The sequence below is a fragment of the Trachypithecus francoisi genome, unplaced genomic scaffold (genome assembly GCF_009764315.1).
Source record: "Trachypithecus francoisi isolate TF-2019V2 unplaced genomic scaffold, Tfra_2.0 Lachesis_group13, whole genome shotgun sequence".
Lineage (NCBI taxonomy): Eukaryota > Metazoa > Chordata > Mammalia > Primates > Cercopithecidae > Trachypithecus > Trachypithecus francoisi.
In genome coordinates, this window is record NW_022681458.1 from 77246667 (window position 1) to 77390845 (window position 144179).

General features: G+C 35.9%; 1 protein-coding gene across 1 annotated transcript; it reads left to right on the plus strand.

Moving 5' to 3' along the window:
- Positions 1-3486: 3486 nt before the first annotated feature.
- On the plus strand, positions 3487-119435 carry SCN3A (sodium voltage-gated channel alpha subunit 3). Its single transcript, XM_033231269.1, has 28 exons — positions 3487-4013; positions 22354-22544; positions 32283-32596; positions 38620-38738; positions 40331-40420; positions 44629-44757; positions 45444-45535; positions 46318-46590; positions 46767-46830; positions 52615-52756; positions 53836-54042; positions 60887-61177; positions 66854-67201; positions 68248-68380; positions 69736-69974; positions 74712-74885; positions 75840-76196; positions 78028-78498; positions 90484-90604; positions 92087-92241; positions 92993-93166; positions 106252-106374; positions 109142-109414; positions 110133-110186; positions 111004-111141; positions 112183-112287; positions 114425-114695; positions 115605-119435. The coding sequence occupies exons 3-28, from the start codon at positions 32333-32335 to the stop codon at positions 116798-116800; spliced, it is 6003 nt and encodes a 2000-aa protein (XP_033087160.1). The 5' UTR covers positions 3487-4013; positions 22354-22544; positions 32283-32332; the 3' UTR covers positions 116801-119435.
- The last annotated feature ends 24744 nt before the right edge of the window (positions 119436-144179 follow it).

Consider the following 144179-nt stretch of genomic DNA (forward strand, 5'->3'; position numbering starts at 1 on the left):
CAAAACTTAGTGATAGAATTAATATTCTATTAAATATTACTAGGAATGGTAAAATGAGTGTGGAGCAGTAGGGACTGGCAGAGTTAATGAACATTTAGTTGAGAGACAGTGAGCAGGGCTAGTTTGTCCATGAGTAGAGAAGAAAAAGTTCAAAGTGCCTAGAAAATAGAAATCTTTCATGACAGAAAATGTATACAATGAAACAATAAAAGGTTATAAATGTACACTAAATGTGTGAGTATCAATGGTCTAAATTAGTGGAAGGTGATTTCCTTTGTGTTCTTTCAGCATCTGACAGATGCTTGCATCATAAGAGTGATCTTACCCAATTACAATTGCTTGTGTTGGGATGATATGTGAGGTACTGTATTAGTCCATTTTCACACTGCCATGAAGAAACACCTGAGACTGGGTAATGTATAAAGAAAAAGAGGTTTAACGGATTCCCTGTTCCACATGACTGGGAAGGCCTCACAATCATGGTGGAATGTGAAGGAAGAGCAAAGGCACATCTTACACGGTGGCAGGCAAGCGAACGTGTGCAGGGGACACGTTCCTCTTTATAAAACCATCAGCTCTCATGAGACTTATTCATTATGACGAGAACAGCATGGGCAAACCTGTCCCTATGATTCAATTACCTCCCACCAGGTGCCCCCATGACATGTAGGGATTATGGGAGCTACAATTCAAGATGATATCTGGGTGGGGACACAGCCAAACCATATCAGGTACTAACTATGTTTTACTTCCCTCATATTTCATTGCTTCTTCATCTGTAAAGTGTGTATAATAATACCTCATATGGGTGGAGGTTGAATGAACATAGGTAAAGTGCTTAGAACAATGTCTGGCACATAGTACCAATAAATGTTAGTTTTGTTATTGTTATTAATATTATTAAATGTCTTCATCATTACCTGAGGTTTTTCTCCTACCCTCCCCAACTCTGGCCAGATAGCCAAGGCTAATATTGCCCAAGTGGAATTGTCGTTGGAGATAGACCAAATAATTGTCAAATTCTTTTGCTTTATATTTAAATTCTTGTGTTAGGGGTTGAATTGTGCCTCCTCTCGAAAAGTTCTAATCCTGAGTAATTTAGAATATGCCCTTATTTGGAAATAGGGTATTTACAGAGATAATCAGGTTAAAATTAGGTTAAGAGGGTGGACCCTAATCCAAAGTGACTGGTGTTCTTATAAAGAGGAGAAAATTTGACACAGAGGGAGGACCACATTTAGACGGAGATGCAGGGAATCTACCATATAAAGACAGAGACAGAGACAGAGACTGGAGTCATGCTACCACAAACCAAGGAACATCTGGGGCTACTAAAAGGTAAGAGAAGCAAGAAAGTATCCTTCCCCGGTGGGTTTCAGAGGAAGCATGATTGTGCTGACACCTTGATTCTGGCCTCTGAGTAGCCAGAACTATTGAAAAAATTGATTTCTATGTGTCTAAGCCCCTCAGGATGGTAGTTTGTTACAGCAGCCCTAGTAAACTGATACATTAGGCAGAAGAGGAAAAGATTTCCAGGGAAAACACTTGGCTCCAGCTTACCTTTGGTATAGAAAGAAGAGATCCAAGCAAAACTCTTTTGAGCCTGAAAAGGAAGTTAATGAAGAAGGAAAGGAGTCTCTGAAAAGGGCTTCTTACATAGTTTGCCAATCTAGGATTAGCTAGAAAGGTGAAAAGATGAGAAGTTTCCATCTACTTACACTATTCTAGTGTGGCAGAGATTGTACCTTGCTTGCCTGAAGTCTGCAGAGTGCGTTACATCCCATGGTTTGCAAACAGCAGAACAGAGATGGCTGTGTGAGGGGCCTGGGGCAGGGAGGAAGGCTTAAGTCAGTCAATTACAAGCAAGAGTGAACCTGGGAACATGCTGCTTTTTCTTATATCCTCCTCAAGGATATTAGAACAAAAGTTTCCTTAGAGGAAGAAGTGACAAAGAGGGAATGCTGCCATGCAAAGTTGGATGGATGGTATTCCCGGGGCCCAGTGGGTCTGTGGGTACGTTAGTAGATATGAGGGATAATGATGGTCATGGATCATGCAGGACTCCTCGCCTCAGTGGATGCCCACATGGAGAAAGGGGGACCAGGGTCATACTCTGCTTTCTCTGTATATGTACACGCTCCTGAACATAGATCGGTCTCCATGAGAAGGAAAGATAGAAGAGGAAAATCATGTATTGGCTGGATGCAAACCCAAAATAATTGGGAAAAGCCTCAAGTAATTTAGTTTACCTAGAAAATTGACTAGATTTATTTTTCTGCCATTAGACAAAATGGGGGTCACAATTGAAAACGAAGTATGTAACTAACATTGCTTGAACACGTAGCCGGGAAATGTGGTATCAGCTATATTTGTTTTTCTTCTTTATATGAGCTCCTTTATGGCAGGCACTGTGTGTTTCTCTCTGTGTCTTTTCAAGTCTGATATAATACTTGACATCATTTTTGTCCATCCATACAGTTGGTTTGTCAATATGAAAGTATTTATTTAATTGATGATAAACTGTAATAAAATTATAGTCATTTGCTCTAAAGTAAATATGAAAGGTCAGATGAAACAATAACATACATCTGGATTGAGAAATATCTTAATAACTGATGAATTGTTTTTATTTTGTTTATGTATTGTGTGCTTTAGTGTCCTAATAAGTAATACATTTTCTTAAGTATTTTATTTTATTTATTTATTTTTGAGACAGAGTCTCTCTGTCACCCAGGCTGGAGGGCAGTGGTAGGATCTTGGCTTACTGCAACCTCTGCCCCCCAGGTTCGAGCGATTCTCACGCCTCAGCCTCCCAAGTAGCTGAGATTACAGGCACGTGCCACGATGCCTGGCTAATTTTTATGTATTTAGCAGAGACGGTGTTTCACCATGTTGGCCAGGCTTGTCTCGAACTCCTGACCTCAGGTGATCTGCCCGCCTTGGCTTCCCAAAGTGCTATGATTACAGGTGTGAGCCACCATGCCTGGCCTTATAAAAGTATTTTATAGACATAGTATAAATAACTGATTTGCATTACCTCATTTAAGATGAATTTCCACTGTTCCTGGTGTCATACACATGTACCAAAATAATCCAAAGGTCTATACTCCATAGGTTCACTGATGTATAGAATATTTTTCTACATTTAGATATTTCTTGCAAATATTTTACCAGAAAGCAACACAAAAATACGATCAGTGAGTATGTGTTACACTGTTCTCTAAGGAGTCAAATTACTCACCTTGGAAATAATTCATCCCAGGAAAAGAAAAGGTTTTCAAAAGACCAGAGCAGGCCACAAGGGAGCTTTTACAAAACTCCACACATAAAGGGTAATGTAAACTTAAAACCTAATTTTCCAACAGTAATTTTTATATCTTTTAATTTTAGTAGTTTATGCATGAAACAATCACGTGAAACAACAAAATGATAAAATTTAGAAAAAATATTAGTAAAATGCAAATAACTGAATATGTAAAAGGGTCCCATACATATTTATGTGTAGTAGATAAGTTACATTTTTTTAGTGTGTTGGGAAATTTTAGCTCACATCACCTCTCTGCTGTCATCTTGGGGCACTTTCACAACTACCATGCTTCATACAGGTTTCCTTTCCTCCCCATGATAGAGGATAATGGGAATGTACTTTCTTTGGTTCAATTTTGTGTGCGTCCGCCAGTAGATGGCGGTACCACTTTGAGTGCTATCCGCCTTTTTTTCTTTCTTTCTTTCTTTTTTTTTTCTCAAAGCTGTTTTCTGATATATGTTGGGTACCATAGAGTGAATCTCAGAACAGGAAGCGGAGGCATAAGAGAGAGGATTCTGGAACGGTCTCTTTGTTTTCTTGTCCACAGAGAAAGAAAGAAAAAAAGATTGTAATTAATTTGTAACCTCTGTGGTCAAAAAAAAAAAAAAAAAAAACTGAACAGCTGCAGAGGAAGACACGTTATACCCTAACCATCTTGGATGCTGGGCTTTGTTATGCTGTAATTCATAAGGCTCTGTTTTATCAGGTAAGCTGACAAAACATTTCATTATCTGCACCATAGAATCTAGCTACCAGGTCATTTTTCTTACTTTAAAATCATCTTCATGCTGCTATTTTTAACCCAGTGTTGTTTAAATGTAAATTACAGGAACCAAAGGCATCGTTTGATGTGTAAACTGCTTACTATTTCTTTATCTTTCAAAGAAAACAGAGTCTGTCTGGAAATGGTGATTTATGGTACATACTAGGCATCAATGGTCTTGTGTTTTTGTAGATGCTTATGATTTATTGTATTCAGAAAAAATTTTTTTATTATACTTAAAGCTAGTCTAATGAGTTTCCTGGCTGTATGTCATCTATTTAAATGCTCAGTGTGTTCAGTATTTTTAAAACATTAATGTATAGTGAAATTGGAACTATCATTCTTGTGCTTTAGTCTTTTATTTAACAGCTTTAGAGAGGCCATGCATATAGGGAATGATAACAATATAGAGGTGTTTGGCTTTGTGAAGCACACTATCATTTTTCTCTAAAATCTGTTTTCATAGAGAAAAGAACACCAATACTAACCATTTAAAAGAGGTTGAACCTTCGAAAAATAAAATTATCTCTATATGTTCCATAATATGCTACTACTTTATCCTTTAATATATTCATTTTATATTAAGTGTTTACCTTTTAATTTATTGATTTAAAGATTATTACATCTTCTTGATTAATTGTTCTATGAGCTTGATAGATTATTGTTTTTTTCTGTATATATTTAATAACTGATTATTTTTATTAATTACCAGGAAGAACTACTGGAGCCATAAAACAATAATTTACTTTATCTATGATCCATATTTTCTGTAGTTGTATTTAGAATATTCTATATCATAACCATAAATGTTTCATTCAGTTTGCCACCACATAATTAGAATAAGAAATTATTGACAGAAATCTACAGGTATAAATTGAAAGATAAGTTTTAAAAATCATACGTGTTTTTAAAATACACAACAGGTAGTGTAATGTGGCTTATGAGGACAAAGATAAAGGCAAAAGTGCTTGTAGGAATTTGCATGGAAACATTTCATCACATTCACTCCAAATAGAGTGTACCCTATATTAAATGAAGACCTCTGATTTCAACAGGGCTTCCAGTCAGTACTGGCTAAAAGGGCTTCAAAAATAGAATTTGAGGCCTCCAAACTGTAATTTCTAATGATATGTTAAAAAATATTGACATTTTACTTAACATTTTACATTGAGTAGCAATAATTGTCCCCCTGAAAACATTTCAAAAGAGTGATTGCCTGAGAGGAGAGCCCTGGGTCTTGTCTATTTCAGAATAATTCCTACCATAGGATATAAAGAAAACTCTTTTTTCAGACAGTGTTCCCAGAAATGGCTGTTCATTAACTTGATTGTATTGTACACACCATGCTTCTCTACAGGTGACTAAATGTGAGTAACTTTGCTCTGTGTAAGCACCAGAGCTGGTCTTGACTGAACTGGTTTACATTTATGAATGAATGCTTAATTTTGGCCCCAAATGTTAACTTTTATTTTTCTTGGTATAGTTGCAACAATCTCTTAGTTATTCATCTATACATGTGGTCACCATGTGAAAAGCAGATACACACAGAGTTCTTCACTTCACAAAATGTGCTCTTTCAAAAATTTCGGAAATTAAACCTGTTTTGATTAAATGATATATCCAACAAGTTTGAATAACTTACTCTTTAAAAGAATGTAGTGGTGATTGCATTTGTAAAGTTGAGAAAAATGCTGTGATTTGAGTACTGAAGATAAAAAGGTTGAACCCTGAGCTGAAAGTCTTGGGATCTGGTTCAAGTTCTGCTACTAATGAGTTTTATTGCCTCAGAAAAGACACTATGGATCACTGAAGAGCATTTTCCTTGCCTATAAAGGAAGGAAATTAGAACCAAAGCAATATAAGAACACTTGGTTTTTAAAATTTTCTGATCCTCCTTTATTTGGATTTTTCTTCAGTTGGTTTCTCAGCTTAATTAAAATACAACTTTGACTCTCACTGAGTTGTAAATTTTGATTGATGTGCTAAACATGAAAGTGGGAAAATAGAGAAATAGGGGCGTTTCTTGGCCAGTTCCTTCTGTGTTGGAAACTAGTAGGGAGCAATATGGAGAAGTGGTTAAGAACAAGAGCTTGGCAGGTTACATTTTGTGCCCACTATTACTTGACAAGTTATCTAAACTCTCTGAGCCTTTATTACATCACCTATAAAACAGGAATAATAACGACTGTGTTGCAGGATTGTGTAATTAAAATAATGTCTGTTCACTGCTTAGTATAGATCCTGGAACATGATTACGAACCTCCTTCCTCTCTCCCCCGCCAACCTAACTCACATCAAAAGGAACAGGATAAACATAAAGGCATAAATTTTCATCATTGTTATTATTGTTATCGTTAGTGCTGGTGATATAATACCTTCCACCACAACAGGAAGGATAGAATAAAACTGCCAAATAATTATGTACCTGAAAAGTGAATAATTCTCATCTTGGAAGAGTGCCCTTTACAACAACAATTGTGTACCTATAATAATATCACTTAGTGTTTAGCATTCCAGGCAATTCTTGGAGAGTTTATACAACTCATAATACCTTCCATAAGACAGTTATTTATGCCCAATATGCTATCATGGACTTCAAAACTTTCTTCTTCTAATGAAAATAGAGGCAAAGGGCCTTATTTCATGTTCCCTTAAGAGGATATACCTGTTAGATAAAAAGTCTCTGTAAAGATTCACAAAGGGAATCTATGTTTCACCAAAACCACATTTAAATGCCAAGTAATTTCTACTAAGACCACCAGACAACAACCAAAATCTCAGGAAAGTCTTTGCTATGTGATCAACTCACAAACTCTCTAATGTTTCAATTCTATTAACGGTACAATAAGATGTGGAAAGGCAGAATTGTGCTTGATAAATGGTTGATGGACTGCAAAATCCCTGCTTTCCTCCAAAGGTTGTTTCTAAGTGTAGCTTCATGCTCCTGACAGCTGTGTGCTACTGGGGTCTTCGGGAGCTAGAACTGGGATGACCTTTCAGCACCCCAGGCCTCCTAATCCTTCCCTTCAACCACCCTGAGCCTCTTTAAACTGACTCAAGTAACTGTGCTGTCAGTTTCATCTTCATGGCAGCCAAGATGACTTAACGGACTCTTGATTAGGCAGATCTGAGAGGGCTAAGAGCTTGGGAGCCTTAAAAATATGAGGGTAGTGTTTCTCCACGAGACAAATGTGGTGCTTGGAATTTGTTGCTCATCTGTCTCTTAGTTCTAGGTCACTTCTAGCTCTTATGAGTTCTTATTTTTAGGGTTGAAGTTAACTAAAAGCATCCATAAGAATAAGCATTTAAAGATTTTTTTTCACCAAGGAATGAACATGTGATTATATAGTGATATTTCTTTACATAGGTCGCTGTGAAGATTACTTTTTTCTCATTTTCAGTTATGTATAGAAACATGAACTCACTGAAGTTTGGGAATTCATGTTTCATTTGTCACCTAAAAATATATTATTCATTCACACCTTAATATTAATGGTTGTTTTACCAGTTTTCCAAAACTGTGAGGATTAATTACCAACCTACCAATGAAATATAATTATTTAACAATCTATTTCTATACTTTTAGATTCTATTTTACATTTTCGATTAATTTTAATTCTAACTGCTTTCATTTTCAAAATTTCATGCTTATGTTTTACCTCATAAACAACTTTCATGGCAAATCAATATAGAACCTGACATCTGAATTACTTCTTGAGGTAGATTGAACAATTCTAACGAAGTAGTTAGAAAATTTGGAAGAAAGAAAATCATATTCTTGCTTTGTATTGCCAGTTCACACATGTATCTTTGATTGAGAAGCTACTTTTTTAGTTCAGCTTTACCTGAAAATATTTTTCACTCTAGGATGAAATTAACACATTCTTTGTTTATATTTTAATGGGATATAACAAGTGCAGGCACCTATTTCGGAGCAGAATAGTGTTTCCTCTCAATAATACAGCAATAAATAAAATCCTGCTCTTTTGCTAAGCACAGACATACTTCGTTTTATTAACTTCCTGATAGGCACCAGCTCTTTGGATACCTACAATTTGAATCTACATCAGACATATAATTTGTTAAAGTAGAAGAATTCTTTAAAATTTATATGAATACCTACTTAACTGGATACCACAAGTTTCAATGTGCCAAGTATTTTTTTGGTTACTTTTTAAAATATCCCACTTCTTTCCTATAAGGATTTGAAATGATAAAGGACATTGCGGAAAACATTTTAAAGAAGGTTTACCCAAGATCTAGGAATAAAGAATGACTGAAAGGTAACTTACAAGCAAGTTTACAATATTAAAATACAGCACATATAAAAATATGCTGGATGTAGTTGTGTAAATGAATTTTCAGGGATTTTAATTCAGAGAAAACTTATGAAATCTGGAGTTATTTCTGTAAGAATTGAATTCGGTTTTCAGTTTTTTTGGAGACTGCATATAGGGAGCCCTTCATATGATTAAACTCTGTGCTGGAGCAAAGTTAGAGAAATGATGGTCCCTTAATTATTAAATAGTGGTTTAATATTATTTTATTCAATGGGTGAATTCAAAGTCACTCTTTAAATAACTTTGACCATTTTCTGCCAAGAAGCTCCCTTTTGGGAATTTTAATCTCCTGATTTTCAGAATATACTTTATTCTTACTTTGGTTGTACAGAACATTTTGTCCTTTTCCTTTCCCAAGAAAGAGCTTGAACTGGAATAATTCACTAAATTCCAATTCATATGTCTAAGGAGTGACATGGCACTTCTGGTCTAGAGTCCAACGTATTCTTGCATAAGATTTAATAGGACACATTTTGTAGGCTTAAGCCTCTATTTGAGGACTAGTCACCTGTTTGTTAGTTTCTCTGTCTCCTTGGTGTATCTGCTTGTGACATTTATTTTTCGCCATGTAAGTTATTTTCATTATGCCTAACTAAACATGTTCCCAAGTACTCTGAGCATTTTCATGGAAAATATATCATGGAACTTATATTATGGTTGGTCATGACCTTAAATAATAAATTCTAAAAGAAACGAACATAAATTCCTACATGGGCAAAGTAGGTAAGAGAAAGCAGTGAAGCCATTCCAGTTGGGCCTGAAGAACTAGAAAGTGCATGCATGCCCTTTTTAAAAATGGAAAACGCCTTCTCACTACTAGGAGAGTGTTACATCAAATGACTTCTCTGAAGAAGCTGAAAAATCCAAATTGTTAGTAAAGATTTCCCTCTGTTGTTAAATGGAGTCATCTATTTCAAATTATTTATAATACCAGATAGATTCAATAAAACACATGTATAGGCAGGATCTGGCCAAGGAATTACAAAGTTTCTTTTTCTCCTTTTGCCAATCTAACCAGTACTTTTGTCAGTGAGGGAAAACAAACCTCATGGAGAGGAAACCACTTGACCATATTTAGAAACACAGCCACATTGGTACTCAGATTTCTTTTCTCCCAGTCTAGGCTCAGTCTGTTTCATTTCAAGTCCTTGAATCTATGCATTACCTTCTTGATTTCTAGTTTTCTTCCCAATATTAACATCACCACAACACTTAGCATCATTGATTTTTTTTTCTTTTTTTCTATTGCTATTTTCTGTTGCTAGTGATATCTTGTTTCTGCTATGCTATTTGTTGCAATATGTAATATTCCCACTTCCACTCTGTTCTTTAAATACTGTTGAAACTTGTTTTTAAAGTTTAAAACTTAGGGCAAACACATTGCCGTCCTTTACCTCTGAAAGGGAAAAATATTATTGATATGATATATACATGTCCTTGAGACCTGTATGGTCTCAAAATTCTAAAATGTTTTATTGTCTTTTGTCATAGCCCATAATAATTACATTTAAAATAAATCCTTCCTTAATATCATTTTTTTACAATAGCCTTAGGTTCTATTATTGATCTTTTTATATTTATACCAAAAATTAATGTAAACTATTAAATTAGCATTTGAAAAAACAGGCAAAAATATAATTTACAATCATATTGTGTTCTCTTACACTGACATAAAGCCTGAATAGTATTGGATAAGAATACAAATCAAAGATATATACCTGGAATGAGAACTTCTTGGCCAGGAAATAGGAAGTAAAAGAAGAAAAAAGCAAAATGAGAGAAGCAAAAAACAGATTTATAGGATCTCACCAATAAAAATGTCAGGAGAAAAAAAAAAACACAGCTAAAGAGAAAGAGATATGCAAGCATGCTGAGAGAAAACAAAAAGAGGTAGAACATTATGAGCTGATTCAGAGAGTGGCCCACAGCTGTGGATGCACATTAGCCTCACATGGGAAACTTTAAAAAAGAGCAATGCTTGGCTCCACCTTCAACCGATTCAGTCAGATTCTCTGAGGCGGAATCTGGGTATCAATATTTGTTTAAAAGCCCTGCAATTGTAGTTCAAATGTGTAGCCAGGTTTGAAAACCAATTGACTAGAGAAAGAGAAAAATAATGGAAGCCAATGAAAACTTGGCTAGGGAAGTGAATGATAGTTGACAAATGCTTTTCAAAATAATTTCAGAGTGCTACCCAGCGGGAATGTGTTAAGTAAAGATATTACGCAAATACTTAAGGAAGCAACAAAAAATACGCTTGTGTCCATTTCTCCCTTAGTTGAACACACTGGCATTTACTGATGTGTTTAAATAATTTACATTTGAAATTGTTAATTTATCATCCCAAGTATATTTGAAAGTTGATTCAGCTGCTGGTTATGGAATATTTTGCAAGCTAACCATGCAAACAGTGTACACATTTGGAGCTGAGCATCCATAACTTCAGATTTGTACAACCATAGATTCACTCACTGATTTATTTCTTACTTATAAATTGCTACCTGGAGAACTAAGTCTTGAATAATCAAATAAGAGTAGGTCTACTGAAAGATATTCTTTGAATCTCCAAATCATCAGTTGAGAGCAAAACACTTTGATTTTTAAATTTTTAAAACTGTAATTTAGGCAGATTTGGAGGAAAGACAGATTCTGTAAATGAACATATTTTTTAAAACCAAAATGCATTTTAAAAGATATTTTCAGAAAATGGTATATCCGAGAAAGAAGTGAATTAATCTAATAGTGGAGCGAAATTAATAATTAATTGCATTTCTTAAAAAGAATCTCATTCCTAAGATGAGTCAGCTTTTAAGGAGACATTTCCTGGGTTAACACCCCCGTTGCTCTTCCGGATTGGTTTCCCACAGCTGAGTAGGAGACATAGAGGACAATCCTCTACAGGTCCTTCAGAGAAGATTATATCCTAAAGTCTTTTCTCTAGAGGATCATGATTTAATATTAATAGTTAACTATGTTTTCTTCACTCATCTCTAACATTCTGCCAACGTGGTCAGTAAAATGATTCTCATCACAGAAAATATCTGTTAAATCTCAAGATGAGAATATCCACATTTTGAGGCAGGTTGCTGGTGCTTCTGTGAGAAACAGAAGAAATACAATATCATGTTCGAGGCCAGGGTTGTGATGAATGTGTGTGACACAATGCTTGTGTCCTCCCACTGGGACTGGATCATTTACTTAAAAAAAAAAAAAAAAAAGAAACCCAACCTCTATACACAAGGTAATTGGGAAGTCTGCAATGAAAACATAAATAAGAAGCCAATAAGCTATTGATAAGAATGAAAGCCTGAACCAGGGAAGGAATGCTTTTATGAAGAAGGGTCACCTTAAATAACATGATCTGTGTAGAGGGTGAATAATTTATGGTTCACATAACCATTCCCCTCTACCAACAGGATGACAATTGTAAGAACTAACTAGATTCTTTTTAGGAAACATTCCAACTCCTTATTCAAAAGCACTTTGTACATTTTGAAAAGGAAAGGGTAATGCATGAAGGTAAATGAAAAGTGGCAGAGCACATCCAAATCAAGATGCAGATTTTCATGCAAATAAACACTAGAGGTAAGATACACCATGAAAACAATAGTCAACTCCCTCTTATGCATTTGTAAGGTATGGTTTTCTACTCAGTATCTTAAAATTATCCTGAGTCATTGTAAGACACCTTTTTTAAAAATATCCCATTAAATCTATAGTGGTGCCAGTTCAGAAAACACTTTGTGAGATCAATTTAATCAGAAAATAATACACTTCCTCCTCTCCCCCAACAATCCATATCCCTCAAGAAAGCTAGATTTGGGAAGTTTCACACTTAACAAAATCGTTTCTATTTATTCTCTCCATTTATTTCTGAACAAAAATTTTGAAGACAGATATTTAAGACATTAAAAAAGGCACTGGATGTGGGAACTCAATACTTTCCAATCGACTTTTCTGTAAACCTAAAATTGTTCTAAAAAAATAAAGTCTGTTAATTTTTAAAGAGGAGTGGCACTTGAAGAATGAATGAACTCAATGTCTGATTTTGCACTGGCAATTTTATCAGGATCCTGAATCTCCATGTCCTTGAGGGGACAGTTCAGGCACCCCGCAGGGCATCTTTCCCTCCTGGCATCTTCCCTCTCACCTCTTCTTAGTTTTTTCCTCAGGATTACTGCCCTCACTAGTCAGTTTCTTATTTACCAGATCCTCTATCCTCTGGAGGGTGAAGACAGACAGACCATGCTAGTCTTCAGCAGTTTGGTTGCTACAATCCCTGTTTAAAACAAAACTTTTTATCATATGTAATTTTCTCTTACCTGTGGCATTCTGGATCTCCTGTAGCCTCAAAAGAATTGAGCACTGAACAGCATCCCCTTCCTGTCCTTATGTGCAGAGACCTTTTACTCTGCATTCCCCACTGCAGTGAGTGGCATCATCCACACCTCAAGCAGTGCACACAGTCGTTTGCTCTATTTCGGTGCCAATGATGTGCTTAGAGGCTGAAGGAAAAACACAGATTCTCTGGGTCCTGAATTCAGATTCCAGGAAAGACTTTTCTTTTTCTTTTTTTCATCTTTTTCTTATTTCAAAGGGCCCTTTTTGGGGGAGATGTGGCCAAGTGACTGGTCATATTTAACTGAAAATCAGACTTAAAGTTTTCTAGGTTTTTTGTTAACTGCAATTTGTACGGAATTTATCAGTAGGAAATTTTTTTTATATTACCATTTCATGAAGATGTCATGTGTACAAAATTGAATATCTACAGTTAGAAAGGATTCAAGAGATAGTTCTTTTCAGCAACTGATCTTCAAGTCATATTCTACTTAAGGCATTATATTATTTATTCATCAAGAAACAGTTTAAATTGGGACTAGAGAGGACCTATGCAAGCATCTAGTTCACTAAAGTCTTCTAAAAATGAATATATCCTATAATAGATGTGACACACCTACCTCAGGAACATGATTTATAGAAGGTTTAGTGACCCACGTTCAGGGTATAAGGGTATTGCTATCCCCTCAGAAGTTTCTCTCAGAAGGGAGAAACATTTGGAGTAAGTCTAGTACAGAGTACCAAAGTCTGGACACTGAACTAGAGTTTTAGTGACAAAAGAGGTGCTACAAATTAACTGGTCAATTTCCCACCTCTCCCTTCTTTTTTATGCATATAGACACTAAACATCTCAGATCTTGAGTGTTCAATATATCACACAAGTGATAGCAGAGACAAGTCTAGAATACAGGTTGTCTGATTTGCAACTTGTATATCTCTCCTTCTGTTTTCCTCTTATCTTTTCATTAAGTCTCATTTCTAAGAAAGATAGGGCAGGGCATGTTTTTCTAGTATATTGCATTATCTTCTGTGGCACCATCTTAGAGTCATCCACTCTGTAACACTATAACCGTGTATCTAAGGGACGTGCTTAGTGGGGAAGGCCTCTTTATGTGATTGGATTTTTGCTGATGAAGAATCAAATGGCAGCTGAACTTCAGACACACCTAAATCATCCTGTGCTCCGGTGTGGTTTGCCATTTGCACCCATCTGAAAGCAGTGATTAAAACCTTTTTGCTCTGAACTAGACAAATCCCAGTCCTCTGTATTTTAAATCTCAAAAGAGCACAGATAACATGTGGAGTAGTCAACACCGCCATCTCAAAGTAATGTAAGTCATACCTCAAGTTCCCAGTTCTCAATTTTCCTCAGGTTGCCAAGTGAAAAAGGCAGTCGACTCTCAACACTCAGTTGTGAAAACAGTGCGCTGTCATTTTGATTACAGTCAGTAAACAGTCTGTGTTTGCCTGGAAAGAAGCTGCCTAAAGCACATGGTACCAGCAAGCAGTAGGAGACATGTGGCTGAGGGCAACACATAGGGCTCTCTATTATGGCTGATGTTGGGGTAGGAAAGGGATCAAGGATTGTTCGGAGGATGCTGTTTGCTTTATATTTGTCATGTTGCCCATGTACTTCAAAATAGAAAGCTTCCTGTAATTCTGTTATATTCTGATTTGCATGTGGTTTCTGCTCCTCTGCACACACACAGAGAATGTTCACTTATGAACAAAGTAGCTTTTTCACTATGGTGTTTCTTAGACCGAAAGACAAAAGCAGCAACCTGACTACATAAAATAGAAAAACTATTGATCCAGAGAGAGCCCCCTCACCCTTGTAGGACATCTCAGAATAGGGGATTCTCCCTTCGCTTAATTCTTGCATTTGTTCATGGGTTTGATCGCTTGGAGGACAGTGATGGAGTAGGGAACAAGTATATCTGAAAAAAGCACTGTGCTTTAGAAATATAATGAGTCCCATGTATGTAGTTTTAAATGTTCTAGATTCTAATATCAAAAAAGAGGAAACAATAAGATTACTTTTATTAATGGTATATTTTATTTAAGATGATATGTCCTAAATATCATCATTTCGAAATTTGGCACCTACCCACATTTCAAATGCTCAGTTCCTCATGTGGTCAGTGGCTACCATATTGGACAGAATGTTTGTAAAATTTGTTTCGGGCAATTGTATTCAATATATATCGAATAATGTCCTGCTTACTATGGTGGGTAGTTAATATACCCTTATCCTCAAGGAATTTAATAATAAATGTAGAAGCAATAAGGCACATCTTCAATAACAACAGAAGATAGAATATATATAATTACCGTAAAAATTTTAGACAAGATGTGTGTGCTCTGGGAGTTCAGAGGAAGGCAAAACGACTTCTGACTTGGAATTGGGGTATGATGAGCCTTGGAGTGCAAGTAGGATTTTAACAGGTGACAGTTAGTGGTCAATGGTATTTCAGACAGCGTGAACATTTTTGAACGCCAGATGTCAGAGGCTGGGGTCTTTTAGGGAATGGAAATATACAGAGTATGTAAGATGTAGCTGGAGAAGTTCATTGGTAAGATCATTGTAGAGAGGCTTTGACTAACTTTTCCAAAGAAAAAGTTATAGAATTTGATGGCAACATTTACTAGTCATGTGACCTTGAGCAAGTTACTTGTTCCCTCTGAACCTTATTGCTTTCTTATCTAAAAAATACCAACAACAATCATATTTATCTTATATATTTGTTGTGAATATTAAATGAAGTAATCAGTCCCTGATAAGTGACAAGTGCTTAATCCTTGTTCTCTATTATCATTCTTAATTCTCTAAGATATTTTGGAATGGGAAATACTTTAGGAAAAGTATTCAGTCTTCAATTTGCTTTGTTTTAAAGGGAGTCTAGTAAACTTGGCATAGTTATATAATTATATTTGAGGTAAAGATGACTTTAATGTATGTATTTTGGTCTAGATTAAATAAGGCTACATAATTAGTAAATATGGTGCCTACAGAGTTTGGCTTTGTTTTTCCTGCATTGAGTCTTTTTATGTTTTATCATCTTAATATCTGTATAATACAAAACAAAATTATCTGATTTACTTAATCAATACCCCATTAGTGGACAGTTTCATTTTTTCTAGACATTGCTATTATAAAATATGTTGGCATAAATAGAATATGTGAGTTTCTAAAGATTGGGCTGAATTCCCAAATAATACATCTAAAAAAAATTTATTAAATTTTTCAGAAACCAAAATTAAATAATTCATTGATTTTAAAAAAGTATTCATTGAGCACTACTATGCGGGTGTACTGTTCTAGACACATGAGATTCAATGGGGAAAATAGACCCCAAAAAGTCAAATATTCCAGCCCCCGTGTTGTTTCTGTGCTACCCAGGAGAGACATAAAATGAATAATAAACATAAGTAAGTTATATAGTACCTAACAAAATGATAAGTGACTTGGAAACATCAGAGCAGGGTAAGAGATTAGAGGAGAAGTGTGAGTAGGTCTCTTTAAGAAGGTAAACTTTTGGCCAAGACTTGAAGGAGATAAGTGAGTTAGCCATTCAGTTTTCTAGAGGAAGAGCATACTGGAATGGGAGAATAGTCTGCGTGTGCTTCCAGGTACAGAGGACAGCTGGAAGCCAGTTTGGCTACAGAGAACTGAGGGAGGAAGAGAATAGAAGGAGATGCCTTCCCCTAGATAACCAAAAGGTCAGACAGATTATAAGGCCTTTTAGGCAATTGTAAGGATTTGGGACTTTTTTTCTGGGTAGCTTCTGGGGGCTTCTGAGCAGAGGAATAAGATAGGATTTGATTTTTATATTCTCAAATCACTGACTGGCGAGGTAAAAACAGGCTGTACGGGAGTCAGGCTGGCAGCAGGGAGACTGAAAGTGATTGCAGGCTTCTGTGTAATACTGCTGTAAATCATTTCAAGGTTCCAGATACAGGAAAATTACACTATAGGACATCAAATGAATAAATAAATGAAACTGAAGAATCTGTTATTGTCATCTTTAAGCAACCGCAAAAATGTAAGTGATATGCCCAGTATACATGTTTCTTTTTTTTTTTTAGACTTCAAGTTCTAGGGTACATGTGTACAACCTGCAGGTTTGTTACATATGTATACATGTGCCATGTTGGTGTGCTGCACCCATTAACTCGTCATTTACATTAGGTATATCTCCTAATGCTATCCCTCCCCCGTCTCCCCACCCCATGACAGGCCCCAATGTGTCGTGTTCCCCTTCCTGTGTCCAAGTGATCTCATTGTTCAGTTCCCACCTATGAGTGAGAACATGTGGTGTTTGGTTTTCTGTTCTTGCAATAGTTTGCTGAGGATGGTTTCCAGCTTCATCCATGTCCCTACAAAGGACATGAACTCATCCTTTTTTATGGCTGCATGTGTTTCATGGTGTATATGTGCCACATTTTCTTAATCCAGTCTGTCATTGATGGACATTTGGGTTGGTTCCAAATCTTTGCTATTGTGAACAGTGCTGCAATAAACATACGTGTGCATGTGTCTTTATAGTAGCATGATTTATAATCCTTTGGGTATATACACAGTAATGGGATGGCTGGGTCAAATGGTATTTCTAGTTCTAGATCCTTGAGGAATCGCCACACTGTTTTCCACAATGGTTAAACTAGTTTACAGTCCCACCAACAGTGTAAAAGGGTTCCTATTTCTCCACATCCTCTCCAGCACCTGTTGTTTCCTGACTTTTTAATGATTGCCGTTCTAACTGGTGTGAGATGGTATCTCATTGTGGTTTTGATTTGCATTTCTCTGATGGCCAGTGATGATAAGCATTTTCTCATGTGTCTTTTGGCTGCATAAATGTCTTCTTTTGAGAAGTGTCTATTCATATCCTTTGCCCACTTTTTGATGGGGTTGTTTGTTTTTTTCTTGTAAATTTGTTTGAATTCTTTGTAGATTCTGGATATTAGCCCTTTGTCAGATGAGTAGATTGCAAAAGTTTTCTCCCATTCTGTAGGTTGCCTGTTCACTCTGATGGTAGTTTCTTTTGCTGTGCAGAAGCTCTTTAGTTTCATTAGATCCCATATGTCAATCTTGGCTTTTGTTGCCATTGCTTTTGGTGTTTTAGACATGAAGTCCTTGCCCATGCCTACGTCCTGAATGGTATTGCCTAGGTTTTCTTTTAGGATTTTTATGGTTTTAGGTCTAACATTTAAGTCTTTAATCCATCTTGAATTAATTTTTGTATATGCAGTATACATGTTTCTAACCTTAAAAAAAAACAAAAACCAAACAAACAAAAAAAACCATAAAATTCTGGATTCTATAAGCTAGGTATTGTCAAAGTGCGGTTCCTGGGCTGGCAACGTCAGCATTATCTGTGCATTTGTTAGAAATGCAAAATTGGGTCCCACCCATATATACCTGGGGTGGAACCCAGAAATCTGTGTTTTAGCAAGATGTTAGCCTGGTGATTCTGATGCTAAATTTTGAGAACCACTGCTTTAAATTAGGTTGGTGAAACTAGATGGCCTAAAAGATTGTTTTCAATGTTAGGATACAGTGCTTCCAAGTTCATTTCTTAATGTTTATTTTTATTATAAAATTAAGTATAGTCCTTGAGAAAAAATGGCTTATAAGAAGTATAGAATCATGCTAAAGAATGAAAAAGTCTTAAATCACATAAAGGAATTTTATTTTTATTTATTATATCCCACTTCTTTTAAAAAGTGATGCTAAGTTTTATATATATGATCTGCATCTTTTACAAGTAGCACAGGTGATTCTTTTTTTAGGTGGGGGGAATGGAGTCTCGCTCTGTCACCAAGGCTGGAGTGCAGTGGCATATTCTCAGCTCACTGGAACCTCTGCCTCCCAGGTTCAAAGATATATAAATATATCTTTGTGCAATAGGAATCTCAAGACAAGGAAAATGGAGAAAATGTACGTGATACATTTGTTAAGGACTGTATGCTAATGAATTTACTCTTTCAAAATGTATACTTAGCTCTGAGCCTCCCGAGCCCAATGTTTTTAAAGGAAGAAATGAATTTTATACAACACAAAGAAAGAAGTCTCAGACTTTAACTTAACATGGACCACCATGAAGGTGGTCAAAGTTGCTACAAGGAGAATCTCTGGAGCTCCCTAAGAACGAATGGACAATTTGGTTTCCTAGACAACATTCCAGTATTTTACCCTATGATATATTGGTGATTTGCCCATTTGAAGTTACCTCTTTAATAGGAACCTGAAGTCTTAAAACCAAGTGAGCAGATCGTAATTGAGACTGCTACCTCTTCACAGAGGTTGAAGAGCCAACCAGGTTCCCACCCAGATGGAAAGCTGTCCCTTCCTCATGGCAAAGCTTGTGAGTTCCTCCATGATCACCTTTGGATCTGCTTCTGTTCTTGCGCAAAATGCTGAATAGCCAGAATTTTACAGCCTGCTGCATGACACAGATGGTTGTAACCTGGAAAATTCTTAAGCAGGTATATCATGTCATCAGTATAAAGGAAGATAAAAACAATTGAAAGAAAATAAAGTTGCATTCATGGCCAGAAATAAAGGGTAAAGATGCGAAATGATGCTAAAAATAGTGGAGCCATAGTAAAACAAAAAATTTACAAACACTGGGAACTAGAAGATCTTAAAGGCTAAATAAATTTTCAGGATAAACTAAAATAACCACAAAAGAGAATACAAACAAACTTACTTCTAGAATATTCAATTGTTGATATTAGCATGAGCATTAATAACAATACTAAGTAGAATCAGCTTAAGAAAAATAAAATTAAAGGTTTAAATTGTCTAAGACTCCTCAACTGGTGACATCTAGCATTTTTAGGATAGTGTTTCTATCATGCTATTTGAGCTATCACTTCCTTATTTGAAAACTGAAGAATTTCCCCTAAATTACTAAATTGCTGAAATTTTATTAAGATAATTTCAAATGCAGGCTAACCATTTTGGGGGGATCTCCAGATCCAATCGATGTATTAGGTCATCTGAAAGCAAAGTTTCTGGACTGTCTTATCTCATCACCTTCTAAATGAAATTCACTGAGTTTAACTAATTGCAGCCATCAGAGAAAAACTTTTTTGACTGAACCTTGTACGTATCTGTGCAAAATTAAACTTAAGATGTCTGTTGAGTGTGTTGCCTCATCTCCTTCATACCATATCCTAAACAAACTTTCCTCCCTTCAGTTTAGTTCTTGAAAAATGTTTGCTTTTTATACATAGCTTTTAGGAAATGTGTTTGTTTGTTTTTTCCTAAAATAGAACAAAACTCATGTGATCCAATATGCTTCCATTTTTTGCTTAATTACTGGAGACATTAGAGAGAAACTCTAGGCTTGATTACCAAAAGCACTCAGATTGTATTCTTTACTCATTCCTTCAGAGCATCCTTTCTCAAATAGTCATCTATGTATCGCTTGCACAAAACTGACTTGGAGAGTGTATTAAAAATGCAGATCCCTGGGCCCTACCTCAAATCTACTTTTTCAGAATCTCCAGAAATTGAATCCAGAAATCTGCATTTTTACAAGTAGCACAGGTGATTCTATTTTTTTTTTTTCTTTTGAGGGGAGAGGCGATGGAGTCTCGCTCTGTCACCAGGCTGGAGTGCAGTGGCACATTCTCAGCTCACTGCAACCTTCACCTCCCGGGTTCAAGCGATTCTCCTGCCTCAGCCTCCTGAGTAGCTGGGATTACAGGCGTTCACCACCACGCCCAGCTAATTTTTGTATTTTTAGTAGAGACAGGGTTTCACCATGTTGGTCAGGCTGTCTCGAACTCGTGACCTTGTGATCTGCCCACCTTGGCCTCCCAAAGTGCTGGGATTACAGGCATGAGCCACCGCACCCTGCCGCACAGGTGATTCTTACGCTCACTGAAGTTCAGAATTGCTTAGAGTCCAATTTTATATAACGGTTAATTTGTAAACCAGGGCTGCTTTTAAACATGAGTGACATGCAACTCTTATTAAGATATAATACAGTTTGAAGTATGTGGCCTAAATTGGAGGATGAATCCACATGAAGGAATCACTGCGATTTCCCGTGGATACTTGGGATTAAAAACAAGAAAAAAAAATTCTCTCTCTTGAAGCCAAAGCCATGAAATACATTTTCTCCAATCTGTAAATCAGTAATTTTCACAAGGATGGGAAAAAGAAAGATAATTCAAGCAAATCAGAAACTTGTGGGATGCTTTCTCAAACTCTACCCTTCTACTTCTCCTTATTCCCTCTTCGATATCCAGCCTTCCCTACCTCAAGCCCCCCACATCCCAGCAAAAAGCTCTCAAATATTTTAAAAAGGTATTTTGGGGTTGTTTAACATACTTAACATCATGTTCATCATAGCTCAGGCTGGAGGTCAAAGTATTTAAAACTTAGTTACTTGTGTACTATGAAGACAAGGGAAATAACATGTATTAAGCTTAAGGCTGTGAAGTAGAGGGAACTAACATTTATTGAATGATTATAAATTTATGTAACAATCTATTGCTCAATTTCTGAAGCATGGTGTGTCTGATGGATATTGTCATTAGCATTTGTGTTATTGTTAGCACTTACTGAGAGGTAAGAGAGGAGAGGCAGAGGCCAGATCATAAAGGCACTTCCGTACTTTGCCAAAGTAATTCTGAGTCACTGAGAACCACTGACAGATTTGAACAAGGGTAGGGTATGTGTTTTGAAACCATCACTCTGGTAACAGAATAGAGAAAAAAAAAAGTAATGGCTTAGGAGAGAGTTCATCTGGAGACAAAGAATTTATAGACCATGTATAAAATTGTAAAAGTGAGATTTAATGTTTTTTTGTTACGGTAAGTGGTCAAGGGAAATTTACTGGTGAGAATTCATGACTACTTTGGCTTATGAGCATTGCATAAATGAATTGCAGTAAATGTTGTTTTAAATGTTAATTACTGATTGTAGAATTATATATATTGCCCTTTGAAATAATTATTATTGGTTTAACTCTGCTAAGCCATTGCTGTTGGTTATAGCAAAAAGGAGTATGACATCTGGTTATTACATTTAGGTTAATATTTAGCATGCAGGCTTTTTACCTCAGCTTATCTAAAACGTACTCTTAGAAGCTCTTGTCTTATTTTAGTAAGCCTATCAAACTGGGTTTTAGGCGGAGAGGAAAAGGAACTAGAAAATGACCTATAACACCAATGTGAACCACATGTTCCACTAGTCTACCTCTTTGGTCTTTGAGGTATTTGAGGAAAAGAAGCAAAGGGGAAGATGTAAGGAGGGAAGAGGAGAGAAGGAAGCAAGAGGGAAGAACAGAAGGATGCTCAGGAGTGCCAGCATGCCTTCAGAAAGAGTAAATGAATCAAGGCTGCCAAAGAAGGAGGAAGTGCCCCTGTCCCCACCCTAGGATCCTGGCAGTGGTTCCTGGTCCTGTTCTTCCTAAGTCATGCTAGGGCATGCTTCTAACAGGGTTTAAATATCCTGCTTTGCATCATCCCTGCTTTCTCGATCTAGGGCTATAAAAAAAGGAATAAAACCCAGACACAGAGCCAGAGCACCCCTATGCCAAATGTCAAAGATTATAGGCTAATTTCACCTGTATTCTCTTTCTACACAGATCATGGAGCAAGAAAGCTGAAGCCAAGCCACGTCAAAGTTTGTCAGGGATGAGATAACCGTCAAGGATTCATAGTAGAGCGGCTTACTGGGAAAGGAGCAAAGAATCTCTTCTAGGGATATTGTAAGAATAAATGAGATAATTCACAGAAGGGGCCTGGAGCTTTTCCGGGAAAAGGTGCTGTGACTAAGGTAACGAAACAACTTCTGGGTATAAATTTGTTTTTGTGGAAAATAAACTAAAATGTCTACATTTAACCGGGACACCTGTATCAGGGCCAAAAGAAGGCGGAGGGGTGTTTTCTTCCTTCCTCTATCAGTTTGTTCTTCCAATGAGGCAAATATATACAGGGAGACATAGCAGAGATGACATTAGGGGATGGAATGATGCCAAAGGCTATTGATGTAAGAAAGAGAGATTAACTCAGTTTTTTATATATTTTTCTTTTAAAAGAGACATTCATCCTGTGTATTTAGTAAATTACCCTGGACTGTATTTACTTTAAATTTTGTTATATTTATTTGGTAATTGGATCTATGGCTCACCTGACTGTATGGGGTAAAGGTCATCCAAATATGTGGTGAGTACTTGGTTGTGAGCTGGCTTCTCAGTTGGTCAAGTTTTTGAACTGACCAAAGACTATTTATTTATTTGGTGTATCAGCTGCAACTAACTAGAAAAACTGTCTAAAACTGTCTTAGTCAAGAAAGACGTTTATTGAACAGAACAAGCAGTGCAGAGGTTGTTTGGGTCCACAAGCTGAGTGATCCATCAAAGGCCCAGGGGTAAATATGTCTCTGTGACCTGCCACCCTCAGTGTGTCAGCTTTGCCCTCAGATTGGCATCGCTTCTGGTTTTAATTTGGCTGAAGTAGTGCCATGTATTCTATCCCAATAGAAAAGGGTCCAGAGGACAGAGAATGCTATCTTCTCTTTGTTCTCTTTCTTGGGAGTGAAGAAACTTTTTACAAACAACCACTTGACTGAAGTCCCCTCACCTTTCACTGGCCTGAATTAGACCACATACCTTCTCTTTAAACAAAGATTGGCAAGGGGCTTGAAGGAAGCGTCTGGAATGGAATGAATACTGGGGAGTCAAACACACAGTTTACTTTGCAAGCATTTAAAAGAAACGTTAAAAAGCTAATAAACCCAATGATGCTGATTTGTCCTTTAAAATGTTGACTTAATTTTTGTTACTAGTTAGCAGTTGTCTCTTCAAGCTAATAACTATCTGATAAGGACGAAGTCACAGGAAATATCAACCCCTAAAAATTAATTAGTTCCAGGATAATTATCTTGAAGATAGAGATGAACTCATGCTTTTTTTACTAAGCTATTTTTTTTCAGAGCCATGACATTGAGTCCAGGTACAGAAAAACAGAAATAGATCATCCTGTTAAATAGTTAGCACAGGTTGGCAATCATGTGTTTAGCTAATAGAAAAGGAACAATAACATAAAGAGGGTCTAGATTTCATCTGTATTTGGCTATAACATGTGTTACCCTTGCTGTAGAGTTACTTTCTGAAAAGGTTTATTCAGACTAATAGTAATGCTGATTTCCTTGACAATACATTGAGAGCAAGAGGTACCTGACATAGAAGAAGGTAGCCTAGTCTTTTAATTTATCATTAAATAACTCCAAAGTGTGTAGCATACATGTGAATGTAGATGTGGGTTTTATATTTGTTATTAATTCATTCTTGTTTGCTGTATCTTCTATGTGGAAATAAAGATGAGGACTATATTGCTACACTTCTTAGATTATGCCACTCATTCCTGACACAGGGCTTTATACATAGTAACCTCCCAGTAAAGTAGTGATTTATCCTAATTTTGTTCCAGCAAACATCAAGAATCTTCTCATTTTGCAGGCTTAGGTACCCAGGCTTTTTTTTTTTTTTTTTTTTTTAACTAGACAGGTTTAAATCTTGGCTCCTTGGCTTATCTAGCCTACCTGCACCTAAGTTTCTTGATCTTTAAAGTGGAAATAATAATAGTATCAACCTCATGAAATTGTAATAGTGATTAAATGGGCTAACACGCCACCTGATTAAGGAGACACATCAACCAGGTATTATTTCAAAACTATTGAAATTATAGAAAATAGTATTTAATTCTGCCTTGGAATGTGTCCAGTGGTTATCATTATAATGTGCTGAGTGCTCTATGTATGCCTTTGATAAATCTTATGCTGTTGGGTGCATATGCTGCCTGAGAATATTGGTAACTACCAGACAATCGTTAGCCTTAAGTGAAAATTTTACTGGGAAAATTAACTAATTTTCTTCAACAGTTAGGTAGTTAGTTGGTCAATCTGGTCTTTTACATTTGACCCTTACTAGAATAGTCTCTTGTAGTACATACCGAGAAAATACAGCATCCCTCCTCAGTAATGGACCCAGTCCATCACAGCAATTCACACTCTCCTTCTCAAAGACATGAAAATGCATTGCAGATTTTTTTAGTTCTGTCTCAAGTTATATGACATAGTGCAACTTTCCATCCATAAAGATGAAAAATTTACAGCCTTCTGATACAATCTTGTTTCCATGGAAACAGACCGGAACTAATCGATTTTGTCTGCAACATAATCATAAAAATCCCAACAGAGAGAGGGAAAGAGAGACACTACTGATACTACAGGTTATGGACCAATACAATTTGCCAAACTGTCTGCTACTCTGGAAAATTAGGCAAGGTGAGAACTCATAGGCCATGACTAATGGAAAACAAAAATTTTTGCTTAGTAATGCCACAGCATATCCTAAAAGTTTACAATGGCATTTTTCTAGATTCTGATTCATTAACAAATATTAGTTTTGTACTCACTGTATTGGCTGGCTTCAAGTACTTTCATAAGATTTTGTTAGCATCATAGTACACTGATATGTGAAACTGGAAAACTGAAATGAACTAGTCAAATCTATTTTTCTGTAGTTATTTATATACAGCTTAGATCTTTTAGAGCAAACCATATAATAGTAAGATTTAAGACAAATACGTCAACTATAATAGAAAAAGTCATAATTTGTGTTTGTCAGTAGACATTTCTGATGAGATTACTTAGCTTCTTTGGGACTGTTCTTCATTTATTTTACAGGCAGAGAGTTGGACTAATTGTTAAATCCGAAGTAGGTCTTCTAATTAGCATCTTGGAAATTCCTCTTTGGCATCTAGGTAATTGTTCTAACTTCATTGCCTATCATCCTCTATGTTCCCATTACTTAAAAATTGGTAACTGTGTGAGTCTTGTCTCTTCACTCATCACCCTTTCACCATTTTTCCCTAGGCAATGCCATGCATATTCTTAGCTTCAGCTTCAACCAGTGACTGCTCTTTTTTTTCTTTTTTTGAGACAAGATCTTGTTTTGTAGCTTAGGCTGGAGTGCAGTGGCGAGATCATAGCTCACTGCAGCCTTGAATTCCTCGGCTCAAGCAATCCTCCTGCCTCAGCCTCTGAGGTGCTGGGATTACAGTCATGAGCCACCATGCCCAGACTCATCCAGTAACTTCTTAATCAACTTCACCCCAGCCCAGACAGCTTTCTGAGTTTCAAATCCATATTTTAATTATATACCCAGATATCTCACAGCTATATCAAACTGAACAGGTTCTAAACAGACTTTATTATCATGCCTTACAAACCTCCATTTCTCTATTGGGTTAATGTCAATTTGTGGCTTAAGCTGGAAACCTGGAAGTGAGCTTAACCCTATGACTTTAATTCACATCTCCTATCAAGTCAGTCACAAAAGCTCATTGTTTTTCTCTCTTCTATACTTGTTCATTAAATACACTCTTCTGGCTGTGGTTTTTCTCCCTAACTTATTGATGACCTACTATTAATGTATTCCAGGCACTGTGCTCACCCTTTAGGTGTATTTTCTCATTTAAATGTTATATTAGCTCTATAAAGTATGAACTATGATTATCTCCATTGTGCAGCTACAATTATAAAGAACAAAAAAGCTTCAGGAACACAGCAGCAGAGCCAGGCCTTGAATCCAGTTCTGATTGCCAAGTCCATGCCTTTTGGTACCAGAGCTATTGTCAGATCCTTTACTTCTCTTCTTTTGACTATTGAGTGGTGTCTAACTGCTTTCCTCTTGGGCAGTTGTTCTCAAAGTATAGATTTTAGACAACTAGGGATTCCTCGGGCGCTTTGTGTGGGAGCTTTGAGTTCTAAACTACTTTCGTAATAATACCAAAATGGCATTTGTCTTTTTTCATAGTTTTGGCACTTGCACTGATAGAGCAATAGGCATGTGCTAAAACTGCTAATGCTTTAGCAGGAGTCAGTGCAGTAGCATCAAACTATAGGCGTAGTCTGTGTTTTCTTCATTGCTTCACACGCTCAGTAAGAAAAATAATACCAGTTCACATAATACATCCCTGATGAAGCAGTACATGTTAATTTTGCTCAAGCACAGCCCTAAAAATCCCTATTTTTAACATTCTGTATGATGAAATAGGAAGAATAAAGTATTTGACTGCGTACTGAAGTGCCATAGTTGTCTTTAGGAAAAGCACTTGTGTGATTGAGTCAGGAGCTGAATAAGCCACTTTTCTTTTTTTCATGGAACACCATTTTCACTTGAAAGAATAACTGACAAACTATGGTTATTCAGACTTGAGTATTTGGCACACGTTCTCTCAAAAATGAACAAAGGGAAGGCCTGTCACTTCAGGAAAAGCAAATAACAGCATTTGTTGTCAATGTTAAAACTGGAGCTTTCAAGAGGAAATTGGAATTTGGGAAAACTTTTACCTGCCACTGGGAGCTTGACAGCCTACCCTTACATTACAACTTTTCTCATGACATTAGTGGTGATAGTAACAAATGTGATTTTTGGATATTATATAAGAAAATGTGTTAAAATTTGGAAGACGTTCATAACAACGTGCCATTTTCCAAATAATCCGTGCATGATGATACAAAATCATGCATGATTACTTAAAAGACCTATTCAAAGGACAAGATAGATCAAAAGTTCATTGATATGATTCTTGGTTTCACACAGCTAATTTAATAAGCTACCATTTGTAGAGTTTTGGTGTGATATTAAAGAAGGATATTCACAGTTACCTGGAAAGGCAATTAAAACACTCCCTTTTCCGGACACACAAATATGTGAAAATTTTCTTCTTATATTTCAATAAAACAACATATTCCATCAGACTAAACACAGAAGCATTCATGGAAATCTAAATGTATTCTCTTAAGTGACATAAACATATTTGACTAAATGTGAAACAAATTCATCCCCATTAAATTTTTTTCTGTTTTGAATAATATAGTTGTTTTCATTAACCATCTGTTGTCTGTATAAACATACAAGTGTTTATTATTAGTTTAAAAGAATTTTTGCATTTTTTCATTTTAATTTTCAATATGGTATGTATGGACAGCTAAGTCCTCCCATAAACAAAAGCTCTTTGGGTTCACAGATAATTTTAAGAGTAGAAAGAAATCCTGAAGCCACAACATTTGAAAATGACTGCTCTAGGGTCACTCCCTGCCTGTCCACCCTTCATACTGCCACCAATTTTCCAGTCTTCACGTTGATCATAACACTCCCTATCCATGGCATACTTTCATGTGTAGTACAGGGTCCTCAGTGATCTATCCTGCCTAACTTTCAAGTTTTATGTCATACCACTCCCTTCCGTGCAGGGTGATGTCCACCCATAATGAATTTCATGTCGTTGCTCCCAAACTCCCCACACTCTTTCTTGTCTCTGCATCTGCACACATGCCGCCCCCATCCCCGCCTGCTCAGTGTGTCTCTACTAATGTGTCTCTATTAATGTCTCTTCCTACCAACCCCTTTCCAACCACCACCACCACAAGCCCCCAGTTGAATTCCAACTAGCCTGCAAAACCTACTCCAATATCACTTGCTAAGGGAAATTTCCCCAAATCTTACCTCTTTCTCCCTTCCCTGGGAAGAAAAAATTGATACTTTTTATGAACCTCAGACAATCATCAACTGTATATCACTGTATTATAATTGTTTGTATAAAAATCTGCCTCCCACATTGGACTGTCAGCCCTGGGGAAGTGACCATGGGTTCCTGGTTCAAGCAGAGTACTGATTCATAGAATCCCTCCATAAATATTTTCCAAATAAATGATTTTGAGATCCCTTCCAGATTTGGAATTCTGCAGTTTATTCCTCAAATAGGATATACTGAACCATAATCTTTTTACTGGTTAACAAAGGGATGTATATGCTTTACTCACACACATTCACCCACACGCTTTTTGGTTTTTAGTTAAAGAGATCATCTCCTAAGATTTTTTTCATATCTTTTTTGTCCTTGCAAAGATAGCTCTGGAGAAAATTTGATATATTAAATTTTATGTATTTTAATAAATTATAATGTGCATATAATCATTAATAATATATATATTCCTCACCAAGGCATCAGTGAGAATTAATTTTTAAAGTCTGCTCTAATATGAATGTAAAATTATGTAAGAACTCTGTATAATAAGCTCACAGAGAACAAAAAAGGAGAGGAAAAAAGTAAAAGAGAACTGCCAAAGAACTATGAGGGGTTTCTAAGCCGCAAAATTGTCAGTGAAGCCATGAGAAACTCTAACTCACTAAATTCTTTAATTTCGCAGCCTACCCAAATATTGGGCAAACCCTAATTCCCTTGCAGGGGAAAAGCTGAGTCTGGAACTAGCCTGTCTTCCGAGGACTTAGAGACAACGGTATGGGAATTTCAACGAGACATTTTTACTTTCTTTTGACCAAGATTCAAATTCTTTATTTCAGCCCTTGATAAGTAAATAAGAAGGTAAAGGACTACTTATTTTTTAAAAAATTTTTCATGATTTTGTGATGGCACCTTGTTCCATATCATCTCAGATAAATCAGAATAATTTGTGAAAGTTATTCAGTGATTTCCACATTAGATATTTTAAACCTAATTTTACTTCTAAAACAAAAACCAACCAGGAGACTCCAATTAAGTAAAATGTATGTATTAATACAAATTAGCTATTCCCATCTGGAAAAGGGCAGCCATCTCTGTGTTGAGGGGCCTCAATGATACTGAGGCTGAGACAGGTTAGATGATACAGGCATACCATCAGCAGCAGACTCAGTACTAACTCAGCTCTCCCATTCCAATCGCGTGTGTTTTCCATTCATTGTCAATAAAGACATCAAAATTAGTTCAAAACCAAATCCTCAAATCAACCTTTTTTTTGTTTTGTTTTTCTCCTCTAAGAAAGCGATCATGTTTCATAGCATTTCCTTAAGACATGTTTGTCATGCTGTTTCATTTTCATTCAGCACTTGGGAAGAACCACAGCCATTCAGTTCATGGCAGGTGATATCAGACAGATGGTTTACACATCTCTGGGTACTTAAGGCTTGCAGAAAATGCTCAAACTCTTTCTGCACTCCAAAGCATAAAAGCCGTGATTATTCCACACAGCTTAGAGTTGGATTGATTATGTGGCCATCAAAATTGACATAAGATGGCTAAAAACGTTAGTTTTATTCTGTGCTGCCTCCCGTAACTTTAGAAAACACAAAATAAATGATCAACTGACTTTTGAGTAAAATAGAATTTTTCTCAAATCTTTCGATTCGTGTACTATACCGCTTGATAGAGAAAAAAAAATGTGCTGCCCAACTATAAAACAGAAGTTCTGTTCAAAATTAATGGGGAAAAATGACATAACTTTTGACAGGCCTGATATTTTATTTTATAATTTATTTAGAATATACCTTCATAGTAGCAAAAAATATATAATGACAATGTTATATCATAAATACTCATTCAAAGAAAAAGATACATCTTACGTTAGAAACACTTTTTGGGCCCCGCACATTGGCTCACCCCTGTAATCCTAGCACTTCGGGAGGCCGAGGTGGGCGGATGGCTTGAGCCCAAGAGTTTGAGATCAGCCTGGGGAAAATGGCGACTGAAACCTCATCTCTACAAAAGATACAAAAAATGATCCAGGCATGGTGGAGGGCACCTGTAGTCCTAGCTACTCAGGAGGCTGAGGTGTGAGGATCACCTGAGCCGGGGAGATCAAGGCTGCAGTCAGCTGTGATTGTGCACTGCGCTCCAGCCTGAGTGACAGAGTGAGACACTATCTCAAAAAAATCATAGTAGTAGAATATAATAAGTAATTTTATAAAAACACTTTTTTTGGTCGTTGGAACAGATCAAGGAACTAGTAATTAAGATATAAACTAAACACACACACACACACACACACACATAATAACCTATATTGTTTTCTTATGTTACTAAAAGATCCAGAGCTTCTGATTGTAAGCTCAAGTACATGTAGTGAGCTGCCAAGAATTAGAGGGCCATTTAGGGATAAAATACTATGGAGCCTAGAGTAAATGTAGGGGCAGAGGGGAATGGTAGGAATAGGGAAAATGTCACAGATGACTTTGATCATGACTTTGGTGCCATAGTGGCAGGTTCTTTTATAAGATGACTGATGTACTTATTTTATTTGGTATTGCGATTGTTTCTGTATCTTTCATTTTTAAATGTGATTTTTGGCATAATGAAAAATAAAATAACTCATGTTTCAAAATTTACGTAGCCGATTTCTTGTGGTTTTGATAGTTCTATTATGTATCCTGCAAATAGATTTTTGTTCCTTTCCCTGAGAAATTGAGCAGGGCCACTCCATCGGTCGGCCTTCCCTTCTTTCCCAGCCAGGTGATCGGCATGTGTGAGTGTGCCCCTACATGCTGCACTTCTCAGTTCATTCCTTTAATTCCTTGGTCACAGTTGTGGTTCCAGTACAGCAAGAACTTGTTTAAAGAGTGGTTTGAATTGTGAGGATGCTTGAAACCATAAAAGAGGGAAGAGGGCTAGGGAAACTGAAGATAATTTAATTATGATAAATTACAGTAATATAGTGCTTACTAATTCCAAAAGCTATTCTAGACACAACATAATTAATTCATTTATTCTTTATGATAACCCAGGAGATTGGCTTCCCTACTATCCTCCTTTTATAGATGAAGTCAAGCAATAAGGGGTTACTTTGTCCACGATCACACAGCTCATAAGCGACAGAGCCAGGGTTTAGAACAGACAGAGTCTAGCACCCGAGTCCATGCTTTTAACCACTACACTAAATGGAAGATTCAGGGAAAATGTTAAAATTGTCTTGGAATAATTGAAGGGCAGCAGATTGAAATAAGAAGTAAACATGTTCTCCATTGTCTCAGAAGGAAACAGAGTCTGGCTTAATAAAAGAAAGGAAATACAAAAGATAGATAGATTTTTCTGGAGGCAGTGGCTTCCATGTCCCTGCTGGTTGGTGATCAGATCTTTTCTGGAGCAGCAGTTGTCAATGATGCTGACAACGAGAACAGTTGGGTTTGGCAAAACTTCGTTTTCTATCCTCATTTGTATGAATCAGGGATGTATCACAATAATTGCATTGTTACCAGTACTTCTTTATTTGGGGAGTTACAAAGTTATGAAAAGGTGGGGGGTATTATGCAGAATAATTAAGCAATTTTATTGACAAACTTTGTTGGCATTACTCTTTTGCTGAAAGTATACTATATTTTGGTGGAAAGGTGTCAAAACAGAATTTTTTAATGCTCTTAAAAAATGGACAAAATTATATATACTTGAGATAAAATATAATGTTTATAAGTATTATATATACTATACATTGTACAATGGCTAAATCAAACTAATTAACATTAAGTACAGACTTTTGATAGATTCATAAACTTGGCTTATTGAGAATTAGGTTGAATGACAAAGTTTCCAAGTTCAAATGTGTAGTGTGGTGCTAAAAGCATGACTTAATGTTTATAGCTTTAAAAATTACTAAAAAATGACATTTTAGTTGATTTTCTTATACCCAATTGCTTGCTTTCCTAACTCTCATGCAATTTTTCTTTTATTGCAGGCAATTCATATGCAAGAAGCTACACGTAATTAAATGTGCAGGATGAAAAGATGGCACAGGCACTGTTGGTACCCCCGGGACCTGAAAGCTTCCGCCTTTTTACTAGAGAATCTCTTGCTGCTATCGAAAAACGTGCTGCAGAAGAGAAAGCCAAGAAACCCAAAAAGGAACAAGATAATGATGATGAGAACAAACCAAAGCCAAATAGTGACTTGGAAGCTGGAAAGAACCTTCCATTTATTTATGGAGACATTCCTCCAGAGATGGTGTCAGAGCCCCTGGAGGATCTGGACCCCTACTATATCAATAAGAAAGTGAGTACTGGTTTTAGACTTCCAATAAATCTTTAATTAAACTCTTAACTGTCATATACTTTTCTGGGCCTTATATACAGCATCGTAATTTTTCTTCTGTTAAAGATTTTATAACACTCTTCACTGTCACTTATTTTTAGCACAATATAATAAAACAAACATTTATAAGAAATGAAGTCAAGAGTTTGTTACAGTGTGGAAATATGAATAGATGAATGATTTCTACAATTTCACAGTAATTCAGATAGCCAAAATTAAAATTGATATCAGCAAAGTGAAACATCTGTTATGGCTGATATGTTCAAGCACAGGATAGTCTACAGAACAATACCGATGCAGAAAAGAATTATGAGTGTATGTTGTACTTAATTATTTTTTAGTTCATGATTGACTTGATGTACCTTCACAAAAATTTGTATTCCAGAGGACAATAAATAGTATTCTGCTTAGCACCCTCCTATAGGCAGATAATATGTGAAGAAGCATGTTCACTCAGAGATTCCTTTTCCCCCCAGTCACCTAGAATATGATTAGGATCTTCTCTTAACCTTATATAGTTTGTGGCATGCTAGATTCTGGATCACCTATACTGTTAAAACATCACCCTGAAGAAAAAAAATGTCAAAATTGGAAGACCAAAGAAAAGAACTTTCAAATTTTCTCCATCTATACATGGTTTAAATTAATAGTTATGACTGTGCTTTCCTGATGCTAAAATAAATGCATAACTGTATCAGAATTAGTTGGTTTCTATAGTTAAACTAGCTGGGTAGTATCTTATAGAAAATATAAAAAATAAGTGGTACACTCTATTCTTTCTAATTGGATATTAAGGCATTTTATAACCACGATTTATATTTTACACTTATAAGCATAAAACTGGTTCAATGTAGAAACTAAAGATAAATTAATATCACCATGAGTTGATGACATAGATTATGGAAGATATTGAACACCTTTATTTGTCAAAGCACATCCTTTTAAAAGTTTATAGGCCGGGCGTGGTGGCTCAAGCCTGTAATCCCAGCACTTTGGGAGGCCGAGACGGGTGGATCACGAGGTCAGGAGATTGAGACCATCCTGGCTAACACGGTGAAACCCCGTCTCTACTAAAAATACAAAAAAAAAAAAAACTAGCCGGGCGAGGTGGCGGGCGCCTGTAGTCCCAGCTACTCAGGAGGCTGAGGCAGGAGAATGGTGTAAACCCGGGAGGCGGAGCTTGCAGTGAGCTGAGATCTGGCCACTGCACTCCAGCCTGGGCGACAGAGCGAGACTCCGTCTCAACAACAACAACAACAACAACAACAAAAAAGTTTATAATTTAACTTTATAAAATCAGTGATGGCTAAAGGAAGTGACAACCATTTAGACATGGAATTAGTCCTGTTGTGCTAAGTAAGTACTTCTCAAACTTGCACATCCATACAGATTACCTCAAGATTTTTTAATTTGCAGATTCTGAATCCATAGGTCTGGGGTAAGGCCAGAGATCCTGAATTTCTTACAAACCATCAGGCTGTTACATGGCCACACTTTGAATAGCAAGCTTTAATGTTTTATTTAAAGCCATAAAAGTACATGTAAATAGTTAAACAGATTCTTCTTTTACCCTTTTTATAGCTAGTTTCATAAAAGGCAACATTTAACACATTCATGTATTTCTAAAAATAACTTATTTCAACAATTTACTATAGAATTGATAAAGAAAAATTTGAAATTTAGTTATGATGATTACAATAAGTCACGACCCTCCCCGCCCCCAAGAAATTGGAAAAAAATTATTATCCGGTGAAAACTGTTGCTCTGAAGGATATATTTGTAAAGATATCTTTAAGAGAGGAGGCATGATTCACTCTGCTATGATTAAAAATATTTGCTACTTAAAGAAAGGAAGTGTCCTTAAAAAAGCGAATCAATCAGCCAGGTAGGATTAAGGGCGAAACGAAAGGAGAACAATAGAGGCAAGCCTTAGTAATTTCCAAGGGAGACAGAACTTTAGTAGCAGCACTGAAAGCATTTTCTTCCCAAAGGCCAGGCCACCTCATTGTGGAGGGGCTACACTAAACTACCTAACACATGCTCTTAAACATTCCACATCATTCGATTAGGTCAGCTGGCTTGGGTTCCACACTCAGCAAGAAACCTTCTGATTCCAATTTGTTTTCCCCTAAATCTGCTTGAAGAAAAGAACGTGCTGGCTACATCCCTACAATTATCTCAGACCATATGAAAGTAATGTATCTCATTGTAAATAAATAGATTGGAGGCCAGGCATGATGGCCCACACCTGCAATCCTAGGGCTTTGAGAGGCCAAGGCAGGAGGATTGCTTGAGGTCAGGAGTTTGAGACTGCAGTGAGCTATGATTGTGCCACTGCACCCTAGCCTCGGTGACAGATCAAGGTCCTGTCTAAATAAATAAATAGGTTGGCATTCTTATTTTATATACCAGGTTTTCAAGTTTGGTTAATGTGAATCTGCCACTAAAAAACAGAATTGTCCTCTGTTGTTGACAAAGTCAATTTTATTGCCTCCATGGCTGAGAGCCAGACTTAGACCCTGATTTATCCATAGTGGCTGTGAACCATCTTGCGAGACATCTAGATAGTCTCTACTGTTGGCTGCACTGCTTTCATTTATGAAGTATCCATAAAGATGAAGATTGAGGTGCTATTAAACAAGGAAGTAATTTGTCATTCTTAGCATAGAAGGAGTAATGGAAGAAGCTAATCGAAGAGGTTTTAGAATTTAAAAATATGTTATGAAGCTGTGTTAATTATATGGAAAGACACAGATAAAAGGCATTTAAAAACTTTAAAGCATTATGTAACTCTTTGCCACCATTAATTAGTGATGCATTTTGAATACCTAATTTAATTAAATGAGTAACATCACAACGTATTTTAATGGCACTGAATTTGACCAGGGTACTATTAATGACAGTGACAGTGATAATCATAACTAACCTTTCTTGTGCTCATACTGTGTCAAACACTGCTAAGTGCTTTAACTCCTTTACTATTTAGTGAACCAGTGAGGTAGGTCCTATTGTTAGCTTCAGTTTGTAAATGGGGAAGTGAAGCACAGAGAGGTGAAGTAACTTGCTCAAGACCACACTCCTTAAGTGGTGAATCCAGGATCTGAGCCCAGGCATTCGTCTCCAGAGCCAGAGTTCTGAACCACTAAGTGAAATGATATACTATGCTTATTGATATAATAAAATAAAAGAGAATATTAAAAAAATGGTTACATCATTTTTTGAGTTCTCTGATTGATGTGGTCCTAATCATTGAGATGTAAATCTTATTCTCGCCACAAAGTAGTAAAACTTTTAGTAAACTTATAAGATATGCGTTTACCTGGGAAAAAGCAGCAAGTAACATTCCAGAGTACAAAATAGCTGGTTTAACATACTTCCAGCTGTAGCAATGATGATCAGTATGATGTCAGTAGCAATAAGAAGTATTAATTTTTTAAGTCACATCATTACTTATCATTACTTGGAAACATAACTTTAGAATTGCTACAATTTATCCCTCCCCTATTCATCTGTCATTTTCTCAAGTAATTTTCAGTTTAGTATATCTCTTCATAACATCAGAGCCCCATCATTTCAAACTTTTTCTTGCAATTCTTTCACTATACAGGACATTAGTATTTTACTCTGCATTTCTCAGAACTCAGGGTTCTCTTTGTGTCAGGTATTGTTCACGAGAAATAAACTGGGATTGTAGTCTTAAGGCCTACTCTGTTTTAGAATCTATCCATTCAACGAAGATGCTCTTAGCATGTCAGCTTTAATTCCGCTAGTACTACAAAGGCTAATCTTGCAGGAGGAGCAAAGGGTTCCATGTTTAAAGGGATAATTTATTGCTGTTCACTCTGTTTTTGGAGATAGTTCAAAATGAAACCCTCTCCTAATGTTGCAAGCAGAAATTGCTTTTTCAGGGAAGTTGTTTCAAAAGAGCATGAGTGCTTGCACCTTAAATTATGGTGAGCTTTTTCAAGTTACTGCTGTTGTTGAAAGCCTAAATGGATCTTGACTGTTCAACTTGTAATATTAAATAATCTAATCTTGTGACTCCAAGGCAACCCTTTAATGCTTCTGTGTTTCAGCAACAGTCTTTCCAAGGTCCACTGTCCCTTACACATGATCCTGCTGCTGGTAAAGAATAGTTTGCTTGCCCACTTCATAAAACTATTCACATTTATAGAGTGCAGTTTCTGGAATATTGTTAGTTAAGTAATGGTTGGCTGTATGGTCTTAAATACAAAAGGGCAATGAACAGAGAAACTGTATAGTTTCTGAAAAAAAAAATGGTTAGTTAAATAATGGTTGGCTCAATGGTCTTAAATACAAAGGGATAATGAACAGAAAAACTGTTCATTTTCTGGAAAATGGTTAGTTAAGTAATGGTTGGCACCATGGTCTTAAATACAAAAGAGCAATGAACAGAGAAATTGTTTTCCCTCCCCTTTATACTGACAATATAAATATTTTTGTCTACCTATTTAAACAAAGCACGTTGTCAGTGAACATAAATGTATGGCATATAGCCCCTAGTTAAAGGACAGAAACATATTATTAAGTCAATGGATATAGAGAATAGAGGTCTTAAAGGTAAATAGTACCTTTAAGGTAAACCCACATTTTATTAAAACAAGTGTTTATTTGCAAACCAGGCTATTAAATACTGTGAAAAAAACGGAGAAAAAGTAGATTACAAGCTCTTATGCTCAATGGTTTATAACAATTTCTAACCTAGTTCTCACCAGAATGAACACTGTGTAAATTGCTACTTGAGTATAATTATAAGCAACATGTAAAAGAGTGCAAATTAATATACTAAGACTTACTGGTAAAGAGAAACAATTAGGGAGTGATCAGGAGGTAGTGTGATTTATTTGGAAGGACATGATTAAGGAGGTGATTGATAGGTGAGAAAATTCCCAGAGAGAAGGGATTTTCAACTTTGATTGCATATTAGAATTGTCTCAGGAAATTTTTAAAAATACCCAAGTCTGCGCCCATCCCTCAGAAATTTTCATTCAATTGGCAATTTTAAAATCTCTACAGGACAGCCTAATATTCAGGCAGGATTAAGAACCTCTGACATAATAGGGGGCCATTGTAGGTGGAAGTATATCATGAGGTGTGTTATGGAGACATTTACCTGAAATGAAGGGAGTTTGCCTTAAATGACTTTTTAGTTGCCACCTTCTTCTAGGAGTCTATGACACTCATATTCAGAGCCATAGGGAGAGTTTGATTGGTTGTGAGTGAGGTTGACAACTGAATTGAATTGGCCATAGCAAAGATGACTCTAGTGGAAAAAAATAAAAGATGATTCTATAGGAACATGGTAGGTAATCACTTGTAGCATAGCTAGTGCTAAGTGGATGGATTGTAGCTCTCAGATCATAGAATTTTAATTGTGGAACGCCCTTTGAAATGGATATTTCAGACTAAATTTCAATGCATCCATCCCTCCTCAGTATTAGCTGAGAAGTTGATCACTTCTCACATATCTATAGTCAGCAAAATCAGGTTATTCAACCTGTTTGAACATTTTAAATCTACAGGGACAATCAGAAGCCGTCATAAACTTTGAAGTTAAAAGATTTGATGTAATTAAAATATTTATAAAAGATTATTTTAGTAGCAATGTGTACAGAGTAATCTGAAAACTTACCAAAGCTGAAGACAGATGGTAAGCTTTAAATAGAATTGGAATCTGTAAAGCTACATTACAATTCCATAAAAAAATTTGTGTAGAATTGTCAGTTAGTATCAGCAAGTTGGAATCTTAGAGACAGATTAGATAATAGTATATAGTATCCTTATTTGTAACTATATGTTAATTTAAACATCTAACATGTTTGTAGTTATGATATATCAACTGGTTTAAACAAACAAGTTTGAATAAACAAATTCTATTTTGTAAAAAGTTCTTCATGTATGTAAGCTCTTTAAATAAGCCCATGTCTAATTTAATAAGTTCTTTCTCGTATTTTCTTTTTCAGACTTTTATAGTAATGAATAAAGGAAAGGCAATTTTCCGATTCAGTGCCACCTCTGCCTTGTATATTTTAACTCCACTAAACCCTGTTAGGAAAATTGCTATCAAGATTTTGGTACATTCATATCCTTTTAATGTGAATTGCCTAAGTGCTATTTCTAATAGTTGATTTTAAAGAAAATGTCATTTATGTTTTCGAGTATTTGTAAAATTTCTTTGAGATTAATGGTAACATTGTTAGTTTAATTCGTTTGTTTGCACTGGTTTTCCACTATTTATAACAAGAGTATTATAGAATGACTACAGCATTACAGAAGAAAATATGTAACCAACCATGACAGTGAATGTGTAAATGAAATATATTATATAGTAGGAAAAAAAGCAAATCTCCTTACACCTTTATCAGCTTCAATGAGATCATGTATAACCATTGCCAAAGATTAGATTATGGTTAGTGTTACTATTTGTATTACCAAGTGTTCAAACTTTATGCCTTAATTGTTTCTATATCTTCAGCACCTGGATTTATCCTTCTTTCTGTCCTTCCTTCCTTCTTCCCTTCCTTCATTCTTCCTTTTTCCCTTCCATCTTATTCCCTTCTTTTTTTCAGTAAATATTTATTAAACTCATACTATGTGCTCATGTACCTGGTTGAGAATGTATATCAAAAAGTCAAACTTAAAACTATTTACAATGTTAGTCAAAAAGTATATGTAAAAGGGCAGAATAGGTGTGGATTTCAAGAAAATTCTCAAGTAACGATAAAATAGAATGGTGATTTTCTGAGGCAGTGTTCAAGAATGGGCATTTTGTACAGGCAGATTCAAAGCAGGCTTCTATATAAACTTAAAGACTGATTCACCTAGAGACAGGGCAAATGAGGCTGATAACCTTTTGAGGTATGAATTCTCTCATTCTATGGCTTGATGTTGGAAAGTGTTTATATTCTAAAATAAAATATTTATCTCAAAATAATCATAAACTTTCTTATAGGGAAGTCGGGACTTAGAATCCAAGAGAACGTACTACAGCTAATTCTCAGAAGAGCATCAGAATAGTGCTGTCTGTTTAAGTATAATGTGGACTAGACACAGGAGTATAGCCAGATGGTCTGCTGGGTTCCCCCACAATCTAAAGTGTAAACAAAAAGCTAGAAAATAACATTACCTTATCAGGACAAAATTGGATCTCCTTCTTTTATGCTATAAACCATAAAGGAGTAAGTTACATCACTACAAACCTACTATTTATGGTAGAATTCTCAATCAATGTAATCTTTGATTATACTGGGCTCTACATTCTCACAATTTTTACATTGCATTCGTTAACGTTTTATAAGTCAGTGGGGATGAACATACCTGAAGTACATCTTTTATACTTATGGCATACTATAAACTTACTAAGGGATGATGAGTTATTCTTCCAGGGCAATTTCACACAATTGATTGGAATGCAAAATAATTTGCATTTACTTCAAATAGAGATGATTTTTCTATTAAATTCAGTTTTGTGAGTATATTATATAACATGAAAAAGAGAGTGTACCAAGGACATATCACAGGCTTTGAAGTGTCTTATTATTTTATAATTGTTTTAAAACAAATAAGTAATATTAATTTCACAGTTTTTGCATCGATAAACTTTTTTGTGTGTTTTGGATCATTTATAAATGGCCATGGTAACCTACTAACATTTATTCCTTAACTGTAATCTACTTTATTCAGCATGCTTATCATGTGCACTATTTTGACCAACTGTGTATTTATGACCTTGAGTAACCCTCCTGACTGGACAAAGAATGTAGAGTAAGTAGGAATAACTTATTGGAATGAGAAATGCACACTCAAATTCTCTAGCAGTCTCCTTGTGGGTATAGTCTGACTTATGGTTTCCATTTCTGTCTAAGAAAAAGTTATTTTCATAATATGAAAGAAGATAAGGGAAGTTCTTTGGGGGAGTTATTCTTCTTTGAGGTAAGTATTTTTCCAACAAACTCATGACAATATCTGTTAAAGAGAGGTTATAAATTAGCATACACTTTCTGGTAAACTAAATCAATCATCTAGCCTAAAATTAAGTCTCAATCATTGTTAATCATTTGAGATAAAATACTATGATCATTTGAGTAATTTGATAAATTAAATTATTTTATTCTAGTATGTAGTTATTATTGTTATATTCAAATAGAATAGAATAGATTTAGGTTTTTAGCTCTAAATTAAGTAGATGTCTTAATTATACATCTAAGATGTCTAAGCTATATTTAGATATGTAAGTTATTTATACACAACATGTGTGCTGAAACAACTTAGATGTGTTCCATAAAAGAAAGAAAATGTCTTCCATAAAACTGTGTTCATAAAATAACAAGGCTTAGGGAAACATGATTGGGGGAGACTAAAACTTATGGAACTTTGTAACTAGAATACAACATAGAAACAATAATAATCCCAATAAAAAGACACTTGCCCAGTTGAGTCTCATCTGATGTTTGTATCTAAAATCATAGCCTTTGAGTTCTTTGCGGTCTCAGATCCTGGGCCTCATCCTTTCTCCCTTGAAATATAGACTGGGGATATTTGTATGATTTCATCAAAGTAAAATGCTTCATTCTGTATTTTAATACATGGAGAAAGGTCTAAGCACATTAATTGTTCAGGATGTTAAACCAGGCCCTTGCTGCACTAAAAGAAAACACTTCTGTGGATTTTCTGTATTAGTATCAAGATCTTTTCATTATTATTATTGTAAGGGATTTTCCATTTAAGTGTGAGAAAAAAATGCACTTCATTGCTTCAAAACATCAACATGCTGGGGAAAATTGTGCATGAACTAATACAATTTCTGCATCGTAACATTATTTCATTTTCTTATTTTTCAGTCACAGATGAGGTTATTTGCATCAAAGAAACATACTTTCTAGTGAAACAAAGTGGTTGGATTATATAGGCTATTTATATATAGTATAATACAATATTCAGGTATCTGACTGGTTAAGTAAAAAATATAATATGTTCTTTTTATTGTTATTTTTTAAAAGTAATGTACAATCAGAGACAAAATAGTGTAACAAATACTGCCACTTTTAGTTCTGTTTTTATAGATTTCTCTGAGGATTTACTGTACCACTCTAAACCATTATTTATCAGTAATTTAACATGCTATTTTTTTTAAAAAGGTAGCTTGAAAATGCTCCCTAAAAATTATTGTAATAGAGAATCCAGCTCTTACAATGAGGAAGGCCATTTAACTTAGAACTCTCATTTGCTATACATGATTTTGGAATTAACAAAATGGACAGTCCTATGTAAGACTATTCTGTAGGTAGTTTTCCCAGCAGAAATTATTGAAGCATTTAAACATGTATCAATTTCATTTATTTGTATAACATTATTAAAGGATAGTTAAAGAAGGTAGTTGGAGTTTGTGACCAGCCTGGACAACATGGTGAAACCCCATCTCTACTCAAAATACAAAAAATGAGCCAGACGTCGTGGCACGCACCTGTAGTCCCAGTTACTCAGGAGGCTGAGACAGGAGAATCACTTGAATCCAGGAGGTGGAGGTTGTAGTGAGCCAAGATCGCACCACTGCACTCCAGCCTGGATGACAGAGTGAGACTGTGTTTCAAAAAAAAAAAAAAAAAAGGCAATTGAATATATAGACCTTTCTTTCTAAAGAAACAGTAATAACTTAGAGATGATTATACCCATTGTGAAAGCAGTCTTTGCTTTAGAAAGTTTTTGATTCGCATCATTCAGCTGGAAAACTTTGCACAGGTTTCCTGATCAATTGTCTTCAGTAGCTTGAAAGCAAGCCAGCAGGAAAACAGCAAAGTAGTAGTGGTTACTACCCCAAACCCTGGGTTCAGTGAAAAAGAAGATAACTTAGTTCTGAGATGAAAACTGAAGTCACTGATATTTGATACAGTCCCTGTACAAAGATGTGGCATACACAAAATGACTTGAGAACCATATTATATAGTGAGGGGAGTGTTATGTAAGGCAAGGCACTTCTATAGACTGCATTTTATTTAATTTTATTTATACTGCATTTTATTTAAATCAATATATATAAAATATGAAAATTCAACAATTAAAATTAGGCAAATTTCAAGGTTCTAAGACACCAAAGTTAAAGGAACAAAAACCTGTGACATAGGCAGAATTGAAGGCTTGATTATGAACCTAGTGTGGGCTTAGCCAAGAAAGATAAAGGTCCCCTGACTCCCACTTACCTGCCCAACCTAGTTACTAATAAGCGTTTTTGAATACCTATTCTGTGGAGAACTCTGTCTCAGTAGGCTCTAGCACTCTCTTCCATAGACAGCCATGAACACTTCCCATACATTCCAAATGTACCCACGTATTTTCTTCATTTTCCAAAATCAAGAACAAAAGTAGGGACTTTAATCTTATTCCTAGTAACTCTATAGATAACAAAGAATTGTCTCAGCATAAACCACAGGTACTAGTGTTTCTAGGTCTTTAAAAGGCCAGCTATCTCTACAAACAGAAATATCATGGTGATTATGTGTGTTACACAACAATCCAAACTACAACACAGCAAACATAAGCTTGCTATTGTAAAATATATCTCTTCCTAATAGTCAGCTACTTCATAATAAGTAAAGATAGCAATTATTACTTATGAGATCAATTGAGTTTTGGGGGAGAAAAGGAAGGGAATATACTTAAGAAAACTAGACTTAGAGATATCTGCATAAATTATCCTTGATGTCTTTGTTCCCTCATATGAAAGAAATTTGTACAGAAAACATTTCAAAAATAATGACCCTAACATTTTTCATATACAAAATCCTGGTAGGCTGGAAAATCTAATGAATTTAATATGAGTAAATCAAATCTTTGTGGCTTGGGTGAAGTGCTCTGAAAAATAAACTTAAATTGTGCTTTTAAAGAACACAATGTTGAAAAACAAGTATTCTCAATTATTTTTGAAAAAAGAATGAAAACAGCAATAACTTATATTGTCAAGACTCAAAGAAAAGAGGGCTAGAAATACATGACATTAAACAGCAAATAGAAAAGTCTTCCACCATTTTGGAGGCTGAAAATTGAATTTCAGCAAGGTTTGAATGATTTAGCCCAATTGCATAGAGATAGTAGCTGATGCAAGGTTAGATTTAAGAATTTTGTTTATCCGTATATTTTGGTATTTGCACAAACACACACATATAGAATACTGGTGAACTGAAACATTTCTTGTGATAATATATGCACATACACACATACATATATCTATACAACACACTCATGCACACACACACACACAGGGTGGGAGGGAGGAAGGGAAGGAGAGAGATAAATGGGGGGCAGTTTATAACTCTGCATGATTCTTACAAATTAAAAAAAGAAGTATATTTTCTATAGTAGACATGTAAAATAGCCCTCAAAATGAGTCTACTCATTAAGAAATTTGAATAAAATATTTTATTATTTAAATAACTAAATCCAAGCTATGTTGCCTCTAAAGTTGTACTGTCCAATGAGGAAGGCACTAACCACATGTGGCTATGGTACCTTGAAATTTGGCTAATCTTAATTGTTGTTTCATATTTTAGATATATTGGTTTAAATAAAATGCAGTATAAAAAATAAGTTTACTTGCTTCTTCTCGCTTCTTCTCATCTTTTCACTTGCTACTAGGAATTTGAATATTACCTTTGTGACTTGAATTACATTTCTATCAGACACTTCTGCACCAGAAGGTGAAACTCGATGATTTTCCATAAGATACATGAAACTATTATTCTAAAACCCAAATAGTTAAATGCAATTAGATTCTTAGAGAATATATTTTCTTTTCAGTTTGACTCTTTGCTCAGACTTGTAAGTCTAATTAAATGAATAGATTATTTGATAAATAGAAGTACGGAACAATATATTAATGAATTGAAAAACCACAAAAGGATAGGATTTGCTATGATTGAAAACATTTATTTTAACAGTTCAAACAAAATGGTTAATTTTGGCTCGGATGTTTTTCCTAGGTACACATTCACGGGAATCTATACCTTTGAGTCACTTATAAAAATCTTGGCAAGAGGGTTTTGCTTAGAAGATTTTACATTTCTTCGTGATCCATGGAACTGGCTGGATTTCAGTGTCATTGTGATGGCGTGAGTAATTTTGAAAATTTGATAAATGTAAAGGAATGAAAATAGTCATAACTCTGAACAAAAAGAGGGACTGTTAAGATGAATAAGATGTAGAGCTTTCTTGTTAGTCAAGTTAACTATATGGATTTGTATTTTAAGAATACATATTAGAATACATATTGCAATGTAAATACATCCAGCAAATGATCAATAAATGGGATTATCTTCATGTCATATAGTCTTTCTCTTCATAAAAATGAAGTTATTCATTGACTACAATTTAATAGCAACAACTGTACTTTGATTAGTTTTGCAAACAAACGTGTTCATATTAGTGAAAATTACATTGAAATAAAGCAACACAATTTTGTTTCTTAAAAGCAACTTTCAGCATATGGCACCCTGAGGTCTATAGCAACTCCATTTGTTAAACTCACAGGGCTCTATGTTCCAAACCCAGCATTAAGTCCATATGTAGTATAAAATTTGCCAAAACTATCAGTAACTCTGATTTAATTCTGCAGGTATGTAACAGAATTTGTAAGCCTAGGCAATGTTTCAGCCCTTCGAACTTTCAGAGTCTTGAGAGCTCTGAAAACTATTTCTGTAATTCCAGGTAAGAAGAAGCTGGTGTAAGGTAGTAGGCCCTTATATCTCCAACTTTTCTTGTGTGTTATTGTGTTTGTGTGTGAACTCCCCTATTACAGATATGTGACAGAGTTTGTGGACCTGGGCAATGTCTCAGCGTTGAGAACATTCAGAGTTCTCCGAGCATTGAAAACAATTTCAGTCATTCCAGGTGAGAGCTAGGTTAAACACCGAGGCTGACTTTAATTGTTAAGTTTGAAATCAATTTATAATGACTTATAGCATTAGCCTTGTTGCTTATTATCATAGTTCATCCCATTCAATAATGCCAATTGATATTTTGATGTCAGTTTAGCTCCTAAAATTTTATAAATTCCATGCTTATTTATAAAGTCAGCCTTTGAGTTTAACAGAAAATTGCATGAGACGTCTTCAAAAAAATGCTAATTTTGGCCTCTTGCTCTCTCTCTCTCTTTTTCACTACCATGGCTTTACTAACTGATTTGGATTTTACCATTCACTGCAGATGTAGTTCAAAAATGGATCTCCTTTTACAAAGGAGAGGAGATTATTATTGAAGAGCATGTGTATGGCATGAGACTTACATTATCTTAAAATTCTTTTCTCCTCTAAACTACTACTGCTTGGAAGCTAGAGTAAAGAATGGATTGGTGGAAAATAGCTTCATGAAACACAAAATCTGAAATGAAAAATAACTCCAAGTTTTTTTGTACGTTTGTTCAGCATGTAAAACCACACAAACAAAACTTCCTGACTAGATATTTAGACCTTCATATTGAATTTCCAGCAAGCACACTGTTCATGTATAAAATCTGCTGTTCATCTATCTCCCAAATCATCAGGCTATCCATACAGCTTCGGTGTCTAAATAGTCAAGCAACCATTTATGCAGGAAAGAGAATGTGTGTGACTATTAAGAAATCATGGCTTCCGGCACTCTTCCTCAGGTGACCTATAGTTCTCTCTCTTCAGGTTTAAAGACCATTGTGGGGGCCCTGATCCAGTCGGTGAAGAAGCTTTCTGACGTCATGATCCTGACTGTGTTCTGTCTGAGCGTGTTTGCTCTCATTGGGCTGCAGCTGTTCATGGGCAACCTGAGGAATAAATGTTTACAGTGGCCCCCAAGCGATTCTGCTTTTGAAACCAACACCACCTCCTACTTTAATGGCACAATGGATTCAAATGGGACATTTGTTAATGTAACAATGAACACATTTAACTGGAAGGATTACATTGGAGATGACAGTAAGAAGTATTGCCACATTATGTTAACCTCAGTGTTGCTGAATGAGTTTTCAACTATAAATAGTTGAGACTGTGGGTGTACAGCCGCCTTTAGTCTCAGATAGTCAAACTCTGATTTATTCCTAATGTGAATAGGATTAATATGAAATAAAATGTTTTTGTTTTTGTGCTAACAGGTCACTTTTATGTTTTGGATGGACAAAAAGACCCTTTACTCTGTGGAAACGGCTCAGATGCAGGGTAAGAAACGTAATACAGTTTCTAAGATACAGAATGGTTTGTGAAAAAAAAGTAAGTAGGAAAACATCTACATGGTTATATGTGTAGCCTTACCATGTATGTGATAAAGAGTGGTGCTGCCCACCTAGGAAGAGTGGTGCTGCCCACCTAGGAAGTGCCTTGTCTGCCTTACTGGATTGCCACTGGTCCAAACTCAGAGCCATTAAAAATCATCCCTTTGTGAAGACCTTTCACCAGAATTTCACAGTTAAGATGTTCTTAAACTGATGCTCCAGTGTGTGAAGGCCCAGAGTCTATCTTTGCTGTGCATCCATCAGAGCTGTTACGAAACACAGGAAGGAACACAAGATGGGTCCCTTTTTATTGGTGTACATATGTATCAATGGGATGAGTTTTGTTGTGACTGGAAAAGATCTAGACTATAATGTGGTCTTCAGGGTGCAAGCACACTTGGGGAAGTGCTTTGAAATATTTAGTATTCTTGAAAGAGCATGAATTTCTGTATACGAAGAAGCCAAGGGTGCATGTGTGCCAAAGGCATGTCCAAGTTTGAGTCTACATAATGAATAGTTATTCTAGGCTACATTTTGCAATAAGAGATGCTGTAATATCTTAGTCATGCTCTTAGTCTCTAACCCTTAAATATTTTCCTAAGAGTATTGTAAGTTAATTTTAAATCAAAATAGGGAATTTTTTAAGAGCCGAGAGATGGCAATAGTAAGTGACTCTTAGGACATGGAACTTAAATATATTTTGAGTCATCCTTTAAAAAGGGAAACTAGTGAAGCCATAAAAATCTAAGAGAGTTAATGAAAATATATACAAGTCATATAAATAGAGCTTTGGGGAATATTTTTTTCTTGGCGGTTTTCCTAACCTTTATTATGTGAATGTAGTGAGTAAGAGCATAGGTTCTACACTTCATGTATACCTGGGTTCAAATCCTAACTCCACCATTTGTAAGCTCTTTGACTTTGGAAAAGTGTCCTAAGCACTCTGTACCTTAGTTACTCATTGTTAAAATGGAGAGAGTAATATTCTGTCCCTTTAACAGTTGTGATGATTAATTACACAATACACATAAAGTATTTGAACTAGCACATAGCCAGTTGTAAGACTTTATTGTATGTACCAGCCTAAGCAAAAAAGCAAGACCCTACCTCTACAAAAAAAAAAAAAAAGAAAGAAAGAAAGAAAAGAAAAGAAGAAGAAAAGAAAAACCTAGCCAGGGATTGTCATGCACACGTGTAATCCTAACTTCTCAGGGGGCTAAAGTAGGAGGGTTGCTTGAGCCCAGGAATTCCAAGCCACTGTGAGCTATGATCACACCACTGCACTCCAGCCTAGGTGACAGGCTGTCTCTGAAAAACGGCCGGGAGCGGTGGCTCACACCTGTAATCCCAGCACTTTGCAAGGCAGAGGCAGGGGGATTACTTGAGGCCAGAAGATCTAGACCAGCCTGGCCAACATGGCAAAACCTTGTCTCTCCTACAAAACACAAAAATTAGCTGGGTGTGGTGGTGCACACCTGTAATCTCAGTTACTCTGGAGGATGAGGCAAAATAATCTCTTAAACGTGAAAGATGGAGCTTGCAGTGAGCTGAGATAGCACCACTGCACTCCAGCCTGGATGACAAAGTGAGACCCTATCTCAAAAAAAATTTTTTAATAAATAAAAAAAAATAACAGACACACTCTCTCTCTCTAAAAAAAGAATTTCTTGCCTATTGACTATCATTTATTATGATGATGATTAACATAAAAGCCCAGATAAAATTTTGGATAAATTTGGTTAGTGTATACTTTATTCCTATTAAACCATAATAATCGATTCCCTTTAATGAATACCTATTATGGCTTAAGTAATTCACATCAGCAGTCCCCAGCCTTTTTGGCACCAGCGACTATTTTGTGGAAGACAATTTTTCCACGGACCAAGGGTGGTGGTGGGGAACGATTTCAGGACGATTCCAAGCACGTTACATTTATTGTGTACTTTATTTCTATTATTAGTATATTGTAATATATAATGAAATAATTGTACGACTCACCATAATGTAGAATCAGTGGGAGCCTGATCTCAAATGATTCACCTGCCTCGGCCTCCCGAAGTGCTGGGATTATAGGCATGAGCCACTGCGCCTGGCCATTGGTGATGAGTTTTAAATACAAAATCATTTTGTATTTAAGTGGCACATTCCATTAAAGAAATAAATGATTTGTATTTTATTAAAAGTAAAAGCCTCTGTTCTACAAAGACATTCGTAAGAGAATGAAAAGACAAACCACCAACTGGGAGACAATATTTGCAAAGCACATATCTAATATAAAAAAAAAATGACTGGGACCAGGTGCAGTAGCTCACGCCTGTAATTCAGCACTTTGGGAAGCTGAGGGGGAAGATCATTTGAGCCCAAGAGTTTGAGACTGGCCTGGGAAGCATAGGGAGACACTGTTTCTACAAAAAATAAAAAAATTAGCCAGGCATGGTGTAGTGTACCTGTGGTACCAGCTACTCAGGAGGCTGAGGCAGAAGGATTACTTGAGCCTGGGAGGTCGAGGCTGCAGTGAGCCGTGATCAGACCACTGCACTAGAGCCTAGGCAACAGAATTGTACCCTGTCTCAAAACAAAACTAAACAAAACTAAACTAAACAAAACAATGAACCAGTGTCCAGAATATCTAAAGAACTCTTAAAACTCAACAATAAGAAAACAAATGACCCAATTTAAAACTGGCAAAAGTTCTGAACAGATACCCTACACGAGTATATAGTACAGGTGGCTATTAAGGAGGTAAAAAGGCGCTCAACATTATTTGTCATTAGAGAATATTGCAAACTAAAACAAAAATGTCATTAGAGAATACTGCAAACTAAAACAAAAATCAGTTATTCTAACATCTGTTAGAATAACTGAAAAATGTATTTGGCAATACCAACATCTGATGAGGATGCAGAATAACAGGAACTCTTGCTTATTGCAGATGGGAATGCAAAACTAGACAACCGCCTTGGAAGAGAGTTTGGCAGTTTCTTACAAAATAAACATAGTCTTACCATATGATCCAACAGCTGCACTGCTAGGTATTTAGCTGACCAATTTGAAAACATATGTCTTCACAAAAAACCTGCATGTGAATATTTATAGCAGCTGTATTCATAATGACCCCAAACCAGAAGCAACCAAGATGTCCTTCAAGAGTTGTATAGATAAATAAATTGTTATGCCCATACAATAAAATATTATTTAGTGATTGAAAAGAAATGAGCTATCAAGATACAAACAGGTATTAATGAGTGTTAAATGCATATTTCTAAGTGAGAAAAAGCCAACCTGAAAAAGCTACATACTGTATGATTTCAATTATCTGACATTCTAGAAAACACAAAACAATAGAGATGATAAGAAAATAGTGCTTGCCAGGGGTTCATGGTGAGGGATTATCTAGGCAAAGCAAAGAGGATTTTTTTTAGGGTGAGAACCTTTTCGCTAAGATTCTATAGTGGTGAATATGAAACATAATGCATTTGTTAAAACTCATAGACCTTTATAACACAAAGAGTGAATCTTAATGTACACAAATTAAAAGAAATCTTTTGTGAGGTTTGGGGATCCCAGGAAGAAATAGAGTATGTGACAAAAACATATAAATGTATTGCAAAATATGAAACAACCTCACTGAAGGTGGTGGGGTAATAACATGCTAACCTAAGTAACTTTGGAAATCAGTGAGGTTTGTAAGACTGAAGGTAAAAGGAACAATACTCTAGTTGATAAAGTTGTTTCCAATGGTAGTATAGATTAACAATCCTGAAATCACTGTGCATGTGTACCAGTACTGAGCAATTATAAACATCTATGTCTCCTTGTTCTGTCAGCTGAGACGGCCTAGAAGCAATGACTCCCCAGTAGCAACAAACACAACTAGCACCCAGATCTTGGTTTCTAATACCATTTTCCAATAAAAAGAACTAGCACTCCTTGGAGAAATGATTGATTCTAGCACTGGGGAAGAAATTATAAAAGATCAGCCTGGAGCATCTGATAGTGCTTGAAAGTAAGAAAGTGTTAAAAAATAAACAAACAATGCAACCCACAACCATGGGGTATGTCAAACTGTTACAGATGTTAACTGAAAGAGCTTCCAATGGCCAAAGATGAAGCAATTTGAACAAGAAAATAAATGAAATATCATTGAGTTTAATCCAAAATATAAAACGAATCTCCATGACTACATGTTAATTGAAATGATTGAATAATCAAACAAATTATGAATAATGGACAAATATCCTGTGCAGAATAATTTCAAATAATTTTTGTATATACTTAAGATATACTTAAGTATATACTGAAGGTTCCTTAAATGTGGTCTGTACACAGTGACTTTATTTCAAAGAGTACATATGGAAAAGGAAGAAAACACTACCTCAATATGAGTGGTGAAAGTTAACATCAACAGTGATAAGTCATAGTGATAAGTATGTACCCTTGGCATGATGTGATGTGATGATAGTGACGTTTTACCTCTGTAGTCTTCCACCCACAAATCCATAACCTAAATATAATCATGAGACAAACATTAGACAAATCCCAGTTGAAGGGCATTCTACAAAATATCTGACTAGTAATCCTCAAAACTGTTGTGGTCATCAAAAACAAGGGAAGTCTGAGAGATTGTCACAGCCAAGAGGAGCCTAAAAAGACATAACTGCTAAATGGAATGTGTATCCTGAATGGGATCCTGGAACAAAAAAAGGACATTCAGAAAAAAACTGAGGGTTGGGCGCAGTGACTCATGCCTGTAATCCCAGCACTTTGGGAGGCCAAGGCGGGTGGATCATGAGGTCAGGAGATTGAGACCATCCTGGCTAACACTGTGAAACCCCGTCTCTACTAAAAATGCAAAAATTAGCCTGGCATGGTGGCGGGTGCCTGTAGTCCCAGCTCCTGAGGAGGCTGAGGCAGGAGAGTGGCGTGAACCCAGGAGGCGGAGCTTGCAGTGAGCCGAGATCACGCTCCTACACTCCAGCCTGGGTGACAGAGCGAGATTCCATCTCAAAAAAAAAAAAAAAAAAAAAAGAAAAGAAAAAGAAAAGAAAAGAAAAAAACTGAGGAAATCTGAATAAAATAGTAACTTTAGGTAACAATAATGTATTAAGGCTGAATGCAGTGGCTCCCACCTCTAATCCCAGTACTTCAGGAGGCCAATGTGGGAGACTGCTTGAGCCCAGAAGTTTGAGACCAGCCTGGGCCTGGGCAGCATAGCAAGATCCCGTCTCAATTAAATAATAACAATATATCAATACTGAAAATGGCATGGAATGTATAAGGCCTGTACTATCTTCGTACTTTTTCTGTAAATACAAAATTGTTATAAATATTAACTGTATTTTAGAAAATTCTATAAAACCAGCTATTGAAATGGTTAATTGATTCGCCACTCTTTGGCTTTTTTCTGGCTTTTAATTTTTAACTATTATTTCTTGCCACTTTGTAAAGAGTAGAAATATGGTGATGTCAGAGCCAAAAGTGTGTGGTTGCTAGCTCTCTGCCATTCTAAATGTCTGTAAATATTTCTTTGCATCTAAATTTTCTATTGGTCTTCCTAGTGAATGTCATCTGGTAAATTTCATGGTGAGCAATCACCTAAAGTGTTCTGGAAATGAAAGCAAGATAATTCGTCACAGATAGCAACTTTCAGTTTTGAAAATTCCTATAAGTCAATCAATTGAAATTGCTGTAATTTCTATACTGACCCTACCTCCGTTTATCTCTCTTATAGCCAGTGTCCAGAAGGATATATCTGCGTGAAGGCTGGTCGAAACCCCAACTATGGCTACACAAGCTTTGACACCTTTAGCTGGGCTTTCCTGTCTCTATTTCGACTTATGACTCAAGACTACTGGGAGAATCTTTACCAGTTGGTAAGGTCCAAATGAGCATGCATAACATTTACTTTTATAGACATATATGAAATGAAAAGCATAGGCTGGGTGTGGTGGCTCATGCCTGTAATCCCAGCACTTTGGGAAGTAGAGGCAGATGGATCACTTGAGTCCAGGAATTTGAGACCAGCCTGAACAACATGGCAAAACCCCATCTCTACCAAAATACAAAAATTAGCCCGGCATGGTAGTGCGCACCTGTAGTCCCAGCGACATGGGAGGCTGAGGTGGGAGGATCACCCAAGCCCAGGAGGTGGATGTTGCAATGAGTCAAGATCATATCACTGCACTCCAGCCTGGATGACAGAGTAAGACCCGATCTCAAAAAAAGAAAAGGAAAGGGAAAGGGAAAGGAAAGGGAAAGGGAAAGGAAAGGGACCTGCTTACAACACTCTGGAATACAGAGAAGGGTCCAGTATAAAGCAAGTGTGCCAAGAATCCTAATTGCTCATTGAGTCAGTACCTATATATGTACACTGAGAACTTTTTTCATGTGAAAGGCATTCTGCTAGGAACTATGGGGATGCAAATGATGTTCATGACTCTGAGGAATTGATAATCCAGTTGTAGGTATATAAATAACACGTTAAAATATTTTAAAAATCAATGATGTTGATGTGAAAATTTCAAATGAAAGCTCTAGCTATTAACTGGGACTGGAAGAGGAGGGAAGCAAAAGTCATCTATTAATGATATGGAGAATAGACTGCAGTGCAAATGAAATCCCAGTGAAAGGATTTAAAGGTTCAGTGCTCTCACTTGTCATATTATTGCTCTGCATATGAACTCTAATAAAAGCATTATAGTGGGGTTCACATATATATCCACTATATATGAATTTAAAATGTATTTATATCAAACGAGACTGCAGTCAAGCCTCAAATAATCTGATTCTTAATTTTGTGTGTTGAGCATATCAATACCAAAAAACTCTTGGTGAAAAGAAACTGGATACTAAAAAGAGAATTAGTGTGCTGACTATCTAACTGTGGTAACCAGATATTTATTTGGGGACATTATACTAAAATACTGATGGAATTATCCCCCATTTCTCCTAGACATTACGTGCTGCTGGGAAAACATACATGATATTTTTTGTCCTGGTCATTTTCTTGGGCTCATTTTATTTGGTGAATTTGATCCTGGCTGTGGTGGCCATGGCCTATGAGGAACAGAATCAGGCCACACTGGAAGAAGCAGAACAAAAAGAGGCTGAATTTCAGCAGATGCTCGAACAGCTTAAAAAGCAACAGGAAGAAGCTCAGGTACTGAGTGATAAAAGCAAAGATTTATCATTATTATTATTAGTTTCTAAGTAGAAATAGTGTTATACTATAGAGGGTAGATTTGTACTGCCTTTTCATTTCATATACAGGTGTTGTCATTAGAAAAAGAAAAATATTCACATATGGACTTGTTTATGAAGTTAAAGTTGAATAAACTTTTTAGACACTGTATATAAAGAAATCAGCCAATGGGTAGAAAATACATTAGGGATAAGGTTTACTATGGAATTGTCTCATGGAACCTAAGAGGGGAATTTAATTTTTTATTTAATTTAGAAAAGAAGTAAAACTGATATTTCCAATAATTAGTGATTCACCCCTAATTATGATATTTGAGATTTTGTTCTGAAGTTAATTGATTTTAAAGGTTGACAAGAAAACTTTATATATACCTATGCTTAACAATTCTTTGGGATTTCTGTAACAAAAAAATTTTAAAAGGTGTTTGCTATAGCCCACATCAGGATATCAGGAAGGTGTCTAAAATTAGATGCCAACTTGAGATTTTTATCAATATTAAAGTCTGTGTGAGCTAGGGGTATAGTGAATGGGGTATTAATGTGTTGAGGAGAAGAGATGGAAACACAGTACTGCCTTAAAAGACAGAAAAATATCCATATACTGAAAGGTGAAGACTCTTGCAAAGATATAGTAAAAACCCTATTCATGCCAGTTAGAATTATAATTTCTCAATATTTTTGCCAACATTTGCTATGGCCAGTCTTTGTAATTTTAGCCATTCTAATAAGTATGTCATTGCTGTTTTGATTTTCATTTTCCTAATTACTAATGATAAGCATCTTTTTCTGTTCTTATTTTCCATCCGTATAGCTTCTTTTATGAAGCGGTTGTTCAAATCTTTAATCCCCTCCTTTTTTTAGTTAGGTTGTTTGATTTTGTATTATTGAGTTTTCAGTGTTCTTTGACTCTTTGGGATATAAGTCCTTTCACATATATGCTTCTCAAATATTTAAAGTGCAGTTTATCCAGTGTACTATTTCTTAGCTTTTTTGTTTAAATCATTCTTTTGGATGGAAGAAACTTTTGCCAAGTCAACACCACAAGTATTTTCTTCTAAGTTTTCTTCTAAAGTTAGTTTTATGCTTTAAATTTAGGTCAATAACCCATTTTAAATTAACTTTTGTATAACATATGGGTGATATGTTGAGACTGACTTTTTAAAAAATATGAGTATCTGATTATTCCAACTGCATATAAACAAAACATTCATTCTCCACTGCATTGCCTTTGAACTTCTGTCAATTATTAGTTGTCCATAGGTGAGTGTGTCTATTTCTGAATTCTATTCTGTTCAGTTATTTGTCATTTTTATACGAACACCACACTCTCTTAATTACTGTACCTTTTATGATGAGTCTTGAAATAAGATAGTGTAGGTCCCCAACTTTTTGTTCTTTTTTTTTTAAAGCTGTTTTTTGGCTGTTTTATGTCCTTTGTAGTTCTCTATGAGTTTTAGACTCCATTTGTCATTTGCAATTTTAATGATTTCTATCGTTGTCTTCAAGTCAATTATCTTTTCTTTTGCACATTTAATCTGCCGCTAATTTTATCCAGTATATTTGTCATCTGAAACACTGTAGTTTTCATCTCTACAAGCTTGATCTGGGTCTTTTTTATATTTCATACATCTCTAATTAATATTGTGAGCATACACAATACAGCTACAACAACTATTGAAGTTTCCTGTCTGCTAATTTGAACATCTGTGTCAGTTCTTGGTCAGTTTTGATTAATTTTTCTCTTTATTATGGGTCATATATTTCTGCAGTTTTATGTTTCTGACAATCTTCAATTGAATTCCAGACACTGTCAATCTGGGATATAGTTACGTCGTTTATGCACAGTTTGATCCTTTTGTATCTTTAAACCTTTGAAAATAGACAGGACCAGAATACCATTTATTCTCAGACTAATTATTCCTCACTAGTGAATCAAGACTCTTCCTAATACACTACCCAACGCCCATTTAAAACGAAGTGTTTGCCAGTATAGGAACAGACACGGTTCTGGCACAGTGTGATTGCTGGGTGGTGTTCCCTCTAATCCTCAGCCTCAGGTAGTTTTCTAAGACACATGCTTGGTGAATAATCTTCTCAGTACTCAAGGGGAACCTGAGATCCCTAGAGTTCTCTCTCTGCTCAACTGTCGCCCCTGTTGTACCCTGTTCTGTGAACTATATAGCCACCCTGATTTTCCTAGATTCAGCTTCATCTCATCCATTCATGGAGTCTGCAGAGATACTTCCTCTCTACATCATAGTCTGGAAGTTCCAGACCATAAGCTAAGAAAAGCATAGAGCTGGCTTTCTTGCTTTTCCGTTTTCCAATATCTTAAAACATTCTGATCTGATGTCCGGTGTCTTCAAAACCACTGTAACATGTATTTTGTCTGTTTTATTGGTTGCTTCAGAAGAGAGTAAATCTCGTCTCTGTTACTCCATTTTGGCCAGAAGCAGAAATCCAATTTTGTTTTTATGCACTGGCTTTTTTGAGGATTTTTTTTTTTCTCAGATGAATGGCTCCACATATTTGAAGTGTTCTTTGGATGACAGTATATACTAGAAATTGGTATATTCAAAATTTAAGTTTTTAACAATTTTGAGTTACTTTGAAGATGCACAACAAATAGCATTAGGTCCTTTCTCAAGGCATTTTTTTGGTGAAATGGAGATACAGCAATGAATTGCTTAGTGAATTACTGAGCTCAACCATAAACTTAGCTTTGGGTGAACATGCTGGCTTGGCCACTTTCGTCTTACCATTGGGTACAAAGTAGGAATGTGGATATACCTTATTGATTTTATACAGAAAACTCTAAACAAATTTGGTGAAACTTGAAAATATTTAAAAATATATCTCATGCTTGCCAGAAAGTTCTACATTTGAATTATTGAAGAGTTTTATTCTATATCGCTATAAATAAAACACATTTATAAGATAATAAAATAAAATAGCTATTTACAGGGCAAATACTTTATTTCACGATTTTAAATATATGTTATAGGAAATAATAATCATAAATTGCATATGATTGTATTTTAAAGCACTGAGTTTTTCTATTATCATTAATAAAAGCAGACAAATTAATGTGCTTGAAAATGCTACACAGATAATACAGTACGGAAATGAGTTATTTCAAAATGCAGCCATTTTAGGGTAAAATATGGCATCAATTAAAAGAGTATAGTCTTTTTGAACTTAGAAATAAACATGCGCTATGTCTGGTAGAAGTTTAAAGAACCTATGATTATGATGAGTTCGGCTAAAAAACATCAGTTCTATTAACCTAGTAGTCAGTTACTGAATTTTAGTGACAAAAACATCACAATTTGATTCAGCTTTAGCTTCATACATACAAAATTTAAATTTATCCAAGGTAAAGTATAGTACTGATTGGAGTAGCACAGTGCCAAATCCATTTTAGTTCCTTATTGACAACACAGGTAATGATGACCAGTAAATTATCAATGTTGAATCCAGGAGGAAATTGTAGGCAAAGAGAGAGAATTAGTGCACCTATGAGATCATTTATGCTGCAGTGTAGCTTAAGTCTCACTAACCACCTATGAGTCTTCAAAACTTACTATCTAGCCAATGACTTCATGAAGGCTAGCATCACTTCCATCTTTCCTTATTATTGGTTGAGGGGCACCTAGGGCTAGTCATTGTGTAGGCATGAGAAAATAACGTGGAGAAACACAAACCCTGCAAAGAAATCAATGTTTTGTCCTAGATCATTCTAATTGTGTTTGGCATTTAAATTGTGATATTTAAGTGCCTAATGTTGCCCAGCTTAGTATATCCCATAGCAGTCTATATATAGGAAAAAATTTGGGAGTAAGCTCTAGAACAAAATTCAAAATAGTAGCTCTTAAGAAATCTAATATAATTGGGGTAGAACAGAAATAGGTATAATGTCTTGTAGCTTTGAATGGGATTTTAACTGGATTACATGTGTAAAATGAATGAAGTATATTAGTTATGTGGTTATATTTTTATGGACACACAGATACAGTGAGTTACAGAGCCTATTTTGTATCACACAAAAATGTTATAAGACAATGTTATTTCCTGAGTAAATACTAAGTGAAATTTCTTATTTGTTAAAAGAGGAATTCAGTAAGTTGGCTGTGAAAGTAACACTATTATTCTAATACGCAGGACATTGGTAGAATCACAGAGTTGGGTATAAACAGGTACACAGAAATGAGAGATGACAGGAAACATCTGCCTTTGAGGGAATTGGCAAATCACTGGAAGTGGAACAAGTGACAAATTTGAGTTGATGAGTGACACAGAAAATGTGTCAGAGGTTACCTTTGTTGCCTTAGAAATCTGTTTTGGTTTTGAATTATTTGAACTGTTACCCAGAATAGATAGGGAAATAACATCTTATGCAAAACAAAGTTTGGGGCCAGGTGCGGTGGCTCACACCTGTAATCCCAGCACTTTGGGAGGCTGAGGTGGGTGGGTCACTTGAGGCCAGGAGTTTGAGATCAGCCTGGCCAACATGGTGAAACCCTGTCTCCACTAAAAATACAAAAATTAGCCAGGCATGGTGGCTCATGCCTGTAATCCTAGCTGTTCAGGAGGCCGTGGCAGGAGAATTGCTTGAACCCGAGAGATGGAGGTTGCAGTGAGCCAAGATCACGCCATTGCACTTCAGCCTGGGCAACAGAGTGAGACCCCATCTAAAAAAAAAAAAAAAAAAAAAAAAATATATATATATATATATATATATATATGGAAGTGATTTAAATGAACGTAAGCTTTAGGATTATAGTGAGGAACTATGACCACCACTTCCTTTGTTTCCAGGGACAAACAAGTCAATAAATGATTAACACTGCGTGTTGTGTGTTTGTGTCTATATAAAATGGAAAAGAGAATTAAGGACTTTATTTGGATAAGAAGGGGTATGTGTGTATATATATATTCACTGTTTCAACAAATGGTGTATATTATGTACATCATATGTATCAATCACTATGTAACTATATTTAACTTGCTACAGATTTTTTACTTTATTTTGTGTATATACTCAGAGTTATAAAATGTACTTAATATTTCTCATTTTATGTCATGAATTATATTAAAAGTGATACTGATCAATAATTTGATTAAAAATCTGGCTATGTGACTATATAAAATTTTATAAATATCTAAATTCTGAATTAGTGTTTCATTTAAATGCTGGGCATTATCTTATATCAAGTCTTATATCTGAGTTTCCATTATGAATATAGTGCTTAATATAAATAAATATCTGTTACATTTTGTGTGTTGCTTGGTCAAACACATAAATTTAAAATCATGTTTAGTACTAAGTTTCCCTCCCTGAGATCATTGTAATCCTAGAGAATTTGCAGCATAGTAATTTTAGATTTAAAATCTTTTTTTAAATTTTAGTTAACATAAAGTTTAAAACTGAAAACTACTTAGCAGGGTTTGCTTCTTTTTAAGAAAGATGAAACATAAAGCACAAAGTGATGTCACAGTATTATAAATAGGTTTTATCTCCATTTCTTCCTAAAATATGTTGTTATACAGACTGTTATGCCAGTCTTTTATGATGTCTTGAAAAGTCAAGGCTAAGTATGTCTTGTTCTTCCCCCACCCCCACCCCAGTGTCTGAGAAAATTGATAGCAAAATACATTTTTAGATCTTTATTCACCAATTATTTACCGAGCCCTATTTATGTCAGGTGACATACCAGTCGCTGAGCATACAGTGATACAATTTCTATCCAGCCTATAGTTGGTGGGAAAGATAAACAGTATAGTAGATAAGTTAGAGTTGTTTGTATTTAGTGATGACATATGTAAAAAGTTTAACTGATATTGTCATAATTTAATCATTTCCACTTCTGTGGTTACATTTTCAAATAGTTATATGCTTAATGAGAACTCAGCTTTGATGCTCACCATATTGTTTCATATCCTCTGTATGTCACTGTTAGATCATGTCCAGTCTAAAAATACTATTTTCCATGTTTCACCTCAGAGCTGACTGTGTTTCATTAGTAGGTATAGAAATTCAAAGTGCTTAAGAATACTTAGTGCTGCAATATGGAAAGAAAATATTTGAAGCAGTTCTCATAACCCTTTGAATGAATTTATGTGTTGCTATGTTAATCATTTGTTATTATTTATAATATTAAATGATTTATGAACATTTAAAATGCTTAAAGTGATACATAATAAATTTTCTGGCAGTAATATGACCACAGAGATGTGAACTACAGTCCTAAATGTAATTCAAATGAAGGAAGAGGATAAACTAGCTAATACATTCCCCTACTTCCATCTGGAGGTAAAATAGTACGCACTTTAAATGTTTTGCATTCACAAAAAAGAAAAGAAACAGTCTTTTGTACTGGATTTAGAGGGAAAAAAATTACTACTCAGTTGCTCACAAGTGCACACAGGAGGAAACATTTTACAGATGGAATCAGAATAGTAGTTAAATGAGCAACCACCACTAAGAAAACATTTGCTTTTTAAAGTATAGAAGATACTATGGAGAGAACAGTTGTCCCCTCCGCCCCCAAAAAAAGACAATCCAGAAGATAGGCAAAACCATATTTTTCTTGCTTTAATACATACACTAGCATATTGCTTTATATGATTTAAAATGTAAGGGTTGTTGTTAAGTAAACTTTTGTGGTGAGACAAAATAAAGGGACTAGAAGAACAGACTTTTCGCTTATAGTTAATGAGTCTTAATTGGCAATATTTTAACCATACTCCACTGTTTTCAAAGCTCTGTGTTCTAAACAGTGCCTGACTTTGTTTTACGACAGGCAGTTGCGGCAGCATCCGCTGCTTCAAGAGATTTCAGTGGAATAGGTGGGTTAGGCGAGTTGTTGGAAAGTTCTTCAGAAGCATCAAAGTTAAGCTCCAAAAGTGCTAAAGAATGGAGGAACCGAAGGAAGAAAAGAAGACAGAGGGAGCACCGTGAAGGAAACAATAAAGGAGAGAGAGACAGCTTTCCTAAATCCGAATCTGAAGACAGTGTCAAAAGAAGCAGCTTCCTTTTCTCCATGGATGGAAACAGACTGACCAGTGACAAGAAATTCTGCTCCCCTCATCAGGTATGATTTTCGACTAAGTGCTCTGGTTTCTTTGTCATTGCTATTGCTTTTTAGTTGTTGCATTTTGTTTTAGTACACTTTTGTGCTATCTGACTTCAGTGAGGGATGGGGAACTAACATTTAATATAGTTATTTAAATTCTTATCATAGACTGTCTTCAAAGGGATTTTTATTAAACCGTTCATAAAATGTTCACCATTTCGAGACTGATATATATAGATATATTGATATCATATATATAATATATATAGATATAACCTATATATATCAACCTGTATGTGTGTGTGTATATATATATGTGTGTGTATATACACACACAACCTACGCTAACAGACTTTTCAGTGAGAGTTTGGGAATCTCTTGTTTACATTTTCCACTTTGAGACCCCAGATAAACTTATTTTCTTTGAGAATGAGTTTCTGCCTTTGGTATCCAAAGTTGTGATTGTAACACACACATAAATTTTGAAAAGAAATGTTCTTTGGGTTTTATCTTTATCCTTTGATATGAGAACTGGACTATGGTGAGTCTCCACTTTGCTTGCATAGGGTCATACCATGGTACATTAGAATGAAATTATGACCTAAATGTTCTTGAAGAGAATAGCATCAAAGGTAGTCTATTTTGTGCTCTGATTTAATGCCAACTACCTAGTTCTTCAGCACAGTTTTAAGTAAAAGAGTAAAAATTAGTTTCAATTATTTGTTGTTTAGTAAGTTTTATGGATTAGTAAGTTAATGTATTGTTTACATATGTCTCATGTAAAGAATAATTAGTTATAAAATCTGTGATAAGTACAATTATGGCTTTGAACACTATTTGGTACCATTAAAATTTCATGTGCTATGAACTGCAAATGCTTCTAATCATAACAATCTGGAATCAGAATTATACCCTGAAAATAATGCTTCGAGAGATAATATATAAGATTAATTTAATCAAAAACTGCAAATCAACCAAGAGGTATGATATATTTTTCATAAAGAAAGAAATTTCTAAAAAAACAGAAGTAATAAACACAAAATTCAACATAGTATTTACTTTTGGTTGGGAGAAAAGGTAATATGCAAGTTCTCAGTGAATGTTTTATAATCTATGTTTAATATGTAAACAAATATTTTTAAAGAAAAAAGTAGACTATATCAATAACTTAAAACTTGTATTCTCATATTAGAAAATGGACATGAATACACAAAGAGTTTTAAGATAAAAGCCATTTATTTAAGAGAATATCAATATCAAGAAATTCAAATATTACTATCTTGTGTAATACAAATATAAAATGTATTATCAAATCAGTATAACACATTTGGAATTAACTTGAAGCTCTGGAGGGCAACTTGGTTTCTCAGATCAGATGTTTTTTTCTTAAACAGTCACCCTTGATATTTTGGAATTCTTAAAACTATTAGGAGTTATTAGAATTAAGAGTATATGAGACTACAGCATAATGATGCTATAGTGAACACAAACTTTCGTGTTCATATCTCAACTCCAAACTAATTCTGTGACCTTGGTCAAGTCACTTGTACTTTGTAAAATTTCTGTAAAATAAAGTAAGAATACCTACATTAAAGAGTGTTACGGGACTAAGCAATATATAGAAAATCTGTATGATAAAGAATAAGTCTCTTATTAAGTTAAAATTAATGAATGAATTTCAAATGAGGGAAACAAAACTTTTGAGTAGTTTCAATTACTCACAAATGTATGTACGCAGTTTGATAGCAGTATTATTTCCTTTATTGTTTCATCATTTTGCTCAAAGTTTGCAGATTAGTTCATTCAGTCCAATCAATAAATATTCATTGATCACCAACTATGTGGCAAGCATAATTCAAGATGCTGACAATACCTCAAAGAACAAAAGAGACTCAATTCACTGACCTCATGGAAATTTATCCCCAAGGAGACAGACAATAAACAACATAAATAAGTTATAGACTGCGTTAGAAGGTAACAAATGTTAAGGAAAAAAAAGTAAGGAAGAAAAAAGGAACACGAGCCATAATTGGAAGTAAAATTTTAAATAGGGTGGTTTACAATGACCTCACTATTTAGACATTTTGGGAAAGATTTGGAGGAGGCAAAGGAAGAGGCTATCTTATGGAACAGCGTTCTAAGCTGATGATAGACGAAGTGCAAAACCCTGACATGGTAGCATGCCTGGAGTGCTTTAGGAGCAACTGGTAGACTTGGTTTGCCAGACCTGAGTAAACCCCAGACAGGCAAGAGCAGGGAGGTTAGCTGATGGCCAATGTTTTAATACTAAAATCAGAAACAGTACATACATATGGTAGATGTCATTCATTTTATATTTGTAAATAGAAGGCAGATGGATAGATAGGTAATTTCAAAAGTGAAAGAAATAATCTATTAGTTTTAAATTTGCATATCCTAGTAAAGACAGGCTAAAAGCATTAACACAACTAACAAGCAGAAATATACCATAAACAGTTTACAGTTTCTGATTCTGTAAACAGAAAAGGAATCTGGTAGAAAGAGAATCAGTGAAGGTGGTGGGGACAGGAAACATAAGATAGACAGTAAATACTGCTCAAATCAAATATATCTTCTGAAAATGTCAAAGCAGAGAGGCCATAAATTGTGGGTACCCTGTCTTCTATTCACATAAATTACAAATGTTATTTTGTTTATTACATTATTTTATTTTTAAGCAGATTATATATGTTAGTAGTACAAAATAAAGAAGTATTTAAAAGTATAAAATGAAGCCTCAAAATGCTAAGTACTTCCAACAAATATTCACTTTCCTTATTCCCACTAGAACATCTTAAAATTCCCGGCATCTTTTTCCATCTTGACTTTTCCCAACCCACTTTGAAACCAAAGCCTACCTGCATGATTGTGTCTTATAGACCTAATTTCTTCTATTTTCCCTTTTGTTACTAAAATTAAGAAACAGTCTACATTTATCTTCTGGGAACAAGATGAAAAAGATACCTGGGAAATATGTTTTGACATGCCTGAGGCAAAGAAAGATGGCCTTTCACTCCTTAAAACATTAAAGCTGGTTTTCCCTACAGAAAATGTTGCCACATCTGTGGGTATTCCCTCCACTCTGCTGCATCTTCCAGTGTGTTATTTTTGGTTTATTTTCTCTGAATGCTATTTCTGTTATCTTCTTTTTCCGTCTCTGTTGCCTTGAAAGCTGCGCTCACACCCATTATTGTACATTCCAAAGAGTGAATAGAAGTTTCGAATAAATTCAGAGATCTGGAACGCCTTTGAAAATACCTGACATAAAAATATCCAAATTAAAGGCATGTCCCAGATACATAATGGATGTACACACATACCACATACTCCCAACCAATATTGTGTAGACCGATTTTCAGTTTTCAGAGACAGTTTCAGAACATAGGTGTATTGAGGTGATTACCAGCCATCCTAGGGATTAATGTAAGACCAAGTTAGTATTTCTCTGAGTGTAGGATGAGGTCCACCCTGTATTAGAATCATCTGGAATGTGTCAAGAAAATTCAGATTCCAGAGTCCTACCTGCTACTTGCTGAATCCATATTCCAAAAATCTGGGACCTAAAAATATATATTTTTAACTCTCAGAGTGATTCACATACACTCAAATGTTTCAAAACACTAGTTCTGGGCTGGGCCTGGTGGCTCATGCCTCTAATCCCAGGGCTTTGGGAGGCCAGGGCAGGCAGATCACCTGAGGTCGGGAGTTCGAGGCCAACTTGACCATCACGGTGAAACCCTGTCTCTATTAAAAATACAAAAATTAGCCAGGTGTGGTGGCAGGCACCTCTAGTCCCAACAACTCAGGAGGGTAAGGTAGGAGAATAACTTGAACCTGAGAGGTGGAGATTGCAGTGAGCCGAGATTGCACCGCTGCACTTCAGCCTGGGTGACAGAGCGAGACTCTGCCTCAAAACAATGACAACAACAACAATAAAAACACGAGTTCAGGATATAACTGTTATTATATTGATCACTTAAATAGAGTCTGAGGAAATGAAAAGCATTAGCATTCTTTATTAATAGGGGATGAATTGATGTCTTCACATGATCTAATCTCTTGACCACTTTGCTGTAAAATCACCCTACTGTCTGCCCTTCGGTAGACAAATCTGCTACAGGAATTGAGTATCACATAGACACACCCTCTGATGGATAAGCTGGACAGCCAACAGTTCCTGTGGAGAATCTAACCAAATCCAAAGGAACAGAGCACTTTTTAGTGAATAATATCCTTCCAAAATATCACTGAGACAGAGGACTACAAAGATTATTCTGGTGCTTTGCAGTCTGGGAAAAGCCATAAAAATAAAGCTAAAAATGGGGCCTATGAAAATCAGCATGACCTAATTAGGCAGAGGAACCAAAAATAAGTTTGACAGAGTCTGCCTTTTCTGTGTTTTCCACTAAAATCATTTTATTTGGTTTTACACTAAAGCTTAGAAGAAAGAGAATATCCAGGAATGTTTGCTGCTGACATATGTATATGTATATGTATGTATGTATATTACCCTGGGTGTGAAAAGAAGTAGGAAAGGGAATGAGAGAGCGAGGAGGAATGCCATTGTTCGTGATGAGGGGAGAAAACAAATATTCTGCAGACTGAATAGAGATGTTTTTGAAAACTATCTGCAAGACTAGAATACACACAGAATTATTTGGGGTTGCTAGTTTAAAATCCTTTCAAAATGTGCAAGAGGGAACTTCAAGCTAAATCCTCATTTTCTGGTACTAGGAAACAGTTCGCTTAACTTACTTTGGAATAGCTGTAATAAAAAACGTTTTGAATTGTCTCTTTCTTTTCAATACAGTTAAAGTAAAATCAGAAGTATATGCTGTTTTTTACACCACCCGCTGGTGAAGTCATGTTATATGTCTTGCTTTTATAAGCCAGTGTTACATTTTACACAAGAAGAGTAATTTATGTAGCAGTTTAGGAATCCTCTCTGTTGTGTTTGCTATGACATGTAGTCTCTCAAATAAAGTGAATCATTGGTTGCCATTTGGGAAACTGTTAGCAAATTTGGAAGACAACATTGTAGGTAAGTTTTGTGACTTCTATTCCCATGTGAGTAGAGACAAACCATTTCAGACAAAGAGTAAACTAATTTTCTTTCAGAATTCAAAAGAAGGGAATGGAAAAATAGTAGTTTTTTTTTTTTTTTTTTTTAAATTATCCTGAAGTGAAATACTGGCTACAATGCAACATTTGAAATAAATATTTTAAATTTGAGCCAACATTCTCACTTGAGCCAAAACTTATTCTCCAGGTTGCATGCCCTTCAGATTACAGCATTAAGAAGTAGAAGCTACTTATTATTTGTTTAACCACCACTCCCATCAAAAGTAATCATTTAGCCTTTTCAGCATCTGGTCCCTAACCTATAGCATTATGATAACCCAATCCACCTGAAGTGAAGACTAAATGAAGTGGTTGCATACTTAGTAAATTGCAAATCAGTATTGTTAGTCAGAAAAACACTCTTTTACTTAAATTTGCTTTTTAATAAAAGTATTAAAATATATGTGTCCTCTATAAATTTGATAATCCATGTTTAAGAGCAAGACTATACTAACTCCAAAGAAAATAGATCTTTTAATATTAATACTTTTATTTTTATCAAATAATTCTGTTCTCCCCCCACCCCCATCCCGTTCCTTTTTGCTTTCTCCGCAGTCTCTGTTGAGTATCCGTGGCTCCCTGTTTTCCCCAAGGCGCAATAGCAAAACAAGCATTTTCAGTTTCAGAGGTCGGGCAAAGGATGTTGGATCTGAAAATGACTTTGCTGATGACGAACACAGCACATTTGAAGACAGCGAAAGCAGGAGAGACTCACTGTTTGTGCCGCACAGACATGGAGAGCGACGCAACAGTAACGTTAGTCAGGCCAGTATGTCATCCAGGATGGTGCCAGGGCTTCCAGCAAATGGGAAGATGCACAGCACTGTGGATTGCAATGGTGTGGTTTCCTTGGTGGGTGGACCTTCAGCTCTAACGTCACCTACTGGACAACTTCTCCCAGAGGTGATAATAGATGACCTAGCTGCCACTGACATTATTCACCAATTTGCAATAGTCAAAGCCTGGACAGTTTAGGCTGCTATACCGTCCTGCTTCCTCAAAATGAAAAATTGGTAAAAATAATACATGATTAATCAAAGGGAAAGCAATAGAATATTGAGAATCTATTGAATTGTACGGGAGCATTAGTTTTTGTTGTATGGGAATTAATTGTAAGGGACCATGGCTTTAGGTTAAAAGGGCCCAGTTTTTAGAGTCTGCTATGAAAAACATATCTGCAAATTTGGTAGACCTACCAAGACAAATAATGGACATTTTCACCATCAAATCTGTAAGATGCATAATCACCAAGGATTGTAAAATTATCTATTCATATTCTGGAAAATTCATATTCTTAAAATTAAATATTATAACCAATTTGTTGATAATGGGCAGTTTCATACAACTGTCAACATTTACAGTGCTATTTTAAAATGACTCTAAAATGAGTTGTTTTTTAATAGGAAGAGATATAGAAATAATTAAAGAAATTTCAGGAAAGCACACACATTTCATTGTACATCTGTGTTTGTGCATGGAAAAAATTGGCCCACATATGTCAATATAGTCAATATAGCCTCAGAGAAAATAATTCAGCCTTGAGACTATATAATCATAGTGTTTATTGGGGGGGATTGATCTGATTATTAATCATTGATAGAAGATAAAAATAATTTTCACCTAAATGAAATAAAATAATAAATGACTTTAGCATGTTTACAACAAATTTCCTTGAAAATTGTGACAGGTTAATTAAAATATTTCTGTAATATAATTGTGTTATACAACTGCATCCACTGGTGAATTCCTCTTAAATAGTACTACCTGTGATAACTTTTATTAAAAAAAGAGAAAAAACTGTTTATAACTTAACAATAATTCAGTATTTTATTCCTTGAAAATTCTTAACTGGAAAAATTGCATGTCGCATGATTTACCAAAGAAATGCTATGTGGTGTTGTATTACTTATTGGAAAGAGTGGTTTGAGCCATCAGTATTTGGTTTGCAGGGCACCACCACTGAAACGGAAGTCAGAAAGAGAAGGTTAAGTTCTTACCAGATTTCAATGGAGATGCTGGAGGATTCCTCTGGAAGGCAAAGAGCCATGAGCATAGCCAGCATTCTGACCAACACAATGGAAGGTAAGAAGCAGGTCATGGAAGAGTCAACTTTCTGCGATTATGTGCTTTGTGAACTATTCCTTCTTTTCATAGAGTTACTGAAGTCTGTTACCCAGATCAAAACTATATACTAGACCTAAGAATGTGATATATGGAGTATATTATCACATTGATTACAAAAACTAATATTGGCCTTATTTCTTTTTGAGTTGGGTCCTTACCTTGCTTGCAGAGTGATATTTCACCACTTGATATTATATCCATGAGGATTTCTTCTTATGTTATGTTACTCATATGCAAATAGAGTATACTCTTCCCCCTTTCTAAGTCTTGGTATATAGAAGCACAAGGAAACATTTCTTTCAGGCTTTACTCTGTTCTTCAGGCATGGAGGTGTTGATAGGGTTGTGGGAGTGCTTGAATGAGTTGGACAAATCAAAACCTGTCCTCCACTCCAAGAGAGATCCCACAAAAGGGTCTCTCTTCCATCTTCCACATACACAACAACCATTACATTCCTCCAAAGGACCATGGACAGATATGTTCATTGATTTTGACATACAGGAATGGGCAGCAACTATTTATACACTAAACTTGTTCATACTTCACACAGTCCTCACTCCGTGAAGTCTGGAGAGAGAATATATTAGTACTGCCCTTTTTAGATCAATTGTATGTCAATTCTAACATATGTTCTTTAAAAAACATCAATTACATTTTGTAACATGTCTTCTTGGTGTATTAGATATACAGTCACATAATAATTATTTTGTAACAGGCTTCATCCATTAAAATTTCAAGTAATATTTTAAATACATGATGCTAAAATTCTAAAAGATATGTACAAACCACAAAAGTAGATTTGAGTCTGAATGTATACTAAAAAGAAGGGCATACTACATTCTCATTGTGTGCAAGATTAATGTTGATATGGAAACTATGAGAGGAGAGAATAGTTCATAAATGTTATCACATACATAAGGGATCACAACTTTAGACAATGTTTTTAAAAAGGTACTTTCAGAAGAAACCATAATTATTTAAAATTTTAATAGTTGTGTAACGCTTATTTAAAATTCTGTTTTGACAAAGAGAATACAGCAATTTAATCAATCATAGTCTAGTGATTTTAAAGCAAAATATTAAATTCAAAGTGCTTATTTTCTGTATTTAAAAGAAAAAAGTCAATCTATATGACATTTTAATTAGTATTTTCTGAAAATATTTAATGGGATTGTCTTCTTAAGTTTCTTAAGTAATATGAATTTCTATTTTCAAATATAAGCATCAATTTTGTTAAATGATGTAAAATCTACTGGCAATAATAACTCATTTTTGTTGTTATTTACTACTCTTCCTCTTTATTGTCCCTCCAGAACTTGAAGAATCTAGACAGAAATGTCCGCCATGCTGGTATAGATTTGCCAATGTGTTCTTGATCTGGGACTGCTGTGATGTATGGTTAAAAGTAAAACATCTTGTGAATTTAATTGTTATGGATCCATTTGTTGATCTTGCCATCACTATTTGCATAGTCTTAAATACCCTCTTTATGGCCATGGAGCACTACCCTATGACCGAGCAATTCAGTAGTGTATTGACTGTAGGAAACCTGGTAAGTACATTTGAAGTTTACTTAATTACTTTGGCAGAGGTGGGAGACATAGACCAAAGGGAAAGATCCATTTGTGCTGTGCTGAACCCAAAAATTGTATCCTCTTTCCTCATAGAAAGAAATATCTAAGGAATATTACAGGGAACCTCAGCAATAGAGCCTAAAAATCAACTGGTATGAATGCTGATTGTTTAGGCCAATGTCTATGCTGATTGATCGTGGTGTCTTACCAGTTGTAAACGTCTCAAAATATTTACAGTTGTTCTTGCTGGAAATGTGGGTCCAGATAAACCAGGAGATCTTATCCTGGCTCCACAAACATGTGGTTTTAACCCACACAGCCTCTAAAAAAATAATGTCCATTGAAGGGATGACCCAAAGATTGATGTATATTTAAAAAAAGAACATCATTGTTTCAAGTTAACTACCTAATAAAAAGCTTCAGTGATATTCATACAAGAAAATAAATAGTTGCTAAATGTGCATTTGTGATTTAGCCATACCTCTGGTTCAAATTACTGAGCATGCATCTGTGTCTGTGTATGCTGATCAAAATGGGTGAACAAGTAAGAAAAGGGTTTACATATATTATTAATCAAGACCTTGTCCTGTACTAACTCAAACAAACTTGGGGCAAGGGGTAGTGGGAAAACTGGAATGGAGGGAAAAGTAGACTAACAAACTAAATAAAGGGCAGTATTGCAGTCTGACTTCAGGAACAGTTTTCATCAAGGGCTTAGACATGGCCTGCAAGTTCACTGCATCATTTGTCTTTAGGTCAGCAAATGTTCAGTAAGAGCTCACTGATTTTACGTCTTACAACCTCTACACTGGAAAAAGCCTGAATCTCTTTTTGAGTCTCATTCCAAAGACTCCTGATAGAACTTCGGCATAATTTGGGTCAGATGCTCACCTCTGATTTAATCAGCCTTGGCAGAGGGTGGTATCGTGTTAAAAACATGGCAGTCCTGAGGAATCATGGGTGGAGGAGCAATTGCCAACAGAAGGGGGAAAGGAAGTGCTGGTGGACAACTGGATAAATGTGTGCCCTAATAAGTGACCTCAAATTCTCTGCATTATTTGACTCAGTAGAACACTCACATATTCTTAAGATTTTCTTCATCTTTGGCAAAGGCCATGTCCCATTTTTCTGTTGCCTCTCTCAGTGTTTACATGGGAGTCACTCAATGAATAACCCACTGGTTGATACCTAGCCAAAAAGGCTGCTACAGGTAGCATGATTTTGCAAAAGAACACAGGCTTTGCAGTGGAGTGGAATTGAGTTTGACCTTAGTTGCCAGTGCTTACTAGTGATATGGCCTCTGGACAAGTCTGATAAACAATCTGAGTCTTTGTTTTCTACTATTGAAATGAGTGTAGTAATACCCTTTATGCGGAGTTGTTGTGAAGGTCACATGAGGTAATGTGAAAGCACCTAGACTGTGCCTGGCATCTAGCATGTGCTCAATAAACAGTTTCCTTCCTCATATATATGCTATTACCCTTTCAGACCTTTCTTTGAAATAATGATGGAAAATATTTCTGGTGTAGTTCTTGTATTTTTCCCAGGATATTGGACAGTTAGGGAAGTTGAACAGGTGAAGGAAGATTTTGGAAACTTGCCAGAGTGAAACCATAAATATAGAATTCCAGTGTTGGAGCAGTTGAGTATGGAAACACAGGATAAGAGAGGCTGGATTATAAGATGATAGAATGAAAAAGCACAAGACAAAAGCATCAAATCTAGGTCCTAGTCAAAGTGGTCATGGTAAATATCTGTGTGGTTTTGAAAAGTCAATTAAATCCTTGAGTCTATTTTCTCAACACACATATAAACAATGAGTGTGTTGGACTAAATGACTTTTTATGTATGTTCCAGTTCTACAATTCTATTACTTGATGGGTAGTAACTGAAATAATGAGGTGGGAAAGTGGAATGGGAGACTGATCCCTGGTAGATTGTTGGTGATAGAACCATCTATAAGTTCAGTGTAGTGTTGGGAAAGCAAAACTTGTCAAGATAGAGAGCATAAATTATAGGGAACAGACCTGAGTTATTTATTTCCAACTATAACAATAGGAGAATATGTAAAGTGACTGACTCTATGGTTGATACCTCTTTACTATAATGATTAACATATCAATAATGCATTGCATAATTTACAAAGCATTTGTTCATCGAATATCTTATTTCCTACCCATAACAACCTTTATCATAAATATTTATACATATGAAAGTAATACATATATTTAATGTATAGGCAGAGAGAGAGCATGTGAGAGAGAAAGAAAGAATTTCTATCATGGGTGCTTAGCTGACTTAAGACTATATTATAGATCATAGATGATTACACAGCATGTTTTGTGGAGAGCTTATAATTTGCTCATTAACATAAATTTAGAATATCTATGGACAAGTTTATTACTGCTCAAATTATTGCATACTGCCTTATATTATACATGAGGACATTGAATTGTGGAATTTTCCATCTTAACTTAGATCAACATACCCCATTTTGTATTGTTTCTGCAGTACATAAAAATTACATCGCTTCCTTGTTGATGAGATTAATCAAATTTGAATATCAAGAGACCTTGAATCTCAATTAAGTCTTGCTAAGGTGCTCTGTATTTTTGTGGAGTATTTTTTTGTTTGTTTTTTAATCATTATAAAATGCTTGCAACCATCATAGGGATTCAATAAGCAAAAAATAGCCTATCAATCGTAGTAGGTTAGACAACATCTTCATCATAACAAACATTTCCAACCTACCTGACAATGCTGAAACTAGATTAAAATGGACCAAAAACAATCCCATTGATTTTTAGGGCCTTACCTGAAAACATTTACAGAGATATAGTTGTCATTTTGGATTACTAGTTGTAATAAAAATATTATTTTTAATGAAAAGTTTCATGGTGGGATTACATTTTTAGATAAGCGTAAATTTAAGGTATATGTTTTTAAAGGCATGAGATCTAGTCATTTTAGAAGAGCTGAAAATACCACCTTATGATTTTCTATAGAAAGAGATTTTTGTAGATTATTTACCTGGATGGTTCTAGTTCACTTTAAATAATATATTTCTATCATCAGAGTGCCTATTTCAAATAATAACTGCTTCTAAAAGTTTTATACAAGAAATAAAATTTGTATAGTTAGAGCTTACTTTGTATTTACCAGGCAAAATCACTATTTGAAAAAAAGAATCTTTCATGTGTTATTCTATAAAATGAAAAATACATTTTTCAATGGGCATTTCACCATATACCTGGATTTTCATGTACTAGGCTTGCTTAAAATACATTTAATTTCTATTTGAGTGAATGGATGACTACCATCAGGCTGTTTTTTTTTTTTTTTCTGTGATGGGTATTTTTCATCTGTGATTGGAAACAATGAAGTGTTAGCTGAATTTATACATTTGTAAGGGTGGATCAGTATTTCTTTTAAGTAATATGATGTTTTAGGAAACTAAATAATTGTTATACTGTTATTTTGACAGAATTCCTTCAAGATAAAGGCTGATTTATCTTGGTAAATGCTAAGCTTGACTTTACAGTCATAAATCGCAATTTTTAACTATAGTGAATTAAGAGAATTGCCTTAAAAGATTTTCTGCAAGAGTGATTTCACAATTCTTCATGTCCTGTGTCTCTCAGCCTATCATTTTGAGTTAAAAAATAAATGCTGTGTTTGTTTCATTGTTTTCTTTCTATTGTCAAATACACATTTATCTAGCCACTCAAGTGATTTATTAATCTTATTTACATGTATATGCATACTGAGTATTTTCTCCTGCTGGTTTCAATTAAATCTGCAGTTTGTTACTCTACTAATCCATTAACCTTAATTCTGAGGCATGCATCCAGAGATCGTTATTATAAACCATTAACGGCAAACTTACTCTTGTTTCAGGAATGTTTATAAAATTATAGAAATAAGATGGTATCCCTTAAAAAACACAAAATCAAAAACAAAATATGGTTTTTATGAAATCAATTTTTAATAACTTTCAATAATATGTGGATTTGTTCCTGATGCAATACTACCCAGAAATGAATTTGGTTGTGATTGTGTTAGAAATATAGTGTACCAACAAGGGCAATAATTCAGGAGCTATTATTCAATACCAGATTTAAAATGTAGACCACGAAATGTTTTAAAATTAGTGTTTTTCTTGGAAATCCAGCAGATTCATTAAATAATATCACTCTGCTTAATAAAATACTCTTCTAGAGGAAAAAAAAAAAAGCTAGACATGGCTAGGTGTGGTGGCTCATGCCTGTAATCTCAGTACTTTGGGAGGCTGAGATGGGCAGATCACTTGAGGTCAGGAGTTCGAGACTGGCCTGGCCAACATGATGTGAAACCCTGTCTCTACTGAAATTACAAAAATTAGCTGGGCATGGTGGCCCACGCCTGTAATCCCAGCTACTTGGGAGGCTGAGGCAGGAGAATCACTTGAACCTGGGAGGCGGAGGTTGCAGTGAGCCGAGATCGTGCCACTGAACTCCAACCTGGGCAACAGAGGGAGACAATGTCTCAAAAATAAATAAATAAAAATGAAAATGAAAACAAACAAACAAAAAAGCTAGACTTGAGTTGATTTGTCACATTTTCTCACTTTAAATTTTAGATATTTTTATTCCTGACTATTAATGTTCTTCTTTATAAATTCACGTAGCATCAGTATTTTTCAGTGCTCTTGAAATAGTGCTGATCTCTATTTTTAGGTCTTCACTGGGATTTTCACAGCAGAAATGGTTCTCAAGATCATTGCTATGGATCCTTATTACTATTTCCAAGAGGGCTGGAATATCTTTGATGGAATTATTGTCAGCCTGAGTTTAATGGAGCTTGGTCTATCAAATGTGGAGGGATTGTCTGTACTGCGATCATTCAGACTGGTATCTATTTATATATATTCCTGTCGCTCATTGGCACATTTATTTTAAAATTGAATCATTGTATGTTAAATAATTATTAATTTTAATTTTAATTTTACATCAATATATGACATTCTAAAAAACATATAAACATCCTCGTTAAGTATAAACAGTTTCTAAGATTGATGAAAGCATTTGAAATACTTTATAATGATTAGGTATGTAGGGCACATTTGAAAACCTACATGTACTTTCTAAAACTGTGTTTTAAGTTTATGAAGTTTTTTTGGCCTTACAGTCTGTAAAGACATGCAAATAAGAATTTTAGGTCCCAATTAATTTTAGCTTTTTATTAACCCTACTTCTAGGAATGGGGACTGTTTTAAAGCAACATGTGGGGAAATATTTGATGTTATTAATATCTTAAATAATTGTATAACAAACTTTTTAAATTATAGCACAATTTTATTGAGAAATATATACAATTTTTATTGAAAATTAAGCAAAATGTGTATTTCTTCAAATTTTTTCTGTACATTTGTATCATATTATTTAGTTTATTTTACTTTTATTTTATATTGGCCCATAAAAATATATGATTTATACTTTTAATATTTCTTTTTAACTCTCTAAAATAGAACCTGAAGATAACATTAGTTTGCTAATTTAAAAATGTCTCTAATCAAAATACCAACTTGTTTACATGGGCATATCTTTTGATGAATCAGAAATGTTTTATTTATTATTTCTGAAATGTTTTATTATTTTTATTTTTGCCCTTAAATGATATTGTGACCTGATTTACAATTCTAATATTGTTAACACTGTTTTTTCTGGATTTGAAATTGAATTAGTTCAGCATAGTTTGAGTTTTTACATCTACCACATGTGGTTCTATGATACCACATACTAATAAAATAATGTATAAAATTATATTATGATTACTACTAAGAGCATCTTTTCACTTGATTACAGCTTAGAGTTTTCAAGTTGGCAAAATCCTGGCCCACACTAAATATGCTAATTAAGATCATTGGCAATTCTGTGGGGGCTCTAGGAAACCTCACCTTGGTATTGGCCATCATCGTCTTCATTTTTGCTGTGGTCGGCATGCAGCTCTTTGGTAAGAGCTACAAAGAATGTGTCTGCAAGATCAATGATGACTGTACGCTCCCACGGTGGCACATGAACGACTTCTTCCACTCCTTCCTGATTGTGTTCCGCGTGCTGTGTGGAGAGTGGATAGAGACCATGTGGGACTGTATGGAGGTTGCTGGCCAAACCATGTGCCTTATTGTTTTCATGTTGGTCATGGTCATTGGAAACCTTGTGGTACGTATGTATTACAAATGCTCATAAATTAGAACAAGAGCACACAGTAGCTGGGAAGGTGGCCAGATGTGGTAAACATATCTCTGGTTTATAGTAAGTGGCCTAGACTAAAATTCCCCTATTAGTACTCTGAGAATGAGCAAGTTATTTAACTTCTCCTGGACTCTGGTTTCCCATTTTTTATGACATTGGAATAACAAAACTGAAATCATATCTTTGATGTAAAGATTAAATCAGGGGCATTTATGAATGCCTGAGGGGCATAAATATTAGATTTTCCTTTCTTCTTCTAAGAAAGTAAATTTTTATCACTAAGACGAATTGTGTCCTAATATTGTTTTGATAAGAAAATGACCTCTACTAAATCTAAAAAGACAACTATCTATTCTATAATCAAATTGCTCTTTGCATGTTCATAGTTCATGTAGTTGGCTTACTCAGAGATATAGGTCATATACTACCAAATTTTGAAGACACATTTCAGTGAAGTAGACCATTATATTTTAGCTATGCATTGTAATTATCCAAGTAACTTGGAGGAGGACAAAATGTTTTCTTCCCTGAATTTGCATTACTGAAGGAAAACCAATTATTACAGTTTAACTTATTCATATATATGGACATTGTCCAGACTCAAAGGGCTTACTTTTAACTGTGACTTAAAATCACTAATATAAAAACATAGTTTATATAGTTAGATGTTTAATGCTTAAATTTCTCAATCATGTGTGGGCAAAGCATTTCTTTATGCCATCACATTGGGCCTTTCCTTTGAGGGATCCATTTCAGATAAACTTGTTCAAAAGAATGCTACTGGGATACCTACAAACACGCAATTTTTTCTCCAGAATAGTAAATTAGGGAGCTCTAGATTCTGAAAAAAATCTGATATAGAAATAGGGAAACAAACTGGGGTTTTTGCCTTGCATGTCTTCCTATAGTGTAACATATTCTGAAACTCAATAACTAACTCCATTTCAGGCTAAAAATATTGTTATAAATTTTCTTTTACATCAGAAATAATGAATTATTCCTGCATTAACCATAACTTACCAGTTGGCTGGGTAGCTTTGTCATGTATCCCATGATATTCTGAGAGTTAAAATTGCCTCATACTTTCTACACACACACACACACACACGCACACACACACAAAGAAAGAAAAAGAAAAGTAACTTATGAGTTTAGCCTAAACCCTGGTATACTTTTAGATTTCTCTCCATCTGTTGAGCTATTTGAACACATACATTTCAAAGTGTATTTGATGGGAAACATGTTAAATCGTATATAACTTGCACTTAGAAATTTCTGCTGTTATAAAAGTTTGTGGCCATTGGGCCAAAGGAATTTGTATTTCAAGCGCATCATTTGGTACATATCATCAGGGTATTAAATAAATAAGTGCATTCTTTATATACATGAAGCTAGAAATTCCCTAGAAAAAAAAATGGTAAGATGAAGTAAGATAAAATGATTAAGATGAAAGTATCTTTTTTTCTCTCTCTCTCATTGGCAAAAACCTTGAGGGCGAGATTTTGTCTTTTCGCTGGCAAACCTGAGTAGATACCATTTAAAATCTTAGAAGCTCTGCTCTCCTATTGTCCCTCCCAATAGGAAAAAAGAAGAGGTGCTTGTTTTATCGTTTTGCCCTTAGAGCAGGATATCAGGTCCTTTAAAGAGTGTGTGACTTAGATATGGCATCTGAAATATAGTAAGCATTCAATAAACGTTTGCTGAAATAATTTTAGCAAAGATCTGAGTTCCCTTTTTAGGCTGTTATTTAAATGCATATTTCAATATTAAAACAGATTTTTTTCTTTTTTTCTTTTAGGTTCTGAACCTCTTTCTGGCCTTATTGTTGAGTTCATTTAGCTCAGACAACCTTGCTGCTACTGATGATGACAATGAAATGAATAATCTGCAGATTGCAGTAGGAAGAATGCAAAAGGGAATCGATTATGTGAAAAATAAGATACGGGAGTGTTTCCGAAAAGCCTTTTTTAGAAAGCCAAAAGTTATAGAAATCCATGAAGGCAATAAGATAGACAGCTGCATGTCCAATAATACTGGAATTGAAATAAGCAAAGAGCTTAATTATCTTAGAGATGGGAATGGAACCACCAGTGGTGTAGGTACCGGAAGCAGTGTTGAAAAATACGTAATCGATGAAAATGATTATATGTCATTCATAAACAACCCCAGCCTCACTGTAACAGTGCCAATTGCTGTTGGAGAGTCTGACTTTGAAAACTTAAATACTGAAGAGTTCAGCAGTGAGTCAGAACTAGAAGAAAGCAAAGAGGTAAGAATGCTTTTAAATTTTTTGTTGCATTTCCTATGATAACCATGTACTACAGTTATTTACTATTTTCATTGTACTTATATGCATTATTAAAAAGTAATACTGAAAGTCATATATATATATATAGTGATGTTGGAAAATCACAAGATACTCTTTATGGGGAAATACATTTCTAAATATTCCAACTTTTCACAAGAAATTAAACCATTCTGAGTATTTAGTATATTCATTTTCTTGATCGTTTGAAAATGTGGTTTAAAAATGTGGTCTTTTAGGCTGGGCATGGTGGCTCATGCCTGTGATCCCAGCACTTTGGGAGGCCAACAAGGCTGATCATTTGAGTCCAGGAGTTCAAGACCAGCCTGGACAAGATGGCGAAATCTCCTCTCTACAAAAAAAATATGAAAATTCAATGGGCATGGTGGCACATGCCTGTAGTCCCAGCTACAAAGGAGGCTGAGGTGGGAGGATTGCTTGAGCCCAGAAAGTAGAGGCTGCAGCGAGCCATGATCACATTACCCTACTCAACCCTGAGTGACAAAGCAAGACCCTATCTCAAAAAAAAAAAAGTAGCCTTCCAAAAAAGAGATGTTATTTAATACATTACACTCTCAACTACATTATGTTCTTTAAAAAATAAATGAACTTATTTTCTTGATCTCCTTACTGTCTATATTAGGTTTTGCTTATTTTTATGTGAAAATTTATGTACTTTTGTTAGCCTCTGAAAGTCTGACTCACTATGATAGTGTTTCATTTATGAAAGTGTTATACACATTAGCAAAGTGCAAGTAGGACTGATTATATTTCGCCCAGTCAAGGATGAGCAAATCTATAGTCTTCCAGAGTAACTTGAAAATACTAAGAACTACTTTAAAAAGCTTTGCCTGAGGGCTATAGTTATTTTGTAGATTAATTAACCTGCTCTTACTGTTGTATTACTAGGAAAGAGAAAAAAGAAGGAAGGGAGGAAGGAATGAAAGAAGGAAGGAAGGAAGGAAGGAAGGAAGGAGAGGAGGGAGGGAGGAAAGAAGGAAGGAAGGAGAAAGAAGAGGGAAAGAAAGGAAAGGAAAGAGAAAGAAAGAAGAAAGAAGAAAGAAAGAAAGAAAGAAGAAAGAAAGAAAGAAGGAAAGAAGGAAAGAAGGAAAGAAAGAAGGGAGGGAGGGAGGGAGGGAGGAGGAGGAGAAGAAAGAAAGAAAGAAAGCAAGCAAGCAAGCAAGAAAGGAAGGAAGGAAGGAAGGAGGAGAAGAAAGAAAGAAAGAAGAAAGAGAGAGAGAGAGAGAGGGAGGGAGGGAGGAGGGAGGAAGGGAGGGAAAGAAAAGAAAGAAAGAAAGAAAGAAAGAAAGAAAGAAAGAAAGAAAGAAAGAAAGAAAGAAAGAAAGAAAGAAAGAAAAAGAAAGAAAGAAAGAAAGAAAGAAAGAGAAAGAAAGAAAGAAAGAAGGAAAGAGGAAGGAAGGAAGGATACTAATCATTCCTACTGCATGGTTAGTATTCTTAAGTTTCTATCACAGTAGTAATGGTATTAATTCTTCAATTCTGTGTTGTGGAAAAGAGGATTAAAATTCTTTACTATTATTTATTTATAGACATTTAATATATGAATACAAAGTAAGTCTAGTACAGATGGAGTTATCAAAGACACGTTTTAGCTTGAGGGTATAATGTTGACACAGTGGGAACCAAACCAACAATGTCTGATTTTGTGAGCATATTTTGGAACTCTTTTTTAAAATAAGCGTATCAACAAAATTTGATCTGAAATCCTTATAATAGGTAGCTGACAATCTTACAACTCATAGCTTCCTGAGTTTTTTCAGGTATTTTAGAGTTGCTGAAAGATAGTATGATAATAAATTGGAAAATATTTTGAAAAAGGTAAAATACCCACAAAATTAGGTAGTGATTTTTTTCTCTGAATTCCATTTAAAGTCTGCTTAGTGAGTTCAATTCTAATTTATGTTGCTCATTCTGATAAACTAAGAATTCAGCTCTAATTTTATTTCCGATCACTTGGTATGAATTTATTTAAGAAGCAATACCAGTCAATTAACAAGAACTTAGCACTTTTTGTGAATTCAGCAATCTGCTGGATGCTGGGGGTGAAGGAGAGCTCTATAACAAAACTCCTTCAAGGAAATCTCAACATATTTGAGTAAGCTAACATGAACTCATGAAATCATTAAAGACCTATTAAAAAGTTTAATCCTGTCAGGTTGCATATAAGGCTATAGATATTGAGGACAGCAAGAGTCATTGCTAAATGGAAGAGATAAAATTGAAATAAGCCTCAAAGTTTTGGTCAAATATAGATTAACAGAAAGCAAAATGCTGAAGCTTTACTAAAGGAAAGCTGGAGCTGACAGGAGCTTGGTATTAAAGAGAGTTTAGGGTTATCATTGCAGATTATCATGCAGTGATAATCTATGGAGGTAAGTGTTGGTTGAATATATAGTGGAAAATATGTTTGAATGTGTGAGGTAGTTTCAGATTATAAAGTTGTAAAGTAAGCCACAGAGTTTGGAGTTAATAGGGAGCTATTTTCTGTTCTGAAGCAGGGGAAGGCAATAGGAAAGTGCTGTTTTAAGAACATTAATTTGACATCAAAGAGTAAAACAGTTTAGAGTGAAAGATAAGAAAGATTATCTTGGAGAATATGGTGATAATCATTCGATAGCAATGAAGTGATAAAATTCTCAGCTAGGGTAATAAGTAATGAGAATTGAGACTCATTGGCAACTTGAGAAACCTACTAAAGAATCTGGGAAAATGGAAAAACAGCAATGCCACTTTCTGAAGTGGCCTTTAAAAAGGGCTACCCGGTTTATGTTGGAAAAGGAGTTCAATTGGGATATACTGAATTAGAAGCATCAGTGTTGGGAAACAGAGTCTGAGTCAGAGGTCAGGGTTTAAAAATAAGGTAAAATGTTTGATAATGCAGATTTTATAATTACCTGAAAATGAAGGAGCTCATCAAATAAGTAATTATAAAGTGAAAGAAAAAAGAGAAAACTAGAGGCAAAGTAGCGTAAAAACTTGGGGTCAAAAAGAGGCAGAAAAGCTAAAAAGCAGAAAAACTTTTTCTAGATTAATACCACAGAATTTTTTGACATCAGATTCATGGAAAGTAAATATCTTAATTTCCTCCTACCGAACAGTTGGTTTCCAAACTACTTTAAAAATTTCATAATGACCATAGATATTTCAAATGACTGCTCATTATCATGTCTTTTTAATGGTCTAAACATCATAAATTTAGAATAACAAGATATAAATCTCTCCCTTGTTATGTAATCCTGGAAAACATTTCTTACCTGAACAAAAATGTCTTCTAGGGTGATTGTAATAACTACTTTATCCTCTTCCAAGCTAAATGTTGAATACGTAGAATTCAATTACAAAATGTAAAGAAATTATTTTAAATATATAAATATATTAGTGGGAAAATCATTAAATAAATATAAAAGTATGTATTTTTATAAAGCTAGAATAAAATTTCAAATTATCTTGCACAGTAATATTAAATTCATTCGACAATAAATTTTATGTGAATGATTTAGTCAAATCAATACTTACCAAAAAAGTAACAGGGCAACTCTCATACATGCTCACACACAAGATAAAAAGCAGACAGTTTGTAAAATAAAAAGCCAATACCAGCATGTTCTAATATAGAGCAGATTAGATGAATTCTAGCAAAGTGCATTTTTTATTTGAAATTTCCAAAAGCTGCTAGCACACTTCAGGTGCACACTTACATTGGCTGGGTCATTCCTTTTTAATGGGTATCACACACACATGAACACATTTAAAATAACATATCCATAAAGTGACATTATGGTTCATGTTTCTTAGGTTTTTGACACAAGTAGCAAGAGAATATTGAACTTTACTTTGCAGAGCACAGAATATTCTTCCTCTTTGCTAATAAAGGGAGCATTCATATAAGTTAAACCCACTAGAGTTATACATTTTTCACTGAAAAAATTTCATGAAATGTCTACTTGAAGAGGAGACAGTAAATTAATCATTAATTTAGATGGTATTTGAAAATTCTAGTTATTGTATTTCTTCTGTTCATTTTCCTAATAAAGGATACCTGACTAGTGCAGCTAAAGAGAAATGATCCCTAGAAGATTTTAGAGATAAACATAGGAATTGCTGTTATATATGTGTGTATATATATCTGTATATATGAATACCACTAACATAAATAGGCTGGTATGGAAGCAAATACAAACTTTTGCATGAAAAGAGGTCAGGAAATTGAAGGCATGGATTTCAAAATAGTGATTTTTTTTTAATATTGCAAAAACTTGGAATTATACGAATCTTTTTGAGAAGCTCTAATGTAGAATTTCTTTGTTTTTATATTTTTTAAGTTCTCATAATCACAATTTCTTGAAATATTTATATAACTATGAATTTTTACAATTTAATTCTTAAAAGATTATTGGTTTGTCTTCCTAAGTGAAAGATACAGAATAAATGCTTTTAACAATCATATTTGAAGTTGAATTCCAAACACAATCTAGCAATATCATACTGTGACCTTCACCGCTTACCATTCTTACTTCTCACAGGAGTAAAATCAAGCTGGAGCCATCAAGAATGCAGCTCTGGTGTTTTTTAACCAGCCAGAGGCTCGTGCCACCACTTTTACCCAGGTTACCCAAGCAAGTTGTACATGTATAATCACGTTCTAAATGAATTTTGACTGGCCTGCATGCTACTCAGCTATGTTCCTTCCCCTGCCATGGCAAGGAAGTGCTAGACTTGCCCAGCTGCTCTCTGCTGAATCGTGTGACACATCACAGCATGGTCAGGCGAGATGGGCAATCCCAACATCATATTTAATTCTGCTAATGAGTTTTCTAATTTAGTCTTTAGCCTTTTAAAAGCAATTGCATGCTCTATAGGATCTATAATATCTATTTTAAAACATGATAGGAATGTTTATGGTTCAATATAGTCAGGGATGTAGGAGGGCATGCATTTTTTTGTTTCTCTGCTTTTATTTCATTAAAATAAGACCACGACTTTTTGTTGTTGATTCAGCCTTTATAAGTAAATTGTATTACCAAAATAAGCCTCACAGGGTTTTTTTTTTTCTGATAGTACTGCCATTTTCAGATCATTATATTCAGATCTATGAATATAATTTTCAACCTATCCAATTCATGTGCTCCAGATGAAAATGTTTGCTTTCATGTTTTGGGGAAAGGTTCTGTAAAAAAAAAAAGAAAAAAAGAAAGAAAGAAAAATGAAAAAGAAAGAATAGGGTGATGGGTGATCCTGAGGTTTGGAGATGAAGGGCCATAGTCTGTATGCATTTGGGCAACACATATCTTGGATTTTCATGTAGGTTAAGAACAGTTATGTCTGCAAAACCATAGTGATCATTGTAAAGTTACTTAAAAAAGAAAGCATCATGATATATGGGATGAAAATTCATTACATCTTGATCATTAAGTAATTGGCCTAGTGTACCCATTTTTTATTTGAAATTTCCATGATCCATGTTAATTTCTCCCTAAATGTTCTACCCAAAACTGACCAGGCAAAAAAGAGACTTGGAAAATTTACTATTTTCAGTTTTTAATTACTAATTTTAGTTTTGTGAGGGGTAAAGGGCATCTCCCAAGATCATTGTAGATTTGTGGCTTAATGAGCTTCCATTTTATTCTATTGACTCAACTTTCTCCATTGCTTACTGCAATCTCAGCCAGAGTGCGGGTTCTGAGAGTGAAATTTTGAAGCAAAAGTAAAGAGTTTGTAAATATTGGGCAGTTTTCAGGGCTTCTGGTGACAAGGAATATCTAAGTAGTTTGGGGTTGTCTCTAGGTTTAATTTATACATACTCTGATTTTCCCTAGGGATAATTGAGAATTAGTTGCAGAATGCAAAAAAAAAAAAAAAAAACAGACATAAAATTATCTATGGAAAATAGTAACAAAGATACAGTCCATGGTGATTTATGCAATTTTTTATTCAGCACCAAATTTTTAGATTTAGAATAACACAACATTATTAGTCATTGAAGAAAATCTGATTTCTTTTTTTTTTTTCACAAGCAGAAAAGAATTAAATAATACTGGCATATTATTATTTACACCGTGTTTGTAACAGGATTCCCTCCTTTTCAGAGTCTTTATGGAAACTTTGAAAGTAGATGTTTGACTAAGGTCCGGAGCACATGCCCTTCTGGAAAAGGCTTTGTGCTGTTTTTGGAATTTGGAAAGCAATGGAATAATGACTCTAGCTTTCAGTTTCTCTGTTACATGGCCAGTGTCTTCCAAATGCTCTTTGTGAAACTGAATGTGAGGCAGTTCTTTGAGAGGAGCAGATGGGTGTGTGAATAGCCATTTTAAACCCATCTCAACCTTTAAAGATGGTCTTGGTGCTTTAGTGTACTTCTGCTGGAAAAAAATAAATAAATAAGGCTTGTTCAGATGAATACTTTTGTATCCTTTCTGAAAACAAATGGCCTTTTTCTTTTTCCTTTTTGATGCTCTTTTACCCTACTCTTCAACTACAGCATGATGATTTTCAGTTTCACATACCATGTTCTTATTCAGGCTATTTTAAAAATAAAAGGAGCTCCAGGGATGTTGTACATTTAATATATGTCCAGGCAAACCAGATGGTGGTGGTGCATATTTTTAATCTTTCGATAAGAGATCGTGAGAAAAAAAAAAAAAAAAAGGAGCTACTGGCCTTGTTCTTCCCACCTAGGACAAGCAACCTAAGGGCTTCACTGTGTGGCTGTCTGTTTTTCATGTGAAATATCATAAGTCCAGATATGGTTATGCATATCCAAAAGATCAGACTAAGGCCCTGATAGTGTGTATGGCCAAAACTTTCCTCTTCTACTAGCAAGACAAAAATCCACAACTTTTTTAGAGAAATGGCTAGATTTTAAAGGCAATCTGTAATGGCTGAATCTTTTATTTTGCCTCTTGAATCATACAGCAGTTTGTGAGAGTCAAATATTTGATAGCTGACTGAAAATAAATGAAATGTGAGCGCATTTCAGTGGAAGTAGGCCAGTTGCTAACATTCTCTTTCATCTCTGAAAGTTAAATTTCATTATTTAATTGGATAAAAATCAAGAGCAATATTTGTCATATGGGGAATTTCTATATAAGGTCACGCTATTGAGCAGCGGGGAACGGTCTCATGGCCTTTTTTGGGTGTTAACTCTATTGTTTCTTATGTTGAAATAACCCATTCATTCCTGTGAGTGGTATTTGTAGTTAACCTTCTTGAAAACTTCATATTCAGGTACCATGTCTTTGAGGACATGGTTCTTGGATCAGCGTGCGGCTTCCACAGCATTGCGCCAGGCTTCTGCTACAGCCAGGCATGTTTTCTGTGACTGAATTAGGCCTGGAGAATGTTGCATCTTAAAACCTGCTTTCCAGCGTGCATTTGTAGAGCATAAGCCATCATCCCTCTGTAGACCCAGTCGTTTCTACAAGGGATGGAAGAATTTAACCTTGAAGTGCCATAAAATATTAGAGGAGTAGGGAGAAAATAGTACAAGAAAACAAGTTTGAACTTGTACTATGTGGTGTTATATGGAAGCTTTCTATTATTATGCCTATATTCCCAATTATATTTTTCTAACTACTTCAGAACAAGTATGAATTTAGTTATTTAGTATAGTCATCGAGTTCCTTAATATGGTAAATTTAATTTCAGGTTTCTTTGCTTTTTTATATCATTGTAGTATCACAGCTATGGCAATATAAAGAAAGTAAGTTATTCTTTATATTTATTGGTCACTTGCTTTTCAATCAGTTACATGCTTTTAAATAAATTTGAAGGTCATTTTGGTTATGACTATAATAAGATGTATCACAAACCACCTTTGACTAGAATGTGAATGCCAAAGTGTTGAACTTAATTAGAAAAATGTTTAGATTGTTTAGATTACATCAGTGTATAGAATTATGTATATAGTATAGATATGTATTTTATAAACGTATACAATTTAAAATGCTTATATAGTTTTTCAGGGTGTAAATTAATGATTTAAAAATACTGCAGTAAAGTTCTTTATGTATCCAGTGACTAAAGCATATCAGGTAGTAGATCATAATTGGTAAGTTGATGTAATTTAATAAGAATGTGATTCACAATTTAACTTATAAATATAGGTAAATGCATAACTTCAGAAATTTTATATAATTGATGCAATATTTTCATAACTTCATAGAATTAAAACATAGGTAATTTCCTATGATAAATATGTGACCTAGGGCATTAAAAAATAATGTAGTAGCATTTCTGACTAATAAGATTAAATTGGCGAGGTGCAGTGGCTCATACCTATAATCTCAGTACTTTGGGAGGCCAAGGTGGATGAATCACTTGAGCCTAGGTGTTTGAGACCAGGCTAGGCAATACGGCAAAACCCTATCTCTACAAAAAAATTAAAAATCAGCCAGATCAGCCGGCTGCAGCGGCTCACGCCTGTAATCCCAGCACTTTGGGAGGCCGAGGCAGGCGAATCACGGAGTCAGGAGATCGAGATCATCCTGGCTAACATAGTGAAACCCCGTCTCTACTAAAAATACAAAAAATTAGCCCGGCATGGTGGCGGGCGCCTGTAGTCCCAGCTACTCGGGAGGGTGAGGCAGGAGAATGTCGTGAAGCCGGGAGGCGGAGCTTGCAGTGAGCCGAGATTGCGCCACTGCACTCCAGCCTGGGTGACAGAGCGAGACTCTGTCCCCATAAATAAGTAAATAAATAAAATAAAATAAAATAAAAATAAAAATCAGCCAGGCACGGTGGCATGCACCTATAGCCCCAGCTACTTGGGAGGCTATGACGGGAGAATCGATGGACTCTGGGAGGTTGAGGGTACAGTGAGCCATGATCATGCCACAGCACTCCAGTCTAGGTCACAGAGTGAGACCCTGTCCCAGGGAGGGGGGAAAAAAAAAGAGAGAGAGATTAAATCATGACTGAGTCAGATTCTTCAACTTGGGAAAGCTGACTTTATGTCAACCTTCATAGATAAGGAAGCCTCCCATGAAACACTTTTTAGTGAAATGAAAACTAACTTACCATCTTCTAAGCTTTGGTTCATGAGGATCCTGGGAGCTTGCAAAAGCTTTGCCAAGATTCCCTCTGAGCACTCCTTGAGGGACTTTCCAGAGCCTGAAAGATTATCTTTATAATCAGAAAATCTCTGGAATAACTGTAAAGCAATTCTCCGTGAAATGGGTTCTACTCCTTGGACAATCAATAGTAGAATGGTGGCAGGATTTTTTCCTTGTCCATCGTCAAAAGGTATGTTGTGCCTCATAATGCCAGGAGAAGAGAAGTGAACTGTGATCACTGTCCCTCTCTACCTTAAGATGTATAAATGCGTAACCTTCAGAGCTATTAGAATAGAGATTATTTATATCCAAACAACTTAACCACATTCACAAATATATGTAATCTAATGACCTTCCCAATAACAAAAAATACACCCAGAGGTCCATATGTGTAAACGATTGATTCTATTGTCATTCAGGTTAGTGGCTATTAGGACTTGTGCTGTAAAGGGTTTGTTTTAAATATGTATATATTTGTATTAAACATAAGACACCTACAGAATACATGGAAGAATTATAATGTGAAAAATTAAACATCTCACAATTATATTAGCAGTGGTAACATGGGAAGTGAAGGGTGAGTATATTTTCTAAAGTTTTCAAATGGAAAAGTACGTGTGTGTGTATACATGTATAATTACTTTTTTATTATTAACATAGTATTTTTTATTAAATAATTCCTATTTAATAAGAAAATGCATTTTCTAATATAATTAGATAGACTCTCCAGACCAGACTTGAGTTATAGATCAAAATGGAGAGATAGAATTATCTAAAGACTATAATTCTCTCTATAAAGTGAAATTAAAGGATATTCAAATGTTTATTGATTCACTCTTCATGAACCCAACATAACTATTCAGTGTCTGTTCTATACTTGGTGATATACTGGATCTTTTGGTATACATATGTGTGTATGTGTGTAGTTGGTATACATGTGTGTATATACATAGATGTATGTAAATAAGTACATACATTTAGGAGAATATTTTGTCAAAGGAAACACGTATAATAGATTAAATGCTCTATAAAATTTAGCATGAAGAAAATCATGCAAGAAAGAATGGCTTCATAAGAGGAGATTGAGGTTTACTATGATGAGGCTCAGAAATCATTAAGTTTGGATTAGATAAGAGGATAAAAAAATGAAACTTTCTATAACTAACCTCAAATACATTGGTTTCTTATTGTTATTACTTGTAAAGTGGATATTATTGCTGCCACTCGTCAAAAGCCAGAGTAATTAACCCATAAACTACCAGTGAAATTGGAAGAAAAAGTTAGTGGCTGAGACCAAACAATTATCCAGTATTTTCTTAGTTACACCAGAAGCTGCTGCAATTCTACCGAGCAGTAATTTTCCTAGGTCTTTCTTAAATGTATAAAAATCTCCTGGCTATAAGAAGCAGAAAAATCCTAGGAGAGGAGAAGATGTCTTGGCTTTCCCACCTCTCCATAATGTAGAGGAAATTAATGGTTAAAAAAAAAAAAAAAAAGGTTCTGCTATCATGACCCTAACAACTATCAGCCAGAAGTGATGGCCTAGCTTCTCTATTTACCATACTCCAGCCTAGGAGGTACTGTACTAAAAAATTGTATTTTTACATGAAGTAATTTTCATAATATATATATTTGGACATGGCTAATGTCAGGTTAATATCACCTTTAAAGTAACACAACAGAAAGTATCATCTGGATACTACCCTTTAATTAGTTCACATTGTAAAATATTAAACTACCTTTCCATTATGTCTTCATTAAGTCAGGAATTTTGAGCCAAATTTCCCCAACGTGAACTGTGTTTATGGTCTTTTTAAAAATAACACAGTAACTCTTTCAGAAGGCTTTGGCAGAGTGATCCTAACACTCAGCTACCAAAGTTAATGGAGGCTTTGAAACCATTAACATGTCCATGCACTATTCTTTCATCGTAAAAGCTTTACATTATCTAGGTTGTGCTGTATGTCATGTCTTTGCGTCTGTTTTCATAAAACATTGCACAATCTTGTCTTCCCAAGTGATCTCAGAGTACTTATTATTTATTCTTGTAATATTACAGTGGCTCTTCTAGCCATGTGGCATGTCACAATGATTTAGTTAAAGGAAATATTCACAGCTGGATCGTACGTTGAATTCAGAATGTGCTCCTAATGAAAGTCTATAGAGATTCTGACAATGCCATTTATGAAGAAATTTCCATTTCATTTAGAATTCTTTGGCAAGTATTGAATTCAGTTATGCAGTTCAAAAAAAGAGAGAGATCCATCATTTTTCTTCTAGTAAAATAAGAAGAAAATTATGTAAGCCAGAGAAAAATAGAGCACAAAGTTGAAATATAATGACTGTGACTCATGTTAATGTGCTGCTCTTCCTTTCTAAAATTATAGAAACATGGACAATACTTAGAAACAACTGGTAATGGTAATATTCTTTGCCCTCTGAAAATTTCCATCTGAAGAGGTGGAAATTAAAATTTGATTTGATGTATTTTAGTTAATATAATCATTACTAGATGTCAGCATACCACTTTATCCAACTATTCTTGGCTTGGCCTCGATATTAACGTATTAAGTTATGTTCATATGGCATTCATATACAAATGCAGATCATAAAACAAGTTAATCAGTATAATCCATCCATTCCAGACCACCCACACTGAATGTTGTCTAAACTTTTTTTGTCTGATTCAGGTCAGTAGTCATATTATTTTGAATAGTATGTCTTGATTTACGTTAAATTATTAGTACATAATGGTCAGTAACGCTAATAGAGTTAAATGCTATCACTACCTTTTTTTTCACAAAATGACACAGTATTTCCCAGTTAGTTAAATAAAAGAGGGGAAAATCACATCTTTGAAATGGGATTTTGTTTCCAGAAATTAAATGCAACCAGCTCATCTGAAGGAAGCACAGTTGATGTTGCTCTACCCCGAGAAGGTGAACAAGCTGAAATTGAACCCGAAGAAGATCTTAAACCAGAAGCTTGTTTTACTGAAGGTAAACAAGCTCTAATGTGATTAAATACAATCTCCCCTTGTTCTTTACAGAGACTGAATATGCCTCATTTTTTAAAAATATATTTATGAAACAAGGCGTGGTGGCTCATGCCTGTAACCCGAAAATTTTGGGAGGCTAAGGTAGGAGGATTGCTTGACCCCAGGAGTTTGAGACCACCCTGGGAAATGTAGTAAGGCTTTGCCTCTACAAAATAATATAATAATAATAAAGAAAAAATAAATTAGCTGGACATGGTTGTACATGCCTGTGGTCACTACTACCTCAGCTACAGCTGTATCTCAGAGCTTTTGCAGGGAATCGAGGCTGCAGTGAACCATGATTATGCCACTGCACTTCAGCCTGGGCAACAGAGCAAGACCCTGTCTCGAAATAAATACATAAATTAAATTAAATAAGAAAAATATTTAAAAGAAATAGTGAAGGAATGTTTATCTTTATTTTCCTTTTTTTTTCTTGTAAAAAGTTAATCTCTCTAGATTTCTGGATTATACTTACGGCAGTGACTATTCCTGGGCAATTAAAATGATCTGATCGGTCTTTTTGTTTTTTCTCATTCTCCGTAACGTGAGGAAGCTGACCCTATGAGATAAGTGGCATTCTAGAATGTCATGTCATTGATATTGTAATCCCTTTAGAACTCCTTGGCAATGGTGTGATTTGATTTATAGATGCTACAGTAATTACATTCCCTCCCTTATAGTTCCAATGCAGTTAATGTGCTCTGGCTAGAGCTGTTTTGAGATGTAGCTGTACTGTGGAGTTTGGCAGGGAAAGCAATAGCTGTTCTCACAGAAAGCAGCACAGTGTCTTGCACACAAATCAATGAATATCTATTATTCAGTGTGATTGGACTTAATCTGATGAGTAGTAGCTCAGAATCTTATAGCAGAAGAGTGGATGGGAGTTAGAAATAATGTGAAATCTAGGAGGGGGAGGACAAAGGGAAAGGAAATACTGACTGACGAGCTGAGTCACAGGTGTGACTAAGAAAAGCACTGAGGCTGAAAAATAAATTAGCTTCGGAAAATTGACAGTGGCTGATGCCTGGGAAGACAGCGAGATTTTCTGTGCGTGAAAAGAAGTAAAAACCCAGGATCACATCAAAATATGAATAAACAACTCAAACATGTAGTTTTGCCTCAAACCTGAGAATTGCCCCTGGACTATTTTCATCAATGGCCTTGAGGCAAAATAATCCTGACTGGTGGTGAAGAAGGAAATCATTGTTACTTAAGCAAATCTAGATAAAATATTTCCTTAAATTCTAAGTAGGTGGCTGAGTATATAAGTCTAAGAATAATTCAATATACAGGAGGGATGCTGAAGATAACTAGGAAATGAAGGAGATGGTTACCCTATGAAATGATTACCTGGAAGTGGAGTGGGGAAGGAACAAGAAAGTTTATTTTTTCCTATTTAAGATGAAAATATATTTTTAAATAAACTATATTTGATTTTTAGGATGTATTAAAAAGTTTCCATTCTGTCAAGTAAGTACAGAAGAAGGCAAAGGAAAGATCTGGTGGAATCTTCGGAAAACCTGCTACAGCATTGTTGAGCACAACTGGTTTGAGACTTTCATTGTGTTCATGATCCTTCTCAGTAGTGGTGCTTTGGTAAGTGAAATGCATATTGGCAAGAATCAGATTCTGGTGAAGCAGTTTATTCTCCAAAATTACCAGATGCAAACACTGAGCTTCAGAATCAAAAGAAAAGGCATATCTGTGTCTTGCAGAGCTTGGCACCCAAGGTTTAACGATGCAAAATTCAGTTCAGAACAAATCAGCACCATGAAACAGCCAGATGGAATTTCTCATCTGGTGTTTATCTAACAGATGTTTTCCTCACCGAGACAACCATTTGCAGAGACATTCTGTAACCACGTTACTTTCCCTGTCAAATACCATCCAGTTTTCCCTAATAATTAAGATTTATGGACTAAAAGTGTATTTTAGGTTTTTTTTCATGTATAATCAACTTATTCTCTCAAAATAAGTCAGATAGTTCAGGAAACTGTAGAAAGTAATGTTTGAATAGGCCAATTCTGTCCCTCATTAACAGAACTTCTAGTTATTTCTGAGTTCATATTACTTCATTAAAAGCATGTAGCAGTAATTGAGATAGAGACTTAGGGGTGAGAAGTAGGAAAGAAAGCACATTCTAAATCACTAAAGCCATGACATTTCCCTGCCAGCATGTTCACACTTAGTTTTAGTCTTTAGATTTTGTCTGATGTGCAATGTTTATGTAAAATATCAATAATCAAATTATTGTTTTGTACTCACTATTATACTAAGCAATTTTTTCAGATATTTAGAATATTTGAAGTAAGCCATTTAAGTAAAATAAAATATTTTTGATTCACAGGCCTTTGAAGATATATACATTGAACAGCGAAAGACTATCAAAACCATGCTAGAATATGCTGACAAAGTCTTTACCTATATATTCATTCTGGAAATGCTTCTCAAATGGGTTGCTTATGGATTTCAAACATATTTCACTAATGCCTGGTGCTGGCTAGATTTCTTGATTGTTGATGTAAGTATCTTGAATGATTTTTATAAAGCTGTTTTTAAAAGAGGCAAGTTTGACATTTCATATATTTCTATTATTAAAACTGACTTTCACTAACGATGACATAATTATGCAGTTATTTAAACAGAACTATAATATATGCAATAATGAGGAATATCTCATGGGAAAGAGTAGAGGAGGTCCTAAAAACATGGGCAGTGGTAAGAGAAAACACAGGGAGAGTTGTTTTATACCACAAACAGACAGCTTTTATTTTTTTGAAAGTTAAGTGCCTCAAGGTAAGTAATAGCTAAATAATGTGTTGATGGACAGATGTAAGCACTTAGCTTACTAACAGTTCAGTTTAAAAAAACAAACAAATGGCCGGGCGCGGTGGCTCACGCCTGTAATCCCAGCACTTTGGGAGGCCGAGGCGGGCGGATCACAAGGTCAGGAGATCGAGACCATGGTGAAACCCCGTCTCTACCAAAAACACAAAAAATTAGCCGGGCGCGGTGGCGGGTGCCTGTAGTCCCAGCTACTCGGGAGGCTGAGGCAGGAGAATGGCGTGAACCCGGGAGGCGGAGCTTGCAGTGAGCCGAGATCGCGCCACTGCACTCCAGCCTGGGCGACAGAGCGAGACTCTGCCTCAAAAAAAAAAAAAAAAAAAAAAAAAACATCTCCAAGAGGCAAAATAAAAAATGACTGAAGGTCAGAAATTGTGTAAACTGCACTTTAATCCCTTCCTAGAGTGCACGTGACTAAATACTGTTAAATTAACCCATGTACTGAGTTCATTCAGCCACAGCCACATACCCACAGACACAACAAAATGCATTTCCATTTTTAAATCAGTAGTCAGATCCCCATAGCTAATCAGATATTTACCATGCAAAGAGTTAGGTGTAGGTCTGTTCTGAATCTGATTACCCTGGGGTGAGTAGTCATAGGAACATTGCCAATTATGGAATTTATCTGACTTGCAGCCTGTTTTTTTTTTATTTCAAACGACGGAGAAGCACTGGGACAACATGACAGTCCTCTGATTCCTTGTAGTCTGTGATATTCCATTGCACAAGGCTTCACAGCCTCCTAATCTTCACAAATCAAGGTGCTTCAAATACTATCTCTAGCTATTTCCTAGCAATCACAAAGCACTTTATTTTTAGCTCTAACACTTGCCAATATGAATCAATGATTGCCATATGTGTGCATTCATTCTTTTTCTCATTTTTGACGAGTCTGGGTCTATCCAAATTCTATTCTTCTTCCTCCCACAAGTACATATTCACAATTATATAACCAAAATGTGTTTAACCCTTTAAGTTGATAAGAAATCTGCTGCCAAGTCACTTTTAATAGACCAGAAATGACTTTCAATTTCCTTGGCTGGCCTTTCATTAATAATAGAGATGAATTTCAACATAACTCTGAAAAGCTATCCACAAACGGAAACTTAATATTTTCACATTCTACAGCTAGAGTGGACCTTAAGAAATATCTAGGCTTTATTCAAGACATGAGGAAACTAAAGCCTCAGTTTAAATATTTTTTGGAGATAGCACAGCTTCTTAGTAATAAAGTTGATATGTGTCCAAATTTACTAATTCTCAATTCAGTGCTCCTTTCCCCCATAGTTTTTCTGTCTAACTGATCCATTATAAATGTATTAGTTGTAATAGGCAGATGTGTGTGTGTGTGTGTGTGTGTGTGTGTGTGTATGTGTGTCAGACTGTCATCAGACTGGCTTTGAGATTTAGCATTTAAAATCTCCACCTTCTTTGTGAAAGATGGAACACTAAATACATTCAATGATCCTTTCTGGTCCAAAAAGATTTTATCGTGTATGAATATTGTTAGCATTTTTTTTTTTTTTTGAGATAGAGTTTCGCTCTCGTTGCCTAGGCTGGAGTGCAATGGTGCGATCTTGGCTCTCTGCAACCTTTGTCTCTGGGGTTCAAGCGAGTCTCCTGCCTCAGCCGCCCGAGTAGCTGGGATTACAGGTGGCCACACCACGCCCGGCTAATTTTTTGTATTTTTAGTAGAGACAGGGTTTCGCCATGTTGGCCAGGCTGGTCTTGAACTCCTGACCTCAGGTGATCCACCCACCTTGGTCTCCCAAAGTGCTGGGATTACAGGCATGAGCCACTGTGCCTGGCAAGATTATTTTAAAATGTGATAGAAGTTTTCTAGAACATTCTGACTTACATTTACTGAACTACTTCATTGTACTTTGAGTATTTCTCTGTACTTCCCTTATATGGAAAACATGATTATGATGTAAAAATCTCTTGAGGTTGGGGATTTTCCATCACGTTTTTATCCTTGCACACCTAACATAGACATTTAGACATCTATTGAGTAATGTTTCCATGAATGACAAAGGAATAGTGTCCCAAAATTACTTTGCTTTTAGTGAGTCAAAATTAGCAGATTGGAACTGGGTACTGAAAGCCTCCTCCTTTGGGTAAGTTAATGTATCTTAAATGGGTCTCTTTTCTTAGTTTTCCCAAAGCAAAGGTTAAACATATGAATTAATGCAACCTCAGATAACAGCTTGTCCTCAGAGTACTGGGAATTCACTAAGCTAAAGTAAACATAAGGTTAAAAAGGTTTTTGAAAGTACAAGTAAATTGGACTTAAAGAGTTTAAAGTCCATAGGGTATATCACTGTAACAAAACTAAACAGTCACAGAAAGGTAAAGAAAGGAAGCAATCAATGAAGCAAGAAAATAAAGAGAATAACCAAAAAAACTTCCTTTCAAATGTATCTTTCAAAAACTACGTTCACATACTTGAGAAATAGGTCTGTGTAAAAAATGTACCCTCTTCAATTCTCTCTCGAAAAATAAAATTAGATGTATAGTGAGCTATCTTTGTAATATCCTAAAATTCATTCATTTATTCAATAAATATTTTTTAGTACCTTATAAAGGATCATATGCCATTCAAGACAAAGGAGAAATGAACAAACCAGACCTAGCCTTGCTAAAGCTTACACTCTATGGGAGGAGAGGAACAGACAGGAAACATGTAAACAAGTAAAATCTAAAGATAAGATAAAGGCAGATGGTGATCACTGCTATAAAATAAAACAGAGTACTAGGCTGGTAAATGACTGCGTGTTTGGGGAAGTGGAGGGAGGGCAGGAGCAGTGTGTCAGCTAGTGTCCAGGTAGGTGTCTAAGGAGGTGCATGGGGGAGGGTGCCAGTCATTCGAAGACCTGGGAGAAGAGAGGAGTAGAGGCAGAAGGGCCTGAAGTGGGAATGAGCCAAGGAGATTCAAGAGACAGAAAGAAAACTTGTGTACTTGCATGTGACGAAACATGAGTAAGAGTGGTAGAAACTGAACTCAAAAAGTACATTGTGGCCATGGCAAGAAGTTCGTATTTTACTGTAATTTACTATATATCGTATATATTAATATTATGTAATCTGTCATATATTAGTTATAATTACCATGAGAAGCCCCAGCAGCAGGATAAGCAGGGACCTGATCTACTGTTACAAAATGATCGTATCTGGCTATGGAGAGGGGGAGGCAAAGAGTAAAAGCAGAAAGATCAATTAGGAGGTTGTTTTAATAATGCAGGAAAGTGGAGATTTTAGGCTAAGGTGATGAGACTTACTGATGGGCTTGATATGTGGAGTGAAGAAAAAAGAGGAATCAACAAATGGATTTTCTTTCACCGTGAACAAATGGGTAGAGGACAGAACCATTAACTGGGATGGGGAATATCAGAAAAAAGGTTTGGCAGGGTAGGTAGATGATGAGTGGGAGAGAGATGTATTCATTTGATATATATTCATTTGAGATGCTTATTAGACACTCAAAACAAGATACTGAACTTTATATAGATCTAGAGCTCAGGAGAGAATCCAGAATCTTATGTACATAAATTTAAGGGTCATCGAGATGTATACGGCATTTGAAGCTACAAACCTGTTTTAGCTCACCTAGGCAGAGAGTGCAAATAAACAAGGGAACCCAGAACCAAACTCTGGAGACACTATAACATTTAGAAGTTGGGAAAAGGAGAACCAGCCAGTAAATCAGACTGAGAAGTAGTAATTAATAGGAAAACAAAATATGCATGGTGTCATAGAAACCCAGAGAAGATAGTTGGGTTTTTCCAAAGGTGAGGTGATCAATTTTATCAAAGGCTACAGTGAAAAAAAGTCAAAGATCAAGCAATATTGGTACATAAGATTGACATTTGGATTTGGCAAAATGAAGGTCATTAGTGTTGTGGATGAGAGAAAATAATGAAGATGAAGAAATGGAGACAGCAAGTATGATACTTTAGGATGGAATCAAGGACAACTCATGCCTCTGTCTTCCAGAATACTGCACTAGAAGGACCACTTTTTCAGATTCTGTACAATTCTTTTCTTCTCAGCTGAAGGTCAAAAAGACACTATGTTCATTTTAAAAAACAAAATATACCTTACTATATATTATACATTCTATAACTACACAAACTATACTATAGATGCTGCTGTTGACCACACAATGAACTAAATACATCATTTAATTAATATTTATTTAAAATGTATTGAAAACATCAGATTTCTTGTGGTCCTTATCAATTTTTGCAGTCATCTCTGAGAAAATGCATCTGAGCATCTCTCATGAAAACTTCGTTTGATTCTAAAACATCCTAATATGCTGATGTGTGCAAACAAACTCTAGTAAAAGGTTCAACCATCGTGGAGTATTTATGGTCCACAGGTGATTTTCACTAACAGCACAGGTTAAAAGGAGATGCTTGATATTATGGCTTTGGAATTCTTTTCCTGCTTAATCACAGGCTCCTTAGAATCCCATCAGCTGCTCTGTTGAGGTGAACAAAAGCACCATAGGAACACTTTCTGATCCTAATATGTATTTCTATTTGCCAGCAACCCCTAGGATCTAGTGTTTCCTGCCTTACTTCTTGACACTTATTATTGACATATTGGCATCCTCAATAATGGAGCTAGATTGTTATTAGTAGTAATAGTAGTAGCAAGATATTACGCCTAGTACTTTGTAAGCACTTATTGTGGGAATGGCACTAATTAAGAGCCTTACATAATAATAGTGAAAATTACTACCCTGATTTAATGCACACTGTGTACAGGTGCCACTGAAAGCACTTTACATGTGTTAACTCATCTAATCTTCAAAATTCTATGACTTAGAAACAATTATTCTCAATTTGCAGGTAGGGAAGCTAAGATAGATATTCAGTTACCTTCCCATGTTAACAGAGCTAATAAGTGGCCAAGCTGGATTTGGTACCCAAGTAATCTGGCGTAATGACTGTGGTTCTAACCCCTACATTACAAACCTCTTTATAAATGCCTCTTTTACTTACAAAGTATTTATTAATCTTTTTAATAAGCTTTTGATTTTTCATATTATTATTTCTATTTTGCTACAGATTTTATCTCTATTTCACAGGTTTAGAAATGTCATACAGCTAGTAGGTGGTAGAGCTACCTTTACCCAACACTGAGTTCTTTGATCCATATTTTACAACAGGGCACAGATCTATTTGGCATATTGTGCTGAACTAATCAGAGTTCCCACATGACGCTGAAGGTGATTGCGTGTAAGTGGTGGTGAATGAAAACAATGAGATGGTGCCTTGCTAATATGCAGACATCTGCCTTGAATTTTATCTAGTGCTCTTGTAGAGAGAATTAGAATAAATTAAAAGAGCTTTGGGGTAAAGGAACTAAATAATTATAAATTATTGTCATTTCATATGAATTTCTGATCTCTCTTTAGATATATTTCCATGTAAACAGTCTAGTATGTGATTTGACTTTTTCTATAAATGTCTTCTGATAGAAATGATTCATTTTGCCCATTTCTTGGAAGAATTTAATTCTCCTTTAGCATTATTAGTTAATTAATAAGAAAAACTTCTCACAGGTCAGTTTAAAAAGATAATCCTACTAATGTAGCTGTAGCCCATTCTTTGAAAGAGTATGGCTTTTAACAGAGACTTTTAATCTCTAATTCAAGTCTTTTGTTAAACTCCAACCCATACTTCTAACTGCTTCCTAAATAATACCTGCGAAGACACCTGCCATCTGCACACATTCATCATGTTTCCCCTCTAAGTCATGAATTTCTTCCAAATTCCCTACTTAGTCTGACGGTAATGTTTGTATAAATCCAGGCCAGATGTCATCTTCAGCCTTTCTGCCTTTCACCCCTCACAACCAATCAATCAGCAAGTTCTTCTCCATTTCACTAATAAATGAGTGGACAGTCTCGCCCTTCCTCTTTAGCACATCAACACCACTGCAATCACCTGGACCAAGCAATAGCTTACTAAATGTTCCTGCCTCCCGTCACGACCTCTGCAAATAGGTATTTTAGGAAGACCTACATGACCCTTTCTCTTCTTAAAGGCCTTCCCATAGGATGCAATTCATTAGCCAGTATTCTAAATGGTGACAGTAAAGGCAAACAAGCGTTATCATTTGTAATATTAATAACCACCAACCTTAACTGAGCTATAAATTGTCCTTTGTCTTCAATGCTTAATTTGTTTAATCGTCACAACAACTTATGCAGCATCTACTGTTACTTTCCTAGCGTGTAGATGTGAAAATTGAGGCACAGAGAAGTTATCTAGTTAAGTAACTATATAACATACATTGTGTAAAATGTCAAAAACAATTCATATCTTTCGAAAAAGAAATAATTACACCTGAAGATACAGTCGTAATTACACACTTCATAAACAGAAATAATTATGCTCACAGTGAATCAAAGTTGCACTTTAAAACTTTTTCTAGTAGTGTGCTTGATTGAAGATGATGCATCTATTAAGAAAGATACTTTGATTTGTTCTTTTTCAACATAAACGACATATAGTGTTATTTTGATTTAATCATCTTGAAATTGCCAAATTAAGAATTCCAGACAAGGAAATAAACAGAGAGATCACCTGATTCACAGTCTTCATTTTAAAGACCCCTTCCCCACTGCACATAGGGTTTGGAATGTTTAAGTGAAATTCCTGTGAAACTCATGGTTTTTCTGTACCATATTGTAGTCAGCAATGATGAGTGCACCAGATTTTACTCATCCTTAATCTGGGGATGAGTAAACGCTTAGATTGTCTGCTTCCTGCTATTATAAACAATACCACAATGACCAAGGTGTTTGCTTTTATATAGCATGTGAGCATTGTGAATTTTCTAATCATGTATAAAGTTAAAGACCAATAAATAAACCGCAAAGATAAAAGTAGAAGAGAAAGCAAAAAGGTGGCCCTTGAATTATAAACTTACAAACTCCCCTTACATAAAAATGAATTATCCTTTTTTTTTCTTTAGGAGACAAAGTCTCTCTCTGTCCCCCAGGATGGAGTGCAGTGGTGCAATCATAGCTTGCTGTAACCTCAAACTCCTAGGCTCAAGCAACCCTCCTGCTTCAGTCTCCCAAAGTGCTGAGATTACATGCATGAGCCACCTCCCCCAGCCTGGACTCCCATTTCTGACTGAGGTTGCATAGGGACTGCACTTCCCACAGCCATTGGAAGGACTTCCCACAGTCTCTGGAAGCCTGCACTCTATTCCTGCTGTACACCTTACTCACCCCAGCTGGCCAAATCCCTCTGTAACCAGTATCCCCAACCTCCCACCTTCAATAGAGTCCTCTGCTACCATTCCCATGGCAGCTTTGTACCTGCCCCTCACCACTACCTGACCCCTTTTCTAGGAACTACTCAGCAGATAGGAAATAGGGCTCCTTTGTCATGGAAGCAGGAAGGTGTGCACCTAGCAATCTGAAATTCCAGGTGCCCTTGTCCTAAGAAATATTGAGCTAATCCATATGCTATTTAAGCCCCTCAGTACTATTAATGGGAAAAACTCAACTTCAAGATATACTGAAAGAGAGATCTGTGGTGTCGCAGGGAAACCCAACAACAATGTAGATAACTGTTTAAATGTTCTGACCTCTGTAGCAAGTACAGATTTTACTCCAGTAGTTGTGAAGTTGTATTTTATTCTGCTCTCTTGAAGGGTTGGAGAGCGTTGGGTGAAGGGACTCAAGAGTGTTTAGCTTTCCTGTATACAAAATTTTAATCAGTTCTGTTTTCAGCTCCATCCATTGCCCCTGTTTTTGAGCAACCAAGGGCCTCCAGGTCCAGAGCCTTCTGAGCATTTGTTGAAACAATTTGTGTTGCTTCTGCAGGCACCTGCATTTCTGCTGCTCTTTTCTCTGATGAGAAAGTAATTATTCCTCTGCTTTCCACAGTCCAGAATGTTTTAAAACTCTTCTTGTTGTCTCTTGTCCTGTTATCTTTGTCTGTATTCCTTTGCTTTTCTTCTAGTTGAACTTCAATGGGGGTATAAATAAATATGTTGTTCAAACAGATAGAGTAAAAGTTTAGAAAGAATCTATGTGTTTTACTATTTGGTTAATGAGCTTTTACTGGATGAGTTGTAGGAGCTCTTTATATACTGAGGAAATTCAGTATTTTGTTACAGGTGGTATGAATATTTTTCTAATTTGGTCTTTTGTCTCTTGAATTTTTTGTCATATATAAATTTTTCATATTGATTTAGTCAAATTTATCAGACTTTTTTTTCTTCTTGATTTTCTCATGTTTATGAAGACCCATTTCAAGACTGTTAAAAATATTCTGGTTTTTTTTTTTCAGTTTTTTTGTTTGAGAATTTTGTTTCTTTCTTTGTCCACTAGTTCACATTTTATGTTTTAATGTTTGACCAACGTGGAATTTAATTTGGTATAAGGTGTGAGGTAAGGCTCTAGTATTATTTTTTTTCCATGTGGTTTCTCATTTAATGAATAATCAGTTTTTCTATTTCTCCTCTCATTTAAAATTCTCTTCTTATCAGCGTGCTAAATCTCAGTATCCACATGCTAATTTGAGCTTTATTTTATTTCATTCCTTGTTTGTCTACTAATATAACAGCTTTAATTACTGTAGATTTATAATTAATATCCAGTGAAATTTGTCCTCTCTGCTTTTCTTCTTCACAAAATTTTAAATTATTCTTATACTTTTACTTTTTCTGAGTTATATTTTCAAAGTTTTTGTAATTCAAAAAGACTCCTACACAAACTTTTTTAAAAGTTAAGATGAAAAATGCATTTGTCAACCACCTAAAATAATTAGGTTATTGTTTATAATAGTTTTTCACTTGATTGTCTTATGGGATTTTTTAAGATAACGACAATATATCTACAAATAATGATTTCTCCTACTTCTCTAACTCTTATAACTCTTCTTTTTCCAGAAAGTGTTAAATAATAATGTTGTTGATGGGCATATTCTTTTTTTTTTTTTTTTTTTTTTTTTTTTTGAGACGGAGTCTCGCTCTGCCGCCCAGGCTGGAGTGCAATGGCCGGATCTCAGCTCACTGCAAGCTCCGCCTCCTGGGTTTAGGCCATTTTCCTGCCTCAGCCTCCCGAGTAGCTGGGACTACAGGCGCCCGCCACCTCACCCGGCTAGTTTTTTTTGTATTTTTAGTAGAGACGGGGTTTCACCGTGTTAGCCAGGATGGTCTCGATCTCCTGACCTCGTGATCCGCCCGTCTCGGCCTCCCAAAGTGCTGGGATTACAGGCTTGAGCCACCGCGCCCGGCCGGGCATATTCTTTTATTCTGATTTTCATGAGAATGCTTATGGATCTCATCATCAAAAATTATACAAGCTTTTAGATAGAAATATATCATCAGAATGTATGGAGGTTATATAGAGTTTTTATCTTTTATGTTCGTGTTGAACTTTAAACATTGTCTTTAGTCATTTTCAAGGGAAATAAATTCCTGTTGCTTGGTTCCTTAATCAATCACAGGATTTCCAGACTCTTCTTTGGAACCATCAACTTCATCCTGCATTATTCTTTCCTTTCTCAGTCTCAGCTGCCATAAGAATGTGGAAAAGTGTGGATGACAACTGAACCAACCCCTGACATCTCTATCACAGACATTTCCATTTATTTGCTGTGTAGTGTGATATGGTACCTAGAGTCATGTAAATTCATATTAAAAATTTAGTTTTTGGAAATGAGTATCTCATACTTTGCACACATTGGCAAGAATGCCTTTTGTGTTTAGCACAAAAGAGATAAGATTGAAACACTATGTATTGAAAGGTTGGGAACAAATTTGCTAAGGTGAAAAACACATTAGACATAAAAACAGAAGACCTAAATTCTAGTTATATGTTTACTTGTTGCCGTCTTTCCTTGGATTGGTCATTTCACTATTCTGAGACACAAAGATAATGAGTGAAAGAGATCACTGTGAATTGTAAAGCACCCTACTAATGTAGTCATTATCTTCAAACTTTATGTATGTTGCAAATCTTTAAAATTCTTGCAAGGAGCTACCTCCACTTATAATAGAGATTTGAAAGGTCTTATTTCAAAATAGCTTTTAAAGCATATTTTTTTCACATCAGTTAAACCACTAAAATAAGGTTTTGCCTTATTCAAAATGACATTGTACTTAAGTCATGCAAACCGGAAAAAAAATTTATGTATATGATTGATCAGATTGTGATAATCTTATCAGAGTGATTTGCATGGAAAAATCATTTTAAGTTACTTGATTAAACTAATCTGCAGTGAGTATTCTCAAAGTCCTAAAAATATTTTAAATTCCCTTTATTTTCCTATATAATTCAAATATGCAACAGATCCCAGCACAGATTTGTCAGAAAATCCAATGTCAGGTAGTTTTTGACAATCTCCCCTTGGGAACTTTCAGAAACTCTAGGACATATGTAGCCTAGAAATGTGGTGATAATTTCCTCTGATTCTCACATATTGTGGCTGCAACTCTGGCACTATGTCCTCTGGGCCATAAGGTCCATTAAAATAAGTGCAGCTTCATTAAGCCCAGCTTCTCCAACAACACACAATTCCATGCCATGTAGGGTGGTTAGATGCAGGCGGCACCTTTCAACCTTTGAACCTATGACTTCCTATCTTTCTAAAACCCACTGTTCTGGATATTACCTTACTTTTTTTTTTTTTTTTTAAGAGAAAAGAGGCTCTCACTCTATAGCCCAGGCTGGAGTGCAATGGTATGATCATAGTCACTGTAACCTCAAACTCCTGGGCTTAAGCAATCCTCCTGCCTACACCTCCCAAATAGCTAGGGCTATAAGTGCGTGCCACCATCCCTGGCTAATTGTTTTTTAAGTTTTTTTTTTTTTTTTTCAGATAAGGTCTCACTATGTTGCGCAGGCTGGTCTTGAACTCATGGCCTTAAGTGATCCTCCCACCTCCGCCTCCCAAAGCACTGGGATTACAGGCTTAGGCCATCACACCCAGTTTTACTTTTCTTTTCAAAGCATGAGCTTCCTTACCTCAAGGTCTTGAGAAATTTGCAGCCACATCCCTTTAAAATCCCATGTCTCAAATAAAGGACTTTGTTGGGAGGTTGAGAAAAATCTTCAGATAGTAACTCTAGAAACATAAAGAAGCTGTTAATGCCTCCTGAGGAAAAGGAGCATAGAACATAGAAGCCTGTGTGTTCTCTAATAACCTTTCCAATCTTTCCAGTCTTCTATAACAGCAAACGTAAGACAGAAATGAATAGCTCAATCAATTATCCTGCCACTAATCAACTTTAGAAGTCAAGTCATGTATTATTCTGTTCAATTCTTAAAAAGTACGCTAAATTAAACAATGAGAGGATAGTGGCTTCACATGCTTTTAAAGCCTGGGTTCTGGTTTTGGTGTCACTCTTTATATCCTGTGTTCTTGGGCACATTATTAATTTCATCCCACTTCATAAGATTGTTGGGAGAATTCACTTAAATCCATTTTCAACAGCCTTTTTTCTTGGGAAATTATGCCCTAATGCCCTTAAGCCATTGTGGATATAATGAATTAATTTCTCTCTTATGCATTAAGGAAAGCACTAGTTATGTACCATCTTTGAAAGAACTGAGAAGATGGTCATTCAAATCATTTTCTGTGCTCTATGATTCAGATGAAGAACAAACATTTTTAATTGATGCAAAAGGTTAATGTATGCTTTTGAAGTCAGACCATTTGGATTCAAATCGCCAGTTCTACCTCTTATTCGCTGTGCATCCTTTTTTGGGTGTGGGTGGGGGTGGCGCTCAAACTTCCTCACACATAAAGAGGCAATGGTAATGGTAGCTATTTCTTGGGATTTATACATGAAGACATGTTATTATATTGAAAGAAAATTAAAGCAAATAAAGTTCCTCCCCCAAAAGGACATGTCTTCTTTGATCTTTCATATATTTAAGTAAAATTTAGTATAAATACAGGTTGAGTCTTATCAAAAACCAGAAGTGTTTTGGATTCCGGAATATTCATTCTATGTCAGTTGAGCACTCCTAATCCAAAAATCCAAATCCAAAATGCTCCAATGGGCATTTCTTTTGACTGTCATGTTAGCATTCAAAGCATTTTAGATTTCAGATTTTTAGATTAGGGATGTTCAGCCTGTGTCAGGAAGCTGTACCATCGCTCTGAATGATGAGGACTATATTCTAAATCTTAAGTCCAGTAGTTTGGATAAAAATTTTCCCCTGGAATAATTATTTATCCAACATATTTTGACTAAAGTATGTCTGTCCAGACAGTGTTAGACATGTTAAGAGAACTTTCATCCCAGCTGATAAAAAGCTTACATGATCTGGAAAGGGAGATAAGATATGTAATCAGTTAACGCTATTATATAGTAAATGCTTCCAGAATGCATAACCAAGATATTACATAAGTTCAAGAGAGAAATATTATTTCTAATCAATAATATTAAGCACACATCCATGGAGGATCTGGCATTGAACTCAATCCTGATGCACAGGTTGAAAAGGGGTCCATGGTTGTAAAATATCTAACTGGAGGTATTGACAAGTGTTTATAAATGTGGGCAAGTATTCTGGTTTCATTGGTTAAAAAAAAAAAAAAAAGCAATAGTATGAGAGTAGACTGGCAATATAAGATGATCCCACTATGTGGAAGATGAAAGTTGCCCAGGTATGTTCAAATTAGTATTTAGTCCGCACTAAATAGATACCACACCCTATACCTTCAGTCAACAGTTTATTTCTTGGTGAACTAATTAACATTTTTCCTTTTGTAGGTTTCTTTGGTTAGCCTGGTAGCCAATGCTCTTGGTTACTCAGAACTCGGTGCCATCAAATCATTACGGACATTAAGAGCTTTAAGACCTCTAAGAGCCTTATCCCGGTTTGAAGGCATGAGGGTAAGAAGAATAGACACTCTAATTATTCATGTCAAAATTACATGTAGGTAATGATTTGGATAGAGAAGAGTGCCATACTCTTCTGATATTTATTTCATAGAATTACAGAATTAGAACAAAAATCTTAGCGGTCACAAAGCCTAGCCTTCTGAAACTGGAGTTTATTTAAACAGGCTCTCAGAATTTTGGGGGGACAGAACTGAGACTAGCATCCAAGTCTTCTTGTCACAGTTCAAATATGTTTCTACAGCACCCAAAAGCCTTGGACTGCCAGTTATTTCTTTTCATTGCTTACACACCTTGAAATGACTACTGACTACAGACATTCATCCGTGGTGGGGAGTTTCTTTCTCTCAATAGTTTGATTCCTTCAAAATTACTGGTAATGAATGAAAGGTAAAATGGGTTTTGTGTGCTTTGCTTCTTGAATTAATATCCATATTAAAAAATTATTGCATAAGGAAACAACATTAAATTTTAGCCTCTACAAATTGCTAAATAACATCCAAAGTGAAGGGTTAAGGTAATTAACTAAGCATTTCAGGCTACCCCCCAGAATTTGTTTTATAGATCTTTTTTCTTTTCTTTTTTTTTTTTTTTTTTGAGACGGAGTCTCGCTCTGTCGCCCAGGCTGGAGTGCAGTGGCCAGATCTCAGCTCACTGCAAGCTCCGCCTCCCGGGTTCACGCCATTCTCCTGCCTCAGCCTCCCGAGTAGCTGGGACTACAGGCGCCCGCCACCTCACCCGGCTAGTTTTTTGTATTTTTTAGTAGAGACGGGGTTTCACCGTGTTAGCCAGGATGGTCTTGATCTTGTAACCTCGTGATCTGCCCGTCTCAACCTCCAAAAGTGCTGGGATTACAGGCTTGAGCCACTGCGCCCGGCTATAGATCTTTTTTCTAATTGAGCATTCTGAATGAGGTTCACTTTTTCTATAGCAGTTGTATCTTCCTCCCCAGCTGTGTTCCTTAATGTGTATATTATGCATCTAAACATAAAATCACACTTATTATAGATACCACCCATTTGCCATGATCCTCAGTAGAATTTAGCACAAAGGCCAGTTTTGTTTCATCTGGCTTGTGAGTGCATGTGGATATTTAATTTCTTCTAGGTCTTAGGGCTTTTATGTTAGGAGATGGTTTGTTTGGGGCAATAAAAATATTTCAACCTGGACTTTAAAGTTCACTCATCAGGGAGAATTAAGCCACTCTCCAGAATCATTGTAATCAAAGAAATATTTGATTTTTACATTGTAATTTCATTTCCTTGCTAATGTTAAAGAAAGTTAGATAAGATAAAATTCACAAAGATTAGTATATAATGTCAAATTCTTTTCAAACCATAAACTTTTACCATTACTCATATTACTTAAGCTCTCATTTGGTTCCATGGTTTCCTATTAACAGTTCATCTTTGAGGGGAGATAGCAATTGAGCAAAATTTAAAACTTATAAATTTAATCTGAAAAATATTCAAAGTTTAGAATTTTTAATTCAGTCATATAGCAGAATTAATATTCCAGATGCAAATTATGAGAATGTATTATGCATTTACTTGAAAACAGGAGAACCTGTGGTGGTATATACCAAGCTTGTCCAGTCCACCTTATTTTGTTATTTTGTTGTTCTGTATTGTTTTAGGCTATTAACAGCCTGAAGCCATGGTTTTTAGTTTCTATCTCTAGTGATAAGCAGAAAAGAGGGATGAGGAAGGGACTTTACTGGCCCAACCAGAAAAAGAAACTAAGAACCCAATGAATGTATCCTCTCCCTGGCAAGTAAAATGCATATGGCTTAACTTCCAAAAGAAACAAAATTCAAGTAGCATTGGAACTGTTTACAATTTGGGATTTCTGGTTTTGATGTCAATTTAAGATTCCTTGGTATTGATTTCTAAAATAACATTTGCAGTATTTTTAAAATAAAGCAATACTTTTTTTTTAACATAAATGCTTAACAGAATAGTCCAACATGAACTAGATTAAATTAGATAAGAAAAATTACTGTCAACTTTCATAAAGATTTCAAAATACATCTTAATATCTTGTGAATGTAATGAGAAGTAAAGTGAATGAATTTCCCTTTCATGAAATAGGTCATGAAATAGGGTTGATGAAGTAGCATGTGCTCCAAAGTGAACATTTAAGAGACTGTGAAATAATAATAATGGGAACATATCCAGTACTATTACGTCCAGATACAAATTCCACCTTTTCCCCTAACAATATACCTTTTTATTGAGATTTACTAATGGGAAAAAAGGGACCCAATAAATTCCTAATCCTGTTCTTCATAGTCATAAAAAGTTAACTTGATCTGAGAATATAGATTTAAGGCATTTTTACTACTTTGTTTATTTGTAAAGGGTTTGTTGGTTTGCTTTTTCAAATTATTCATTCATTAACACTCTTGAAAATTAAAATGTATTGCTGAAAGATGATTATTTTTTCTGTTGGCATTTAATGCATCTTTCTATTCTTTTTTCCCCAGCATACAAACATTTTCTGACTCCATCTTACTATACCAGGTTTTTGATGATTTCTTTTCATATTGTAGCATATTTTGCTTTCCTTAAAACTTTAGATCTTTAGTTGTGTCATTGTTTTCCCTCAAATATGTGCTAGAAAATATTAGAAGAAATAACTTGTACACCTAGATTTTTATTTAACTCTTTTCAAGCACATGTTAGTACGAAACAAATACACTGAAGGAATGGTTTCCATTCTAAAGATTTGTAAGCTACGTTCCCCTCGTTTTCTCTTCTAGGTGGTTGTGAATGCTCTTGTTGGAGCAATTCCCTCTATCATGAATGTGCTGTTGGTCTGTCTCATCTTCTGGCTGATCTTTAGCATTATGGGTGTGAATTTGTTTGCTGGCAAGTTCTACCACTGTGTTAACATGACAACAGGTAACATGTTTGACGTTAGTGATGTCAACAATTTGAGTGACTGTCAGGCTCTTGGCAAGCAAGCTCGGTGGAAAAACGTGAAAGTAAACTTTGATAATGTTGGCGCTGGCTATCTCGCACTACTTCAAGTGGTAAGTGGCTACTGTGTGAGTTTTGAAAAAATTTTCAAGATGTTTCAAGTAAGATTATTTCCCTGATGTTCTTCGTTTGAATGACTAACATTTGACAGTATGAAAAAAAGTTAATGATAACACCTATAATATCACCTTGAATTGATCATAAAAAAGATGTTATAGTTACTTTATAATACATTTTCCTCAGTGTTAAGCTTTTAGTATGTTTTAATGTGATTTTATATTTCTGCTTCCTTTTTATTATATTTTTGGGTACTGGTATTGTTTTTAGTTTTCTGTATCAATTATTGCCAAAGGAGCAACTTTAGGTACTAAAATAACAATATGTATTTGTAGAGATGAATTAAATGTATAAATTATTAACCAGATACTTTATTATACCAATGTCTAGGAAATATTATTCTACTATGTGTGAAAACGCAAATCATAGAGCATATAAGGGAATTGGGACTGAGATGGCAGTTTCATGAATAAAGTCTTTCACTAAATTTTAGTTAGGAAGAAAATAGAATACTTTCAAGGAAAAAAAAGGAAACAAGTTCTAGGCTTTAAATACAAATGTTTTTCTATTTCGATTTTATTTCAGTATCTTCATATGAAATTTCACAATATTGTACAAAAAGTTATTTGTTATAATACTGTCAGATTTTCATCTGGTTAAATGTCATTGTTGGGTGAAATTTTTATGAACAATTCAAATATATGTTATTTACAGGCCACATTTAAAGGCTGGATGGATATTATGTATGCAGCTGTTGATTCACGAGATGTAAGTATCACTCAAATATTACTTATAGGTAATAGACTTCTCATGGCAAATACTGGTGGTAAGTTAAACACTGAAACATCCAAAATTTTATATTAGAACATTTAATATAGCATATAAAAAATGAACACTCTGCTTCAATATACATGATGCTTGATTAATGTGTACCTAATACATAATATGTAGTTAATATGAAAGGATATCTAGCTGCACGGATCCTAAGACATTAGATTGGTCCAGTAAATGAGACTATTCTGAGTGGGAAAGTTGTTCAGTGGGGAAGTAACTTGTCTCTCCCCATCCCTGGAGAGTATGATAAACCAGACACTGTGAAGCAGCTTCCAAGAATATCATGATACAGAAAAGCAGGCAAGTTTCAGGGACACTCAATTTAGAAAATAAAAATAAAAATAACTCCGCAGAACCTATCTGTGCTGAATTTTCCTCTTAGAAGTTGATGTTCTGCTCTTAAAGCCATATTTCCAAAATTCAGCATTTCCAAAACCAAACTGAAAATATTGCAAAAAATATGACTAATAATAGGCTCAAAATGTTTCCCTGCTTATATCACCGTTATTTATGTTAAAGAATATGTTAGAGGTAATGCACAATGGGAAAACAGAATCAAGAACAATCATAAAACTTGTAAACTTTCATTTTACTAGATCATGCTAGTTTTAAACCATTACTTTTACAGAACAATATCTCAGGGTAAGGCAAAAGTAGCACTGTATTAAATAACAGCACTCAATAAATTCCTGATTTAGTGTAAGTATTTGTAGTATTTGTAATATTATTTAATATTTTCAATGTCATTTAGGTTACGCTTCAGCCTATGTATGAGGAAAATCTGTACATGTATTTATACTTTGTCATCTTTATCATCTTCGGGTCATTCTTCACTCTGAATCTATTCATTGGTGTCATCATAGATAACTTCAACCAGCAGAAAAAGAAGATAAGTATTCTTCACCTTTTACCTTTCTTCATTCTGAGGTTCTGTCTGTTAATACAACTAAATAACCAGGATACTTGTAGTCATGACAGACTTAAATCATGTTTGTATTATTTTCAGTTTCCCATGTGGTTATTTAAGCTGCAGGGATTCCAGCCTCTAGTCAGTGGCTCTTCTCAAAGTTTATCTATTGGATAGCTTTTCAACCCAAAAATGTGTCCAGGCCTTCAGACCCATCCAATGGGTCTCCAGTGCTTTAGCCTGGCTTACAGAGCCTTTCGGGAATTACCTCCACCCAGTTGTCCATCTTCATCTTTTCCTACACTTCATTCTATACATGTGTATTTCTCTACTACATAGTCACCACCCATACATCTGTATGAGTTTTCTGTCCTTTTCTGAACAAGCATTCCCTTGTACCTCCATGGCTTTTTGTGATTTTTTTTTTTAATCCTGGAATGTTCCTAGAAAACCTGTAATCATCTTTTAAGACCTAGCTTAAGGGTAAGCTATGTAACAGCTTGTCTCTGAGGCTCTGAACTCATTGTTGCCTCTGCAGTACATTTAATTTTTTTTTTGTCGTATCAACATACACTGTCCACCTATGTTTTCAGTTTCCTGCTCCACTTAGAAGCAGAATACTGTATCTTATATATTTATGTAATTCTGATACCAGCACATTGTCTAGCACACAGAAAGTGTTCAAAAACTGTTAAATGAAGAAGTAAAATTATCGGCAGTGAAATAGACTAAGAAAATGTTTTCTGTTTTACAAAAATATATTTGAGACCCTCGTGCCTACTTTTAAACAGAGTATAATCAAATTAGGATCCTGTAGTGATCAAAGTTTTATGTCCGTAAGGATTTTCCATAATATTAAGACAGTCAGAATTTCACATAAATGGGAAAAGCAGGATAAATGTACATGTAGCAGGATAATATCCACTTAAAACTTAGAAAAGATTAAAGGAAAGAAATATTTTTTGTAAAAGTACTATTGGAACACATACTAGAATTGTAACCAGTTTTATACTATGTCTTTACTTTGGAGGTCAAGACATCTTTATGACAGAGGAACAGAAAAAATATTACAATGCAATGAAGAAACTTGGATCCAAGAAACCTCAGAAACCCATACCTCGCCCAGCAGTAAGAACTACTTGTCTCCTTTAACATTCCAATGCCATGTGTCCATATGGTCAAATTGAGTAATGCTCTGGAGCAGAACATATTAGGTGATATCACCAATATTGAGCCCTAATTATAAAGTTCATATTTTGTATCATAATTCACAACTTCTGCACTCATTAGGAGTTACCATATTCCAAAAAAGGAGGTAATGTTCTTTATAATTTGTGAACTGAAAACTTCTAGCTCGGGGTTCCCAGTAAATGCTTCCAAAGCAAGATTCACTTTCCTGCTACCAACAGCATACCTGGTTCCTCCTCCTCTAGCCTTCCCATCCCACTCTCCATGGCTTCCCTCTATATTCTCTGTTCCCTCCATTCTTAAGACTAGAAAATATTCCAAATCTGTTTAGAAAGGGAAAATATGTCATAAAAATTATTTGTTTCCTCAAATACACCAAAACAGAATAAGGCATATTCAGAATGCATACTCTGTAGGGCCTCATGATAATGGAATGATGTAATAATGATAGATTATGTTCACAGAGCGGAACTCTAACTCAACTATTTTCTGAGATAGGTAAGGAATAAGGAAACTGAGGCCCAAAGAACATATGAATCATGCCCCAAGTCACAAATCTTGTAATTGCCAGAATTGGGACTTGACAAGGCCTCATAAATTCTCTAAGTGACTTGACTTTACCGTATTTATAAGAGTAGTTGGAATGTGAGGGAGCAGGGTAAGAGGGGAAAGTATTGAACCAACTTTGCTAGAGTTCTTTGGCTGGGCACTGTGGCTTACGTCTGTAATCCTAGTACTTTGGGAGGCTAAGGTGGGCAGATCACGAGGTCAGGACATCAAGACCATCCTGGCTGACACGGTGAAACTCCGTCTCTACTAAAAAAAAAAAAAGGAAAAAAATTAGCCGGGCATGGTGGCAGGCACCTGTAGTCCCAGCTACTCAAGAGGCTGAGGCAGGAGAATGGCATGAACCCAGGAGGCGGAGCTTGCAGCAAGCAGAGATCGCACCACTGCACTCCAGCCTAGGTGACAGAGCGAGACTCAGTCTCAAAATAAATAAATAAATAAATAAATAAAACATGGTCAGTTCATGACCTTTGATTTTTGGTAAGCCATGAAGTTTTATTTTAAGTTTTTACTCTAAACGATTAATAATATATTTCTTTAATAAAACTATATTTAATAGCCATATTAATATAAGAATCTTTGAAAGCATGTTGTTCCTGAGATGACTGTTAGTAAGACAAAGAAAAAAATGTTTAAAGTCATGCATTTTTGTTAAAACATAGGGCATAGGTAAAGAAGGACAGATGGAAAGAAATACAGATAAATTAACAAACCCATACAGATTCACAGAGCTAGAGAAGTAGAATTCAATAGAAATGTGACTGATGTATTTTGGGGGAGGGAAATAAGGTATAAACCAAAATTTCTAAAATATTGATAAATGAATTGGTGTATTCATCTATCTAAATGTCTGTCGATATTAACCTACTTTGTAAATCTTTATTAGTTGTCACTATTTTTTATCAAAATTTTCATATTTATTCAAATCAAGCAAAGACTGTACATATTATCAGCCAATTGCCACAAATTTATGTTTGTTTTTGTTTTGTTTTTTAAGAGACAGCGTCTCACTCTGTCACCCAGACTGGAGTGCAGTGGCAAGACCATAGTTGCCATTATGGGGTCAAGTGATCCACCTCAGCTCCCTCATAGCTGCGACTGCAAGCCTGTGCCACCATGCCTGGCTAATTTTTTTTTTTAAATAGAAATGAGGTCTCACTATGTTGCCCAGACTGGTCTGGAACTCTTGGCTTCAAGAAAGCCTTCAATCTCAGCCTTCCAAAGTGCTGGAATTACAGGCATGAGGCGCCACGGCCAGCTCTAATTTATATCTCATCCAACTTTGTCTTTCCATTGGACCTAAATAAAACAAATATGCTTTGTTTAGCTATATAAAATTTTTTTTCATTTTTTTAACATGAAGAGAAAAAAAGCACACAAAATTGTTTGGGGTAATATGAGGAGGGTGCACATTCATTGCCATATGTGGAAGGGCTTTATCTACAATTTTACTGGATTATTCTTTATGAAATATATATAATAACCTTATCTCTCTTCTCTCACTTTCTAGAACAAATTCCAAGGAATGGTCTTTGATTTTGTAACCAGGCAAGTCTTTGATATCAGCATCATGATCCTCATCTGCCTCAATATGGTCACCATGATGGTGGAAACCGACGACCAGGGCAAATATATGACCCTAGTTTTGTCCCGGATCAACCTAGTGTTCATTGTTCTGTTCACTGGGGAATTTGTGCTGAAGCTCGTCTCCCTCAGACACTACTACTTCACTATAGGCTGGAACATCTTTGATTTTGTGGTGGTGATTCTCTCCATTGTAGGTAAGAACAGCTTAATTACCAAGAGGTACAGTTACAGAGAAACAGTTGCCCCAGGACCTTCCAGCTGATTAACATGGAAATTAGGTCTGAGAATAATAATGCATATAGATCTAAAGTTCAACACTAACATATATGAATAAAAACTCTGAAACCTGGGTTTATTCACAAAGCTAACTGGTTAGAAACCATGTTAGGAATACCAGGTGTGGGAAAGAGGTGAAGAAGACAGGAAATAAACATTATCAGGCATTCTCCTAACCTTAAACAAAGGTCACAGGCTAAAAGAGGCAGATGGCTTAAAAAACAAATCATTATAATGCAATAAAGTTGGTACTCTAAGAAGCACTGTAAAGGAAGTAGCCGTCTCTGCTGGAATGAGTTAACACAGGCTTCCAGAGATAAAGGTGATGCATCCTAGGTGGGTTTTCAAAGAAGAGTTGAGATTAAATAGGAGAAAAAGAGAGATGGGGAATTATAGAACCCCAAATTTATAAACTTCAACTTTAACCTCATGTCAAATATGGCCCATTTTTCTCTAACTGAAGAATATCATTAAAAAATAGAAAACAATACATTCAGAGATTTCAGAAATAATTTTTGTTTGTAATTGCCACAATTCATGTGTAGGGATAACTATTCATAGAAATTGGGTGTATGTAATCTTAAATTGCCATGCTACCATTGGAGATTATTTGGATTTTGCAAAAATTCATATTGGTTTATGGCATTACAGAATCATTCAATAAAACTCTGTAATCAATAATTGCTAATATCAGGGAGTAGATCCAAATATTTAGTAAAGACTCATACTCATAACAAGTTTGTTGCTCTCATAGACCTTAAAAAAGATAAAACCATCCTGTAAGTGAAAGATATTCTCTGTTTAGCTGTGTTCTATGTTTTCCATAGGTATGTTTCTGGCTGAGATGATAGAAAAGTATTTCGTGTCCCCTACCCTGTTCCGAGTGATCCGTCTTGCCAGAATTGGCCGAATCCTACGTCTGATCAAAGGAGCAAAGGGGATCCGCACGCTGCTCTTTGCTTTGATGATGTCCCTTCCTGCGTTGTTTAATATCGGCCTCCTGCTCTTCCTGGTCATGTTCATCTACGCCATCTTTGGGATGTCCAACTTTGCCTATGTTAAAAAGGAAGCTGGAATTGATGACATGTTCAACTTTGAGACCTTTGGCAACAGCATGATCTGCTTGTTCCAAATTACAACCTCTGCTGGCTGGGATGGATTGCTAGCACCTATTCTTAATAGTGCACCACCCGACTGTGACCCTGACACAATTCATCCTGGCAGCTCAGTTAAGGGAGACTGTGGGAACCCATCTGTTGGGATTTTCTTCTTTGTCAGTTACATCATCATATCCTTCCTGGTTGTGGTGAACATGTACATCGCGGTCATCCTGGAGAACTTCAGTGTTGCTACTGAAGAAAGTGCAGAGCCCCTGAGTGAGGATGACTTCGAGATGTTCTATGAGGTTTGGGAAAAGTTTGATCCCGATGCGACCCAGTTTATAGAGTTCTCTAAGCTCTCTGATTTTGCAGCTGCCCTGGATCCTCCTCTTCTCATAGCAAAACCCAACAAAGTCCAGCTTATTGCCATGGATCTGCCCATGGTCAGTGGCGACCGGATCCACTGCCTTGATATTTTATTTGCCTTTACAAAACGTGTTTTGGGTGAGAGTGGAGAGATGGATGCCCTTCGAATACAGATGGAAGACCGGTTTATGTCATCAAACCCCTCCAAAGTCTCTTATGAGCCTATTACAACCACTTTGAAACGTAAACAAGAGGAGGTGTCTGCCGCTATCATTCAGCGTAATTTCAGATGTTATCTTTTAAAGCAAAGGTTAAAAAATATATCAAGTAACTATAACAAAGAGGCAATTAAAGGGAGGATTGACTTACCTATAAAACAAGACATGATTATTGACAAATTAAATGGGAACTCCACTCCAGAAAAATCAGATGGGAGTTCCTCTACCACCTCTCCTCCTTCCTATGATAGTGTAACAAAACCAGACAAAGAAAAGTTTGAGAAAGACAAACCAGAAAAAGAAAGCAAAGTAAAAGAGGTCAGAGAAAATCAAAAGTAAAAAGAAACAAAGAATTATCTTTGTGATCAATTGTTTACAGCCTATGAAGGTAAAGTATATGTGTCAACTGGACTTCAAGAGGAGGTCCATGCCAAACTGACTGTTTTAACAAATACTCATAGTCAGTGCCTATACAAGACAGTGACCTCTTTGTCACTGCAACTCTGTGAGACAGGGTATCAACATTGACAAGAGGTTGCTGTTTTTATTACCAGCTGACACTGCGGAGGAGAAACCCAATGGCTACCTAGACTATAGGGATAGTTGTGCAAAGTGATCATTGTAACTACACCAAACACCTTTAGTACAGTCCTTGCATCCATTCTATTTTTAACTTCCATGTCTGCCATATTTTTACAAAATTTGTTCTAGTGCATTTCCATGGTCCCCAATTCATAGTTTATTCATAATACTATGTCACTATTTTTGTAAATGAGGTTTACGTTGAAGAAACAGTATACAGGAACCCTGTGGTCCTATTCTACAAGTCTCTCAAATGATCAGACAAAAGTGTTTTACCAGAGAGATAAAATTTTTGCTCAAAACCAGAAAAAGAATTGTAATGGCTACAGTTTCAGTTACTTCCATTTTCTAGATGGCTTTAATTTTGAAAGTATTTTAGTCTGTTATGTTTGTTTCTATCTGAACAGTTATGTGCCTGTAAAGTTTCCTCTAATATTTAAAGGATTATTTTTATGTGAAGTGTTCTGTTTCAGCAAGTGCAAATTTTATTCTAAGTTTCAGAGCTCTATATTTAATTTTGGTCAAATGCTTTCCAAAAAGGTAATCTAATAAATCCATTCTAGAAAAATATATCTAAAGTATTGCTTTAGAATAGTTGTTCCACTTTCTGCTGCAGTATTGCTTTGCCATCTTCTGCTCTCAGCAAAGCTGATAGTCTATGTCAATTAAATACCCTATGTTATGTAAATAGTTATTTTATCCTGTGGTGCATGTTTGGGCAAATATATATATAGCCTGATAAACAACTTCTATTAAATCAAATATGTACCACAGTGTATGTGTCTTTTGCGAGCTTCCAACAGGGATGTATCCTGTACCATTCATTAAACATAATTTAAAGGCTATCACTAGTGCATGTTAATATTGCCTATGCTGCTCTATTTTACTCAATCCATTCTTCACAAGTCTTGGTTAAAGATTGTCACATATTGGTGAAAGAATGAATTCAACCTGCTATCTGTCCACTATGTCAAGCAGAATAATTTGAAGCTATTTACAAACACCTTTACTTTTGCACTTTTAATTCAACATGAGTATCATATGGTATCTCTCTAGATTTCAAGGAAACACACTGGATACTGCCTACTGACAAAACCTATTCTTCATATTTTGCTAAAAATATGTCTAAAACTTGTTTAAATATAAATAATGTAAAAATATAATCAATTTTATTTGTCAGCATTTTGTACATAAGAAAATTATTTTCAGGTTGATGACATCACAATTTATTTTACTTTATGCTTTTGCTTTTTATTTTTAATCACAATTCCAAACTTTTGAATCCATAAGATTTTTCAATGGATAATTTCCTAAAATAAAAGTTAGATAATGGGTTTTATGGATTTCTTTGTTATAATATATTTTCTACCATTCCAATAGGAGATACATTGGTCAAAAACTCAAACTTAGATCATTTTCTACCAACTGTGGTTGCCTCAATATAACCTTTTATTCATGGAAGTTTTTTTTTATTCAACTTTTGTAGTATTTACGTATGCAGACTAGTCTTATTTTTTTAATTCCTGCTGCACTAAAGCTATTACAGATATAACATGGACTTTGTTCTTTTTAGCCATGAACAAAGTGGCAAAGTTGTGCAATTACCTAACATGATATCAATTTTTGTTTTTTGCACAAACCAGAAGTTTAATGTTAATTCCTTTTACAAAACTATTTACTGTAGTGTATTGATGAACTGCATGCAGGGAATTGCTATTACTAAAAAGAATGGTGAGCTACATCATTATTGAGCCAAAAGAATAAATTTCATTTTTTATTGCATTTCACTTATTGGCCTCTGGGGTTTTTTGTTTTTGTTTTTTGCTATTGGCAGTTTAATATATATATAATTAATAAAACCTCTGCTTGATCTGACATTTGTATACATAAAAGTTTACATGAATTTTACAACAAACTAGTGCATGATTCACCAACAGTACTACAGAATAAAGGCAAAAGCAGCTTTGTGAACTTTTATGTGTGCAAAGGATCAAGTTCACATGTTCCAACTTTCAGGTTTGATAATAATAGTAACCACCTACAATAGCTTTCAATTTCAAATAATTCCCTTGGCTATAAGCATCTAAACTCATTTTCTCTCAATATAATTGATACTATCTCCTAATTACTTGGTGGCTAATAAATGTTACATTCTTTGTTACTTAAATGCATTATATAAACTCCTATGTATACATAAGGTATTAATGATATAGTTATTGAGAATTTATATTAACTTTTTTTCAAGAACCCTTGGATTTATGTGAGGTCAAAACCAAACTTTTATTCTCAGTGGAAAACTCCAGTTGTAATGCATATTTTTAAAGACAATTTGGATCTAAATATGTATTTCATAATTCTCCCATAATAAATTATATAAGGTGGCTAACTGGAATTCATTGGCTTCTTTCTGCTCAAGTCAATTTACACATCTCACTGACACCACAGAGATGCCAAATATTGCTTTGCAAAACCTTTATAATCATTACCGAAGTGATCTATAAGCAATATGTTAATTGGTATGCATTTTACCTAAATGACCGTCTTCCAGAATTATCAGAAGAGACTTCAGTTGACAGGGAGAATACTTTTAAAAATATACCTACCTAGCTAAAGGATATTCTGAAAATACTGTCCAGAATAGAAAGTTGCTAACATAATTAGACATATTTTTGAAATAACTACTTCCATAATGAGACTTCATTATAAGATTCTATTTTGAAAATGCAGGTAGAATTGGCTGGGTGCAGTGGCTCATGCCTGTAACCCCAGCACTTTGGGAGGCCGAGGCGGACAGATCACAAGGTTGGGAATTCGAGACCAGCCTGGCCAACATAGTGAAACCCCATCTCTACTAAAAACGCAAAACAAAATAGCTGGGCATGGTGGTGCATGCCTGTAATCCCAGCTACTCTGGAGGTTGAGGCAGGAGAATTGCTTGAACCTGGGAGGCCAAGGTTGCAGTGAGCTGAGATCGTGCCGCTGCACTCCAGCCATCTCAAAAATTAAAAAAGGTAGAATCAATCAAGTCAGCCATAGAAATAACAATGCTATGAAATAAAATTTGAATTCACTGATAAGTGATACTAAAAGGCTGCTTTCTAATAAAGAGAAAACATTTGTATGAAGAGAAAAATGGGTGTTCTGGTTTTCAAATATTGTAGCCAAAAGATAATGGCTATACAAATTTATGTATCTTAATAATTTTCAAAAAACTAGTATATGGTAAAATAACAACCATTTTTGTGTATTTCAAACAACTTAATAATCATACAGAAAGTCAGGTGACCATTTTTGCAGAAATGGAAAAGGTAAAAAGAGCTGGACTAATAGTCCTTACATTTGGTTTTTAGTTTCAATTCTGGCATTAAATTAGCTGTGTAATGTAGGCAAATCAAATTCTAGCCCTCAGATTTTTCCATCATTAATAGAAATGTTGAATTTAGAATATTACTTCTGGTATGCATTTCATTCTAAAATGCTATGTTCAAAATCAAAGTGATCACTCACTTTGCCTATTCAAAGTGAGTAATTTCCTCTATATGGGCAATATTTAATGAAATCAATTTATATTGTCAATAGACTTTTAGAAACATTACCAAGATAACATTAAATAGAAACACAACATTTGGCTTTGACTTTAGCCTCATTTAAAAAAAAGAAAGAAAACTCGTCTTATCCCCCAAAAGTTTTATACCATAAAGTTGAAGGATGCTTTAAATAATTGAAACTATGGCTATTATTTCTTCTTTGTAATGTTACAGATTTCTAAAAGACAATATATGATCTATAATAGAAGATACTAAAATCAAAAAATCACTAGTCATTTTGTAAAACTGCCTTAAACCACGAGTATAGTAAGTTCTTTGTCATTAATTACATTTACCACAACACTTCAACATACTGGGCTTCAATCTTATATTCTCTACAGTTAAGTTTGTATTAAAAAGGATAAAATATGCATATCATTCTCTTATAATAACATCTGTAACATTTAATTCTGTTGCAGAGAAAACTGATAATTCTTCATTCTTTTCTTCTTCTTCGAGATTGAGCCACTGCACTCCAGCCTGAGTGACAGAGCAAGACTCTGTCTCAAAATAAAAAAAAAAATTAAAAAAAAGGAAAGAAATTGTTTTTATTTTATTTTATTTATTTATTTATTTTTGAGATGGAGTCTCGCTCTGTCGCCCAGGCTGGAGTGCAGTGGCCGGCTCTCAGCTCACTGCAAGCTCCACCTCCCAGGTTTATGCCATTCTCCTGCCTCAGCCTCCGGAGTAGCTGGGACTACAGGCGCCCGCCACCTCGCCCGGCTAGCTTTTTGTATTTTTTAGTAGAGACGGGGTTTCACCATGTTAGCGAGGATGGTCTCGATCTCCTGACCTCATGATCCACCCGTCTCGCCCTCCCAAAGTGCTGGGATTATAGGCTTGAGCCACCGCACCCGGCCAAGGAAAGAAATTGTTACATGAAAGTAGCATAATACTTAAAGGTAAATTTATAGTAAAAACTTATTTTATTAAAAATACACATTGCCAAAATTTAGTGAGCTGAGGAATAATTTTAAAAATCGAAATAATCCCTAAGAAACAAGAAGCAGTGAGATGATGAAGAAGAGGATAGATAGATAGATAGATAGATAGATAGACAGATAGATATAGATATAGATAGATAGGTAGTCTATGAAATATAAAAAGTAATAGAATACAGACAAATGTTGGTTCTTAGAAAAAAAAAACTAATATGTTTTAAACCTCTGGCAAGATTAATCAAAAAGAGTAAACAATAGGAGGAAGGAAAAAGGGAGAAAACTATAGGTAGAATGCTATAAACTTATGTTTCAAAAGCAGTGTGAAATAAACAAAATGAATAAATTCTAATAAAAATAGCACACCAATGCTGGAGGAAAAATGACAACTAAAAGTTTTGAAAAATTTATAACCTTTGAAAAATGTGATCAATGGCTAAAACCATGCCCCAACACCAAGAGAGACGAAACAACGTATTAGGAAGGGAAGAAACATTTCCAAACCCATCCTAGAAGCTAGAATAAACATTGATACCAAACCTAGGCAAGAAATAATAGAAAGAAAAATTACTGACAATTTTACTCTTAACATAAATGGAAAAAAAATTAATGCAATATAAGAAAACCAAACCCAGCAATATATGAAAAAATATAAATTAGATAGGTCTTCTAGAATAGCAGAGTTAGAAACTCAGAGGACACTCTTACCAGCAAAACAACAATTTAAGAGGTAAAAATTGGAGCAATTATTTAAGTTCTCTGGAAATTTTCCTAAGGGTGTACAGCAAATGAAGAAACATTCACTCAAGAAAATCTACTGAATATCAGTAAGAAGAGTGAGAGTCTGTGGCATTTAAGCCACAACTCACTCCCCTCATCCCCACCCTCAGTTCCAACTTACAGAACCTTTATGCTGGGTACTCTAAGAGTGAGGAACTCCTTCTGACCCTAGCATCCAACCTCAGGAGGAAAAGGATAACCTTCACTTCCCTCCATCATCTCTTCCTCCACCAGCCACATATTACAAGAGTTATATTCCACATAGGCACGGCCAAGAGGACTGGTTGTCCCTTGTCCTATCTGTCCCCTATTTGTAGGGTAAAACTGCTACCCCAAGCATGGCAGATGAAGAATCCTGGGGTTCCAATCACCCCACCACAAGACACACGTAGGACAGAGTTTTCACATCAGCAATGTCTTGCAAACCTACCCCAGGGCTGCCACCCACCATCTAGTGCCTACGCTTAAAGAGGGAGTGTTACCGTGGGAGAAGCAAGATCCTGTCCCCAGTACCACTGTGGCAGTGTCAGAGTACTGCCCAGGGCAGAAGTCAAGCCATAAAGACAAAGAGCTACATAGAAGTTCTTAAGAAGACTGACTTTATTTGAATAGAAAGTGGAGAATTCCATGCCTAAGGCTGTTTTCAAAAACAATAGAGATCATAATGAACATTAAGTTAGAGGAGGCTGGGAGCTCCATGATACAAGCAAAACTTCAGAGCAGCCAGAAGTTTAATAGAGTGAACCAGGGAAAGAAGCAACTAAAAAGAGCCTTCCTGTGGGTCAGGAAGACAGTATCTATGCAATAGGCTGCATCCACTCAGGAGAAATCAGAAGACATGAAAGCATTCCCCAAGCTGCAAACAAACCCATCAACATAGGAAAGGTTCACTTGCACACAGGACTTAAACACAACTTCTGATAAAACACTGACTGAATAACAAACGGTTCTGACCCAGGGGTGACTCCTAGGAGACCAGAATTAAAAATAAATTTAGACTTACCCTTATCAGTCTGTGTGCTTGTCCAAGGTTGTGCCTCCTCTGGAGCTATCAGAGAGGAAAGTTCCAAGCTACAGTCTGTGAACCCAAAATATGAAACAAATCTCAACCAATTTAGAAAGTTTATTTTGCCAAGTTTAAGGACGCTACCTCAGGAGGTTTGATGACATGTGCCTAAGGAGGTCACGGCACAACTTGCTTTCATACATTTTGGGGAGACGTGAGACACCTATTATTACATGTATGATGTACATTGGTTCAGTCCCGAAAGTCAGGACAACTCGAAGCAGGAGCTTCTGGGTCATAGTTAGATAAGAGACAAAGATTGCCTTCTTTTGAGTACTTTATCAGCCTTTCACTGAGCCTTTTTGTGAATTGTGAATACATAATTTAGTCTGGCTCACTGAATCTGCATTTTTACATAAGTAATAAGGCAGATGAAGCAATTAGATATGCATGTGTCTCAGGTGAGCAGAGGAATGACTTTTTGCCCCGTACCTGTGAACATAAGCTATTAGTTTACATTGCCAGGGTAAAATTCAATAGAATTGTTTCAGGGTAAAGATCTTGAGGCCCACAAGGAATTTCTTCATGGGCCAATTGTAAGGGAGGTATGTAACTTCTTAATCTTTGTACCAATCTTACTTAGGAATAAAACGGGAGGCAAGTTTGCCTGACATAGTTCCCAGCTTTACTTTTCCCTTGGCTTAGTGATTTTGAGGTCCTGAGATTTAACTTTCTTGCACAAGTCTCTAGCTGAACATGAGGACAAAAACCCAATCTTTCTGATCTGATATGGTGGCCTCCAAGCCACATGCATATTCAATGGTAAAGGGTAAAAACCCATCTAAAAGGGCTTATGCACATCTTTTGACCAACAAGTGGCTTATGCTGCTCCAAGGGCAACACCAAGGTATTCGAGATAAAAGATACAAACAAGGAAAAACAGTCTGAGCAGGGACATTAGAGGCTCCACACTGTAAGATAAATTAACTTTATGTAATTAGTTCAGTTGAATCACTGAACAACTTTTTCAAAAAAGCAAACAATAACATCCACAATCTTGTGGAGTAGGAGGGTTCAGAAATTCTGGAATTGAAAAGTACAATAACTGAAGTAAAAAGTCTACTAGAAAGTTTCAAATGTGAGACAACAGAAGAAATAATTTGCAAACTTGAGGATAGATTAATGTAGATTGTGTGGTCTGAAAAAGAGAGAAAAAAATTACAAAACAAAAACACAGAGCCTTAGAAAAATATGTGACATCATTAAGCACACCACCATAAGTGTAATGGGAGTGCCAGAAAAAGAATAGAGAAAGACAAAGAAAAAATATTTGACAAAATAATCACTGAAAACTTCCCAATTTGATTTTTAAAAATCACCTACACATCCAAGAAGTTTAATGAATTCCAAGGAAGATAAATGCAAAGAGATATAAACCCAGACACACCATAATCAAACTGTTGAAAGCCAAAAAACAAAATCTGGAATTCAGTAAAATTAAAAAAACAACCCATCACGTTCAACAGAACCCAAATAGGGTTAACAGTTGCTTTCTTGGCCGGGCGCGGTGGCTCAAGCCTGTAATCCCAGCACTTTGGGAGGCCGAGACGGGCGGATCACGAGGTCAGGAGATCGAGACCATCCTGGCTAACACGGTGAAACCCCGTCTCTATTAAAAAAAAACTACAAAAAACTAGCCGGGCGAGGTGGCGGCGCCTGTAGTCCCAGCTACCCGGGAGGCTGAGGCAGGAGAATGGCGTGTACCCGGGAGGCGGAGTGTGCAGTGAGCTGAGATCCGGCCACTGCACTCCAGCTTGGGTGACAGAGCGAGACTCCGTCTCAAAAAAAAAAAAAAAAAAAAAGCAGTTGCTTTCTTACCTGAAAAAATGGAGGTCAGAAGACAGTGAGGTAGCATATTCAAAGTATAGAAAGTAAAAATTGTTAAATCAATAATCTCTCCAGCAAAATCATACTTCAAAAATGAAGGTAATATAAGGACAGTCTCAGATAAAAACAACTTTTTGCAAGCAGAAATGCTGTTGAAGAAATACTAAAAGAAGTTCTTTAGAATGAAAGCAAATTATACCAGACAGAAATTTGAATTATTTATATCAATTACTAATTCAATTATTTCTTTCTTTTTTTGAGTTTGTTAAGAATAGGTATTCTTTTTAAATGTTTTATTTGGTTTTCTTTTAATTAACAAACATGTTTATTATTGTGTATTATATGGTGCTTTGAAATAGATATACATTGTGCAATGGCAAAACCAAGCTAATCAACATATGCATTACCATACATAGTTATCATTTTTGTGGTGAATACACTTAAAGTCTACTCTCTTAGTATTTTTCAAGAATGTAATATATTGTTATTAACTACATAGTCACCATATTGCACAACAGATCTCCTGAACTTAGTCCTCTTAACTAATGAAAATTTTGTAGCCTTTGACCAACATCTCTCTACCCTCCTCCCACCACCTTCAGTTATGCATGTCTAAAACAAAATTCTAGTTTGTAGAATTGATAATTTTCCTAAGCACTTGAATGAATACATATTAATTTCTTTTCTAAATTAGTTTGACAGAACAGATGAAGTTTATCTTAGTAGACAACGCCAAATGTACACAAAAAAACCCACAAAATGCTTACTTAGCATATAATCAAAATTGTCTAGTAACAAATTTAACAGCAAATTATCATTTGTGCTACATCCACTCAAGCAAAGAAAATACCATATTTGTAATACCATTATATGTATGTATATAATACCATATAACTGTATCTCAGTGATTAGGGACATTACACATATTTATTGCCTCACTATAATTTATATGGAAAAATACATCCAAAAAATATGCAAATGGTTCTTTCCTAAAATATTTTACGATTTTCATGTTTTAAGTTTAGACACTTGTGCTTCTTTTACAGTTTAAAGAATGAATAAAAGCAAAAAAATGAAGATTCAAAAAGACCTGGGCTTGAATTTCCCAGTTAGTTACTGTGTAACCCTAAAGTAGTTACTTCATCTCCCTGAATCTTACTTTTCTCATCAGTAAAATAAGAATACTATTTTAGCAGGCTTTGTAGCAGAATTAGATTAGACAATGTGTTTTTGGCCTACTGTGGTATGTTAGCACATTTGCATTGCTATAAAGTAACATCTGAGGCTGGGTAATTTCTAAAGAAAGCAGGTTTATTTGGCTCACAAATTAGGCTGTACAAGCATGGCACCAGCATCTGCTCCTGGGGAGGCCTCAGGAAGCTTCCAGTGACGGCAAAAGGTAAAGAGGGAGCCGGCATATCACATGGGAACAGAGAGAGCAAGAAAGAGAGGGAGGAGGTGCCATGCTCTTTTAAACAACCAGATTTCCCATAAACTCATAGTGGAACTCACTCATTATCAGGAAGACAACCAAGCCATTCATGAGAGATCCTGCCCCATGACCCAAATACCTCCCACTAGGCCCATCTCTAACATAGGTGGTTACATTTCAACATGAGATTTGGAGGGGACAGAACATCCAAACCATATCAGGTAGGTATTACAAAAAGGCAACTACTTTCATTACTAACATTGTTATTTGTGAAGTAGAAAGAAAGCATGCATATCTAGCATCTAATATTTTAGAAGTTGTGGCAGAAGCCTTGTGATTTCAAAACATTCTCTTTTGTAAAGTGGGAAAATCAAAGAGCAGGCTGCAATAAGCAAAAATTGTAAAAAAGATCTCCTTGATTAAAAATATCTTTTTTTCCCACTATCTCAGTAGATTATCTCTCAGACTATCATCTCAAATACTTGAGCTTACTTGCAGTAAGGAAACGGTTTAGTGGCCAGGTGAAGACATGGATAATTTTGTAGGGCAGATCATTGTGGAGGAGAGAGAGCTCGGGTGCCGCTCCTGGTAAAACCCATTGACAACTCGTTGGGTTACTTATGGTTGCAGTAAGCAACGTGCAATGTGATAAGAGTATACCTACGTTAACAGTAAGATGCCACCAGCTTTATATCGGTGTTTGTCAACCATTATCTACTTTTAATTGACCAAATTGGAGCAAGGGAGATTCTTCGTGTTAGATTTTTCTGTGGTAAACTTTGAGTTCTGTGTTGCCTTTCTACCACACTCCCAACTACACTGCCTGCTGTCTCCCTTGCTGACTATCCAGTGTGTGCTAAGGGAATAACAATGCTAAATGTCCCAAAATGCAATTACAAAAATGAATCTGCCTCAGGAGAAGGTACTCACATGCAATGAATTTTGCATTTTTCCCTAATGCTTTTTCATCTTTTATGTATTTCTCCCTTTATATCATTACAAATGCTTTTATTAAAAATGCAACCTTAATTATGGTATATTTGTGTCACTGTGAAACTATTAAAATGCAACTTTGTGTTTTCTCCTGAGATAGAGTCTCTCTGTCACCTCAGGATGGAGTGCAGTGATGCAATCTTGGCTCGCTGCAGCCTCAACATCCTGGGCTCAAACAATCCTCCCACCGCAGCCTGCCAAGTAGCTAGGACTAGTGGTGCACACCACCTCACCCAGCCAATTTTTGTATTTTTTGTAGGGATGGGTTCTTGCTTTTTTGCCCAGTCTGGTCTTGACCTCCTGGGCTCAAGCTATCTTCCTGCCTTGGTCTCCCAAAGTGCTGGGATTACAGGCGTGGGCCACCACATCCTGTCAAAAGTAACTATTGATTACTTTTTACTCTTACAACAACTAGTTGATCTTAGAACAAGTAGTTAATATAAGACATATAAACTACATGCACCAGTTATCCTGATCTACTGGGCATAAATGTTCAATGTTTTTATCATGTTTCCTCTATTGTATTTGATTTACAAACATGACCATATCTACTGAAGATATCAGTCTGATCTAAAGTAATGAAAAAAGTCAAAGTGTTGACAAAATCATGTGTTATTGTGGAATGCAGGTATCTTTATATCTAAGCAGAAAAAAAAATTGTAAACACTTCAGTTTTGGTTTTCAGTGGTGTCAGTCCTAATTTAGGATCAAAACTGAAAGAACTCAAATATACACTGTGCAATTGCCTTAAATTGTTTTGGATTGTCCAGCATTTGTTCCCCTTTATGTGGTAAGGTCACATGGATTTTCTCTTGTGGAAAATTATCATCAATCTATACAGTTCAGCCACCATCACCTTATTTTCTAGAGATTCATGAATTGGCACAGTAACAAGGCCTGACTTGTCAATATATTCCATTTACCTCACCACAGAGATTGGTTCAATATGGGCACATGGCCCATGGTCAAATTAGGCTGAAACAAAAATACCATCCAAACTATCAGGGGAAATAAAACAGTCATTTATGTTTGTTTTTTTCCTGCTGGGTGTATTATTTGTAATTTTTGTTTTCTATATATTATGATGTTTTGGCACCTTAATAATCTTTCTGGCTCAGGAGAGACTGCATCTCCCAAGACTATTCAATTCCCAGAGAGAGCAAAAGTTCAGCCAAGAGCATGTCTTTGATATGCAAACCAACCAATCCAGAGTCACACCTCCTCTATCTTGCCCAGACATGTCTGGAGGGCAATATTCTTCTGCCTTAATCATCCCAGGGCTAGGTACCCCTTTACTTAAAGCCCACTGACATTATTCAAACTAACCAATTCTAAGCTCTTTACTGGGACCTATCTTGACTCCTGCAGAAACTCCCCTAAAGGCTGTGGCCTGGGCACCCTCCTATCTCCTGCAAGTTCTGCCTCTGAACCCACCCTGGTGCTTTCCCATGTGACCCTACATGGTGTGCTGGGCCTCCTGTTTCTAGGACCTGTGATCCTAAGCTTTGTTTTCCTGATCCTCTCTTGTTTCTGCCCTTGTGACTACATCTGACTGTCTCATAAAAGAACATAGTACCCTGGTTTGCTGAAACAGTATGTGAAAATTTGGGTGGTCATATTGTCTCCTAGTTCCCAGCCAATAAAGGAAAAAAGGCAATTTCTAGTGATGGAGAGGGAGTCTTTAGCTTTTGATCAAAGTGAGCCTGAAGTTTGGTGCCTATATTTGAATCATTGGCTCCAATTAACAGAGCCAATAATTTACTTTTTACTTAAGCCAGTTTGAGTTGTTTGGTGATTTAATTATTAAGATTTATGAGTTGCACAGGTTGATAAAAAAGAAGCTAAATGGAATGAAACAGACAGCATTTTCAAATTAAAGGTCTTGAAGTTTAAAAAGAGAAGATAATAAGAAGAGAATAGTATAAAAACAGAAGAAATCATATAATACAATCATGTATAATATGTTGGTGGCAATACAAATCTTAGGAAAAATACTTACCTCTGAAGACTAATATTTTTATTAGAAGGCCATCAGATAAATCTTTTTCTCTCGGCACATACACAGAAGAAGTGCCATCTGAGGACACAGGAAGCCAGGAAGAAAGGCCTCACAAGAAATCAATCCTGCTGGCACCTTGATCTTGGACATCTAACCTCCAGAGCTGTGAGAAAATAAATTGTGTTGGTTAATCCACCTAGGCTGTAGTATTTTGTTATGGCAATATGAATTGTCTAATACAACCACCAATGGTAAAATAATAATTTCTACTCTTAGAAACATGGATACCATAATCACATTTCAAAATTGTCATTCCTTTTGCATGTATTTTTACAGCAAAATAAGTAATTTAAATTTATGTAACAGCTCTATAATGTAAGAAAGATGGCTATTGAGTAGTTATTAAGAGAAAAGATTTTAATAGCTTATAAAAAGTTCATTGACTAGAATTGCTTCAAAATTTTCTTTTTATTCTATTGTTCATAAATATATATTTAGTAAATAGAATTGTATATCTTAATATAGTCCACATTTTCATTTTATTCATATTAGCTCTGTTAGTTTTTGACTGATTCATTCATTTATTCTCTCAGCACATACTTATTATAAATACAAGAAATAGCGTGGTGGTGTTATAGTCATTAGAGCTGTTCATTGAGTTTTTCTAGTACTCTGCCTTTCTGGGCACATATATTGATGATATTTCCTGGCCTGCCTTTTGCTTAAGAGAATACTCACGATACTTGTTCCCTTAAGTAGCCAGTTTTTGTGATATGATCATTTTCTGGCAAGATCACTGAACTGCCTTTCTGAGACCTTCAACAGTTCTATTCTCCTTTTGCCAGACCACTGGCAAAGATTGAAACAGTAGCTGCTCCTTCAGCTTAGTTCCAAAACGAGGAGTGATGGAACTAAGCTGTGACAGTGATGAACGTGAAGCATGAATGAGAAATCAACATTTGTTATAACTCATTAATATTTGGGGCCTATTGTTTCCAGAGCAAAATTTAAACTACCCTAACTAATCAGCTGAGTGCAGTGGAATACACAGATGGATAAAGTTAACCCCTGCAATTAAGAACTTGTAGTTTGGTGGAATGACTAAAGAGCAACATATACAAAGCAAAGTACATTAAACGAAAGTAAAATAAAAACTCTGTAATCAGGGAGAGTGTGAGGGGAAATAATACCTTCATTCAGACTGGGCACATTAGGCAGCGCTCTACAGATACATGGAATTTAACCTGAATCTGTAAGAAAAGGATAAGGTTTTCATAGACTGAGAAAGTATAGAAAAGATATTCTTATGAGTTCCAAACCAAAGAAAAGTTAATAGTAAAAGCATGAAGACAAGAAAGTATATGAGTGGCATGTCACAAATTATCATAGGAGATGTGTAACCAAATGTAAAGACCCTTGATGTGGGAACTAGATATCATCAAAGCATCTAGTCATTACTTTGAGTTTCCCAAAGTGTGGTTTCTTTCTCATTTCATTTTAATTGTTCTTACATTTAGCTCTATGACTAATTTGAAATTAATTCTTTGTGTGGTGTGAAATGGGATCTAAATTCCATTTTTTTACTACTAAAAATGTCTAGTTGAACCAGAACCATTTAGAGAGTTCTCCCTTAATGCTTCAAAGTGCTATTTTTTTGTCATGTCAAGCATCCATAAAAAAAGGAATACAATTCTGGACTTTCTATTCTGTTTATTTTGGTTTGTTTACCAATATTGTACCATATTAATTATTGCAACTTTATCAATATTGATACATATAGTTGAGTAACCCCTCTCAATATTGAAACCACCTTTGCAAAAATGTTAACAGTGAGAAAATTTTTTCAGTGAAAAATATCTGACCTAACTGGCTCCATCTTGCCTTTAACCTCCAAGCTGCCCATGTTCATTTCTGGGTGTAGGCTGAATTAACTACAGGAGGAATTTAGTTCATAGTTTAGCTTTGAAACAAAGTTGGAAATGTCTTGGGATCCTTAGGGTGTCACTTTTTCGGTCAGAAACCTCTGTGGATGGTGGCACCTTTGCCTGAGTTTTGTTCAGGCCTACTTGGTTCATTCCACCCACTGGGCCTGGCAGGCTGCACTTGGCTCACACTACTGGTGCCAGATCCCACACCTGCTAAGGGCAAGCAAGGCACAAAGCAATGAGGGGTGTGTGAGCAACCATGGGGTCCACCCCCTTCTCACAGCCATATGTGCCAAGTGCAGCAGGGCAGGCAGTTCCAGGCACCAGCACAGGGTATGCCTGGACCAGGCATACCACAAATCACTTCCACTGCAGGCACCAGGGAATGCAGTGGAACCTGGAAGCTTGGAGATACCAGGAACCACAGAGCCCCAAAGAGGGTGTCACAGCCCTGGTTTGAGGAGCCTCTAGGTCTGGACCTCCCCGAAGGGCCACAGCTCTTCTCTCCATCTTGTTGCCCCCAACATGGAGAGTGGGTGAGGTGGAAGCATTTCAGCCCTGTTTGTGTCACAGCTCTTTCAGTCCCACCATTTATCAGGTCCTGAGTTCTTGTCCCACATCCAGGAAAAATGAGGTACACAGATAACTGGAGTGTGAGCAAGGCAAAGAGGAGCTTTATTGAGCAACAGAACAGCTCTCAGGAGACCCTAAGTGGGTAGCTCCTTTCTCCAGGCAGGTAGTCCCAACAAGTGTCCAGCTCTCAGCAGAGAGGAGACCCAGAGTGGGTAGCTCCTTCCCACAGCTGGTAGTCCCCATATGCATATGAATCTGGCTGGGTCTGGGGTTTTTATGGGTTCAGAAGGGAGGAAGTGTATGCTGATTTTCCCATGGGCAGTCATGGGCAGGCCCAGAAGAAGCACCACAAGTTTTCACTCCAGGCAGTGGACTCTGCCCAGAACTGACAGCCCAGCCCTCAGGCTTCAGGCCATCTCTGGCTTGAAGGTGGAGCTTCACTAGGGATCCACTCCTTTCCACACAGGAGCTTGTCTGTCTGCCTCCTGCTGCCACCAACATGTGTTCCACAGCATGCAGGCTGTTCATGCCCAGGGGCTCCTGTGAGCCTGCACCAAGCCACCCCCAATAACCCTTGGCCTCGCTCCCATGCTCATGGGCACCCAAAGTCCAGAGAGGGCTGAAGCAGAAGGAAGCTGGTGTGTCAGCACTGCCTCAAGTGCATGCACACCCGGCCGGGTCACCACAGTGCCCAGGCTCAACCACAACTTTGCTTCACCCCAGAGTGGGCACTGGGAGTGGGGAGAGGCCAGACAACAGGAGCAGGGACTTTCAAGCCTGCAGGGACAAGGGGCTTCCTGGGCCCCCAAAAGTGCAGGGATGCCTGGGTCTAGAGCCAGGACTGGGTGGCTGCAGCTGTGCCCAGGAACATGGGACTCCTGCTCCATCAACTCAGTAGGCAGCAGGGTTCCTGCCTATTCCTGCCCCCACCAGCTCTCCCAGAATGCACAGCCCCAGGCCCACCTACCCAGCTATTGCCAGTGTCTTCTCATCAGTGGCTCCAGACCAATCACTGCTGCCATCAATAACAGCCCTTTCCCGAAACAAACCCCTTCCTGCCTGGCCCTCAGACTACCTTTGTAAGACTAACAAATTAACCACAAGATTAGAAATTATGGTTTAGGAGTCATGCAGCCAGAGGCCCAAATTTCTTAACCTTCCCAATTGCTCCTAGGAATAACATCAGTATTATAAAACCTAAGATTGTTGTCTGAGATATTTTTTAGCCCCTGCATTCTGATGAACCAGCTGGCACCACCCAGACTGGTTATCAGGCTCAACAAGTTCTGCAATCCCAGCCAGGAAAAGAAGACAGCAGAAAAACTTGCTTCTTGCTTCAACTCCCTGTGATTTAATCTCCAATCCAACCAATCAACACTTCCTACTCCCTAGCCCCATACCTGCCAAATTATCCCAAAAAAACTCCAGTCTCTGAATTATCAGGGAGACTGATTTGAGAAATAAAACTCCACTCTCCCATTTAGCCCACTGTGAGTGCATTCATCTCTTTTTCTACCGTAATTCCCCTGTCTTAATAGATTGGCTTTTCTGGGCAATGAGTAAGGAAAGCTCATTGGGTGGCTACAATATATTGTTATTTAAGAGCATCTTAGCTTTCTTGGTACTTGAACTTCTAAAAACATTTAGAGTTAGCTGTTCCATTAGCAAAATGAAACCAACTGGAGTCTTGATCAGGAGTGCACTGAACCAATACATTGATTTGGTGACAATTGACATTATTAGGTTTCCAATCAATAACATGTCTCTCCACTTACTCAGGTCTTCATTCATCTCTCTTAGTGAGGTTTTATTATATATAGGAGTCTTATACTTCATTAATTAGATTACTAATAATTTGATGTTTTTAATTTTTTATCAGTATCTTTGTTTACATTTCATTTTTAATTGTTTGCTGTCTGTATATAAAAGTACATTTGTTTATATTGGCCATGAATCCAGAAACTTGTTCGTCTCTCTCATATATTGTATAAATTTATTTGTAAATCATTTGAGCTTTGTTTGGATTTTTAATGTTTTTAATTACAATTTTGTTTTTTCTCTTCTAATCCGTGTTAGTTCTGTTTCTACCTTCATTTTACTGACTACCACCTCTAGTATAATGTTGAATAGAAGTGGTGAGGGTCTCATTTCTGAATTCAGATAAAACTTTCAATATTTTACTTTTAATCATAATGTTTACTACAGTTTTGGCTAGATACTTTTATCAGATTAAAAAACAATTTTATGACAAGTTTGCTAACTTTATAATAAGCAAGAATTATTACAGTATATGCAAGATTTTTTTGCGCTGGGTACGTAATTCCTCCTTTAGCTCTGAGAAGTTTGATGGACTGAAGCCTTCTTCTCTCATCTCGTCAAAGTCATTCTCTGACCGGCTTTGATCCATTGCTGGCGATGAGCTGCGTTCCTTTGCAGGGGGAGATGTGCTCTTATTTTTTGAATTTCCAGCTTTTCTGCCCTGCTTTTTCCCCATCTTTGTGGTTTTATCTGCCTCTGGTCTTTGATGATGGTGACGTACTGATGGGGTTTTGGTATAGGTGTCCTTCCTGTTTGATAGTTTTCCTTCTAACAGTCAGGACCCTCAGCTGTAGGTCTGTTGGAGATTGCTTGAGGTCCACTCCAGACCCTGTTTGCCTGGGTATCAGCAGCAGAGGTTGCAGAAGATAGAATATTGCTGAACAGCGAGTGTACCTGTCTGATTCTTACTTTGGAAGCTTCCTCTCAGGGGTGTACTCCACCTGTGAGGTGTGGGGTGTCAGACTGCCCCTAATGGGGGATGTCTCCCAGTTAGGCTACTCAGGGGTCAGGGACCCACCTGAGCAGGCAGTCTGTCCCTTCTCAGATCTCAACCTCCGTGTTGGGAGATCCACTGCTCTCTTCAAAGCTGTCAGAGTCGTTTGCGTCTGCAGAGGTTTCTGCTGCTTTTTTTGTTGTTGTTGTTTAGCTGTGCCCTGTCCCCAGAGGTGGAGTCTACAGAGACAGGCAGGTTTCCTTGAGCTCCTGTGAGCTCCACCCAGTTCGAGCTTCCCAGCGGCTTTGTTTACCTACTTAAGCCTCAGCAATGGCGGGTGCCCCTCCCCCAGCCTCGCTGCTGCCTTGCAGTTAGATCGCAGACTGCTGTGTTAGCAATGAGGGAGGCTCCGTGGGCATGGGACCCTCCTGGCCAGGTGTGGGATATATTCTCCTGGTGTGCCCGTTTGCTTAAAGCGCAGTGTTGGGGTGGGAGTTACCCGATTTTCCAGGTGTTGTGTGTCTCAGTTCCCCTGGCTGGGAAAAGGGATTCCCTTCTCCCTTGTGCTTCCCAGGTGAGGCGATGCCTCGCCCCACTTCAGCTCTCGCTGGTCGGGCTGCAGCAGCTGACCAGCACCGATTGTCTGGCACTCCCTAGTGAGATGACCCCAGTACCTCAGTTGAAAATGCAGAAATCACCTGTCTTCTGTGTCGCTCGCGCTGGGAGTTGGAGACTGGAGCTATTCCTATTCGGCCATCTTAAGATTTTTTTCTGTGAATGGAGATTACGTTGTAATTTTTTCCTTATCAAAATGACCATAAGATTATTCTCCTTTAAGCTATAATGTGATAAATTATAGAAATTAATTTTTAAATAAGCCACTTTGCATTTTCTGTTTAAACTCAATTTGATTGTGCTATATTTTTATATAACTCAATATGTTTGCTAATATTTTATTTAAGAATTTACATCTATGTTTTATAATTTCCCTTTTATTTTTGCAATAACCAAATAAAACTTGGGTACCATTATTACAATAGTCTCAAAAACAAGATGAGAAATACTTTCTTTTTATATTTTTTTGAAAAAGTTTTGCAAGATTGATGCTATTGCTTTCTTTTTTTTTTTTTTTTTTTTTTTTTTTTTTTTTTTTTTTTGAGGCGGAGTCTCGCTCTGCCGCGCAGGCTGGAGCGCAGTGTCCGGATCTCAGCTCACTGCAAGCTCCACCTCCCGGGTTCCCGCCATTCTCCTGCCTCAGCCTCCCGAGTAGCTGGGACTACAGGCGCCGCCACCTCGCCCGGCTAGTTTTTGTATTTTTAGCAGAGACGGGGTTTCACCGTGTTCGCCAGGATGGTCTCGATCTCCTGACCTCGTGATCCGCCCGTCTCGGCCTCCCAAAGGGCTGGGATTACAGGCTTGAGCCACCGCGCCCGGCCTGCTATTGCTTTCATAAATATTCCTTTAAATTCATTAGTACAGCCATCTAAGTCTGGCATTTTGTATGTGGAAATGTGTTAAATTACAGATTCAATGTTTTATATAGTTATAGTACTAGTCAGATTATCTATTTCTTTATGTATTTAGTTGTATTTTTCTGAAAATATGTCCACATTATTTAAATTTATACATTTATTGACATAAGCTTGATCATAATATCTCCTTATCAACTTATTACTCTCTATAGGAAGTGTAATTATCCCACCTTTTTCCCTTCCAGATAGTTATTTGTTCCTCATTTTCCTTGTGTTTGATTAGTCTTGAGAGGAGTTTATCGATTTTATATGTGTTTCTTTTTTCAAAAGAATCAACTTTCAGCTTTGTTAGGGGAGTTTCTCTATTGCATGGTTGTTTTTCCAATTCATTACATTTTGCTCTTTTATTTCTTTCTCCTTTCTATTTGCTTTAAGTTTGTTGCTCTTTAATGTAATCTCTGAGATAGAAACGTAAATTATGTTTATAGCCTCTAAAGTATGCATTTATGAACATAAATTTCTCTCAGAACACTGTTTTAGCTGCATCCCACAAGTTTTACATGTAGCATTTCATATTATCATTCTTTCCAAATATTTGACTTAATTGCAATTTCCTCTTCGACTTACGGATGTTTAAAAATGTATATCTTTGTAGGCTGGGCCCAGTGGCTCATGCCTATAATCCCAGCACTGTGAGAGGCTGAAGCAGGAGGGAATAATCACAGGATTGCTTGAGGCCAGGAGTTCGAGACCAGCCTGTGCAACGTAGTAATCTGCTGTCTCTACAAGAAAAGTTACTATTTTTTTAATTGGCCAGGCACATAGTGGCATGCATCTGTAGTACCAGATACTCAGAAGGCTGAGACAGGAGGGCCACTTGAACTCAGGAGTTCAGGGCTGCAATTAGCAATGGTTTTCCTACTACATTCCAGCCTGGGCAACAGAGTAAGACCCTGTTTCAAGAAAAAAAAATGTACATCTTTGGTTTAGAGAAATAAAAAATGAAATTCTTAGCTCCCAAGAGAGAAACCTTGGGACCCAAGAGAAATCTTGAAAACTGAGTTATCAGCCATGGCAGGAAAGGAGGCCAGACATCCCTCATGATACCCCCTCCCTGGACAACCATAATGAGGCTTTCTTCCCAAACGGCTAAACAGAAACCAGCCCTTTCAAAAGACCCCACCATTGTTATCAACCTACTGCCTGACACTTCCCACTCCCTTTTGTGGTTTCAGCATAACTGACCAGGATTTCTTCTTAATATGAGACCATCAACCATGAAGGGGTCGGGCCAGTCTACAGATGACGCATAGGAAGGGTTTTCACATCTTCTCCCTCAACTTGAGTGTCTGAGGGCTAAAATCTCCACTTTGGATGATACCAACACAGCTGTTTTTTGGTATCTGGAATCTATGAAGGCGCATGAAGTTCAATTACACACATCCATGGTTCCCTTCTCAATTGCACATGTTCTCATAGAAGAACCACGGACATGTGCAATTGAGCTTCATGCTCCTTCATGGGTCCCAGGTACTCCTCTCATAACTTTCTATAACTTATTAAATATGTATATTTGGCCACTCTGCTTAGCATAAATTCCTGTTCCCTTTGTCCCTCCCTCAAAGTGTTTGTTTTTGGCTCCGGCCGGAGGCTATCCTTTCCAGCTTCTCAGAATAGCCACCCTGCAGGCTCCAAACCTTTATGAGAAATAAAGCTCTCCTTTCCAAATCTATGAACCTTGTCATTTGTGAATTGCCACTTTCAACTCAAGATCCATAAGGACATTTTAGTAAATTTGTCATTAACTTCTAGTTTAATTCCATTGCAGCATTCCATTGCAGCAAAGAACATACCCTGTTTAATTTCATTTCTTTAAAATCTTGTTGAGACTTACTTTACAGATGGCAGATAGTCTTTTTTAGTAAATGTTCTGTATGTATTTGAAAAGAATGTCTGCTTGGCAATGGTGAGGCACAGTGATCTACATATTTAATGTTTAATCATCTATTTACTGAGTTTTTGTCTGCTTATTTTAATAATAAGAAAAGTAAGTTAAAATCTCCTATGTAAGTGTAGATTTGTCTGTTTCTCCTTTAAATGTAGTCAAGCTTCTCCTGTACATGCACTTGCCCAGGATTCAGAGATGACAAAAGAGAAGATCCAGAGCGTGGGTCACCAGCAGAAGAAGCTGAACCCCTGCAGTGTGGTGCTGTACAGTGACCTGGGCCAGGACTCAGAGAAGGTGAAGGAACTAAGAAGTCAAAAGGCTGCACTGCAGTCTCTGCCACAAGACGAGCAGCAACAGAGGCAATTTAGCATATTGCCTAGGGACATGGGCCATGCACTGCAGTCTCTGCCACAAGAGGAGCAGCAACAGAGGCAATTTAGCATATTGCCTAGGGACATGGGCCACTCTCACAAGATAAAAAAATATGGCGGCTGCTTCCATTTAGCCTGAGGATAAGGCCAAGACAAAGCCAGACCAGAAAGGGAATTCTGGGAAATGTAGTTCCACTTTATCTAAGCTCACTCTACACAAAGCCACTGCACTAGGTTAAGGAAGCTCTCAAGACACCTTTGAAATAAATTGATATTCACTTAATTCAAGGTGCTACCTGAAGCCACAAGACTGGAAGAAACTGCCATGAGAGAAATTATAGAGAACAGACCAAAAGTAATTGCTCCAGCCCACTACTGCTACCTGGTATAGCCACAGGTCAAAATAAAAAATACTTATTTTCTGGGAGTGAAACCACCTTTGCAAAAATTATGACAATGACAGTGAAAAAAATCTGACCTAACCAATTCCATTTTGCTTTTTTTTTTTTTCTCTGAGATGAAATCTGGCTCTGTCACCCAGGCTGGAGTACATTGGCACAATCTCGGCTCGCTGCAACCTCCGCCTCCTGGGATCAAGCGATTCTCCTACCTCAGCTTCCTGAGTAGCTGGGACCACAGGCACCCACCACCACACTCGGCTAATTTTTGTATTTTCAGTAGAGACGGGGTTTCACCATGTTGGCCAGGCTGGCCTCGAACTCCTGACCTCAGGTGATCCACCTGCCTCTGCCTCCCAAAGTGCCGGGATTACAGGCATGAGCCACTGTGTCTGGCCTCCATTTCCCGTCTAACCTCTAAGCTACTTTTGTTCATTCCTGGGCTTAGACTGAACTAAGTTTAGGAGAAATTTAGTTTATAATTTAACTTTGAAACAAAGATGATGAGGGCTTGTTTCTGGTAGCTTGTTTCGCTACCAGAAACAAGCCCTCTCCTTGCTTGGGGACCAAACTGCCTTTGTAAAACTAACAAATTAGCCACAAGATTGTAAATTATGACTCAAGAGTCATGCAACCAGAGGCCATCAGCTTCCCAACCTCCCCAGCTTCTCCTAGGGGTAACATCACTATTGTAAAACTTAAGAGGTTTGAGGTATTTTTCAGACCCTGCATTCCAGCGGATCTGCTGATGCCACCCAGAATGGTAAACTGGCTCATCTGTTCTTGTGGCCCCTGCCCAGAAACCCACTCAGTGCAAGAGGAGAGCTTAAAACTCTATGATTTCATCTCGGACCCAACCAATAAGCCCTCCCATTCCCTGGCCTCTGCCTGCCAAACTATCCTTAAAAAACCGTAGCCTCAGAATTTGGGGGGAAACTGATTTGAATAATAAAAAAACTCCTGCCTCCCATTTAGCCAGCTCGACTTGTAGTAAACCCTTTCTCTGTTGCTATTCCCCTATCTGGAAAACTCAGCTTTATCTCTGCAGCGAGCAAAATGAACCCATTGGGTGGCTATAGGACAAGAGCTTATTTTTCAAAAATATGTATATGTGTAAAATATTGTTAAGAATTTGTGACAATTATAAATCAATTGCTCACCCCCTGGTGAATTAACTTGGTAAATTTAATTTTTTTATAATATATATGACATATATCTAATGTTGTCTAATGGTAAAACATTTTTTAATGCTACAATTTTAAATTATGCTTGTAAATTTGTTTAAGCAAAAAGCAAAGGAAAAACTGTTCCCTTTCAAATATTTATAATGTATGCTAACAATATTGCCAGGCTAAGGGAATGTTTGGCTTTTGAATGTTCGTTAATATTTAAATCATTCCAAGGAACTGAGAACTAGAGACAAAGTTAAAGTTAACACAGAAGGGGGGAGGCATGTGTGATATTATGTGCCAGATGCTAGAAAAATCCTTGTGATGTGGCTTTTGTGTTCATGAAATAAGGTTTGGGGTGTGTGGCTTTTGAGTAACAGTCTTATGTAAAAACATAATAAAAGAGACACAATTTAGCAAATTGCGCTGGAAAGAGGAGAAACGAGGTGAGGTTTTGCTCAGAAACGGCCCCTCCCCCGCCTCTCAGAAGGTCTTTAGCTCCGAGCAGCTTCCCGGAGGACACACGGTTGTCATGGAGACAGGCAGGGCCTCCTCCTCTCTGCTTGGAGCCGAAACAGCAGGGCTGGTTGGGAGCGAGCACCGAAACACAATAGTGAGCCCTTCTGCTGCAGGCAGTGGACACCAAGCAGTGACCTAGTGCACTGAAAGAGAGAAAAGATGAGAATACAAACAGCTCCACCCACGCTCTCCGCCACACACAAACCCCAACATAATGATATTGGGAACAATAAGGAAACTGTTCCGTCACTGATGTACTTAGCTAACATTTAAGTAGATCAAAGAACTGTTTATAGAAAAACCATTTATTTCTTTCAAGAGAAATAAAAGCAAAGCTACTACTCCTCCAATATAATTCAATCTTTTGACATAACAAATATTAGCAATAAGAATAAACAACATTATAACAAGAATGCTTGTGGGAATTCCTTAAGGTAGTTATGTACTGTAGTTACTGGAATCTTTCAGTCATTAGATACCAGTAATGTGTACAGAAAGATAAGTGCCAGCTATCAGATTTCTTAAAATTAAGAATGACTAAGACAAACACAAATAGAAACAGGTAATCTATTGGTGCTTACAGAGAACATTTCCTATTTATAAATATGCCCCATTTATAGTATAAAATAGAACACATTAATTCAATTAGAATTTGGAAAGTAATTAAAAGTGAAAATGTGAGCCAGTTATATTTAACACTATTCTATATATAATATTTTATTTGTCTGGATGAGTATAAATAATATTTCTTCCTTTATTGTGTAGTCTTATTAAATTCAAGGCACATCTACTTTGTCTAGAAAATCTGTGGTGACATTGCCGATTTATGTTGACATCCTGTATCCTTCAGCAAAGAATGAAAACAAGAAAAAGAGTATGCAAATGCAAAAAGTTTGTATAATTAATCAAATAGTAAATTTGCATCTAAACTCCTTTTATTTTTTAATTATTGCAGGCTACCACCCTAAAAAAATTCCAAAAGAAAATTAACATAATCACACTCTAGAATATATTTTTAAGTCCTTGCACAAAAATGCCATTTGAATTTCATTCAGTAAACATAAACGATATACAACACTAACATTACCAATTTTTTTTAAAAAATAGATGATGGATAAATATAGATGAAATTTTTGACCTTTAAATAACAAAACAGGTATGGAATTCACAGAAGACATTTATTCCCCTAGTCTCTGAGACCACAATTAAGTATATAAATAAAGGAATTTATAACATAGTGTCATCCCAATTCTTTCTGAAGAAACATGGATTGCAAACCAGAAATGAATAAATGTTATATAAAAATGGATCTTAAACTATGTGAAAAGGCAATATGTACCCTTAGGGAATGCCCATGCTTGCCTGACATTCTAAAAATTGATGTTATGATACAATAAGTGATTCATGACTTTGGTAACATAACAATATTGTTAATCCTAGCAATAAAATATCAAAGATAAATAGGAATGATGACAATTTATCATCAGTACATTAGCTGATGTTCTTTTACACTGCTTTCCATCACATTGGACTCTATGATTACTCTTTTTACCTTTAAGCTTTTTATTCTCTCTCTCTTTCCCTTCCTTTATCTGTTTTCTCTTGTCTCTTTTTCTCTCATAAGGAGTGTGTATGTGGGTGTGTATACATATAAGACAAATCATTGTATATTTGGACATTAAAGAGAAAATATATGTGTATGGATATCCCCCCAACACACACACACACACACACACAGAGTTAAAAAAAAAAATTACACAGTAGTGACAGGCAGTATCTCACACACACACACACACACACTCTCTCTCTCTCTCTGTCTCTCTCTCTCTCTTTCTCTGTCTCTCTTTGTTTTCATATAGGATATTTCCAACCCAGTTTCCCAGAGAGAACACTATGGAAAGAATCTTTCTCTCTTCATCTTCTTAGTCTTCCCAGGGATGGGGAAGTGATGTCTCTGGTAGGGGTTTTGGTAAAAGGAACCATGAATACTTGGCTTCCACCTTCCAGGCTCAAATTCTGGGTCCGAGGCCTGCAAAGAGACATTTGGACTTTCTGTGAGGAAAATGCAGTAACCTTTTTCGCCAGATTTGCTCCAGCAAAGGGCTGTAATAGTACAGCTATGTCTGTGATTGAAGGGAATAAATTTGGCCACCCCCAAATCTCAAATATATATATATATCTACACATACACACACACACACATACATATATATATATGTATGTGTGTGTGTGTATGTATATATATATATATATACAAACTTCTTGGAGTAAAATTTGAAAATGAGAGAGGGAAATAATTGCACACACACATACGTACATGCAAACTTATAGGTGCAATTTTTTCCTCTCTCATTTTCAAATATTACTCCAAGAAATTAATCCAGCTTCAAATATTCAATTATTTCCTAATTTGTAGTTCTCATATGGGGAATAAAATAGTAGAACTTAACATTCTCAGATACTATTTTAAGTAATTCTAAATTAGAGAATGCCATGGAAATCTGAACACTGGAATGAGGCTACATTTTTTTGTGTGTGTATGCTATGGACAAAATTATTTTTAGCTATAATTCCCTCATTTGCATGGAGATGTAGTGATAGAGTTCAAAAACCAGAATTCAGGGCAATTCTTTCCCAACTCTAGACTCCACTCTGACTAACATAATTTCAGTATTGCTTTTTATAAAAATAAAAATGTATTTTAAAATATTTCATTTTCGACTTAAAACATCGTGCTTTGAAAAGCATGTAATAGAAGCAGACATTTCCTATAAAATAAAATGGTGCACTCTGCATTTCAGTTTAAGGTGGCCAACTCTCCTGAATGTAAACGCTACTTTCTACAACTCATTGTGGAACTAAACTTTTTCGTGACCAGCCAATTGAAAGCAATATACATGCAGAGTTATAATCTCCTGATGCTCTGGTCCAGTTTTCAAATTTCCTCATCTCCGGAAGCTGCAATATGAACTTAGTTTACTGCATGCACTCCTATGTATCCAGAATTATAAAGACCCAGAGGCTTTTATGTTATTTAACAAAACCATGTTTTTGTAAGAAAATAAGTCAATAAACATGCAGGCAGACTGTACAAATGTAAGGAATCTCCTATTTTATCTTGATGATGACTATAAATTGGTCAGAAAGAAAATAACAAAACAATTATTACAGACCAGTATATTATCTGCCTAGTGTTTATAAAATTTTATCCTACCTATCCCTCATAAAACCTCAATGAGATAGGTTTTCTTAACGCCATTTTAAAATGAAGAAACTGAGGCTCAAAACTACAGAGCTAACAATGAAATTCAGGTCTGATGAGTGTCAAAATATGCTAAAATTTAAACCCAGTTTAGTATAATGCTCCTTTAAAACTATCAGACACTG

Excerpts from the sequence above, each read along its gene's own strand:
- SCN3A (XM_033231269.1), top strand. The coding sequence starts at position 32,333 with ATGGCACAGGCACTGTTGGTACCCCCGGGACCTGAAAGCTTCCGCCTT. Across the intron at positions 90,605-92,086 it reads AGAAGCTTGTTTTACTGAAG|GATGTATTAAAAAGTTTCCA; the intron begins GTAAACAAGCTC and ends TTTGATTTTTAG. Across the intron at positions 112,288-114,424 it reads AACCCATACCTCGCCCAGCA|AACAAATTCCAAGGAATGGT; the intron begins GTAAGAACTACT and ends CTCACTTTCTAG.